The sequence below is a fragment of the Solanum pennellii genome, chromosome 8, assembly GCF_001406875.1.
Source record: "Solanum pennellii chromosome 8, SPENNV200".
NCBI classification, from domain to species: Eukaryota; Viridiplantae; Streptophyta; class Magnoliopsida; order Solanales; family Solanaceae; genus Solanum; species Solanum pennellii.
This window is the reverse complement of record NC_028644.1, coordinates 59420191-59536862: the sequence shown is the minus strand read 5'-3', so window position 1 is coordinate 59536862 and position 116672 is coordinate 59420191. Positions and strand designations below refer to the sequence as shown.

The 116672-nt window shown below is 33.4% G+C and overlaps 7 protein-coding genes, 2 non-coding genes and 3 pseudogenes across 10 annotated transcripts; 5 read left to right on the top strand and 7 right to left on the bottom strand.

Moving 5' to 3' along the window:
• Positions 1-3642: 3642 nt before the first annotated feature.
• On the top strand, positions 3643-3746 carry LOC114078509. Its single transcript, XR_003580189.1, has one exon. It is a non-coding gene; the product is annotated as a small nucleolar RNA snoR97 (small nucleolar RNA).
• Positions 3747-4133: 387 nt separating this feature from the next.
• On the top strand, positions 4134-4697 carry LOC107027778. Its single transcript, XM_015228847.1, has one exon. It carries the CDS (start codon positions 4134-4136, stop codon positions 4695-4697), a length of 564 nt encoding a protein of 187 aa, XP_015084333.1.
• A 2112-nt stretch (positions 4698-6809) lies between these two features.
• On the bottom strand, positions 6810-16244 carry LOC107027777 (annotated as a pseudogene).
• Positions 16245-41854: 25610 nt separating this feature from the next.
• Positions 41855-44858, top strand: LOC107028115 (carotenoid cleavage dioxygenase 8 homolog B, chloroplastic). The gene is made up of 6 exons (XM_015229165.2): positions 41855-42260; positions 43130-43873; positions 43950-44143; positions 44214-44403; positions 44474-44576; positions 44648-44858. Exons 1-6 carry the CDS (start codon positions 41964-41966, stop codon positions 44791-44793), a joined length of 1674 nt encoding a protein of 557 aa, XP_015084651.1. The 5' UTR covers positions 41855-41963; the 3' UTR covers positions 44794-44858.
• A 583-nt stretch (positions 44859-45441) lies between these two features.
• On the bottom strand, positions 45442-53801 carry LOC107026941 (probable transcriptional regulatory protein At2g25830). 2 transcript variants are annotated; one of them, XM_015228081.2, is made up of 7 exons: positions 53506-53801; positions 53266-53429; positions 48985-49046; positions 48518-48674; positions 48116-48393; positions 47443-47566; positions 45442-46018 (listed from the first exon to the last, which is right to left on the bottom strand). In XM_015228081.2, exons 1-7 carry the CDS (start codon positions 53603-53605, stop codon positions 45923-45925), a joined length of 981 nt encoding a protein of 326 aa, XP_015083567.1. In that variant the 5' UTR covers positions 53606-53801; the 3' UTR covers positions 45442-45922. The 2 variants fall into 2 exon arrangements, with proteins under 2 accessions (XP_015083567.1, XP_015083568.1); XM_015228082.2 differs by having other exon boundaries at positions 47443-47563.
• A 6689-nt stretch (positions 53802-60490) lies between these two features.
• On the top strand, positions 60491-60563 carry TRNAA-AGC. The gene has a single exon. It is a non-coding gene; the product is annotated as a tRNA-Ala (tRNA).
• Positions 60564-64038: 3475 nt separating this feature from the next.
• On the bottom strand, positions 64039-65781 carry LOC107027322 (F-box/LRR-repeat protein 4-like). The gene is made up of 2 exons (XM_015228498.2): positions 64962-65781; positions 64039-64874 (listed from the first exon to the last, which is right to left on the bottom strand). The coding sequence occupies exons 1-2, from the start codon at positions 65698-65700 to the stop codon at positions 64606-64608; spliced, it is 1008 nt and encodes a 335-aa protein (XP_015083984.1). The 5' UTR covers positions 65701-65781; the 3' UTR covers positions 64039-64605.
• A 5870-nt stretch (positions 65782-71651) lies between these two features.
• On the bottom strand, positions 71652-79294 carry LOC107028650 (annotated as a pseudogene).
• On the bottom strand, positions 77162-79204 carry LOC114078443 (annotated as a pseudogene).
• Positions 79295-80517: 1223 nt separating the features above from the next.
• Positions 80518-81272, bottom strand: LOC107027926. Its single transcript, XM_015228981.1, has 3 exons — positions 81071-81272; positions 80937-80989; positions 80518-80862 (listed from the first exon to the last, which is right to left on the bottom strand). The coding sequence occupies exons 1-3, from the start codon at positions 81135-81137 to the stop codon at positions 80680-80682; spliced, it is 303 nt and encodes a 100-aa protein (XP_015084467.1). The 5' UTR covers positions 81138-81272; the 3' UTR covers positions 80518-80679.
• Positions 81273-94925: 13653 nt separating this feature from the next.
• LOC107028574 (protein unc-13 homolog) lies at positions 94926-101887 on the top strand. The gene is made up of 5 exons (XM_015229687.2): positions 94926-95600; positions 96992-97861; positions 98911-99366; positions 100276-100465; positions 100548-101887. Exons 1-5 carry the CDS (start codon positions 95034-95036, stop codon positions 101468-101470), a joined length of 3006 nt encoding a protein of 1001 aa, XP_015085173.1. The 5' UTR covers positions 94926-95033; the 3' UTR covers positions 101471-101887.
• A 9625-nt stretch (positions 101888-111512) lies between these two features.
• Positions 111513-113621, bottom strand: LOC107027365. The gene is made up of 2 exons (XM_015228541.2): positions 112694-113621; positions 111513-112396 (listed from the first exon to the last, which is right to left on the bottom strand). Exons 1-2 carry the CDS (start codon positions 113406-113408, stop codon positions 111651-111653), a joined length of 1461 nt encoding a protein of 486 aa, XP_015084027.1. The 5' UTR covers positions 113409-113621; the 3' UTR covers positions 111513-111650.
• Between the last annotated feature and the right edge of the window lie 3051 nt (positions 113622-116672).

The following is a 116672-nucleotide window of genomic DNA, read 5'->3' as shown; positions in this document are numbered from 1 at the left end:
CCCCCCCCCCCCCCTCATTTCATTATTTTTTAGAAACGTTTTAACCCTTATCCCTCATTTTGCGGCTAGGATTTCATAGTTTTCTTCGTGGCTGGGTTTCAAAGTGGATATTCGTGGTTGTAGGTTAATAAATCTTTTTTCTTATTTTATTATGTTTACGATTTCAAAGCATGGTAGTTAGGATTTCACAACTTTCTCCTCATTTCGCGGCTAGAGTTTTATAGCTTTCTTCGAGGCTGGGTTTCAAAGTGGATATTCGTGGTTGTAGGTTAGCAAATCTTTTTTCTTATTTTATTATGTTTACGATTTCAAAGCATGGTAATTAGGATTTCACAACTTTCTCCTCATTTCGCGGCTAGAGTTTTATAGCTTTCTTCGAGGCTGAGTTTCAAACTAAAAGTGGATATTCGTGGTTGTAGGTTAGTAATCTTTTTATTTTATTTTATTATGTTTACGATTTCAAAGCATGATAGTTAGGATTTCTTAACTTCTCCCTCATTTTGCGGCTAGGGTTTCATAGCTTTCTACGAGGTTGGGTTTCAAAATGGGTATTCGTGGTTGTAAACATAATAAAATAAGAAAAATTGACTAACCTACAACCATGAATATCCACTTTGAAACCTAGCGACGAAGAAAGCTATGAAACCCTAGCCGCAAAAAATAATGAAATGAGGGGAAAAGAGTAATTAAGATTTAATTTAGGAATTTAGTTTAACCCTTTTCCTTTTAGTTTATGTCGCAGGAACTCATATTGGCGTGCAATGTGACATCTGCGTGGCGTTCATATGACATTTAACAACTTCCGTTACTAAGAATGACACTTTTGACTCAATGTTTGACGAAAAGGGTAGTTTTGAGCCGAAATATAGTTTAAGGGTAAATGTGAGCTATTTCGAATAGTTTAAGGGTATTTTTTATCCTTTTCCGATTAAGAAAAGATCATTATTATTTTTAATATTTTACTGTTAATATTAATCACTTGTTCTTCAAATTATTTTTTAAGATTTAAGACTATACATTTATTAATATGTGTATTATAATAAAATATTATCATTAATAATTATTTTTTAAGGAGCTTGCAAAGTTTAAAATAGACAAGTAAAAATGAACGAAGAGAGTAATATGTTTAAGATTATAAGTTTCAGTAGTTTTATAGCCATATAAATATTATGAATAATTAAGACTATAAATTTACATTTACCAATTTTTTTAATGTAGATTTTCAAAAAAAAAAAAACTTTAATTTGATTTTTGAAAAAATAGTCAAATAACCCATAGATTATACAAAATAGAATAAATTTGCTCTTTTCCGTTAATTTACTTGTAAATTTTATCTCTCTAATTTTCAATTTTCAATTTCATTTTACTCTTGCTTTGTTGTTCATGTATTAAAATAGTAATCTACGTTGTATGTTCAAATCGTCTAATGTATTGAAAGAGAGAAAGAAGAAGTATAGAGAAATTTAAAACTCCAAATTAGCTAGAGAGAGAACAATAAAAAATTTGCCTCTAAACTATATGAAAGATTTAAATTACTATTTTCTTAAATTCAAAGATCATTTTGTATTTAAGTGTCCAAACATATAACAAAATCGAACCAAATAACCGTAACACATTTTTTAAAAATGTTTTTGGTTGGGTTATGATTTACAAGCTCTAATGGTAACCTTATTACAAGATCTTGTTTCCAGTAATGTTCAGTGTAGCGTTAATCTCATTTCACTTGTAATAATCAAATCTGAGAGCCAAAATGTGCTTAAAAAATACACCTCATAAATCATGGTTAAGTTAAAGAATTTTGTATTATTTCCTTAGAGATTTCTTTCCGTTTAAAAGATTGTAAAGTAATACTACTAAATTTGATTTTTAAAACTAAAATTTATATATTCAAAAGATACATATAAAAATATTATAAGATGTAATTTTTCATATACATTTTAAAATATTAATAAAATTTCTTATAATTTAACTTTAAAAAACAAATACTTTTGGAGAGAATATATAATTTTAGCGAGTTCGGGAATTGAAGGTAGAAGTTTATCAATTTTTGGAGACCTTACTTGAACAATTAAAAAGAAATCATGAAAATATTCTAAAAGGATTGGAGAATTTTGAATTAGATTTTTAAATTAAAATTTTTCTATTCGAAAGCTATACAAAAGAGTATCCCATTGGTAATTTTTCTCATATCAAAATAATGAACGTATACATTTTAAAATTAAAACATATATATTTGAAAGCTATACAGTAAATATTATAAGTTGTAATTTTTCTATATCAAAATAAAGAACATAAATTTAAAACATTGCTAAAAGTTCATATAATTTGACTCTCCAAAATAATACTTTGGCAAGTATTTTAAGACGGAGAAAACATACATTTTGAACAAGTTTGGAATTTGGTAGTAAAAGTTCATCAATTTTTGAAGTCCTAAAAACAATTTAATATAATCAAACAAAAAAAAAACCCATGAAAATAATAAAAAATATAAAAGAAGAATTGGTCCTCAAAAATAAATCTAACTAATGGATTAAAAGTATTTTGCTTAGAAACATGCTACCAATAAGGAAAGAAAGAAAAATACAAATCTCTAAGTTTAACCATGATTTATGAAGTGTATTTCATAAGCACATTTTGGCCCTCAGATTTGATTATTACAAGTGTAATCTCTTTTCTCTCTCCTCTCCAAAGATGACGTACCTCCTGTTTATATGAAAACAAAAATATGAGACAATTTGTATACAAAAACATAAAATCAATAATATAACAAAGCAACAAGTGACAATAATTTCTTACCCCAGAAAAGAGTTACGACAATGAATAGAAGGGAGGCAGTCTAGTGGCCTTTCTTACAGTGAATAAAAGCTTTCCAATATATGCTTTTCCTTGAGCCAAGGGTCTATCGGAAACAACCTCTCTACCTCCCAAGGTAGGGGTAAGGTCTGCGCACACACTACCCTTCGTCTACTGGGGTTACACTGAGTATTTTATTGTTGTTGTAATATAAGCTGCCTGACCAGTATCCTGCTCAACCAGATACCCAATTCTCTCTCTTTCTAATACGATATCTCCAAGAACCAGGTAGCACTAGTACAGTGTTCAGGATATAGGTCCACTCCTCTACCCTTCTCTGCTTGAACACCAAGTTTTAGTTCTCGTGACATGCTTCTGATCCATACCACAAGCTACCACAAACCTAATCCTTATGGCACCAGATACCTAATCTTCCGATAAATATGATGTGACCTACTCTATCCACCAATAAGTGATTCATCTTATAGATGCCGAGAAAATTATTGTTAAATGGAAATTGCACCTACAACATTTCACGTTAAGTGCTTAAATGTGTGATGTGTTATTTGCCTCTTTGTATTACCATTTCTTGTACTAACAGACACAGTTTAGGAAAAATAGACCATACTGCTTCAGCTGTTGTTTACCATAAATGAGATATACATCAACAGAGCATTTGAGAACTAATAAAGGGATGACATGGGCATAAGGCAAAAAGATTCTGGAAAAAAATAATTGTCAACAAAAAAGATAGAATTGGAGTATGATACAGCAGTACAATTCAAAGATTCGACCTGCACATGCAATTAAATACACATTAGTGCTGTTTATCAGCTTGCAGTATAATTCTAAGATTCAACCTGCACGTGCAATTAAATACACATTAGTGCTGTTTATCAGCTTCCTCTCTTGAATATCCAACGACATGGGAGTTAAATCACAGCACAAAATGTTGATCTCGTTAGACAATTGACATTTTTTCAACTTATTATTATTTTTACTATTTTTACTTATTTCAATTTAGTGCTTCCTATTTTCTAGCTAGACTTAGTCAATTTTAGTTGCTCAACTTTCTGAAGTTAGTGGCCCATTATGGCGGTTAGCGGCCCCCTTTTATGGTAGTTAGTGACACATGTTCTTATTTTAGTTTTAATGTTTATGTTTTTTTCTTTGTATAAATTCAGACTTTCTGCAGATTAATATACACAAAGAATTTCATAAGTTCACTCTATTTTTATTTTTTCAAATCAGTTTCTTGAGTATTTTTGTTCTAACAGTGGCATCAGAGCCTCTAGTTGATCTTACAGGACCAAAAAAAAAATTTTTAACCTACAACACAAATGACATCCAACAACCTACCTTTAAATCCACCGTTCACTTTCACTGGTGAAAATTACCAAATCTGGTCTGTGAAGATGCAAGCTTTTTTGGAAGCCTATGAACTTTGGGAAACTGTGACGGAAGATAAACCACTTGCTGCTTTACCAGCAAATCCCACCTTGGCTCTGATCAAATCCAACAACGAAGAGAAGGCAAAGAAATCTAAAGCCAAGTCGCTTATGCAGAATGCTGTGGCAAATAATGTGTTTTACAGAATCATGGCTTGCAAAACTGCAAAAGAGGCTTGGGATAGGTTGAAAGAAGAATATCAAGGCAGCGATAGAACACGTCAAATGCAAGTGTTGAACCTAAAAAGAGAGTTTGAGTCCTTGAATATGCAGGAGGATGAAACTATCAGTAAGTATGCTGATCGAATATCCTTAATTGTTAATAACATTAGACTTCTTGGTGAAGAATTTACAGACAAACGAATTGTGGAGAAAGTTCTTGTGACTCTTCCTGAGAGATTTGAATCTAAGATTTCCTCTCTTGAAGAATCCAAGGACCTAACAAACTTTCATTAGGTGAACTAATGAGTGCTCTTCAAGCACAAAAGCAAAGGAGGACTATGAGACGGAAAAAGTTCATTGAAGAAGCTTTCTCTGTACAAAAGCAAAAAGGAAAGCAACAATTCCACCAAAAGAACAAGGGCAAGCATGATGGAGGAAACAATGGAGACGTGAAGCAGAAGTTCCCTCCTTGCAAACATTGTAAAAGAAATACACATCTGGAGAAGTATTGTTGGTGGAGAGTCGATGTTATATGTGGCAACTGTAAGCAGACGGGACACGTATCCAAGGTCTGCAAATCAAGAGTAAAGGCCTCTAGTGCTTTGCAAGCACAAGTAGCAGAAGCTGACGATGCACATGAAGAGCAACTATTTGCAGTTTAATACTTTTCAAACAGTGAATCCTCTGATTCATGGCTCTTGACAGTGGTTGCACACATCACTTGTGCAATAATGTTGAACTGTTCAAATTCCTAGATGATACTTACAAATCTAAAGTAAAAGTGGGAAACGGTGAGGCAGTAGAAGTCAAAGGCAGAGGTACAGTGTCTATCTCAACAATATCAGGTATCAAAACTATTTCTGATGTTTTGTACACACCTGATATGAGTCAAAATTTGTTGAGTGTTGGACAAATGCTTGAAAATAATTATTCTCTGCATTTTAAGAATCGTGAATGTGTTGTTTCTGACCATTCTGGAGTAGAGTTATTTTATGTCAAGATGAGCAACAAAATGTTTTCAGTTGATTGGGAGAAAATAACTGAGCAGGCTTACACTATTACTTCACAAACATGTACAAACCTATGGCACAAAAGGTTTGGTCACTTCAATCTGAGAAGCATCGCCGAGATGGAAAAAAAGGAGCTAGTGGAAAATTTGCCTGAATTTCTTTCTAATGCTCAAGTTTGTGAAACTTGCCAACAGGGAAAGCAAACAAAATTGCCATTTCAAGCAAATCAAGTAGGAAGAGCTAACCAAAAACTTCAGCTCATTCATACGGATGTTTGCGGCTCAATGAAAGCAGATTCGTGAGTGGTAACAGATACTTTATCCTCTTTATTGATGACTACACCAGAATGTGTTGGGTTTATTTCATAAAACTGAAGAGTGAAGTCTTTGATGTTTTTAAACAATTTAAAGCTTTAGTAGAAAATCAATGTAATCTTAGTATTAAGGCTTTAAGGTCTGAAAATGGAGGACACTTCTTCTCAATTTGTGGAGTTTTGTAATAGCACATGACCGTAGTTGGTGACCATAAATGAGCAGATCAGGATAGTGGAGGAAAATTGGGGAAGTCTGACCAAGTGTGAACTACGAGAGGCAATGACGGTCCGTCGATTGATTGATGGCCCGTACTGGTGAACCGTCATTTGGTTCAGAGAAAGGTCCAGTATCCGATTTTGGAAGATTCTATGTATGGAGCTACGGAGGGGCATCGACGGCCCGTAGGTGGATCGACGAACCGTGCTGTTGGTCCGTCGTTTGATTCAAAGAGGGTGTCATCCGAGGATTATCAACATAAATCTAATAGGCTAGTGTCATTTGGTGCAAAGTAATAACTAAGTCATACATCGATTATGATGTCTAATATGAGGTAATGGTAAGGGTTAGTAAATTATAGACACGTAGCCAGACCACGGTGCGGGGTGAAATTCTCTAGATATCAGACCAAGAATTTAGAGATACCTAACTTATCACTTTGCATGTAATACACTAGCAAAGGATTGCTATTGCTAGGAATACCGCGTTATGAACCTGTGGAAACACATATACCCTAGTTACTCTCTCATCTTGATAAAACCAAAATTTATTTTTGTTTAACTGCTAATTACACTATTAAAAGAATTTGTTTCACAAAACCCCCCTTTACTTTCTTGCTTTGGAAAGATATTGACTAAATAGATGTAATCGTGAGTTAAAGTTAAGTCTAAACCATTTTCCTCGTGGGATCTACCCCAACCTACTAGTTGGGTTCTCTACTTGATAACAATCGCTTATGCTACTTTAGGGAGGTATAATTTGAGCGTATCAGTGTACATGTAACAGATCATGCTAAATCTTATCTTAATGTTACAAAACAAAAAATCAGCCGAAATAGATGCAAGTGCAAGGGGCAACGAGAAACATTATGAACACTGACACAGCACAGTACAAAATTAGCAAATTTGCCTCTGGAAGGTTAAATATGAAAGAAAAGTTTCACGCACAAGTGAGCTCTTCCACTGCTGCATGAAACCAACTTAAAGGTTACCTCTCTAGCAGCATCAGCATTGTCCAAAGCAAAACCCATTGTTTCTTATATTTGACTTCTTTCTAGAGTCACTAAACGGAGCATATGTCAGTCAATGTTCGTTCAACCTCTGTTAGAATACGTGCGTTCACTATCAGTCAACGGACCAGAAACCTTAACACACTCGAAGTAAGAACGAAGAGTAAGTAAAGACAGAAAACAACACAAGCAGTTTACGTGGAAACCTCCTTGCTCAACACAGGATTTTCAATTGTTTTCACTAACCTTCACAAGCAAATGTGAAACCCGATTACAACCAAATGAGAAGAAATTATTAATCTCACAACCAAGCAACAACTCTATTGCTTGAAGAGCCTAAGCAGATTTAACTCTGCCCACTAAGTTATCACCACTAGACAACTTAGAATTCACTAAGCAACACGCAGGTTGCCCACTAAATCACCACGCTCCGGATGACTTCGAATTTGACTAAGCAACACACAAGGTTGCCCACTAAATCAGTTGGACACAACTAACTTAGACTTTTTAACAAACCAAAACAATCTGATTCCTTTATAAGTTTAGGAACAGATTTACATATGTTTAAAAAAAATACTCCTAAGATATCTTAGCTTCTAGCTCTTTCTGATTTTGAGTTGATCTTGGAATACTTCTTGACTTCTTTTGCTCAGCCTTTGCAAGAGTTCTTCCGATGTTTTCAAGTTGCAAAAACTATGAAATGATAGACACAAAACTCAAACTCAACAAAGATGCTTCAGTACTCTTATCAGATCCTTTTGTTGAGTATGAGTATTGTTCTACCTTGAAGATGACCTTTTCAAGCTTGTGAATTTTCAGAGAAAATCCAAGTTTAGTTTGCCAAGTCTTGAATTTGTGTTTGTTGGAAAGAGATTTTATAAAACACCACAAATTCGTTGAGACCATCCCATTGGCGGAAGGTCTGCTATTGGGAAAGTTGTGCACCTACCACATTAGAAGTGACATCTTTTCTGACAGTTATCTTGTCACCTTTTCATATCGCAGTCTTGCAGGGACCAGGTCCCTTGCAAACTTCTTTGTGAGTCTTGAAAATGTTTGTTGTTGACTTTCTTCTTTGAATGAATTTATTTGTTATTTGTCATGTTGACTAAGTCAACCATAAAGAGTTATTGACCGTTGGACAAACAATTGGGTCCATTCTGATTGGTGTAGTACGCTAACGTTTCACCAAACTTTTGATGCGGACATCTTTTACAACTGTATTCCATTATGCACCTGATGGAGAAAACTCTGCGGGGGACTAGGACCCTGCAAGCATTTGTGAGATACTGAAACATACAATCTCGTTTGCTTTTCCTATTAGTGTAGGACACTGCACTTTTCACCTACCACCTGACATAACAGCTTTACAGTTGTACCCCATTTGTATCTAGACGAGAGCAATCTGCTAGGGACCAGGTCCCCGCATTTGTGAGGATCATCAAAACACCTAGAGTATAACAACCTCCACTCACTGAACAAAGTATAGAAAGAAACATCAATCACAAAGAAACTTTACTTAAGTTTCAAAGTATGCGAACTCTTAAATGCCTTGGAACAGAAAGCTAGCAAGGGCACACCCTGCTTCTTCCAGCAGCATATATGCTCCCAGATTCTTTTTCATGATCAGCTCCTTTTGGTGTTGGTAGAGAGGGTAGTATCCATCTGCATATGTAAATTTGTTATATTTGAAGAAAGAAACCAATCTTCAAGGAGAACTTCTAAAAAAGTTGCAGGATTTCATCAAAGCCTTTGCAAAAATTGGAAGATAAAGTGTATTTAAATGATTTCTTTCATAGCAAGCATATCCTGCTGGGGAATATTGGTAGAAACTTCCTAAGAAACAGAGTGACTTGAAAAGTGATGCATTCAGGAACTGACACGCACATGCATCAAACATCTGATCCTTCAGCAAAAGTAAAGGTGAATATGCAATGTGTAAATGAAAGATGATATAAGCTGGAACAATGCATTACCTCCCACTACCAGTTATCATGATGAAAGGGATAGTCCTCCACCATTGAAGAGTATCTCCCTGTGTTTTTTTAATAAAATAAAAAGTATTATTAGTGAGAAAAGACTAGCATAAGAGGACAAAATTTACTAATTCCTGCAAAGGGTATCAGACAAATGAAGTATTTCACTGATTGATTATATCATAAGTACAATTAGTCATATTGATTTGCATAACATGGAAAGAGAAACAATAATTGACAAGAACAAAACTCTAGTCATCTACAACTGCATGAAGTTATTGGCTTTCCGACATTGAAACGTTGTTTGAAGTATCCACATGGATGATAAAAGTGATAGATGAAGTGATGTCATAAGTATTATTAACTCCATTTAACAGGAAGAAAACAATTGCAATAATATTTATCCAGACTTTACAGCTGCAGCAGGTTACCTGAGCAAAAGAATAAAGCCTCCAAATAAAGTAAGTATGCCCCTTTGAGCCAAGCTCAAACAAGAAACTAAAGAGAGGATTTCCACAGCCTCGCTCCATTATGGCTTGTTCAAAAGCACAACCTCCGTCAAGAACACACGCAGCCATAGAATCAATAATGTGGCATAGATGATCATCCTCAGGCGGAACAACCATGATATCAGGTACATTTGGAGTGAGAACCTGCAGAACCAAAAAAATGCATCAGATGAAATAGGAAAAAGTGCTTAGTAATCATCTTCATTATAGATTGGAGATACTCAAGAATAATACATGTGTACAAAATCACACATCAGAAGACAGGCTGATTGAAAATTGAAATAGCACTAAGAAAGTGCTTCCAAAAGTATGTACATCAACAGTCAGCTTCCAAAAGAAAAGCTGAATGTCCTTATTTATAAGATCTAAGACATGTATTCTGCGCCCCTTACAAACTCGTGCATGTAATCTATATTAGCATTCCATCACCTTCGTCGGACTTATTTCTCTATACCGCATGTATAGGCACTTTCTTGAATATACCAGGCTGGTGGCGCACAGTTCGAGATTTGGTGGATAATGGGCCTTCTCCACCTAAATACCAGTCTTTCATTTGCAGCAGGGTTCGAACCCCTGACATGATCCTACTTCACGTGTTGCGCTCTTACCACTAGAACAAAGCCTTAGGAGAAACTCCAAATGTATGTTTTTAAACAGACATATATCCCATTTAACTACTTTATCTTACCGAGGCTACTGACACTTGTCATTGAGGATCCTATAATTATGTACTTCAAAAAAAAAAGTCAACTTGGTCAAGCACTAAGAACCTAATGAACTATTCCTAAACGTCTGGAGGGAGGAAAAACTAAGGGGGGGGGGGGAATAGAAGTGTTCCTATTAAGAGCAACACGAATCACAATTATTAAACAAAAAAATAAATAAAGAAATAAATTTACATTCAAATCAAGAAGCTGAAGATAACTTCCATGTTGGAGGTTTGAGCTTGGGACTTCTATGTTGGAAGTCTCAAATTCGAAACCCTTTCCCAGCAAAAGCAAGGGGTTTGCCTTCCGGGCCGAGCTCGCCGCACCGGGCTCGCCTAGTGCGGGTTACCTCTCCTATGTGGTTTGCGAGCTATTGTATAGGATCGGGGATTTTACCCTGTGCGCACCCAAAGGGTAGCAGCTGCGGGTTTCCCTTGTCATCCAAAAAAAAATGAAGGTAACCTTCCATCTCATCTGTTGCAGCCTGAGCATCAGCTCTATTCATGAAAGATACAAAACCACAATTCCTCTGCCGTCTTCTTTCTTCTTCTGTCCTTGGCCACATTGTTTTTACACTTGCAATGGGGCCAAATCTCCCAAATATGCGCAAAAAAAAATTCTCATCAACCTGCAAATAAATAAAATCAATAGGAATCACACAAAAGAAACACCTAAAGCAAAAACCAATGATAGAAAATTAAGCACAAAAACCTTACCTGAGGTGATAGATTTCCTACGTAGAGATTTGTTGTTTGTGGGTCTCCATCATCAAATGATCCAGGCCTTGCACTAGGATCAAAGTCATCGGGCAGTTTATCAAACCGACTAGATTGCTGAGGAAAGAGGAAGATTTTAGGATATATAAATATCATCATTGTGACACAACAAGAGGTCATATCAAACCTCCATTTGGTTAGGCATAACATATTTTACATCACTATTTTTCCAAGTAAATATATTTGACAAATGATCATTGCCTAAAACATTTTCAGATATAGACCAGATGTAGATATTGGGGGCATGTTCAGACAATAGAGGGCTGGGATAGGCCTTTGGGGTGTTTAGTGGTCCAATGAGTAGCAGAGAGTGAGAAAGAGTCCTATAAGGTGGACGGAAATGATAAAGTTGAAGAAATGATCATCAAAGATGTAACTGTTTTCCTTCATCCGATATATAACACAAATCCATAAAGGAAAATTCATCTTTTTTATGACAAGGGAACCCGCAACCACTAACCTTTGGGTGCGCACAGGGTGATATAAAGGAAAATTCATTTTAAGATGACCAGATGCATGAAAAGATCAATTTATGTTTCAGATCCTACATGTTAATGAAGGAAATGGACCATAGATACAAATAGTATGACAAATTGTGATCACGTGATAATATCATATATTCATAGTCGTTGAAGTACTGCTCTGATAAAACTGATAGTGCACACTCATAGCACATCAGCAATTACAACAAGATGTGTACATGTAAGATTCGTGCAAAACTTGTGTATCTACACTAGATGTGGTAAAAGTAATCTTCTAAGTACTGTAAATAACTTCTCCAGTTCCTACAAAAGATTCAGATCTAGATATCATCGATAGAACATGATGTAATTAACTGTCTACAATTTTTTTAATGCACCCAACACTCCTCAAGTTTTACCGTGTTCAATCTGAATAGAAGCTATTAAATCATACGTTATCTTGACTTTTTGTCAAATCTCCTCAGATCTGATTCATGAATCCAAGAAAAAAAAGGAAGAAGATTAGAAAAACAATCTAACATTTTTTTTCTTTGCCAATCGCAAATTCACTTACAGCAGAATTTTCAGTATGACGATCACGCCACTGTTCACGGTCTTGGTTACGCCTTCCCCTCATTTCTTGTTCGTGTTTCAGTTCCTCCATGAAATTATCAATGTTCCTAGCCTTGCCCTTCTCTTTTTACCTTGGCTTGTCCTCCTCCTGCTAGAAGTAACCAACATAATAAATATCTAGAAGTTACAAGATAACTACTCTTACACCAAAGAGATTTCAAACACCCACTGACCTTCTCATGATCTCTGCCCTCAGTTGTCATAGGAGGTGGGCACATACCTGCAGTACACAGGAAACATTCCAGAATAATTGCTACCAATAATCTTATCCTTGAAAAGTGACAGGATCAATAATTTAAAAAAGGAAGAACATAAAAGATAAATGATCAAGGAGATGTTTGATATAAGATGAATTATACATATATTACAAGTAAACCGAAAGTAGCATCACATGATAACCACCCATGTGTAGGTATTTGTATGTTTCTTCAGAGCAGCAATAAAGACGAGTAAACCATTAATGACACATTGATTTGTACCAATATAACCAATTAAAGAAGAAAGAAGCCAGTGATCAGATATTTAATAACAAGCAAAAACGCTTTTAATCAATTCACTGTGTTTTCTTCTTATGGGCATAGAGAATTCATTGCTCTCTAACCTATTCTCAGTTGTAGCCTGTAGGATATATTATCTTCCCTCGCAACAAAGAATTTTCTTTTGAAATATTCACTGAATATTTAGGTAGATGGCAAAACCTATCACGGGATCCTATAATTTGCCTGGTTTCTTTTCAAATACACATACGCAAATTCAAAGGAGCAAAAAAAGGGAACAGTAAGGACGATATGGAAATACCTCCAGCTTTTGGAGTTAGTTAGCCTTGTCAGAAGAAATACACAGCGAATGTTATACTATACCAAGGGGCCATTTTGTAGCCAGACAAGGGACCAAATCATAGCAAAATGAACTCAAAATAGGACCAGATTTCAGATGCTAATTTGTTCATTTTGATACTAGTTTGTGGGGGAAAAGGGCATCAATCCAAGGTTACAAACCATGGGATAAACTCTTGAAAGACCGTAATGCATTTCTGTAAAAATAGATATATGTGCAACCAACTGGTGCCTAGTGATCAGTAGAGTTGGCGCTGATGATGATGAAATGGAAGAAGGTGAAGCTGTTGATTTGTCGCTTACTTCAAAAACAGTCTCTTCAAGTTCTGGATCAACAGCAGGAAAGGTCATTTAGATTGTTACTTCTGCAGAAGTCAAGAGACGAGACATGGAAAAGCGCTTAAAAGAAATTTGCATGATGTTGTGCCAAGGATATATTGAGGGATCGTGCAGTTGAGGCTTTTTCACGGTGGATGTACCATGCAGGGATCCCCTTTTAATTGTGTCAATTACACCGACGCTTTTGGAGTCTTCATTGAGGCCGTAGGCCAATTTGGTCCAAGAATGAAGCCCCCTACTTATCATGAATTCAGAGGTCCATATCTGACTAAAGTGGAAGAGACAAAAAATTGTGGAGAAGCATCAGGTAGAAAGGAACAAGTTTGGATGTTCTATATGATGGATAAGTGGACGACAAGAACTGGAAAAACGATTTTCAACGTGTTGGTGAATTCTCCAAAAGGAAGCTTATTCTTGAAGTTATTGATACGAGTGACTCGTCGACTGATTCCATCAAAATGTTCTCCTTGTTTCAGAACACCATAGAGAAGGTTGGAGAAAAGAAAGTTGTTCAAGTTGTAACAAAAAATGCAAATGAAAATGTTAAAGCGGGTGATATGTTGAAGAGAGTGTTCCCATAAGTTTAATGGACTCCATGTGCAGCTCATGGTATATTTGATGTTCGGGACATTTTCAAAGAAAGACCCTTCTCTATGGGGTACATTTTACACTGTTCAAAGGCCTTTGTTATTAGATATGAAGAGAGTCACAAAACAAAAGAACTTGGAAACCTGACAAGACCTTTGCATAGTATGCAAATGCAAAAGGCCAATTAGAGAAGCTTGCTCACTTCAGAAAAAGGTAACACTAGCAAATTTGCAAAAGAAGTCATGGGAAAGAAGTTGCATGCATAAATATTTCTTATTCCTTATGGAATAATGTTTTCGATGCTCTTAAAATTGGTGTCCCTTGATTAAAGTACTTTGATGGATGGGAGTAGGGATGGAAATGGAGCGGGGTGGATTTTAGGCTATGCGAGGCCGGACAGGTTTGAGGTTGTGTGGGGCGGGTTGAAGTGGTTTTTTAAAAACTAATGTGGGGCAGGGCGGGTTGTCAGTATATGTGATTTTATGCGGGTTCAAACTTAATTTTAACATTTTACATGTTATAAGAGTGGTAGAGCATTATACTTTTATATATATATATATATATATATATATGTTAAACCAAAATTTAACCTCTGTATACAATGCAATTTTCCGGCGAACTAGTGTCGCTTGACACCCCTTTGACCAAGGTGGATCTGCCCCTGATCCCATTAGTAAATCGGTTTGATCCTATTTATCATATGCTGATATTATTGACCGTTTGGGCGTATATACAAAAATAGACACTTCAACCTACTTGGATTATACCTAGACAAATAGAAGCAAGTCAATCGACGAGCAATGACACATAAAGCAAGTCATGTGGGAAAAATATGGGTACGTCTATTTCCAGACAAACCAGTTGCACTAGGACCCGCAAAAAAACATGTATACCTTATTTAACAAAATGTTCTGCTACTGACACTTAAATAATAGGGTTGTTATGCTCATTATTGAACTTGTTGAAGAGACGAAATATAACAAAGGTATCTCTTTGTTTATCGTGGGTTGAATCGTTCTAAAACTAAAAATAGAAAAACAGATCAATCATCATGAAAATCTTGATATTCAGCATCCTAAATTACAGCAACATTGCAACATGGTCAATCAAAAGCATTAGTTTACCTACTTCCCTTCTTTAAACCTGACCCCTCATCTTTACATTTTCCACCTGCCATCCTCGAATGAATAGAAAAGGTCCATACATTTAATAATTTGTTCATGTAATAAAAAAGTCATTTATTTGTAAGAATTAATAAGACAAGACTAATATACGTAATCAAAGAAAGAAGAATATCAAACATAGTACAGATTTTTGCAACGGACCTTCAGAAACCATCTTCAATTTATCATTTGGAATGATGGTTCCCCCTCTAGCAAATGCTTTGATACCTGGCGTATTGTCCGCTTGGAACGCTTCCACAAACTCTTGATACAGAAGAGCTGTTGCCCTCTGCCAATAGAAGATATACATAGTGAGCAAAATGGAAAATCGCTAGACCATTAATCATCCATGCCATTTTCACAACATATCAAAATTGCTACCAGCTCGTACCTTTTTCTTTGCCTCTTCCTCTTCTTATGCTTCTGGAAAGGTGTTTTCTTCCGGGCACTAATCTTCTCACCAGATACTTCAATTGAAAAGCATAAATTTTGGTAAACATGTTTCGGTTCAGAAAAACATCATTAACAATGTAATATTCCAACAACTAACTTGGAAGGTACTTTTCCCCTCTTTTTTGCTTCCAAAGATTTTCTTCGGAACGGGATTTGTTCTTCCAAAATCCGAAGTTTTTACTAGCCACAAGGGTTCTTGACTTTGTCACACTATCTTCATAAAACCATCTGAACACTACTTGGGGTTCTTATGGAATTTTATTATAGACGTTACCATCTACGAGTTCAAAGGAAAGTTCTGAAAGTTTGTTTTAAACTAAAAAATTGATAACAAATCCTCGGCTTAGGGATTAGCATGTTAAGGTTGAGAGTTAATACCAGAATATCCAGTGCAAAGTGCAAGACAAATGTCATAAATATGTATATTTATCAAACATAAATACACTAGCTACTATTTGAGTTTTATAGCAAATTTTCAACCTCATTACTCTGAGTTCTCTCCCATTTTCAAACTCATAAATATGTATTCGTATTAAGAACAAAACAGATTGGAGAATTAGGGCATTTTCCCTAATGCATGCCAATGAGGGCATTTTCCCACTTTTAACACTTAAGCTAAACCATCTTAAGCCTTTTCAAAAAAAAAAAAAAAAAGTACAGGCGAGCTTCATACCTTATAGGAATTGACGATTTCCTCGAACTGTATTTGCAGTGATGGGAGGTATTACTGAGCTTTCCCCGCCAGTGGTGCATCCTTCAGCCCAACCGAGAATAAGAACTTAACACTCAGGTTCCGTCTCGTTCAGAACCGATGCCCATCTTATTTCTCCAGAATGGGAACACTGTTGCATTGTTGCCCATGCCACGTAAAACTAGCTTTCTAGTTTCAGCCAATCACTGAGTCTAGGGTAACTGTTCAACCTTTTTAAACCTTTTCCATGTTTGCCGGTAGCCGTGGTGCAGCTCGTTGTTGCTTGTGTACAACCGCCGATGAGCTCAGGTTAGCAAACGTTACTTATGGTGCATCGAGAACTTCGTTACTTAACGTGCACCGAGAATAATTTTTTAATACACGTTTTCAAAATTAATAATTGATAGTTTAGATAAAAAATAAATACTTTTAATAATTTAGATGTAAAATGATAGAGTTTAGAATTATTCTTGAAATATCATTTATATTTTATTTAAGATTAAAATATCACTCAATTATTACTATTTTCCTCCAAATATACTTGATACTTCAAAAACTTCACTCTCTCCTAGTTGGGATGACATGTCATTGAAACCTTTAATGACATGTCATCCCAACTAGAAGCGAGTTAGCCTTTTGAAGTGTCAAGTATATTTGGAGGAAAATAGTGATAATTGAGTGATATTTTAGTCATAAATGAAACATAAATCATATTTCAAGACAATTCTCTTAAACTGGATGACCATTTAGGAAATTGACTCTATAGATATGACTCTAAAAAAAATTATCTCTTTAATGATAAATGCACCCATGAAAAATTAATTTTCGAACTTATGAATGAATCGATCTTTATTCCTTTTATCTTCTCACCTTATGAATGAATGGTTCGTCAGTTAGAAAATTAAAACCTTATTATCTGGGTTTTGTAATCGATTGTGGCATAATAAATATATAATCAATTCATAGTTAGAATAACAATAAAGTCTATTATGTTTAATTTGGCTTTGTATTCATGTTAGGGTAAATAAAATGAAGTTCGTATAAATTCATTTAGCTAAGATAGACTCATTGATAGAAATAGAAACATTGATAGAAATAGAAACATTAAAGAATTTTTAAAATTGTTTGACAAATTGTTAAAGATAAAATTTGATAATATAAGAGATTAGTGGATTTTGGGCTCTAGGAATACATAAACACTTATAGAGAAAACTTTCAACATATCAATAACAACAATGGAGAATCTCTTGATCCTGATAATGATTAGACAAAGTATATAAGTGATTTTGATCTCCGCATGTACATGAACTAGTACCTTTTAAGCAACATGGCTTGTTGGAGTAAATGATGAAGTGAAGTGAGCTTTATTGCCCTCCTAAATTATTCAATTGACCACATCTAAAACACCTTTCTTCACCATAATAATAGATTCTTTCCACACTTTTTGCAGATAAGATAAAAGAGTTTATATACAAATATACAATATTATCCTGAGATTGAAAGTCTGATGCTTCAAATTTCTTATTCATGGGTGTACGTTGGTGCACTAGATGACGATGGAGCTAGTCTGGAGACCTTGTATGAAAGAATGACCTGTTTTGATTATTAATTTTTTTGATGACTAGGTTCATTATTAATTGATTAGGCCTCTTACTTTGATTTTCCTAAACTTCCCTTCCTCAACTTGCTGAGCATAAATCAAAAGTTTGAAAATTTTCACATTTATGTCGAAGCAATAGTGTAACACACCCTTTAGAACATGTATTCTTATCTTGAAAGAAAATTTCTTATCTTTGCATTCGTAATCGACACAACTTCATAAGCATATCAAGAAAGGTGAGTGAACTTAAGGTTATACTCCTTCACATTTTTCTTACCCTACTTGAAGTTTATGAATTCTTCAACCTTATTTTTCTTCAACATCATTGGCAAAAGGTGATCAAGAAACGCATTTATAAAACTATCTCATATAGTAGATGTGCTTCTTCTCCCACGAGTCAGTTTTCACTATTCCACTACAACAAATTCGATTATCAGGGACAAATAATTTCGTCATTAATAAATCATATTTCGTCACTAAAAATCTTGTGTGACGAAAAATAATTCGCCACTCCGTCGTCACTAAATATGTGTCTCTAAAAGTATACAAAGACGATTTAGCGTTTCGTCGTTAAAAGTATTATATTAACTACAAAATGAAAAATCGTCCCCAAATGCTTAAACAGTTGTGACAAATTTGTTTGTTGTAAAAAGTATAATTTTTTGTAGTTAATAATATGTTTTGTCACTAAAAAGTTATTACTATCCACAAAATTATCGCTAATTATTTTACTTCGATCAGTGACGAAATCAATCGTCTCTAAAGTTATATGTATTTCATAGTTAAACAAAATCTAATTTCTTCATTAGTGACTATATTTTATATAAAAAAATATTTTGTTCTTAAATGTATATATGATAAAATGTATCATTATAAAAATGGTTTATATATTATATATAATATACATATCTCCTCCTATCAATTTTTTTCAACCCTGGCCCGAAAGTTCGCACATTATGCTGCATTCGGGGATCGAACGCACAACCTTGAGGTTGGAAGTGAAAAGTGTTTACCATCAAATCATCTTTCTTGTCATTCATTTTTGTTTTTTTTTTTTATACTTCATTCACTTCTTTCAAATTTAACTTTTGTAGTATTAATATATTATATGATTACTTATACTCATACACATATGAATGAAACTTACCACCACAATTCATTCAAATGTCAATTATATTTTAATTAAACTGTGTATTTTTTAAATATCTTTAAATATATACAATACAATTTTTGTTTAATTATTTATTTTTGTAAAATTTAAAAATTATTCAGTACAATAATAAATTTATTTAAAATTATACTTTTGATTTTATTAAAAAAAGAATAATCGGTTCAAGTTGAACATCGATATTAATAACTATAGTACTTCATCATAATATATTAAAATTCTCGTTAGTTCATTTCTTTTACTTGTGCTTTCAATTTTTAGTTTATTTCAATTTTCTCACTGATGGGAGAAGTTAATAAAAATTCATGAAATATATCGCACCTTTGCAAAGTCTAAGTTTGTAATTCGATGTTATCTTTATATAGTTACTCTCCGTACGTATGTGAAATTACTATTAAATATGTACATATTTATAGACAGAAATAGATCGACCTAATCTATGTAGTTTACCAATCAAAAATCAATAGACATGCACGAAAATTAGCACAAAGACTTGACAAACTACTTTTTTTTTTATCATGCTTATCAATGAAAGTGCGTCAAATAAAAAATAAAAGTGCTAAACCAACAAATATTAGTGATTTAGCAGTAGAACTGTACTCAATCACAATACTTATAACCTTGATTGTATTTTTCAAATGATGCATTTTATAATTGCGTAATTTAAGAAAATTGATGAACTTTTTTGTTCTTACAAAATCGATCGAATTCACTGGTTTTAATATTTTCACTTGCCAATTAACGAATGAACTTTGTCTACTTCTGTTGAAGCACTTATATTGTTCTTTTTGTAAGTTGTCACTTGTAATTATGAACGATTTAGGAAAAAAAATTATATTTAGCTATGTATTTTTTTTGTAGCAAATAGTTTAATTATTCACTACAAATTTTAAATCGTCGCTATTTAACACCTTACATATTTTGTGACAATTTTTTTGTTGTCACTAAATCATTGATTGATTTAACACAACAAAATATTTGTCACCAATTATTTATATCATTAGTGACGAAATAAATGTCATAATTAAATATAAATTTTCATAGCTAAAATTTATAATATTTAACTACGAACTCTAATTTATCGATATTGTAACAACATATTTTTTTAGATGAGATTTTTGTGTCCAAAATTTAATAAATTATAAGACATAAAATATTCTGTCATGAATTAGATATATTATTAGTGACGAAATAATGTGTCACTGATAACTATAAATTTGTGACTAACACTATTTAACAAATGACGTCAAGGGAAATTTAGTGGACAAAACTTTGCTACAGATTTTTTATGTTTCGTCAGTAAAAGTATGTGTCTCGTATATTTAAGCACGAAAAGTGAATTTTGTCACTAAAAGCAAAAATTACTAACAAATTTGATGTCATAGTTTGTTATGAATTACATACATTATTAGTGAAAAAATAATGTGTCATTCATAACTTTAAATTCGTGTTTAATACTACTTAATAAAATGACGTCAAATAATTTTTTGGTGGGAAACTTTAGTGGACAAAAAGTTGCTACGAATTCTTATGTTTCGTCACTAAAAGTATGTGTCTCATATATTTAAGCACGAAAAATAAATTTTTTCACTAAAATTTAATAATTAGTGACGAATTTAATGTCGTAGCTGATAATTTCATAGCTATATATCATATTTGTTATAGCGTTCATACTAAGTGGAGAATAGTTCACCTCCTTTTTTTCTCACTGACATGCATCACCCTAGAGAATCAGTTATATCTTATCCATTATGAGGGTCTACATCAACCTTCGATTCAATGAAGACTAAAGGATTTTCATGTATATATTTTCATCAATAAACTTTCCACATATACCTCATATTCACTTTTACAATATATATATATATATACTTTTTATATAAAATTCATAGTCAATTATTTTTCAGTGACTTTCCTTTATATTTGACTTCATAACACTGATTTTTCTTGTAATTTACTATATTAAACTTAATTCCCTTAATTTTCTTCTTCTAGTAACAATTCTTTTAATTTATATGATATTAATTAAAAAAACTACTCAATTATACAAATATTTCCGTCATATTTATTAATGGGAAACTTTCACATATAACCACTTAAAAATAATAAATTAATCTCCATAGATGTAGTTTGATAATTACAATATATAGCTACATGTTATATGGAGGAGAGAGGCGAGAGAAAGGGCGAAAAGAGTGGGAGAAAGGTGGATTGTATATGTATATTGGTTAGATAATTGTATATTATACATATGCATTTGTATATATGGCAAGAGAGATTGAGAGAGGGAGGAGAGAGGAGAGAGGCGAGCAGGATGGGAAGATGAGAGAGGCGAGCGAGATCGAGAGAGGGAGGAGAGAGGCGAGCGAGAGAGTGGGAGAGAGGTGAATTGTATATGTATATAATTGTATATTATACATATACATTTGTATAAATGACAAGCGAGATTGAGAGAGGGAGGAGAGAGGCGAGCGAGAGAGAGAAGAGAGTGAGAGAGGTGAATTGTATATGTATATAATTGTATATTATACATATACATTTGTATAAATGACAAGCGAGATTGAGAGAGGGAGGAGAGAGGTGAGCGAGATTGAGAGAGGGGAGAGAAGGCGAGCGAGATTGAGAGAGGGAGGAGAGAGGCGAGCGAGAGAGAGAAGAGAGTGAGAGAGAGGTGAATTGTATATGTATATAGGTTAAAAAATTGTATATTATGCATACATTTGTATATCCTGGCGAATTATAAATATACAAACATGACTAATTATACAAACTCGAAGTCAGCCCACATTATTAATGTATAATGTTAGTCGCGAGTGGTAATTATAGCAAACTATAACTATGATGAGTAATTAAATAGTATAAGTTTGCTTAGCCGCGTAATTTTTCCTTTATTAATTTTCCTTATAGTTTGAAATAATTGCATATTATCTCACTAATTGAATGATTTCATATTAGTTTTCAAGCTAGATACATGTATTTTTGCTATCACATGCACACTGAAATACAAATACATAGAGAGAGAGAGAGAGAGAGTCGAGTGAGAATGGAGGATGGATGAGCAAGAGAGGATAGATGAGGGAGGCAAATGAGAGAGTAAGTGTATCCAATATACATATGAATCACACTAGGTATGTGTATTTGAGATACCAAATACATTCTAAAAATATAAATACACAGGGAGAGGTAAGCGAGAAAGTCAATATATTTCAATACATGTAAATCTACTTGAATACAATGTACCTCAAATAAATTATACCTAATTTAAAATTATGTATCTAAACGCACCACATATATGTATTTGGTACCGAAATTTGACACGAACGATAATGAAAAACCTCATAGGACGACTAAATTAAGTTAGCATCTTTAAGAATTCTTGGTTATTATTTCAAAAAGAGAAACAATATTCTCCATCTCTTTTCCATGTCATTACTATTATCATATAGATTTTTTTTTTCAAAAATAGAAAAAGATATATTTTATTTTAGGGAAAATTACAAGGTTAAGTAAATTTATACTATCTAGTTACTCATCATAGCCATAGTTTGTTATAATTACCACTTGCGATTAACATTATACATTAATTAAGGGAAAATTATATATAATGACAAACTAATAAATCAAATTAAATTTTATAACCACACTTTGATTTAATTGTGCCCTGTAGCAAACTGTTTGTCAGTCACCTCTCTGTTTTATCGAAAAAAGTATTTTCGGAAAGGAGTTTGTTTGTTTTAAAGGGTATTTTCGACTTTTTAGGAGTCGCCACTTAATTTTTAAGAAAAATCAAGAAAACTTCGTTTCTAAACAACTTAAACAGAAAAAATTGTTTTGAAACATTTTTTAGGGGGTTCGGGATTCATATTAGTGTCTTAGGAAGGTGTTTAAGGCACCTAAGACACTCCGCTAACTTACGGTTTTCCAGCGATTAACTTATTTGACTATTTCTTGTTTTAACCTTTGCAAATTGAAGTTTGAACTTTATTTGAATTTCACTTACCCAAATTCACAAGTTGAAATATTCACTGTTTTGAGATTCAATTTTAATTTTTAAGTTTGATAAAATAAAAGGCGTCGATGGGGGTTCGGAGTTTCCTAATCCTAAGCTAACGGCATTCAAAAACAAAACAACATAAGCAAATAGTAAAGAGAGAGAGAGAAAGAGAGAGATTCGGGTCCAAGTTTTCAGGTTCTGTTCGCCTTGACCGAAACTTGGACCCACCTGTTTTTTGGGTTTTGACCCATTCACCTGTCCTAATCTAAACATACAAATAAGTAAGAAGGTAAATAAATAAATAAATAAAAAAAAACAAAAAAAAACAACAACAACAACAAGGGCTTATGCCCATTACAAATAAAATACAACAATAAATAAATTATAAAATAAAACGTCTTCTAGTCCTCTTCTTCAAGACTTCCTCAATTCTTCAATCCTTTTCCGCGATTCTTGGCTTTGACGGGTTGACTCGAATGAAAAGACTTTTGAACCTTCATGGGTCTATTCTCGAAGTAAAGCGAGAACCTATAGAGCCCGTAGAACTCACTCGAAGGGGCTCATGCAAGAGAAGGCGATAGGAATTAATATAGGAAATGGCATACAATCTATTAGCAATAATCAAATTAGCTATGTACGACGACGCAGCAGCCCACAATAACCAGGAAAACAAAGTAACAACCCGTAAATAATGAGGAATAACAACAACATGATTGACAGAACTTAACACAAAATAGGCAGAATGGACAAAGCATCATTTATAACATAAAATAATGGCACACAGACTAATATCAGCAGCTATAGCAACCAAATGTCATAACATAATCAAAGGGAAATATAATTACTCCCACTTTTTAAGAATAATTAGCAAGATCACATGTAAACAAGTCGGAACATGGTGTCATAACCCAAAATAAGCTACCGCCATTTTCTTTAGCTTAGTAAATATGACATGATCATAAGGCTCAAACTCGACCTCTAAACAGTATGCTTGACAACCGCAAAACAAGCTAAACAATTGATCCATCTCAAACCAAAACAAACAACTCGAGGAGGGAGGGATGAGTGAAGATTTAAACTAGATAAACAACTACGGAATGACACACTTTAAGCAGCAAAAGAACACGTCTAAACAGATCGTAAAATGACTTCATATGAAACGAACGACATAAATGAGGCTACAGCACTTCACAAATTTGCAGAAAAATTTCAGATGAAAGGGAGGAAAGCCAACGGATAAACAATATTATGTTTGAACTCGACTAACCTATACTTCGAATCGACACGAGGACGAATCATAAACACAAAATGAAACAATGGATCATGCTAACAACAGGAAATCATAACATCAAACGAACTTCAGAGAGGCAGGGAACAACGTGAAAACAAGAAAACTCAGCGAAACCAACCATAATACAACATCAAACTCCAAACAACAGATATCATTTCGAAACAGAAGATAAACGAGAAAATGTACCTTTTTTCGAGCAGCGAAATGGAACGAGGAGCAGAGGGGCGATTCCACACACGAAACCAACAGGGAAGCACTCCTTCTTCTTCTTCCACGCTAAACAGTAGACACAAAATTTCAACTCAAATTTTGTCCAAGATTTTCAACCCGAATCGCCAACCCCAGAACAGACCGAACAAACGAAGTTTTCGACAAAAGTTCCAACTAAAATTTTCAATAAAAATCTCCAAATATCTAACGATTTTCAACTCCGAAAATTCCAACGCTCAAAATTCTAACCCCCTCATCTGAAGAGGGAGGGGGGTTTAAATAGAAGCAAACGAAACTAGGGTTTCGAAATTTTGGGCGGGATCGACGATGGCCCATTTCGATTTTGAAATTCAAAATTGTTTCCCTTATCGGAGCAACACCTTTTCCCTGAAGTTTCGACCTCATTCCGAAAGAAGAAGGGGAGAATGGACGGTTGAGATCGATAGAGCGTCCTTGGTGAGCGAGGTGGCTTCATCTCACAGTCACAAGGACGAAACGCAGGTCTGCTTGCCGAAAAGCACTGTACACGGTACAGTGTGTTGAAGAAAGAGACGTTGGGGGAGGGAGAAGTCGCGTGGGGAGAGAGGTCGCGTGTGAGAGGAATGATTTTCCGTTTTGGGGCCTGGAAATCGCGTCTGTTTTTTTTTCTGCGTTTCTGTTTGTTTCTGAAAATGGCGTGATGAAGGGGAAGAAGGAAGAGGGGCCAGGGTCTGGGTCGGGTCAAGGGAAAGGTTGGGTTAAAAGATGGGCTGGAGTTGTGTTTGGTTGGGCCTAGATGTTGGACTATTTAGTGAATTGGGTTTGGTTTGGGTATTTAGCGAATTGAGTTGGGTCGGCGAAATGTTGGGCTTGAGTTTGAAGGTTGTTTGGAATATTGGGTATAAGGTGGGATTAGGTGGGCCGTCTGAAGGGAATTGGATTGGGGCTGGGTGTGGGTAAGTCGAGATGGGCCTGGGGAGCAATTGGGATGGGCTAAAAGAACAAGAAGGGGACGGGTCCAAATTAGGTTCTTCCAAATGGAAAAGAGTTCAATTTAAATAATAGCCAATTNTTTGGAAACTAAAGACTCGAAGAGTATTTGGACGCACTTTGATAGTGACTCGATATTTGTGCTTATGGGTTCTAAAAAATATTTGAAGAAGAGTGAGCTAGAATATCTCCAGATAAAACAACATATTCACATAAGCAGTTATAAACAAATATTGCGCGTTCTAAACAGATATGTGACCCTTTTCTGCCAAGGGTGGGCCTNTTGAAATATTTCTCGAACACCGTATACATCCTTCAAATTTAAACACATAAGTATGACGTCCATTTAGGCCGTGGGCCGTTTTGGACTCAAGGTGGTCTTCTAATGGGCCCAACACGCCTTGGGTGTTGGGTCGTCTTAGGCCAATGATCCTACATTCGGGATTTGGTTTAGCTCTATCCTAGTTTGACTAAGAGTGGGTTATATTTAGAGTGGAATGGGTAACCCAAGCGGACTACTTGGGCTGGGACAATTAACGATCGTTGACTATCAAGTAGTCAACTACACTCGTCAGGGTGCCCCGAGAAGATTTTTGGTTAACGAACGACTGCGGAACCCGCATAATCGTCCTTTAAGTGTAAATGTAACAAGTGTCGTCTAACGGAAGTATGTATGCTATGCATGCAACAGTTTAAAAATTCAAAGAATTTAAACACTTAAACAATTAATCACAAATAATCAAAAATAAGTTAATCCTAGGGTTAGAATCCTCCAACGTCCCCAGCGGAGTCGCCATTTCTGTTTTATCAAAAAAAAGTTTTCGAAAGAGTTTGTTTTATTTTCAAGGGTATTTTTGACTTTTTAGGAGTCGCCACTTAATTTTTAAGAAAAATCAAGAAAACTTCGTTTCTAAACAACTTAAACAGAAAAATTGTTTTGAAACATTTTTTAGGGGGTTCGGGATTCATATTAGTGTCTTAGGAAGGTGTTTAAGGCACCTAAGACACTCCGCTAACTTACGGTTTTCCAGCGATTAACTTATTTGACTATTTCTTGTTTTAACCTTTGCGAATTGAAGTTTGAACTTTATTTGAATTTCACTTAGCCAAATTCACAAGTTGAAATATTCACTGTTTTGAGATTCAATTTTAATTTTTAAGTTTGATAAAATAAAAGGCGTCGATGGGGGTTCGGAGTTTCCTAATCCTAAGCTAACGGCATTCAAAAACAAAACAACATAAGCAAATAGTAAAGAGAGAGAGAGAAAGAGAGAGATTCGGGTCCAAGTTTTCAGGTTCTGTTCGCCTTGACCGAAACTTGGACCCACCTGTTTTTTGGGTTTTGACCCATTCACCTGTCCTAATCTAAACATACAAATAAGTAAGAAGGTAAATAAATAAATAAATAAAAAAAAACAAAAAAAAACAACAACAACAACAAGGGCTTATGCCCATTACAAATAAAATACAACAATAAATAAATTATAAAATAAAACGTCTTCTAGTCCTCTTCTTCAAGACTTCCTCAATTCTTCAATCCTTTTCCGCGATTCTTGGCTTTGACGGGTTGACTCGAATGAAAAGACTTTTGAACCTTCATGGGTCTATTCTCGAAGTAAAGCGAGAACCTATAGAGCCCGTAGAACTCACTCGAAGGGGCTCATGCAAGAGAAGGCGATAGGAATTAATATAGGAAATGGCATACAATCTATTAGCAATAATCAAATTAGCTATGTACGACGACGCAGCAGCCCACAATAACCAGGAAAACAAAGTAACAACCCGTAAATAATGAGGAATAACAACAACATGATTGACAGAACTTAACACAAAATAGGCAGAATGGACAAAGCATCATTTATAACATAAAATAATGGCACACAGACTAATATCAGCAGCTATAGCAACCAAATGTCATAACATAATCAAAGGGAAATATAATTACTCCCACTTTTTAAGAATAATTAGCAAGATCACATGTAAACAAGTCGGAACATGGTGTCATAACCCAAAATAAGCTACCGCCATTTTCTTTAGCTTAGTAAATATGACATGATCATAAGGCTCAAACTCGACCTCTAAACAGTATGCTTGACAACCGCAAAACAAGCTAAACAATTGATCCATCTCAAACCAAAACAAACAACTCGAGGAGGGAGGGATGAGTGAAGATTTAAACTAGATAAACAACTACGGAATGACACACTTTAAGCAGCAAAAGAACACGTCTAAACAGATCGTAAAATGACTTCATATGAAACGAACGACATAAATGAGGCTACAGCACTTCACAAATTTGCAGAAAAATTTCAGATGAAAGGGAGGAAAGCCAACGGATAAACAATATTATGTTTGAACTCGACTAACCTATACTTCGAATCGACACGAGGACGAATCATAAACACAAAATGAAACAATGGATCATGCTAACAACAGGAAATCATAACATCAAACGAACTTCAGAGAGGCAGGGAACAACGTGAAAACAAGAAAACTCAGCGAAACCAACCATAATACAACATCAAACTCCAAACAACAGATATCATTTCGAAACAGAAGATAAACGAGAAAATGTACCTTTTTTCGAGCAGCGAAATGGAACGAGGAGCAGAGGGGCGATTCCACACACGAAACCAACAGGGAAGCACTCCTTCTTCTTCTTCCACGCTAAACAGTAGACACAAAATTTCAACTCAAATTTTGTCCAAGATTTTCAACCCGAATCGCCAACCCCAGAACAGACCGAACAAACGAAGTTTTCGACAAAAGTTCCAACTAAAATTTTCAATAAAAATCTCCAAATATCTAACGATTTTCAACTCCGAAAATTCCAACGCTCAAAATTCTAACCCCCTCATCTGAAGAGGGAGGGGGGTTTAAATAGAAGCAAACGAAACTAGGGTTTCGAAATTTTGGGCGGGATCGACGATGGCCCATTTCGATTTTGAAATTCAAAATTGTTTCCCTTATCGGAGCAACACCTTTTCCCTGAAGTTTCGACCTCATTCCGAAAGAAGAAGGGGAGAATGGACGGTTGAGATCGATAGAGCGTCCTTGGTGAGCGAGGTGGCTTCATCTCACAGTCACAAGGACGAAACGCAGGTCTGCTTGCCGAAAAGCACTGTACACGGTACAGTGTGTTGAAGAAAGAGACGTTGGGGGAGGGAGAAGTCGCGTGGGGAGAGAGGTCGCGTGTGAGAGGAATGATTTTCCGTTTTGGGGCCTGGAAATCGCGTCTGTTTTTTTTTCTGCGTTTCTGTTTGTTTCTGAAAATGGCGTGATGAAGGGGAAGAAGGAAGAGGGGCCAGGGTCTGGGTCGGGTCAAGGGAAAGGTTGGGTTAAAAGATGGGCTGGAGTTGTGTTTGGTTGGGCCTAGATGTTGGACTATTTAGTGAATTGGGTTTGGTTTGGGTATTTAGCGAATTGAGTTGGGTCGGCGAAATGTTGGGCTTGAGTTTGAAGGTTGTTTGGAATATTGGGTATAAGGTGGGATTAGGTGGGCCGTCTGAAGGGAATTGGATTGGGGCTGGGTGTGGGTAAGTCGAGATGGGCCTGGGGAGCAATTGGGATGGGCTAAAAGAACAAGAAGGGGACGGGTCCAAATTAGGTTCTTCCAAATGGAAAAGAGTTCAATTTAAATAATAGCCAATTGGTTTAAAACAAAAATGAATTTGGCGTAAATTTATTAACGAGCTTATTTTATTTAGTAAAATAATTATTAAAATCGTAAAAGTGATTCAAAAGTATAATTATAATTTTAAATTAAACTAGCTTGATAAAACATTTAAATGTATATTTTTTATGGTTTTTTGAATAATCGTACGATATACTAATTATATACATAATTATGTAATATATATATATTATCTAAAGTTATGATAAGACGTATTCGAAGCAACATAAAATTCATGTATTATATTATATATATATATATATATATTATTTTTTTTTAAATTTTCGCAAGATTCATAAAACTAATTAACTTAAATAATTTGGAAAACTCACGAAGCTCGATAATTAATTTATACCAACGTGGGTCAAAAATTGGGTGTCAACACTCTCACCCTCAAACTCTCGCTGCCACTCTCCATCTCTCACTTGCTCCCTCTCACTTTTATTCAAACACAAATGTATAAAATGTGTTTGTGTTTGTATAAAGTGAGAAAAAAATTGTATATATACATATATTTTCGTTCCCTCCCTCCCCTCTCCCAGATTTCGCTCACCACTCTCCCATATCTCACTCGTCACCCTCGCCTCTATCGCTTATACAAATAGAAACGAGATATATGAATTGTGTTTCTGTTTGTATAAAGCGAGAAAAAATTGTATATACACATGCAAATGCGTATATCTTCGTCTTGTGCACTTATAATTATACAATACAAATAATATCCTGCCCAATTCTTTTTGTCTTTCTCTCTTTCTCGTTTTATACATACACAGATTATACAATTAATTTGTATACAACTGCTTTCTTTCGTGTATGTATAGCGAATTATATAATTGGTTTCTTTGTATATGTATAGCGAATTATACACATTTATGTTTGTTATAGAGCGCAATTATGCAAACTTTGTTATATCATACAAATATGAATTTTGTGTATGCTATATGTGAAAGTTGCTCATTAATTAATTACGTGGGCTAACATCGAATTTGTATAATTAGTCACGTTTGTTATGTATAATTCGCCAGAATATACAATTACATATGTTTAATATACAATTATCTAACCAATATACATATACAATTTACTTCTCTCCCCCTATTTGTCCTCTCTTGCTCCCCTATCTCTCCCTTTCCGGGTCTCGCTTGCCATATATACAAATGCATATGTGTAATATAGAATTATATAACCGATATACATATACAATTTACCTCTCTCTCACTCTCTGTTCTCTCTCGCTTGCCTCTCTCCTCTCTCTCCCAAACTTGCTTGCCTCTCTCCTACTTCTCTCAATCTCGCTCGACTCTCTCCTTCCTCTCCCAATCTCGCTTGCCATATATACAAATTTATATGTATAATATACAATTATCTAATAGGTATACATATACAATTCATCTCTCTCCCACTATTTGCACTCTCTCGCTCCTTTCTCTCCCAGTCTCGCTCGCGTCTCTCCTTCCTATAACATGTAGCTACGAATTGTAATTATTAAATTATAGTTATGAAGAGTAATTAGGATATTTTTGAGTTGCTATACGTGAAAGTTGTTCATTTAATGTGTTAGTAATTAAAAAGTGAATAATTTTCTTACATACATTAAAAGGTGAATTTTCAATTATTGCAATTTGCTTCTGTTGACGAAGATTTATTTTTCAAAATTTTCTAATAAACAAATAGTAGAACTCTTCTTCTTATATGGGTGATACCATAATATAGGCTGTTACATTTTGGGTCTAATGGCGAGGACAAACATCTCGCAAATATTTTGTATTAATGATATATACCTTAAAATAATTGTTGCAAATAAATCAAAATAATAGATGAATATTATAAATCATAAGAGCGGTAAGTGTTATCAAATCAAATTTCGAGAGAGATTTCTAAAATTATCTCACATATACGTACATACATTATATACATAAGCTAAACTAAGTTTTAGCTTCAATCACACACTTCATATATACTTCTATAATTTGCTAGTGTCTCTCTACTCCTTCAATCATTCAATGAACTCGGTAAGTGTAGCTCAAATCCAGTTTGTTGGGACATTTAGAGAGAGGGGGGTGTCACGTCCCGCCACATCATAGTTAAATTTTGCATCCGGATAGAGGCGGAAGGGTCTAGAGTTGTGAAGAGGTTTGCGGAGAACTCTAGAACCTTCTAGATTAACCAAGAAAGTTGTAAAGAAATCTTCCAAGTAGTAAAAAGCCTTCTTCCAAAATTCTCTAAGTCTTCCTTTCATTCTCTTGGCGATCTTAGTATAAAAGGGCTTACTTGAGCTTACAAGATCGTGAAAGATTCGTGAGTAAGTTGTCAAGTGTCGCATGGAGTCTTAGAAAATACTCTAAGTCCGTGACAAAGTGGTGTCAGGGCGAGGTTTGATACTAAGGGAATGGCTACCGAAAGATACATAAACGACGCTAGCACTACCAACGTCCGTATGGGGTGGAAAGAAGAACCGAAAGGGGAAGAAACATCAAAAGGGTAATAAGGAGGTTCTGCCCGACCCCACACCTAGCGAGGCGCTACCATCTCATCCACCCTCCACGGTCGAAGCAAGTGACAATGAATTGGGCGAAGACGTCATAGACGTCATTGCTGGAGAAGAATGGGTCGAAAGGGTGTAAGTGGCAAGGCAGGTCGTAGAGATACTAGGCCGGCGCATGAATGTGGCCGACGGCAAGTTTAAGACACTTAAGGACTTCACCCTTGAGGAGACCGAGAGCATCCGTAAGGAGTTGGAGGGTCGCTAGCGGGCCGAGTTCGAGATGAAGGAGGTTATCACTTCCTTGGAGTGTCGGCTCATGGAGGCGTTGAGCACGATTGAGACCATGAAGGACGAGATAAAAGAACTCAAGGAAGGCGCAGAAGTTGGAGGATCGTCGTCGTTCGACCGAGATGGGAGGCCAAGGTCGAGGCTCCTAAGCCACCTATGCTCAAAGGCATCCGTGACGCGCAAGAGGTGGAGAATTTTCTGTGGCATTTGGAGAATTACTTCAAGTGCAACACACTGAAGAGCGACGAAAGTAACATCAACACCGCTGTGTTGTATCTTTCAGAGATGACCATGTTGTGGTGGAGGTGTAAATAATATGAGATAAGGAAGGGGCGTTAAATCATCAACACTTGGGAGTAATTCCAAGACGAGTTCAAGAAAGCATTCTTCCCTAACAACGTCATCTATGAGGCGAAGCACAAGTTTAGGGAGCTGAGGAAAATGGGTAACATTTGCGCATATGTTCAGGAGTTCACCACCCTCACGCTTCAGATTCCCAACCTCACAGATAAAAATATGTTGTTCCACTTCATGGATGGGCTGCAAAGTTGGGCCAGGACGGAGTTGGAACGCCGACAGATCAGGACTATTGATGAAGCCATCACGCAGGCTGAAGCTTTGATAGACTTCAGGCACGAGAAACCCGACAAAGCCAAAGGAGTTGAGATGAGAGGTAGTCATGACAACGATTGGGGAGATCGTGGCAAAGGCAAGGAGCAACAACCACATCCTAAGAAGCATGATACCTTTAAGTCCGATGACAAAATGTTTGGACGTCATGGAGACATGGAGAGAAATACAGAGGTTGCCAAAAGAGGTGGTTGCTACATATGCAGTGGGCCGCATGGCTATGCGAGGTGCCCTGAGCTAAAGAGCCTTAGTGCTATCCTGCGAGAGCAAAAAGAGAAGGAAGCACATGAGAAAGAACAAGGCGCGGAGACGACGCAGTTGGGCTTGATAGGACTATGCGTAGGTATCACCAAGCAATCAGAGAAGTTGAGAATATGTGGCGCGCAATATGTCTACATCACGATCAATGGAAGACCCGTTCGTGCTATGGTCGACATAGGTGCAGAGGTCAATATCATGACCAAGAGGGCAGCGACAAGGTTGGGACTTTGTTACTGTCGAAGTAACGCCCAACTCAGGGCGGTCAATGCACCACCGACTCCCGTGAGTGGAGTTGCGCATGGAGTAAGCATTACGCTAGACGAGTGGCAAGGTAAAACCAACTTCATTGTCGCTTCTTTAGATCTCTTTGATATAATTCTTAGGCAGGAGTTCTTCCAAGAGTGTCATGCAGTGATCGATCCTTACCTCCAACGACTTCTGATAATGGAGCAAGGAGGAACATGCATGGTTCCCCTAGGTAAGGCACCAAAGACGGAAGGACAAATGCAACTAACGGCCATGCAGCTCAAGAGAAGCAATAAGAAAAAGAGGACTACATTTGCAACCACCATTGCAGTTCGAAAGAAGACAATGGTGCCAAAGGGGCCTCGCCACCACGCCCGAGGAAGGATAATAATATTGTGATGTCAAGGAAGCCGTCGAGGTGCTTGCCTTCTAGGAAGGAGGTAGATCATGAGGTCGAGATAGAAGAGATAACGAAACAATTGAAGGAGTTGCGCGAGTGCATTGATCGAGTCAATGGACTATTAGTCGCGCGTACGAGAAGACAAGACTCGGTCGCCGATGAAGTGACGATGCGATGCGTTCGTCGCATCAATAGGTGGGGGAAAGTGTCACATCCCGCCACATCATAGTTAAATTTTGCATCCGGATAGAGGCGGAAGGGTCTAGAGTTGTGGAGAGGTTTGCGGAGAATTCTAAAACCTTCTAGATTAACCAAGAAAGTTGTAAAGAAATCTTTCAAGTAGTAAAAAACCTTCTTCCAAAATTCTCTAAGTCTTCCTTTCATTCTCTTAGCGATCTTAGTATAAAAGGGCTTACTTGAGCTTACAAGATCGTGAAAAATTCGTGAGTAAGTTGTCAAGTGTCGCACGGAGTCTTAGCAAATACTCTAAGTCCGTGACAGAGGGAGAGACTTGCAATTTCGATTATATTTGGCAACTAAATTGTCAATTGAAGTTTTATGATATATGCTTGGTATTTCTTTGGGTCAAGAGGCCATTTATGTACAGATCGAGACAACTAAACTATTAGCTTATCTCATGAAATTTGTACAAACTCAATACTTTTGATAATAGGGGTTAATTTGGACACTTAGACTCCAACACTTCTTCGCACTAAAAGTATGTCAAATTAGCCCATTATAAAGTGTTTAATAATCACTCTGGTGTAATGAACAACAAGTGAAAAAAGCTTATTATTTTATTATGGTTTTTTTATCACGCCAATTAGCGAATTACCTTTTTGCAGTGTTTCATCATTTTAATTCTTCGAAAAAGGATCAAAATCACCTTTCAATTATAAGAAATGGAGAGCACTTTTGCTCTTTATTATATTTTTATGTGGTCCAATTTTGAGATGGCAAGGACATTTTTTATATCGATAACATAAGCAAAATCACTCTATTTTCAATATATAAAAGTGTATTTTTGACCATTTTCTGTTGATTCTTTATCTACTTCCATTTCACTATGAAATAATGATCCCTTGTTTTCTTGACTTTGGCTAAATCCTTAGAAAATATCAAGAATCTCAATCGTAGTCTTATTATTAATCTTAATAAATAAATGAAAACTAAATATATATTTGAGTAACTCCTTAAATTTCATCACATTTGTTAAAAGTGTGTCTCGTCCAAATTTAGCCCAGACAAGTTAATTAGAACACCACTCTCCATCTTTTCATTTTTCCAACAATAAAGGTTTCTTTCTCATCGATCAAACTTAGATATATTTTACTTCCCATGTCAGCATGAAGTGTTTGTGAGATACACTTCAACCAAGTTTAAGTCTATATGATCATTAATTAAGTTTAAGTAATCTCCCTCGGTCTCTAATTACTTATTCACTTTGTTCTTTTAGTTGTCCCTAATTATTTGTCCATTTTAACAAATCAAGAAAAAACAAAAAAAAATTACCTATTATACCATCAATTAATTACTTTGAAAAAAGATAGACTTTCTTAAAAATCTCAAGTTTTTAATTTATACACTTTATAATTAATAGGATTAAAATGATAAACACATTATATAAAACACTTTTTTAATAGCTATGTGATTGTATTAATTTAAAAATGAACTACTAATTAAGGAATGAGGAAATATTTATCGTATAAAATATACAATCACCAATAAAAAATATCGATATATAATGTACCAAATCAAACGAGTAGCAAAAGTGAGCACTTAGCTAATCATGATTTTAGGGAATTTATTGTCCATTGATTAAATTAAATCTTCAATTATGAGCTGAAGTAATTCTTTATTTCCATATTATTATTAGTGTTGTCTTTTGTGGGGAAACCCTAATTTTGTCTGCCACCATTGAAAGAAATTCCATTATTTTTGCTTAAAATTTGTGGGAATCAACGGAGGCATGAAAAGATAGAAGCAAATAAAATGGTTTGAATTATACTACCGTGTTTCATATATTTAACCCTCCTATTAAAAATAATTATTTTAATTTATTTAACGTAATTTATAAAATTAGTTTTTATCGTATCTTTTTCGTTCTATTTTTACCGTAAAATACGGTAATCGTCAACGTTAGAGTTTTAAAGCATCATATAAGATTTGTAGTTTGCAAATATACTATTTTAATTAAGTGGTGTGCCAGATCAACAAATAATGATATGAAACAGAGAGAATAAATATTTAATATTATGAGTAGTATGAGAAAGTAATAAAACTTCTTTATTTACTAAAATGAGCAACTTCTACATATGGTAATAATAAGATATCTTATTCTCTCTAATTTTTATTTTATCCATACTTGTTAATTAGTAGAAGTTTGATACTTCATTAGAATTTGATAAGGTAAGACGACCTAGCTTCCTTACTTATACTTAGTTGTGAGTTTATTCTTTTTATTTTTAATAAAATGCCACATGGCACTGTTTAATGGTACTTCCTCCGTCTGGTATTATTTATTATGTTATCCGCTTCGAAAGTCAATTTGATTAATTTTCAAAGTTAAATTAAATCACATTAATTCAATATTTTGAACCAAAATATTAGATATTCTAAAATCATATGAAAAGTACTATAAATTGCAATTTTTTGCATATTAATATGATGAAAAAATACATCTTAAAATGTTAATCAAAGTTTTTATAGTTTGACTTTAAAAATAGAAATCATGACAAACAATATCGAAGGAAGGGAGTATAAACTTGTGGAAAAAAGAGAAATATATATTTTAATATCGAAGTCAATTCAAGTAAAATGAAATAGAATTTGATAAGATAAGACCAAACCTCCTTTGCTTGAATTTATTCATGAGTTTATTATTTTTATTTTTAATAAAATGCCACAAGGCACTATTTAATGATATAAATTTATGGGGAAAAATAGTGATATATATATTTTAATATTAGAGTCAAGTAAAATAAACGGACGAAGAAGCATAATTAATTATTTTAAAGTGCAAGCCAGGACATGACATGAATTCATAGCACTTCATATCAAGTGGGTCACTAATTGTTTCACCTTCTATTTTAGCCCTTCAACACATTGGAGTTCCCACCATATATATCGAAGTTTTAATAAATTCCTCAATCTTCTATTAGGTGTCAATCACAAATGTCATTCTAATTATATTTGAAAACTTATAATATTTCCAAGGAATCTTTGATCTCCCACTAGTGTAAGCAAATTCCACAATGGCACCAAGTGATAATATTATAGGTTAAAAATAATGTACAAATTAGTCGAGCATGATTAAACGCAAATAATTCAAGAGTAGATAGCTTGATCATTTCCACTAAATTTAATATAATTAATAACGAATGCAATGATGTATGATTTAGCTCATGAAACTTAATCTAAATTAATCCCATAAATCATATTTTTCCGTTCATATGTCTATGTTATATTTGCTATTAAATAACATGAATTTTTTCAATATTTAAATGACTTATAATTAATAGTAATAATCATTTATTTATTATTTCTTAAAGATCATGTCAAATCAAACATGATAAGTAAAAATATAATAGAAAAACCTAATAAAATTTTCTCATCAGTCCACTAAATATGAGTACTCACATACTTATGGAATAAGTCTCACATCCACAATTCAAGAAATGAATGAATCACTAATTCACACCTTTTAAATTAGCTTTTAAGATTGACTATCATTTCCTAATTTTAACACTATTCTAGGAAAAAAGCTTATTCGTACCGAGTATTTACATCAAGTCAATAAAATTTTCATTATAATGTGTTTTAATAAAGTAAAATGAACTATAAATTTAAACACATAACATACATGTATTGATTTGATGTAAATATCCGGTATGAAAAAAAATTTCCCCTATCCTAGACTTTATAAACAAGTGTCCAGATATATACTTTTACATGGCCCTAGCTAGAAATTAATTTAGTCTATCAGTTTTTCTTCTGTGTCAACACTATACTGAAGTAGAATTAGAAAAACTAAAGTTGTTGGAGATCAAAATAAAAAGAAGGAATTGGAGCAAAATAATGTGTTGTTTGCCACTAAAAGTTATAAATTAAAGAGAGAATTTTATTATGAAGCAAAGGAAATAATATTAATTAGGTGGCAGACAACATATATCCCATATGACAATTCTAATTAGCAGCTATTATAGTAGTATGATTAAAGGCAAGCCAAGCATATACTAATAAATTGAAAAGAAACTCCCCAAAGAAGCATGGACTAAGAAATATATACAGCATCAAAATTATTCAATGGACTTGAATTAGATCAACAACTACAACAATGTTTGTCTCTTAACCCCTATTAACGGCCACAAATGCAAATTTTCCTTTTATATATATCATTTTGATAAAAAAAATATATCTTGAATTAAAAATTAACTTACGAGCTGATAATCGTTTAAAATTATATCAAGAGATAAATTACATTATCCTGACACCACTATGGGACTCAATTACAACATAGCTCATATGATCATGATATTTTTTATTTACTTTCAAATATAAAAAGGTAAAATTTTCTCTCAGCAAATGAATAAGAAAATTGTGATACACACATTTACATCGTTACATATAAAATAATCTAATAGATTACTTCCACAATATTTTGTGTGGGTTCAAATTATATTTGTATAGTACAATAGGAATCATGGGGTGATTGTCTTAGTTATTATTTTATTTTGCTTATATTTGTTTACCCACAGTTATTATATTTATTATAAATAAATCTTCATGAAAAATCATGATGACATTTCCTCATCATTTCAGTTTGGAAAAGTATATTTCCTCATCTTAAAAATTAATTTGCCCTTCTCTTTACAATGTTGAGTAACATAGAAAAGGTCTTTTAATTTGTCCCTTCTCATTTCCAATACAGTATATTATTATTATTATTATTATTATTATTATTATTATTATTATTATGAGCAGTCGTGTCAGAATAATTTTTATCAAGACTACGAATTAAATTAAATTGTATTCGTTAGATCACACTTCACATAAAAGAAAATATTTGGTAGGTGAGTTGCTTATTTAAAATATAGTTAAAATTAAGTACTAGCACACATTTACATGTATAAATCATAAATGTCCTAACACACATACAATATCTAGGCAACCCCACACCTGAGAGAAATAAAATTTGTTCAACGCTTAGCTTATTAACACCTTGTTTTGGACGAGGGTTATCCGCAATATAATGTTATTTTTATTTTTATTTAAATTTTTATTATATTATCTCATTTAAGTTAATTTATCATTATGTAATGATGAAAAAATTAACGATCGATTTGATGTGATTGAGTCGTTGTCATTATATTTTTCTTTTCATTTTGGCTTTTCTTATTATTTAATAATTCAATCTTATTATTTACTTTATTTTTCATAAAAGAATCTACCTTGTACAGTATCTTTTTTTTTAGATTTATCATTAACAAATGTGTAACATTATGTAACGATAAAGAACTATATAATCTATCCACTCATTTTATCGTATTTATTAAAATCATATAGCATAATATGATATATAATGAAATAATGCATGACATAGAATTATTGGGAATCCATGGCATATTCCTACCATAAAGGTTTTCTCTTTCTGTCTGGATTTTTACACTTGTCCTTGTTATTATATAAAGAATAAAGTGAGGAAGATTAAACAAAATGTAAGTTTGTAATTTCCTATATCTAGACAAGGGAATTAAAAAGTATCTTTTTGTTTAAGCTTACTAGCATTTTGAAAAGAAAAAAAAAGATTAATGTACCATAAAAAAACAAAGTTGTGTGTCACTAGAAAACAAGAAAGTACACGTTTCTTTTGGATTCTATTACCTTCAAGCACCCAACCAATTATAGAAAAGATCACCGTTTAGGACATCAAATTTTGAGTCGATCTGAAAAATGTTAACTTAAATTCAATAAATATTTATAATTTCATATTTGATCGGCCGAAATTTTTGAATAACCCTTTTTCAAAGTAAACAAGGTTTGTGTTTTCCCATTAAGAATAGTTAGTTAAAATAACATTTCTAAAAAAAATAAAAAAATAAATTTGATAAGCAATATTAAATTTTGAACACGTCTATCTCATTGTCATATACTTTATTTTTATCTCTATAACCCTCATCTCACCTCTTATAGTATTTACTGCTCATGTACGAATAATACTTTTTATTTATATATTAAACATAAGAAAATAATTTAAAAAAATAATTCATTTATTTTATTTTAAAAATAATTTCCGTTATATCAAACACATGTGTAAAATGATATATATATATATATATATAATTGAAATACGGGTGGGTGACGATGCTTTTCTTCGGTGGATGGCCTTCCAAGCTATCAAACAAACATAAAAAGTTTGCCGCAACCTCATTATATATAAGAAATAAAATAGAATACTACCCCAACTTAGCTTAAAGTTTAGATTTCGTTAAAAGGTAATAAATATTTAAAATAAAATAAATAGTTTACAATAAATATAGTCGTATTTTATAATATATTCAAAAAAATGAATATAGCTCACTTATACATAAATTATACCCCCTTCTATTAAAAAAAACATGTCTCTATTTTTTTTTTGTTTTAGAAAAAACTTCTATTTTTTTCAACACTTTAACGTTAACTTTCCACGTGACATACTTAAAATCACAATATTAAAGGACACTTTGATACATTTGATATAATTTTTAATTTAGAACCACAAGATTAAAAATCTTTTTTTCTTTTCTTAAAATCTGTTTCAAGTCAAGTTAAATCATTTTTTTTAAACGGAAGGAGTATCGTATATAACTGACTATATATAAGAAGACGGAGGAAGAAGAAAGGAGGAGGAGGAAGCAACAATATAAGAAGACAACGAACAAGGTGGAAGAAGACAACGCACCACGGCCATTTTTCTTTTTTCTTTTTGTAAAAAAAAAGATTGGAACCGAATAGTCAAATTTACATTATTTAAATAAATCGAGTAAAAAATATACCGCAAGTAAAGCTGAGCCCAAAATAAATTTAGACTGTCCGTTATAAAGAGAAGAAGTTGGAAAAACAAAAAACTCAATGCTATTTTTCAGGTCAGGAAGAAAAATACAAGGACACGTGATAACAAGCTATTAGGTGCATTATTTTTATTTTTGAAAATTATGATCCATAAAATTAAACCTACCTCTCTTAATTTAGAGACTAAGGTTTTATTTGTAGCATTTAATAGGGATCTGAATTTTAATCAATCAGATTTGTGTCATTTGTTTTTTGAGAACTGAATTTTAATTACTCAGATTCAATAGGTTTGTTTGTTTTTATTTCCTTATAAGCCTCTTAATAAGTCTGAATATATCTAAATGAATCAGATCTATAAAACATTCTTAACACCATTCAGACTCAAAATAAGACTCTTATCTTAATTCAACTACATCATAACAACTCTTAAAAGTTTTTTTTCTTATTTAATTAATGTTAATTACATGCTTACCGTTATAATTTTCTTTATTCTTACTAACTTAATATACGTCTTTACTTTCATAAATTAATCAATATATTTGAATCGATTAGCATTTCATGATATAATATTTAGCACAGTTCCAGAAAATAAGAAAATATTAACTATTTGATCAATAACAATAGCAAATGTCCATTATAAAATAAAATATTTTCATAAATATTATATTACTACTCTATATAAACTATTTTACTACATTAGATTCTCAAAGTTTTTGAGTGCAAAGAATAATCTTATTAATGATGTAACTTAATGTTAAATTCTTAATAGATAAATTATATTGCCTTGTTTCAATAAGAATGTTCAAAATATTATTTTCTATATATAAAAAGTATTTTATTAAAATGAAGTTTTTATAATATTTTATTGCTATAGTGTTTAATTTCATATATACATCCAGATATTGAAAAAGAAATAGTCTTAATAATCTAGTGTTCAGATTCAGAGACAATATCTTGATATTCAGATTCTTATTCATATTTACATATCTACATCCTAATGCATATCTTAATATTTAGATGTGTATTTAGACTCAGACGTCTTAATTTTAATTAAAACAAATGAGGCCTAAATATTTCTGTTTAAGAAATTATTTTATGTCTTTAAATTGTAAAACTTTTCACATGACTTTTAAATACGTAAATTTTATTTTTAAGAACTTAACTAAATTAAAGCTTCTATATCTAAATCTATAGTTTAACTTCAAAATTTTGAAGCTCGATATTTCAACACTGCTATGTAAATTGAGACAGAGGGATTAGGAGCAGAATCACCTTATACGAAGGGATTTTCGGCGAAAAATTATCTTATTTATGCCTGATTAAAGTATTTTTTTTATGTATATATAATAAATGTTGAACCTCCTTGGATTACTTCATCCGGCTATGTCTACAAAATTTTTGAACCTCCTTATAGAAAATTTTGAATCCGCCACCTGTGGGACTAAATACATAAATAAATTGTTTAATTTGTAATCATAATGTAAGCATGTCTTTTAGTATGAAGGAATTCCACCTATGAAGATTCTAATTGAACTTACCTATAAATCCACACATATTTAACTTAATATTTCTCACCACACTCTCAAATTCTCTCAAATAATATTCTTCACATCCATGGCTTCTTTTGCTTCTTCAACAACCAAAATTTATTGTAACAAGATCCTTCCTGACATGTTTGATCATGGCAAACATGAATCTCATCTCGGATCAAAGTTGAAAAACAACGAAAAAAACAAGAAAAAATTGGACTTGAAATTGGTTACAAAGGTTGCTAGCCAATTGCCTGTAATAGTTCCACCACCAGATCAAGAGGTGATTAATAAGGAGAAAAAGCTCGCTGCATGGACTAGCGTACGCCAAGAAAGATGGGAAGGAGAACTCGTCGTTGAAGGCGAGTTACCATTGTGGCTGGTATGTAATTGTTAATGTATATAAGTTAAATATGAACGTTTCGTGTTACATCCATTTTTTTGTTTTAATGTGAAGTTTTTTTGTTTTTTTTTTTGGAATCACTCTTATTATGATTTTTCTTCACCAAAAGGTATTGAGATCAAAGATGCATGTGTACCTAAGACATGTTTTTCTCTCAAGAAAATATGAAGTACATATTGAAAACAAAGGTTTATGAACTTAATTATTCTGCTATTTAGTACACTATTATAGACCCAAAGATTTTCCTCACTTGATAATCAGTCGGAAATTTTGTGTTATAAAATATGATTTTCTGAGTCATTTTCCGTCGAGTTAGCTTTTACTTAAAAAATGTGTGACGGAAAAGAAATTCTCACTAAAATATATAGTAGAAAAGTTCTAATATTTCTCCATGGAAACATTACTACTTTTTCTTTCTCATCAATTTAATTAGAAAAATCGAAGAAAATAGTCGCTAAACATTTTCAAATAAGAAAATAATGATTTCTTTAATAGTGGTATGAACACTCGTCAAGTAGCTAATTAATAAGAAGCAATTATGTTCTTAGCAATAATCTTGTGATGATCTCACATTCAACAAAGGATATTCTCTTCTTTCAAGATGATAAATAATGTGTAGTATTAAAACGACAAGAATTATTTAAGATCTGATTGAAGATTAGAAATAAATAAATCAATCTTTTTCCTTTATATGGAAAAATAAAATATTCCTTTATGTTTTGTCTTAATTAATTTAATAGGACGTCGTACATCAGGTTAACCTCATTCCACATCATGTCACATTCATTCCAAGTCCAAATTTGAGCACATAAAATTATTTTAGTTCATTATTTTCTTTGTCTATGTAGAATGGCACGTACCTAAGAAATGGTCCAGGACAATGGCACATAGGTGACTACAATTTTCGTCACCTTTTCGATGGCTACGCTACCTTAGTCCGTCTTCATTTCGAAAATGGACGATTAATCATGGGTCATAGACAAATCGAATCGGAGGCATATAAAGCAGCAAAAAGCAGTAAGAAAATATGTTACAGAGAATTTTCAGAAGTACCTAAAGCAGACAATTTCTTATCCTACATAGGTGACATGGCAAAATTACTCTCCGGGGCATCCCTAACCGATAATGCCAACACTGGAGTCGTTAAACTTGGGGATGGACGCGTAGTCTGCTTAACTGAGACGATAAAAGGTTCCATTGTAATTGATCCGAACACACTAGATACAATTGGGAAATTTGAATATAGTGACTCGTTAGGTGGATTAATTCATTCAGCTCATCCAGTGGTTACGGATAGTGAGTTTATAACGTTGATTCCGGATTTAATTAACCCGGGATATACGGTGGTGAGAATGGAGGCAGGGACAAATGAGAGGAAGTATATAGGGAGAGTGAGTTGTAGAGGAGGACCAGCACCAGGATGGGTTCATTCATTTCCTGTTACAGAAAATTATGTTATTGTGCCTGAGATGTCACTAAGGTATTGTGCAAAAAATTTGTTGAAGGCTGAGCCAACACCACTGTATAAGTTTGAGTGGCATCCTGATTCTAAAGCATTTGTACATGTTATGTGTAAAGCCAGTGGCAACATTGTAAGTCATTCCTTTCTCATCACTTAATTCTTTTATGATGTAGAGTAATCTAATTGTGAGATACTCTATTCAAAAGGTGGCAAGTGTAGAAGTGCCATTATACGTGACATTCCACTTCATCAATGGATACGAAGAAAAAGACGAAGATGGAAGAGTTACTGCTGTTATTGCAGATTGCTGTGAGCATAGCGCAGACACCACCATCCTTGACAAGCTCCGCCTTGAGAATCTTCGTTCCTTCAACGGCAAGGATGTCTTACCTGATGCAAGGTACAATTGAAGGAAATGAGTATTACATCACTTCAAAAATACATTATTAATGGTGTTTGGTGATATATAGGGTTGGAAGATTCAGAATACCATTAGATGGAAGTCCATATGGAGAATTAGAAGCAGCATTGGATCCAAATGAACATGGAAAAGGCATGGATATGTGCAGTATGAATCCTGCTTATTTAGGCAAGAAATACAGATATGCTTATGCTTGTGGTGCTAAGAGGCCTTGTAATTTCCCCAACACCCTCACCAAGGTGATCAGCTTCTTTTTGCTTACAATTGTTATTGTTTCATCATCAAATAATAACTGACAATATTTTGCAGATTGATTTATTTGATAAGAAGGCAAAGAATTGGTATGATGAAGGTGCTGTGCCTTCTGAACCATTCTTTGTGGCTCGACCCGGTGCAACAGAGGAAGATGATGGTAATTAGTTTACCAAATGTTATTTGGCCCTGTTCTGAACAAGGTGTAACATTTTTGAACTACATATGCAGGTGTTGTAATCTCAATGATCAGTGACAAGAATGGAGAAGGATATGCTCTAATACTGGATGGATCAACATTTGAAGAAATTGCAAGAGCTAAATTTCCTTATGGTCTCCCCTATGGGCTACATGGTTGTTGGGTTCCAAAGATATAGTATCACCCCACATCCAAGACAATGTTATATCATATTAGCCTAATACAATTTACAAGTTATAATAAGATGATATTACTAAATTTTCCAGTTTTTGAAATAGCTAATATTGTACTATTTTGTGTATATTTGCTCTCAGTAATAGAATGTGTTTTACCCATATTAATAGTATGAATGGATATACTCTAAAATGAGTAATTGACATGAGATATCTATGTTAAAACATCAAAGATTCAACAAGGAAACACCAAGAATGTTCCTGATAACTAAAAAGGTACTGAAAGATATAGTTGAGGTGCACGTAAGTTAGACCTTGACTTCACCTTTATACAAAAAAAAATTGCCTACTGGATGCAATCGCTTATGGTATTGAAGTATTCAAACTATCATTATCCACTAAGCCAGCATCAGTTCGAGTTGTTCTACAGATCTAAAGTAATAAAAACTGACATGTTAATGCACTTAACCAGATGCTTCAAAACTTGCATTTCAAATACACATATGAGATCAACAAGAAACCCCATCTCTAGAAACAAGTTCCCAAAAGGAGATTCAGCAACATATTACATACTTCTGCAGCAGAAATTTTGGAAATAGGGATACTAACTTTAACTATAACATAGAAACATTAGTCTGTCTGACAAGTCCATGTGAAGAACCAAGAACTTCGGTAGATTCAATTGATCAAGTCATATATACAAATAACTCTGAAACTTAGCTCTTAGCCTCTCACTTTACTAACTCAAGCTGAAGACGTTACAATGAGATTCATCATGTTAGCTGTTAAAGAGAAACAACAGTATTGTATTGCCAATATAACTTTAAACTTCAGATTGTATTTTTAAAGCACATTCATTTTACAAACAAAAGGGAGGCAATATTATTGGGTTACCAAGCATCTAAAGATTCCTTCTATCAGTTGAAAGATCAAACCCTATGATAAAATTGGGCCAAACAGCAATGTGTTCCTAAGATGAGACGATCTGTAGATTCTTTGTAGAAGTAAAACAGCTAGATGACGCCGTATATGATTGACTACAGGACTCTAATGAGCTGAATGTCGTTATCATCGTTCAACAGCCTCAACAACCAGCTGTTAGGTGTTCATGCCACTGTTAACTGGAATAATAACCTAATACTTTTGATCTGTATACACAGCATCAACATCATCAAGTTCAAGTAATTTGGACATTAGTTCTTTGTTCAACTCCATAGCCTCATCATCTACCTGCAGCCCAAAACCAAAGTACTAACTACAAACATAGATATGTGCAGTAATAATTGGAAAGATCAAATTCAGCTTTTAACATAAACTGATAGTAAAGCATTGAACTGCGCTAGTTTAAACTGAAAAAAAACAAGTTGTGGATACAAGGTCCATGTAGTAATAAACCTAGAAAACAGCTAAAGTAGGTGACCTTCAAAAGTTTGTAAGACAGCAGAGAAAAGAATGAACTACTCTATTATAGCTGATCAATCGCTTGCACATACGTCCATCAGTCTCAAATGGTGAAAACCAGCCAACCCAAGCCAAATACTTAATGGGCTCAGGTTGGCTTGACTAAAATCACTCTAGACTTGAGGTATGCTTGAGCTCAACCAATACTGATAAGGCAACTACTAATCTTCTACCTTAATCCTCGACTTCCATATCCTCCTACACTCCTATCTAGAATCAATGTCCTCAGTAAGCTGCAGGTGTGCCTTATCCTGTCTTATCCCCATATGGGGATTTCTCGATTATGAAAAATTGATTGTTTGAGTTATATGACTTACTCCACATAGGCTTTAATGTTCTCTTTGTTGTTCTTTTTTTTCTTCTCTTGCTCGAGTTTGTAACATCTATTTGTCTAGTAATATTTTTTTTAATCTTGTTTTATTTGCTTCTGTACCTTTTTCTTATGCGTGGAATATGATTCCATTTGCTGTAATGCGGGTTTTTTGGATAGAAAGAAACAGAAGAGGTTTTGAAGGTGTAGAGTCTAGTTTCTCTCAATTGAGGAGTAGTCTCTGTTCCCTAATTTTTTTTTTGGTACACAGAAAAATCCCTGTTGTATAGACGACTGGGTGGAGCTTGTAGAGAATCATATCTTTTTGTAATTCTCCGCTTTTTGCTATATCTCTCTTGCATATGGCTGTCTTGGCCATGTTTATTATCAAAAATACATTTACTTGATAAGAAAAAAAAGTAAATTTGGGACCTTCAATTTTTGGAGCTAAAACAATTGCTTTAGTTGTTGTGCCCCTTATTCGTCCTTGTTGAATATTATAATCAAATCATGTAAAAACAACTGGACTAAAACTTCTTTTTGTACAAGAACAAGTTGATCTTGGATGTTGAAGTTTGAATGTTCACTACTAAATCTATGAGATTTTAGATATTCTTATGTTTTGCAATAAAGATTAGCCTTATGAAGATTTGAGTTATCAGAAACACAACGCTACATGGTATGAAAAAGCTCATAACCACATCAATTAGTGGACCATGCTATGATTATATTTACATTACAAAAGGTCAACAATTCACACATCAATTATTAGATTTCTTTTCTAATTTCAAGGTTAAAACACATTATCTTATCAAAAGATCAAAGATTAAACAAGTGCTGTCAAATAAGAAGAATAAAATTTTGATATGCTGTACTCACAAACCTCAATTGGAGTAGTAGGAAGTAGCTCAGATCCGTTGTCAGGTTTAAATTTTATTCCTTCCTCTTGTAGTTTTGATAATATTACTGGATAGTTCTCCGCAGAAGACACGACTTTGTAAACCCTACTAAAGTAAACCAAATAGAAAAGAAAATAGTCAGATGTGCTGATATTAGTACATCCAGCATGACATTAGTTCATCAGCAGACAAGAGAAGGTTGTGTTAGTGGTAAGACTCCTCCACTTCCAACGAAGAGGTTGGAAGTTTGAGTCACCCATGGGGGGATGGAAAAACCACTATTGGTCCGTGGAAGAGAAGGTTTTGGGGTGATGTTTAGAAGATGAAAAGAATTCATCAGCAACCATGAAATTGCAATTGAAATAATGTAGGTGTGCCAAAATCAAGGCTGCAGTAAACTTGGCAATAGCAGTAACGGGTTGTTGGAGTTTATTTTCAGCAATGAAAGAGAATCAACTTATGAATAACACCCAGAGAGGTTTCTTTGACTACGATGTATATGCCTGAAAGAACCATAAAAGTAAACTCTGGGTCCAATTGCAAGAAACTAGAGAGCAGTATCCAACCAGAGAAACATACTTACTGCAGGATGAAGCAAATAAGAAGATAATCTTTACCAATTTATTTATCTGCAACCAAAGCAGTTAGCATACGAACCTCTCAGATGAATCTGCTTCTGTATCATATTCATCCATTGAAGGTTCAATGATATCTTCAGCACCAGCATCCAAAGCAATTGTTAAGAGCTGGTCCCGGTCGACATCAGTGACTTTAACATTAGCAACCCGAGCACGTTGGAATTTGAACATAATGGATCCTGGATCTGCCATCTTCCCACCATTGTCCTTCACCACCTCTCGAACTGCTGCCACTGACCTATTTACTTTGTCTGTTAAGACCTCAATGATGATACCAACTCCACCATAACCATATACCTGAGTATAGAACAGGAGTTCATAGTTCACTGAATTGCAATAGTCAAGAGAGTTACCAAAAAGGTTTGTGTAAAAATTGTTGCTTATTAGGTAACAAATGCATACAAGTCTAAATGTTCAATACCTCATAGATCTTCTCAATAAAAGCCTCTTGTCCCTTTTCTGAAGCTCTCTTTACATTGCGGTCAACGATGTCTTTGGGTATATCAAGTTCCTTAACTTTCTCGATCAGAGCAGCGAGAGCCGTATTAGATATCGGACTGGGACCACCTTTCTTAACCCTGGTCATTCAGGAAACAGTACTCATTCAGAAATGCAAGGTAAGGTTGAGTACAATAGGCCCTTGTGGTTGGGCCCTTCTCCAGACCCTACGCATAGCACGAGCTTTAGTGCACCAAACTGCCACCTTTACCTTTTTTTTTTTAAATCATTACAATCACAAAAATAGACTTCTGGAAAAGGGTTCTAGCTGGCAACAAGATAGCGCTCAAAAGTTCCAATGGGACGTTAAGACCTCAAATAGAAGAGAAAAATTCCATTCATTTCAATATTGATTTAGACGAATGCCTACTTTTCATTTTCATAACTTACGCAGAAACAATTTCCTTCCCGATTTTTGAGTACAGCTTTGCCTTCTTAAGATCCTGAGCAGTCTGCATAAAAGAAACATTGACTTAAACAACATCCAAAATGCTAGAACTGTGCTAACTCCTGTTGCTGGACAATCATTTGAACTATAATGATACAATATACATTGCTGATCACCGTAATACGTCAGTATTGGCTACTTACTCCTTGATAAATTAAATCAATCAAGAAACACAACCACAATAGTCACATATATTAAGAACACCTATAATATTGTGAAATACACGAAAAGAAGGTGTGCACCTTTATCTGCCATAGCAACGCACAATTAAAGACAAAGTAGGCTGAGTCTTCCTCACCTTCGCCTTGTGACAGCTGATACCTTATGGAAAAAAGTCTTAGCTTAACCCAGAAGAGGGGACCTAGCCTCATATTTGTAGACTTGAAACCTTAACCTAGTGTGCCTCCCCATTACAGGCTCACTAGTCTCCAACAGACCTACACTCTTTCCAGCCCACAACTATTACATGAAATGATACAGGTTCTTGGCATTAGAGAATGTTACATCGATAATGAACCTTATAAATCGTTCACGAGAGAGTAGTCCGTAATACTGAAATTATTTGTATCACAGTTAAATCTGAAACAAAGCTTGTTTTTCGGCTGTGGATCTGATTGTTGCGTATATGCACTACATTATTTTATTAAAATAATCTTAGTGAATTAAGTTCAAAGTTGATCTTGATTTTGGGATCTTAATTAGTAAGAGGTGTTCGTTTTAACACATATGTGCTTCCGCTAGTAACAACAATCAGATAAGAGACATTTATAAATCCTCTATTAAACGAAGACTTTATGAAATTAAAGATCTTGATCCAGGGTAGATAATAAATTATTTTATCTTTAGAGACATTTCTGTCAGCGTGTGTGTTTTCAAATTGATAGTCTTCTTGGATATTTTTTTTCTTTTGATAACCGAGAAATCTGTTTGTGACCCGCTCTTTGGACCACTCACAGCCTTCTAAACTCGATGGATAATGGGCACGCCCGTCTATCCTTCTCCACTTAAGTATCGGGCTTCACATAATGTGGGGCTTGAACATGCGCTCTAAGCCACAAATCCTCCTTGGGGCGGATCATATTAACAAAGCGGGTCTAGATTTCTTAAATTTATTTATTGATATTTGTTGGCTTGACTAGAATCACTCTAGACTTGATGTATGCTTGAGCTCAACCAATATGGGTAAGGAAACTAGACATTACTCGACTATATTCTAACTTTCAACGCTAATCCATAACTTACGCAAAAATAATTTCAGTATTCTAGACTATCCGTCTCATGAACAATTAATAAGGTTCATAATCTATGTAACCTGCTCTAATGCCAAGTGTAGATTAATTGAGAAACATGATCACATAAAATCACGCAAAAAGAATGTGTGCACCTTATCCACCATAGCAACGTACAACTGAAGACAAACTAGCTGGCCTTCCTCTACTTTAGCTATTAACGACGGGCACCATATGAGAAAAGATCTTAGGTTTGAGGAAGACTCAGCGTAGTTTGTCTTAGTTGCGCATTGCTATTGTGGATAAAGGTACACATTTTTTGTGTATTTCACAATATCATAGGATTTCTTAATATATGTGATTATTGTGGTCGTGTTAATTTATACTTGGCATCAACGCATATTACATAGATTATGAACCCTACAAATTGTTCATGCGATGAATAGTCAATTGTATCGCGATTAAATCTAAAATGAAGCGTATATGCACAACATTATTCTATTAAAATAGTCCGGGTGAATCAAGTTCAAAGTTGATCTTGGCTTTGGGGTCTTAACTCGTTAGCAATTTTCTTTTAACACATATGAGCTTCCTCTAGTAACAACAATTTGTTAAGTGATAAAGAGTCATTTATGAATCCACTGTTGAACGAAGAGTTTATGAAATTAGAGATCTTGATCTACAGTTTTCAAATTTTGGTATATAATAAATTGTTTTATGTTTGAGATATTTTTGTCGGCGTGTGCGCTTTCAAATTAATAGTTTTTTTTTTTTGAGAAAAAAAACAATTTATACATGGATCATATTGATAGTTTTCTTGGATCATATTAACAAAGTGGGTCTAGATTTCTTTAATTTATACATGGATATTTGTTAGCTTGACTAAAATCACTCTAGACTTGAGGTATGCTTGAACTCAACCAAAACGGGTAAGTGAACAAGACATTGCTCGACTACATACTAACCTTCAACCCTAATCCATAACATACGCATAAAGGATTTCAATATTCTAGACTATTTGTCTTATGAACAATTAATAAGGTTCATAATTTATGTAACATGCTCTAATGCCATGTGTAAATTAATTGAGTAACACGATCACAACAACCATATAAAATGAAGAACACCTAAGATATTGTAAAATACGTGAAAAGAATGTGTGCACGTTCTTCCACCATAGTAATGTACAACAGAAGACAAACTAATTGAGTCTTCCTCTACTTTAGCTTATGATGGATGGCACCTTATGAGAAAAAATCTTAGGTTAAGTCATGCATCATAAGTCAAAGGAGAGGAAGACTCAGCATAGTTCGTCTTGAATTGTGCATTGTTATAGTGGATAAACGTGCGCACTTTTATCGTGTATTTCGCAATAATATCATAGGACTTCTTAATCTATGTGATTACTGTGGTCGTGTTAATTTACACTTGGCATCAAAATTACATAGATTATTGACCCTATTAATCGTTCATGCGATATGAATAGTCCGGTTTAATGAAATTAACGCAATTTGTATCGCGGGTAAATCTGAAATGAAGTTCGTTTATAGACTAGGATTTTGTTTTGATTGTTGCGCATAGCACAACATTATTCTATTAAAATAGTCTGGGTGAATCAAGTTCAAAGTTGATCTTGACTTTGAGGTCTTAACTCGTTAGCAATTTTCTTTTAACACATATGTGCTTCAGTTAGTAACAACAATATGATAAGTGATAAGAGTCATTTATGAATCCTTTATTGAACAGTGAGTTTATGAAATTAGATCTTGATCCACAGCTTTCGAATCTTGGTATATAATAAATTGTTTTATCTTTGAGATATTTTTGTCATGTGTGTTTTCAAATTGATAGTCTTCTTGGATCTTATTAACAAAGTGGGTCTAGATTTCTTAAGTTTATTTATGAAAACTACCTATATCACTCATTTGGATCTTAACCATCTTAAAATGTGTTGTTGAAGAAGGAAAAAATAGACAAGAGAATTCTTTTTTCCCATGATTGCAAAGCAAGCTCGAGAAAGGGGACCTAGCCTCATATTTATTGGCTTAAAAGCCTTGACCTAGGTTGCCTCCTCATTATGGACTCACGGGTCTCCAACACCTACACTATTGTCAACCCACACCTATTACATGAAATAATACATGCCCATGTGGAATCTACATAAATACATTATTTGTGTGCTGTCCACCAGCTATTAACATTCAGCCTGTTTTGCTAAAAACATAATAATACGCTAATGTATAGTCTCCATTTAATAAATAAATTTAGTTTTCCTTCTGGGTCACACTAAGCTTGCCTAGTGCAGATCACTTCTCCTTTGTGGTTTACAAGCTATTGCATAGGAGCAGGGCTTTTACCAAGTACGCACCCAAAGGGTGGCAGCTGTGGGTTTCACTTGTAATAAAAATCATTTAAAAAATAAGTCTAACCTAATGAACTATCTAATCTCAATAAATGCATCACTCTATTTCTACTATTACAGTCAAATAGCGTCAAACTTCATTACAGAAACCTCAAAATCACACGAATAAATATTTTCCAGGATGTTGACTCTACATAACAATGAAATCATAATGCTTCCGCAGATCATTACTACATATAAATTTATGAACACTTCAGAGTTAAGACATTGGGCTGAAGGTCTATCAGAAACATCCGCTCTACCTCTAAGGTAGTAGTAAGATCTGTGTAAACTCTCCCTCCAGACCCCATTTTGTGGGACAAGATTAGCTATAATGTTGTTGTTATTGTTCAGAGTTAGGATAGACCAAAAGACTATATTTTTCTTTGATAGATGAAATCAAGTTAGGAAGAAAGATTCTAATTTGAGGTGATCTCTAAGATCCCAATACATTTGAATAGTATTGAATCGGAGAGTTAACAATATTTGTATCAAAGAAAATACAACAATTAGAATTGTTTTAACTTTTTTGCTCAAAGGAAAAGAAACGAGAACTTTATGATTTAAATGTAAACAGCAAGAACATTTTATACCTTTCTACCAGCAATTTTGCAGGAGCGCCTGCCCATACAGAGAGGAGAGGAAGTCCAAATCTTTCTCACTGAATTGCTCGATTGAAGTTCTAAAGGCAAGACCTTTATATCAGACGATGAATACGATGAAGAAGACGAAAAATTCCCACTCAATAAAAAAATACCTACAATGAAAATAAACAATTTAGGAAAAATAAAGGTATAAAGATTTGATTTTTATTGATGTATGGAAGTACTTACTTCTGAGAGTGCTAGAATGGTGGGGTTTAAGATAAACCCCATTTGACATTCTGCAGAGAAGTGAACCAAAAGCTCGAATTGAAGAAGATGAATACACCATTGCTATTCTATAAACTTCCAATTGGGTTTCTGTGAATTTCTACTTTACCATCAGAATTCTAGTGGATGCATTTGTGCTGCTCAATCCTCAATACTAAACAATCTAGATACAATAAATTTTTCTTGAATAACGGTGCCACATGAAGAGGATGGAGCGCTATATAAGCAGCCGAGTTGAAACTAAAACCCCTGAAAAGGAAAATATTTTATTTTGAACCAGGGTACTAAAAGAAACCTAAAAAACTTTCACCAAATTGAAAAAATTAAAAAAGATTTTACTTTATGTCTACAAATATTGGATATCCTCAAATAGAAACTATATATATAATGCATTTATTTATTTTTACTTTGAATAAATAATATGTGATTCTAACGTGGATTCGGAATAATGTGGTGACCTGAGTGATGGACAAAAAAAGAGAAGTAAGATTGAGATGGTTTAAACATGTGAAGAAGAGATGCACATATATACCAATGATGAGGTGCGAAAAGTTGGCTATAGGAGGCACGAGGAGAGACAAAAGTAGGCTAAAGAAGTTTTGGGAAGAGGTGTTAAGAGGGAATACGATGCAACTTCAGATAACCAAGGACATGGTTCTATACAAGAGGATGTGGAGGACTCACATTAGGGTAAAACGGTAGTAGGTAGTGTAGTATAGTGTTGTCTTGCTTAAAGTGACTGGTGTTTGCTTAAAGTGACTGGTGTTTGCGGTGATACTAGAGTATTATGGTAGTTTTTTACGTTATCATTGTTGTTTATGGTGTGTCGTTATCAGAGACTCATAAAATGTCATAAATAATCCCTTAACTATAGGAGTAGGTCTAAAATGATCTCTTAACTATATTTTTATCGTATTTAGTCCTTTGATTATATAAAAACTTATCTGTTTTGGTCTATTAACTATACACTTACCGATTTTAGTCTTTCAAGTATTCAAAAACTTATCAATTATGATCTTTTAAGTATACAATTACCAGGTTTAATTCTTTAAGTATTCAAGAACTTATCAGTTTGGATCTTTCTCCATTTGTCTTTATACAAATAGCTTAGTTATATTAATGGAAATCTCCGTGAAATGAAATCTTTAGCTCATTTTTTAAATTGTTTCTCTATCCCTGCTACTTTTCTTCAAATTGCTCTTATGAAAAGAATAATAACCTCAATGAAGCAAAATAAAATTAATAAGGAATAAGATATAAGTCTTAATTTTATTCAATGGAGGATAGAATAAAGCAAATATTTGTAGTTAATGACTTAAATATGTTGTGTTCTCTTCTTTAGCGGTCAACAGTTCATAATCGACGCAAATTTTTTTAATTTTATTTTTCATTCAAAAAAATAAGAGATTTGATTTTATCACTTAAATTTCTCTACATAAAATAAAATGAATAAAATAATAAAGTTGTTGGAGTACAAATTAGTAATAACATGCTTCATTTTATCGTCTAAATTTATGATTTATATTTTCTTTTTTTGTGAATTTTATTTTGAATCGTTGAGGTTAAGAGTCCTTGCACAAGGGTAATTTGAAGTAAAAGTAGCAGGGGAGAGAGAAACAAAAAAAAATGACTAAATGATTAATTTCTCGAGACATGAATTTTGTTATATAAACCTAAGTTATTTGTATAAAAAATAGACGATATCAAACTTGATAAGTTTTTAAATACTTAAAGACTAAAACTGATAAATACATAGTTAAGAGATTAAAATCGACAAATGTATAGTTAAAAGATGAGATAAGTGTCAAAAACACACCTAAATTATACTTTTTTTTGAGTTTCATACCTAAACTATTGAAAGTTTGAGTTTCATACTTAAACTATCACTTTTTAGTTTGAGAAACACACATCTCTCTCTTTTATACCACTCTCATCATGGTATGTATAATACACTTTCTCTTTTTTTTAAAGAATTTCCACATTACATACACTCCACATGGACAAAATATTCAACCTTGACACAAAATAAATAAATTATTAGTATTAGTTAAAATTAAAAATTAAAAAACTATTATAAAAAATAATATTTTCTTTATAAAATAAAATGTAAAATACTTTTATTACCCCACACCATTTTTAAAGTTTTTTATTTTGTTTAAATTTCTTTATAAAAGTATTTCATTTTGTTACTTCATCTCCTCCTCCTCATCATGGTCTTATATCTGTCTGGTTTTAAGAAAAATGGGATTTGATGAGGTGTTTATTGATATGGTGTGGAGAATCATGGCTAACAACTGGTACTCAATCATTGTCAATGGTAAGAGATATGGTTTTTTTCACTCCACTAGAGGCCTCAAACAAGGTGACCCCCTTTCTCCAGCCCTATTTATTTTAGGTGCGGAGGTGTTATCAAGATCTCTTAACAGGCTCCATAATCATCTGGACTACCATGGTTTTATCATGGAAATGAGGGGGCCACAGGTGAACCATTTGAGCTTTGCTGATGATATCATTTTGTTCACTTCCGGGAGATGCAGAACCTTGAAGATTCTTATGAATACCTTAAAGGAGTATGAGAATACTTCTGGACAGCTCATCAATGGTGATAAGAGTCACTTTATGCTACACTCTAATGCTTTCACTAGCACTAGAGATAGAATAAAGAGACTTACAGGTTTTAAACAAAAACAGGGTCCAATTACCTACCTAGGCTGCCCTTTATTTGTCGGTAGGCCTAGTAACATTTATTTTTCTGACCTTGTTAATAAAGTTGTTGGCAGGATCACAGGGTGTCAAACAAAAAACTGAGTTAAGGGGGCAAGGCAATTCTTACAAAGCATGTGCTACAAGCTCTCCCTATCCATCTACTTTCTGCAGTAACTCCCCTAAAGACTATTATCACGCAAATTCAAATGTTTATGGCTGATTTTTTCTGGGGGTGGAATAGTGACAAGAAGAAATATCATTGGGCTTCTTGGAGGAACCTAAGCTTCCCTTATGATGAGGGAGGAATAGGCATGAGGAACGTAAAAGATATTTGCAAGGCTTTCCAATTCAAACAATGGTGGAATTTCAAAACCAAGCAAACTCTGTGGGGTGCTTTCTTGAAGGCAAAGTATTGCCAAAGGTCTAATCCAATTAGCAAAAAATGGAACTCTGGGGATTCCTTAACTTGGAAATATATGTTAATGAACAGACCACAAATTGAGCAACACATCCAATGAAAGTTACAAGCTGGAAATTGCTCATTTTGGTGGGATAATTGGTTAGGCAGTGGACCGTTAGCACAATTCACCACCACCAACAACAGATTCAATAACTCCAAAGTGGCAGATTTTTGGGAGGCAGGGAAGTGGAGTTGGAGCAGGCACCAGCTAGGCAGCTCTCCAAAATCCTAACTACAGAGATTTCCCCCCCATCAACACCTACCAGATCAGGCTATGTGGAATCTTAACAACCATGGTGGCTTCACTTGCTCATCAGCTTTGGAAGAAATAAGAGAAAAAAACGCTAAGAAGCACTTTAATTCACAATTATGGCATAAAAATATTCCTTTAAATCTTCTTTCTTATTATGGAGAACCCTTAGGGGTAAACTCCCTACTAATGATAAACTAATTAATTTTGGCATTGAGCCATCCAATTGTGTTTGCTGTTTTGACAGATCAGGTACGAACTGCATAGAACATATTTTCAACTCCGAGAATTTTTGCAGCCAAAGTCTGGAGCAGTTTTGCAGCCACTGAAGGCATGCTGCCAGACTTTTCTTCTCTGCAGGTACTGCTGCAGCAATGGTGGACTGCCACGCCAAAAAATGCAGCCAACAAATTGCTCATGCAAGCCACGCCAATATTCATTTGTTGGAACCTTTGGAAGAACAGGTGTGTAGCTAAATACGGAGGCAAAACAACCAACAAAAGCAGGGTCAAATATGTCATATACAAGGACACCTACAAGATGCTTAACACTGCCTTTCCTCAAGTTAGATGGCCGGCAAAATGGACAGATTTAATCCAAATGAGTGAGAGGTGCGTGCACGACATCAAGGTGAACATGGTGACTTGGATTAGACCTCAAGATCAATGGCTCAAAGTAAACACGGATGGAAGTGCCATCACCAACCCAGGCAGATTAGGGGCTGGTGGTATCTTGAGGGATAAAAATGGCAGGTTGGTGATGGCTTTCACAACACCACTTGGAGAGGGTACTAACAACAAGGCGGAAATTGAGACATCAATTTTTGGTTTGACTTGGGCAATCGAACTTGGATATAGGAACATAATATTGGAACTAGACTCCCAATTGGTTGTGCATTGGATCTTAAAGAAGTCTCTCCCTCAATGGAGCATTATCACACAGTTGGGAAGGCTACAAAACCTCATCTCTCAAACCCAGAACTTCAAATGCTTACATGTTTTCAAGGAAGCTAATTGGGTGGCTGATGCACTATCAAAACAAAGCCACAAGATAACTTCTTCACAGATTTACTTCAACAGCCAGCAAATGCCTAAGGAAGCAAAATCATACTACTATCTTGATCTTTTGCAAATGCTTAGTTTTAGAAGGAAAAAGACCAAAAGGATTAAGGAACCTCCTTGATTATTCTTGTATCTTTTCAACTTAGCTATAATTAGAATTATAGCTACTTTGAATAGGTTAGGTTAGATTATAGGGTTTCTTGTAAAGGGAGAGTCTCCCTAGTTTTATGTCTTCTAGATGCTTTGTATTGAGAGGAGTCCTCTCACTAGGTACTTATGTAAGGGGAAGAGTTTACTTCCTTCGGGAAGTCAACTCTAAACCATCTTAGGTAGGAGGTAAGGTTTATGCCCCCCTCCTTGTATTATGTTTTTGTTATTAATGATAAAGCCTAGGGGTGTTGCTCAGCCCCTACCCCTCCAAGGGTTATTCAACTAAAAAAAAAATTAAAAATTTTTAGATATTATTTTATTTTTAAAAAAATATAATTCTACCTATCCCAGTTATATCTTTTAGTTGCTTATGTCATATTCGATACACTACTAGATTTTTTTTTTCTAAAAATATATGTACGTATATATCTAACACAAAATAGAAAAACGTAAAAAAAAAATAATAGGAGTGAAAATTAAATAGGATGGGATAGATTTTTTTAAATAAAATAATATCAATTTCTATCGGGGGGAGGGGGAGGGGGGAGGATGAAATATGAANTTAAATAGGATGAGGTAGATTTTTTTAAATAAAATAATATCAATTTCTATGAGGAGGGGAGGATGAAATATGAAATTTTTAAAAATATTTTATAAATATTTTTTTTTAAAAAAAGGATGGGGTTATCGCGGGGGAAAGGGGTACGTGGAGGAGGTGGTGGAGTGAGATAAGAAAAATAATTTAATTTTTTATATGGATAATAATCTTTAATTTTTAATTAATATTAATTTTTTATTATTTAATTTTTATTTATTTTATCTATGTGGAATGCCATGTGTCAAAGTTTTTTCATATAAAAGAGAGAGTTCACTACACACACCACTGATGTGTGTTTCTCAAATTAAAAAGTGATAGTTTAGGTATTAAACTGACACTTTCAATAGTTTAGGTATGAAACTAAAAAAAAAAGAATATTTTAGGTATGAAACTCACACTTATTTGCTATATTCTCTACATTGTATTCTTTTCTATATCGAATTTGTTGCATTTGAGCAGAAGGTCCTTCGAGAATAACTCTCTACCTTGACGAGATAGTAATAAAGACGGCATACATTCTACCCTTATCCAAACATCGCTTGTGAAATTTCACAAACAAAGCATATTATTGTTAAAGTTTCATAGATTTAAAAAAATAAATTAAACCACGCATATACGTTTCTTTTTCACAACATTGGGTTATATCAGCAAATCAACTAGGAATTGAATGATAACTGGAATATATAAATAAAACTGATACCAATGTTAACATAGAGCAGAAAATGATTCACAGCAGTAAATCCAAGCCATCGACTGAATTATTCAATGGATAGATATCTGTCTTGAAGGCATCAACGTATTGTTGCAATCAGTGTAGAGATGCCCTTTTGCATTCTCTCCCAACAAATTTAACAGTAGAAACTTGTTCGTGACATAATACTCCTCCATACTTCTACTCTAACCTGAGTCACATATAATGAAAGATTCATTTTTTCAAAAATTTCGTGTCAAATTAAATATAATTTTGATAATGGATAGAATTTTATCTCTAGCATTTCTTATTCAGTAAAGGTTTCTAGCTCTCAATTATAGTCAATCAATTCTGATGTAAATATACGATGCAAATAATTTATATCTTAATACTAAAGTAATTTGAAATTTGAATATAAAAATATTTATATATATAGTTAAATATTTCTATAACATGTTATAAAAATGCCAAAATATATTATCAAGTGCAGTATTAACAATATATTTATTTTACCTACTTCTTTTAAAAGTAGATTTTTGTATTCAAAATTGAGTGGATTCCAACTGCAATTAGTCACAACCATAAAACACTACACACCTATCATTTCTCCATTAAGTTCAAATTTATAAATTATTATTCCACTAGTGAAGTAACTATCCAAACAAAACCAAAGGACAAAACATTGGTCACCATTAATGATAGATTCAGAATTTAAAGATTATGGATATATATCTATAGAGATATTATGTGTCTTAACATTTTATGTTAAAGTGAAAATATCTACCAATCTTTTTATTAAATAGATACTTATTTACTATTCAAATATACAAAGTTTGTATTTGAGTCAATGGATGATCGAGTAGTAATGGCGCAGCTAGCAACTTTGTGAATGGTGTGCAAATTTTTATGTTAGTTACGTTAAAAGCTTGCAAAATTAAATACAAATTAATAAGAGATAATTTAACCTCGATTGACTAAGACCTCAAGATGATATGTTAAATAAGCTTTACTTGCTTACTTGAAGCATGAAGGGGATGTAGCTCAGATGGTAGAGCGCTCGCTTAGCATGCGAGAGGTACGGGGATCGATACCCCGCATCTCCATTTCTGTTTTTTCGGTAATATTCCATCATATTTGAATTTTGCTAAAATGGTATATTTATCTTTATTTGGTAATATTTCATTATATTTGAATTTTGCCAATATCTTTAGCGAACACCTTCAAATTGATTGTTAGCTTTCTATTTTTTTCAATCAATCATGTTATACTCTGGACATGAACACTTGAGATATGTTAATCATCAAATTGGTGCTACTTTGACGATTGATATGTTGGGAAAGACAAGACACTAACAGAGAATGCCTGACAGGATAACAGCGGAAGAATACCCAAGTCTATACTTTCCCTTCTCGATTTGAACCAAGAGAAGACAAACAACCACAAGCAATATGATAGTAAGGCAGCAAGTAATTCAACCAAACAAAAGAACAAGGCAATAATAAACCAATCACACAAGACACCAAGATTTACGTGGAAAACCCTTCGATGTGAAGAGTAAAAAACCACGGGACCAAAAGCTCCACTATAATCATCAAGAGTTACAATATTGTTCTCCAAAATTGGCCACAAAACAAGTGTCAAACAACAAGCAACAACAAAATAAGATTGCACCAAATCTAGAGAATTAAAGGAGCAAAATCACCAATTTCGCAGCTACTGTTCACGACAGCAAAACTGAAGCTGCAGGCCACCAAATCCAACTCTGTCAGTTCTTAATCAAAGATTGAGATGAAGATAATATGCTGTCCAAAAATCAGCTCAATCCGACAAGAAACGAAGCGGGAATCGCAATTTGAAGTTGGCTGTTAGGGCTGAATTTTGACTGCGAAAACTGCTCTCTTTCTCTCTTTTTGGCTACTGAAAAAAACTCTCTGTGTATATGAAAATAAGACCTAAATAGGCTTATATTTGCCTCATAAGAATGGGCCTATGGGCAAAAATGGGTTGGTTCAAACTGGACTTTTATTTATCCACATATGAAGGGAAAAAGGCCCATAACCCAACATGATATAGCCCGTTGGCATCAAACACACGATAAATCTGCTATATATCAAAAACATTAGTGCACTCTTACAAAAATAGAAAGATGAAATAAAAATAATAAAATAATGACATTACCAATTACCATACGTACGTCCTATAGGAATCTAACCCTAAATTTAGAAATTACCAAAAAGAAATAATAATCATATTTCTACTAAGTTTAGAATTAGGTTAAATAAAATACCTAAAAATGTGTACTGTTTCTAATATGTAAAAAGCATAAGTGTTCTTACTTCTACATACTTTTTTTTTCCTTTTCTCTTTAGCTCAAAAATGGCAATATATGTTCCTACTGCCAACAATTGGCACTATGTCCATTTTCCCCTTTTTTGAATACGCAACTCATGTTCATCGTGTTCAACCTTGCAATATTTGATATGGATCTTATACTCATGATCATGTTCAATCATAGTAAGACATATTAGACAGAGATGCACCTAGCTACATTAGTAGGTCATTTCCTCCGTCCGGATACATTAAGATCAACACAGATGGATAATCTAGGGTTAGCGGGATATGAAGGTATTGCAAGAGACGATAAGCAAGCGTAGGTGGTTAGGAGAATTCGTGGGGTGATTAGGTATGGTAACAACGTCATGCCTCACGGCAGAACTGTGGATCATACATCGCGGACTGACCTTGGCGAATAAAAGCCCTGAACTATTTCTTTATAGAAAAGGAAACAGATTTAATAGACTCAAAAACATTATAGTTTGCAAAGCTTGGAAAAAGATACAGAAATATTACTGGTATATCTTACTCAAATCAGCAGGTAGTGAATATCGAGAAAGGAAAATGAAAAACACAGGCAATCACATATTGGACAAGTTTCACATAACCTAACAATATTTCATGCCTTTAGATGCATCAGTTTGGTATATCTCATTTTGACAGAGCCTATCATTTCATACGTTAATACATTACATTCACCATAAGCCCTTTTAAATACTTTGCTGTCATCTAATATCAGAGACAGAACTAACAAGTTTATGATCAGGTTTGAGCACATGAAGTGAAGTAAGTTTTTTCTCACAACGATGCAGAATGACTACTTCCTCTCTTGGAGCCTCTTGGTATAACTATATCACCACAAGGTAAATTATTATGTGTTCAAACTCTGGGGCATATTGATTTTTTTGACTTGTTAAACCCAAAAAAGATATTTTGCATGTTATCTTTCCAATAAGAGGTACACAATTATTTTGAACCTGAAGGTTTAAGGGCAACCAAAATGGTTTTCCTTTAAGACCGGAACAACTTGGGGCTCATTTTGGATCAAACTTCTCAACATGCCTACTAGTTTGTTTGTCCGTAATTTGCCAGACCAGTATGCCTTAATACATCCTCCAAAGTAGTGAAGACTGCATGAAGTAACTAGAGAAATAGCTTGAGGAAGGTGGTTTAATAAACTCCTTAGTTAAAAGATCGGCCCTCAACTAAATCCTCTTTGCAGTTGTACGAGAGGACACACTTAGGTCTAAAATGGACACAGAGATACATATCCATGAGCTGACTAAGAAAGTAGAGAAAAGAACCACTCATGACCAGACGAAGCTTATGCACATGGAAAATGAGCTCAAAAGTGCATCAATGCAACAGGTGTTCACGGTTTAATGAAAAACCAAACCAAACCAGTCCGATTAAGAACACCAGCAGTTGGTTTGCTTTGGTTTTAAGCTTTAATTTACCTACTACATTTGGTTTTGTTATGGTTTTACTAAACTTTACTGAAAAAAATGACTGAACTGATAAATTCTATTCATAAAATTTTCAAACTATTTGAATATATGATAGAGTATTAGTTTTTCATTAATATTTACAAATATTACCTTTTAATCATTAGTTTGATTTTATTCTACTTATTTCACATGCATTACAACAGTTATAAATTTTATTCTTGAAAAATATGCCCAAACCCAACACGTCTAATTGTCTATATGTGGTGTGGTGTAATTGCCAGTCTTAAATTTTCTTTGCTTAGACATCCATCTACTCTTCAATGGCTTGCCCCTTTGACCATCCTATTTAAAAGTATATATTGCTTCTGAGGATGTTAGACATGTAAAATGGAGTAACCTCTACCAGTTATGAAACTTAACATGCTAAAACTTCCGAATATTGTTGAAAAATAATAAAATATTCAGATACATTCATCTTGTGATAGTAAAGAGAAATTTGTCGATTCCTAATATTCATTTGAAATTTTCAAGTCAATGTTAATTCACTATAGCAAATCATCATTAGCTAGTTATAAACCGAACCAAACCGATGGTTTTTATTTTATGATGTTTTAGAAATTTCAAAACTGACTAAATTGATTTGGTTGTGGTTTAATCATAACAGAAACATTAACAGCCCTAAATGCAAGCTCAATTTTCTCAGGAATGAGGTTCCAAGATATGTTTCTATTAACAGCCCAAAATGCTAGCTCAATATTCCTACCTGAGTTTAACCAGCTTTTCAAGAATTACAGAATACAGAAGAGGAACTGTGTATCCTGAACATGTCAAGCATTACAAGAAAGCTATACCAGAACATAGTTCATGATACCGCAGCCAATGGTATAGGTTATTTCCTTTTCTAGAGAAGAATTACATTCGTTCAGTGTACAACGGGTTAACTTAGAAAACTGAAGCAGGCCACAGATTAGAAGTGGTCTTACTTTCAACAAAGCTTGGAAACTTCCGTTCATTTTTTGCTTAGTTCCATTTAAGGAAGCAATTCTTGGATTACCCTTTCTCAAATTTTGGCTATATCAGGATCAAAATTGCAATGTCTATGCACAAGGTTAAGCATCCCATGGGCCATGACAATAGCAGAGTAGCAAAGTTAATTAAAAAGTACCCTGGACATTTGTTTTACTAATACAACTACTTCAACAATAAATAATGGGAGCTAGACAGGACATGCACCTGAGATAATGATGGGGAACTGTGAAAGAAAGACCACGGGTTATAACTGCTAAGAGGTATCCATAAATGAGAGAACACTGAAAACATATTAATCCATCTGAAACGAGACATTCAACTCCCCTTTCACCCGTTATTTCCAATCTATCCAACAGTGTTCTCTCATGATATTATCCTGCACTTCCATAGGTACCCACATCCTTAATCTTCTGTCAACCACAATGTATTCTAATGTTTGACATCCTAGTACTAACTCTTCCAAATCATATCCACTAAGCTTTTCACAACTAGTCAAAATGAGCTCTTTCAATGACCCATGCTTTGTCAAAGTACGGACGCCTTCACCAGTGACAAATTCACAGCCAGTTAAATTAAGAGCGTCCAGATTCTTGCAACCTTCAGCTAGAGCAATAACAGTAGCATCAGACACATTAACAAGCCATGACAAGTTCAACCTCTTTAAACTCTCACTTAAAGCAATAGCCTCACCAGCTAAATCAGTCACATTCGTTCCACATTCTGCCAAATCCAATTCCCCCAAGCAACATAATTGCATCAAACTCAACACCCCACAGTCTGTAATCCTATCACATTCAGCAAGAATTAGTTTCTTTAAGGTCATCCTAAGAGGTCCTCCTGCTAATGATTTCAAACCTGCATCAGATATCAACCAACACCCATGTAGATTCAAGTTCTTCAAAGAGCTGACACTTCCAATAACTCTAAGTGCTTCATCACTAACCTTGTCACAAAAACTCAAGTCTAAATCTATCAACTTAGGCAAAAAGCTAACAAGAGAAACAACCCCAGCATTCCCAACTCCACTTCTCTTTCTCAAAGACACCGTATTAAGATGAGAACAACCCATTGCAATGAAACACAGACCATTTTCATCAAAATCATCCAAGGCTAGACTTTCATCCCTTTCATAATAAATTCTGTTTTTTTTCTTGAAATTAAGGTTAAGAATTTGGATCCTGGGACATTTTTCAGCCAAAATTTCAAGATGGGCATTCGTGATTTTTTCAGATGTATCAAATTTTTGCAAATTTGGGAATCTTGGAAGGAAATTAAGCAAAAGATTGGGATCAAAAACACGTACAGATGATCGAGTTAAGCCTTCAATTCTGAGCCACTGCTTACAAACTTGAGAAATGGATCTTCTACTGGCAGAGTCATGAACCCTAATCATTATCGAAGCTAAAACATCATCTCCCAAATTCTCCATTTTTCAATTGCTAGACACTGCAGATACCCCGGCTTTATTTGTAGTGATCCTCTTTTTTCATTGTTCATTTGCATCATTTATAATATGCATACTAAATACACAAATATTGCATCAGCTTATATATGTTTTTTAATATTAGACGGTATAAAATTAAACAAGTAACACATATATTACATGCATATCCCATATAAAATAAATGCATGTTGCATATTAACGTGTGTTTGGTATAAAAGAAAAATCTTTTTTATTAAAAATAAGTTAGTTTCTTGGTTTGTAAATGAAAAATACATTAGAAATCAAACTTCCGGACATGACTTGGATTCGACATTTGAACTACAATGCGATCTCAATTTCGATATCTGAACCTAGACCAAGACCTTCATCAATTCAAGACATTGATTTAAAAAGGGAAAATGCACAAGTACCCCTCAACCTATGCCCGAAATCCCAGAGACACACTTATACTATACTAAGGTCCTATTACCTCTGAACTTATTTTATAAGTAATTTTCTATCCCTTTTAGGCCTATGTGGCACTAGTTTGAAAGAAAAAATCAACCAGTGTTGGGCCCACAAGATAGTGCCACGTAAGTCGAAAAGGGGTAGAATATTATTAATAAAATAAGTTCAGGGAATAATAAGACATTCGTATATTATAAGTGTGTCTCTGAGATTTTGGGCATAGGTTGAGGGGTACTTGTGCATTATCCCATCTAAAAATAGTAAAGTTAATCAAACATGAAAAAAAATTGTAAAACGTAATCTATACCAACCCTTAAAGGAATATATTTAATCTGCTAGAGGACAACACCATTCTGGACGAAGGTTGTTTGTTGGTCGGATTTTCATATTCTTTTTGCCTTTAATTAACACATTAATATATATGAATAAATATATAAATCATCAAAAGTGCCTTTAATACATAAAAGTAAAGTGACTTATTTTTTTATAGAATCACTTGTTCTAAATAGTAAAAACTATTTCAATTATGTGGAGTATGATGAAATATAAGGAATTACTTGAATGAGTAGTATAACTGTTAGGGGTAGATCAGTAATTGTACAGTTAGTTAGTTAGACAATTTGTTAGTTAGTTATGAGTAAACAGTAGGCTGTGTAAAGGTGTATAAATAAACATGTACTGTAAACATTTGTAATAGAACTTTCTAGAATAAAAAATCTTCTTCTTCGTTTTCTCTCTACTTTCATGTTAATCATTCTATGAGTTTCATCATGGTATCAGAGCTTTGATCACAATTGTGATTTCAGTTTATCCTGGATTACAGATCAACAATGGCTAAGTTTGATCATAATCATGCTTTGTTTCTTCATCCGTCTGACACTACTGGAGCTTCGATAATACCGATGCAGCTATCAGGATCTGACAATTACTCTGTATGGAGCAGGGCTATGAAGATTCAATTACTTGGAAAGAACAAGCTGAGAATTGTAGATAGAACCTGGAAGAAAGAGGATTTTGGAACAGATCTAAGTCATCAATGGGATCGATGTAATGTTGTAGTGCAGGGGTGGATCATGAGCTCGGTAATTCCAGAATTACACACAGGGATTGTTTATGCTACAAGTGCAAAATCAGTTTGGGATGATTTACGTGAACGTTTCGATAAGGTGAATGCTTCTCGAATTTTTCAATTACACAAGGACATAACTAGTTTAGTGCAAGGAAGTGATAGTATTCCTGTTTATTTTTCGAAATTAAGAAATCTTTGGGATGAGTTTTCCAGTATTGTTCCTCCACCGTGTGACTGACCTAGATCTAAGGATTTTTGTGCTCATATGTTGAGACAGAAACTGATGCAGTTTTTAATGGGACTGAATGAGATGTATGATCAATCGAGAAGTCAGATTTTGATGACTGGACCTACTCCTAGTCTAAATAAAGCATATGCAATGCTTGTTGAACGAGAAAGTCAAAGAAGTCTGGGTAGCACATCTAGTAATTCTAATAGTGGAGAAAATATAGATATAGCAGCACTCATGATAAGGAGAGGTGATAGTTCTCAACATTATAAGGGAACAGGTCAACAGTATTCAGGACAAGAGTATCAGAAAGGGAAGAAGAATTGGGATCAGCAGTGTGAATATTGCAAGATAAAGGGACATGTGAAGAAGAATTGTTTTAAACTAATAGGATATCCAGCTGACTGGAAATTTAAGAAGAAGTAGAACCTGAACACTGCTTACAATGTTCAAGCTGAAAATACACAACAAAACATGAAATTTGGAGTCAGGAATACAGGAGAAATACTGGATAAGATGGCATCTGGAGAACTTCATAGGGCTCCTCACTTGACAGATACACAACATGATAGCATTTTGGGTATGATCAACAATGACAATTCACAGCATGGTATGATGGCTAATATGGCAGGTATGGCAGGAAATACTCCAATAGCTAAAATAAAAGATTTGAAATGGATTGTTGATAGTGGAGCAACTAATCATATGTCTTCTAGCTTGTCTAATTTAACTGATGTGAAATTAGTTAAATCAGATTATAATAGGAAAGTACACTTGCCGAATGAGGAGTTACATTGGTTACACATACTGGAAGTAGTAAATTATTGACACAGGAGAGTTGAAAGATGTTCTATTTGTTCCTGATTTTCAGTATAATCTGTTGTCAGTATCAAAGTTAACTAGAGAATTTCATTGTTTTGTATCTTTCTATCCTGGATTTTGCTTATTCCAGGACCTTTCAACTAGGAGACTGAAGGGGATTGGTAAGGAACATAATGGGCTTTACTGGATGGTGCCACAGAATTCAACCAAGTCTGAAAGTACTCGAGATGTGGATACAAAAGGGTTCACAGTTCATGATGATAAAAGAGATATCTTGTTATGGCATAGAAGATTAGCTCACTCTTCAATAAAATCTGTACAAGATATTTGTGGACGTCAATAGATGCTTGTAAGTCTGTTGTAGACAATTGTGAAATATGTCCATTGGCTAAACAAACTAGACTTCCTTTTACAAACAGTGATACTAGATCAGATAGAGCTTTTGCTTTGTTGCATTTGGATGTATGGGGTCCCCACAATACTCAGACTTTTGATTGGAACAAATATTTTCTTACAATTGTTGATGATTACTCCAGAATCACTTGGATTTTCCTACAGAAGTTCAAACATGATGTGTTGATAGTTCTCAAACAATTTTTTCAACTAGTGCTTACTCAATTTAATGCCTCAGTTCAGGGTATTAGAACAGATAATGGTGGAGAATTTTGCAATGATCAATTACAGGCTCTTCTTAAGGATCTAGGCATTGTGCACTATAGAAATTGTGTTTATACTCCTCAGCAGAATGGTGTTGCTGAGAGGAAACACAGGCATTATTTAGAGGTGGCAAGGGCACTCAGATTTCAAAGTGGTGTTCCTCTTAAGTTTTGGGGCCATTGCATTCTTACTGTTGTCTATATAATCAATAGACTTCCTTCTAAAGTACTTGCAGGTAAGTCACCTTATGAGGTTTTCTTTAACATCAAACCTTCTCTTATACATTTGAGGACATTTGGTTGTTTATCTATGCAAGCATTTTGCCCAAGGTGGATAAATTTGCAGTCAGGGCAGTGAAAGCAGTGTTTATGGGGTATTCTAGTGTTACTAAGGGATACATATTATTTGATCTTGAGATACAAAGGGTTTTTCTTGAACAGAGATGTTGTTTTTCATGAATATCAGTTTCCTTTTAAAGAATCTTCCTCTTTTGATGCTAGTATTACTACTGATGATGCTAGTATTGTTAATGATATTTTCACTTACCCTATCACATATTCCACTCCTGATTCTCCTATCATATCCTCTACTCCTTCTGTCTCTTCTCCTTCTACTACTTCATCACATACTCCTTCAGCTTATGATCCTCCACCTACTGTTTCTCATACTTCTGTACCTGTCAGAAGATCTAATAGAAATTCTCATCCTCCTCTATGGTTAGCTGACTATGTAACCAGACCTGCTCCCACTTCCACACTTTATCCCTTGTCCTATTATGTCTCTTATACAAATTTGTCCTCATCTTATCAACATTATCTAGGTGTTTTCTCAGCTATCATAGAGCCTTCTACCTATCAGGAAGCTATTAAAGGCAGCAGATGGATTGATGCTATGCAGTCTGAAATACAAGCTCTTCATGATAATCATAGTTGGGAGTTAGTTCCTTTACCTCCAGGAAAGGTTCCCATTGGTTGTCGTTGGGTTTACAAGGTTAAGTTGAAATCTAATGGTGATATTGAGAGGTTCAAAGCTAGACTAGTTGCAAAAGGTTACACTCAGAAAGAAGGTTTGGATTTTCATGACACATTTTCTCCTGTAGTTAAGATGACTACTTTAAGGACTGTTTTGTCTTTGGCTGCTCAGTTCAATTGGCATATTCATCAATTGGATGTGTATAATGCTTTTTTACATGGTGACTTGCATGATGAAGTTTACATGCAATTACCTGAGGGATTTTCCAGTCAGAGGGAGTCTAATGGACTGGTATGTAGACTTATAAAATCCCTATATGGGCTTAAACAAGCAAGTAGGCAGTGGAATTTGAAATTATGTGAGGCATTATTAAACTCTGGTTTTACGCAAAGCAGTTTGGATCATTCACTGTTCATTAAGAAGCAGGGAACAGATATTGTGGTGATCTTGGTTTATGTGGATGATATGCTAGTTACAGGAAGTAATTTGACACTCATAGAACAGACAAAAGCTTCATTACATAAGACTTTTAAGATCAAAGATATTGGTGATCTAAAGTTTTTTCTTGGTATGAAATTCAGTAGATCTGGAAAGGGAATTTTAGTTAATCAAAGGAAATATGCATTGGAGATTATTTCACAGTTGGGAATAGGAAGTGCAAAGCCATCATGGACACCACTAGAGACAAACATAAAGATAACAACACATGAATTGGATAATTTGATTGGGGAGTCAGATGAGGAGCTTCTTGAGAACAAAGAACAGTATCAAAGTTTAGTGGGAAAGATGCTATACTTAACATTAACAACGCCAGATATTGCATTTTCTGTTCAGACACTCAGCCAGTTTTTGCAACAACCAAAAAAATCTCATTGGGAAGCAGCACTTAGGGTGATGAAATATGTGAAAAGAGAACCAGGTCTTGGCATATTATTGAGCAGTACTAGAACAAACAGATTGACAGTTTCTGTGATGCAGATTGGGCATCATGTTCTAATACTAGAAGGTCAGTTTCAGGTTTCTTGGTAAAACATGGTAATTCTTTTATATCATGGAAATCAAAGAAACAAAGTGTGGTTTCTGGGAGTTCAGCAAAAGCTGAATACAGAAGTATGGCTAATGCAGTGTCAGAAGTAGTGTGGATCACAGCATTGTTAAAGGAATTGGGAAGTGAACTTGATGAACCAGTGATGATATTCAGTGATAGTAAGGCAGCATTACAAATAGCAGCCAACCCTGTTTTTCATGAGAGAACAAAACATATAGAGATTGATTGTCATTTTATTAGGCAAAAGATACAAGAAGGTTTGGTGAAGACTGAATATGTGAACTCTAAGGATCAATTGGCAGACATATTGACTAAAGGTCTCCCTAGACTACAACATGAATATTTGGTAGGCAAGCTAGGTGTGTTAAATGTCTTTGTACCCACCAGCTTGAGGGGGAGTGATGAAATATAAGGAATTACTTGAATGAGTAGTATAACTGTTAGGGGTAGATCAGTAATTGTACAGTTAGTTAATTAGACAATTTTTTAGTTAGTTATGAGTAAATAGTAGGTTGTGTAAAGGTGTATAAATAAACATGTACTGTAAACATTTGTAATAGAACTTTCTAGAATAAAAAATCTTCTTCGTTTTCTCTCTACTTTCATGTTAATCATTCTATGAGTTTCATCAGAGTACAAGATGAATCACTTTTTCTGTAAATAATTAAGAATTATTTCAATGACATGGTATATATAAGAAGTAGATGGATCAGTTTTTCTATACATTAAAAAACTATTTCAGTTTATAGATGATGAAGGGATAGATCACTTTCACTATACATCAAGAACTATTTCAATAACGTGATATGTACGAAGGACTAGAATAATCAAATCCCATACACGTAGGACCATTTTGATAGTTTTTTCCCAACAGTTAAGTCTAGTAAAAGTAATGTCCAAAAAAAGTAAAATGGATTACATCCCTTCTCTGGTGTTCAAACCCAATTGCCATTTGCCGCATCCAAATACCACTAAACATTATAGACCCAACAAGACTTCAGAACCATGGACCTTTATCCAAGTTCTGTCCTTTCCATACACCTATGTGTTCTCATGGAAGTTTCAATTTGCACATGCAAACTTGTCTTGTGATTCATCACCACACGGCAAGTCTTACTGGAGGTTCCACGACGAGAAGTGTTTCCAACTCATCATGTGATTACTCGCCACACAGAGGCACAACCGTGTACCTGGAAGGAGGTTTCTAGGTTTAGCATGATTACTGAACTTTTGGAAGATAGTCAATTCAAAGAACCTACAGAATCAATAAAATTATCACAGCTTTGGGAAGAAGATTGTGAACACCACCAGAAAACTCCATCAGAGTGACCAATTGCTTCGAGAGAAGAGTAATGAATCCATGCTTATGTCAACCAACCTCTTGAGAGCTAGACCACTGTTCATGGTGCAACAAAATATATCGACAATCAAGTCACCCTCACAGCTTCGTAAACAGAACGGATCTAGCAAATAGTAACAAGCCAGAAGACTAAAAAGCAAGCAAAATTTAATACCTGTTGTTTTCTACACGCAACACCATCATTTTCGTCCCTCTTAAGCAAAGCCAACAATCAAATGGGACTAAGCCTGCACCTTCTGCATTTTGAAGGAAATAAATGTTCTTTGCCCAGCTAATCTGAACTTCACATTCGGTAAGAAGGGCAGGCACTGTATTCAGAAAAAGTAGGTCATGCCTGCATACGGGGAACTTATTATATGTAGCTTCATCATAGTAAAAAGGCTGCAATTTAAACTTTACATGACCCTCAGGATACACATGTCAAATGTGTAATGACCCAGCTTCAGACAGGCAATACATTAACTCGACACCACAATATCTGAGCAAGATTTGTCGACGAAATGTAAATTTACTAGTATGCATTGGGGTTAAAATTCCTGAGAACCTTCAAGTGATTGAATCTTTTAAGAGAAATGACCTAGCAAGAAGGTTACATAATCTGTCACCTTTTAAAAGATATGTATGTTTAGAATAATATTAGCATGAACTCAATCTGTTTCTAAGTAAAACATGAATTTTGCACTCCAAACTACTATTGTTTAGAAATTTCTAGTTTTCCATTGAGGTAAATTAATAATTTTGCAACAGACACTAAGTACTTGAAACTTCAGGTAACTGAACCTACTAAACGGGCTTATTATAAGAGGTTTTTCTTCTTCTTCTCCTTCTTCCACTACAACAAAAAAACAACTTTTAGCAGCAAGAAATATGCATATTAACAAATGACGCTAAATCCTTTACCAGCATTAGTTAATTGTCATTAGATCAGAATGTCGTCACTACAAGCTTAGTGGCATTTACAAAAAGTGCTAAAATGTAATTGACACTAGTAATTGCCTCTAAAAAACATAGTTAGCAGCAATTAAGCTATTGCCGCTAAGGATCATTTTTGGTGTAGTAATATTTTCGTCAATCGGGGTAATCTGATATTTTTGGCAATGAAAGCAATGAAAGCAACTCAAGGGCACTAAGGATGATGAGAAAGCATATGATAAGTATAAATCAAGCCATGAACATATGAAGAAAAACCTTTCTCCTATGACAACAAGTACGCCCCCCCATCAAATCACAATGGCCAGATATAAAATTAGCTGCTGAATGCATCACAAATATCTGAAAAATAGCAGACCATTTAAGATAACCAGTACCTTGAGAATGTTAACAGAAGAAGGTTCATGTTACCAGAACAAGAAGTATCTGCAAATCACCTGCTCCAAGGTCCAAAGGATGGGACGGTACAAGGGACATAATACTGTTATCAACCAGTACAAGAGACCCATGTGAGTAAGCCATCTCAGCTATTTTATGAAAAAGATCAGAGAGGAGAAAAAAACATACAAAAAAAGGAAGTCATTATCAATTGAAATTCAATAGACTTCAACATATCAGCAGCCATGAAAGAACAGAAACAATATTTTGTAATCCAGGAGAAATGACATTTGCTTGCCAAATGAACAATAAACAGTAGTCCACAAAAGAACGACAGTACGTATATTGAGTTTTGGTTATTACATATTCTTGTCTTCCAGGCTTTTGGATTAACTCCAACATAATTATTACCAAATCCACCAGAGAACGACGTATGTATATTGTAGAAGTGAACCAAAAGGTAAAATTTTCATCAAAATTATAAAGAAATGTCATTTTCTGAGTAAATAGCAAAGTATTTACAACCCTCGCTCCACTAAATTGATCAAGGCACTGAGGTGATGCTAAATACTCCATCTCAACCACATACATACAACTATATGCACATAGTTGGGTACTTGTATACAAGACCAATTAAAGATAATCTAAAGCAGACCACTAGAGCAAAAGTTTATTAAAAATAGAATATCAACAAAAACTAAAATAGACAAAAAAGGAGAAAAATGAAACCAAACCTATGGCTTGAGTATGTAAGCCGGAGACCATCAAAACTGACGAGAGGCAAGGTTGAGAGCTAAGGCAGAAAGAGAGCCATCAACAATAAAGAAAAATCAAAACTGAGGAAGAATAGACAGAGATAGATAGAGTGAGGGAGAGATGATTCGGCTTACCTGGTGACGACAGCCGTTGATTGGATATTCATCAACTTGAGAACTCCTCTTTTTGATGCCATACAGGAAGAGTCTTCCTCTTCTACAAAATCTCATAGAATCACTGTGAGTAAGGTTTTTCATATTACTTGTTGATTGAAGGCATCATGCCGTCTCCACCATTGGCTTTCTTCACCGACGCCAACAATTCATCCACCACATCAAACACACTCACCTTCCTCTTCCGCATTGTTCCTATCAAGAACATCTAAAATCCACCACAAATCCAAAATCCCCGACGAAACAATTGCAGATGCACTGAATAATCGGAGATTATGTGACTAGGTTTTTAGATTTCCGTCTGTTCTAGGTTTACAAGGAGGGAGGGAACATACAAAAAGATTTTGTACTACTCTATTTAGTACCAAAATTTTGAAGCAAATCTCTTCAATGGCCAATGAAAAGGTCTTCATTCCCATTTATTGTCTAAGAATTGTTGAGCAAAGGAATACAGCGATATTCAATTAATTGCCACTAAAGACATTTCTTTTGGTAGATAGGTGGATGGCTTGTTTTCTCAATCTTGCCAGAATTGCAGGTGTATGACTTAAGTTATTTTGGATGTTAAATAATGTAGCATAATTTGCAGTTACACATCTAGTGTAAGTTAGTTTTGTTGCTCATTGCTAAAGCATGTTATATTTTAACTACTCTATACACAAGGTGGAATTGTTATTGTTACTCTATTTTAACTTTAGCTTGTCATATTTTGTTAGCTAATGTGAGGCAATGCAATCATGTTAAAAAATTTTACAATTACAAGGTCACTGTTTTAGTCTCTTGAAAGGTGTCTTCTTGTAGTAACCTGAATCGCTACAGGCATTGTTCAAGGAAGTGATAATGAAGGGGTGGAAATGGAGCAACATGCAAATTAGTTTGAGACTGCGACATAGTTTTGTTGTTTTACCAAATGAGTAATCATACGCATGTGTTTTCATAAAGAAGTGATACCTACGAGCATCATTCATGCAATGAATATAAGGGAGGAAGAAAAGCAATCTTCATGCAATGAATAATATTACAATCAATACATTAATATTTGCAATTGTTTCAATTCATTGTTGTCTCTCTTTTCATATGTAAAATATGTGATTAATGAGTCAAGATAAAAGGACTTTCTCTATCTAAGATACTTTTATTGTCAATCATTTTTCTCACCAAAATGGTCATTTACTAAAATAATATTATGTCATTCAAAAATCAAAAACTAGGGGTCATCTGATTGCTGGTTAGAATTACATTATTCATGTATTAAGAAATAAGATTAGTATAATTAGGAGTACTCTGTTTGGTAGCATTTTATTTTGTGATATATAAATTAAGCACACCAAATACGAAGTTTAGTTACTTGTTTGCAATTTTTTCATAACTAATATATGTATAAGTTACAAGGAAATTTATGAATTATTTATTCACGGCACAAGATATAATAACTAATACATGAATAATTAATATATGGATAACTCAATACAATTAATGGCCTAAACTTAATACGATATCTTAAAAATTTATTTTAAAAAATGCAATTTTACCCCTTTAACTTTAAGTCATAGAGTTACAAATTTATCTTTGTAAGGATTAATTCATTCAAATAAATTTGACAAACGCGTAACTTTTTTTCAAGTTAGTAATGTGAGATTACAAACATTTAACTAAACACCGTACTTGGTATGTGGAATCTTTAGAAAATGTAACGCTACCAAACGTAGTACTAATTATGTTAATTTTGATATATGAATAATTCCACATTGTAACGAGCATCCAAATGACCCATTAGTTTGTGATTTTCCGATGACACAATATTAACTTAAAAAATGAAAATTTTGGTGAGTTATGATTGACAACAAAAATATGTTAACTATAGAGATCTCTTTTATCTTTATTCATCAATCACATATTTTGCGTATGAAAAGACAGACAACAACAAGTTGAAACAACCACAAAACTTAATGTATTGATTGTAATAGTATCTTTAATATAATTCCACTAAGAAAAATTCATTAGTTCTTCCCTTCCTATCCATATTAATTGCATGAAGATTACTTGCAGGTATGACTTGTTTGTGAAGCACGTGCTTATCATTATTCATTTGATAAAACAACACAAACTACGTCTTAGTCTCAAACTACTTTTTGAATATGCTTCCTTCATTATCCCTACCTTAAACAATGTCCGTTCGCGAAATAAGTAACTACAAGAAGTCCCCTTTCTCAAAGCTAGAACATGTTCTTGTAATTGTAAAGAGGAACGATAAATTTTGATCCAACAGATATTTTTGATAACTCAAAGGAGTTTTTTTGAGCTTTAACAGTAACGTGATCACATTGTTTTACAATATCTAACATAATACGATATGCTTAAGTTAGATAGTGGTTGAGCAAACAGTAAGAATTCCCCCTTGTACATAGATCAGTTAAAATACGATATGATTTAGTGATGAACAAGAAAACTCACTTACACTAGATGTGTAGCTGCAAATTATGCTACATTTATAACAATCCAAATAACTTGAGTCACACGCCTGCTTTTCTAGGGAAGATTCTCAATAATCTTATGAAAATCAACAGATTTAACTGGATTTGATAGATCATGCAGATGCCTGTCAAAAAAGTGTGATGGTAAATAAACGGCCAAAAACAATAATAAAGGGGACATAACAGTTAAAAAGGAATATCTTCCTCATATCCTATTCTGAAGAGTGTTATTTTGAATTTCAGATTCCGTGGATGTACTCAAACTAAAGATCAGAAATTCCAGTGTACAAACTTCCATAGTCACCGGAGAGTTAAACATGCAAATTGTTGACAAGACACAAGCAAACAGCCAAAATCTTTATATCAAGTACGTCTATAAATATTTGCTAGCCTTTTATTTTCTAATGACTGTGACTTAACCAGTCACTTCAAATAGGGTGGTTTCTTTATCAACACAGCATTTATTGTTGGCACTAAACAGAAAAGCAGAAAAGGACCAAACAATTTTGTCTCAGGTCACCCACATTGAGGGTCCAAAACAACAATAACCAATCTACTTCTTACATTTAATTGTTTCTCCGTCAGTATATTCGTCACATTCTTCTTAATCTTAACATCACCAGTGAAATTTGGAACCTCCTAAGAGGCTTCCAAGTAATCCAATGAGACATCACAAAGTTCCATTATTTTCAAAAAGAAAATTAATTTACAAATTTATTAAACATTTTAATTTTATAAACCCTTCAGCCATTTCTTTTTCAGAAGGCAGTAGTGCATTCCAACACATAACCTTGAAGATGCATCAGCCAAGTTTGAAGGTATTGACATGGTGTAAATACTCTTTTAAGAAATCTAGTCGACTTCTAGGTTAAAACAAGAACATATAGAATAACAAAAAGAGTAAATGTAGAAAAAGGACTCGCTCACAAAGGATTTGGTGTGACCCAAATTGGATGACAAACATGACTGAGGGAAACACCATCATAATATAGCTGGACATTTCCATCTGCTAATTTAACACCCCCATGTCCAAGCTACCACCTTAAACTAGAGGTAAGCACCCAAACAATTATCTCTAAAATAAATATGATTGGGCTTGATTCCCCGAATGTCTACTAAATCCTAGTTGGCATAGTTTTGCAAGCATCTAAATCAATCTGGAAAACCAGAAAACTTTTTGTCCTATAAGAGTAGGACTTATTCCCTCATCATCAGCTTCAACTTGGACGAGCGTTAGTGGAATCCTTTCACAATCTTCTTTGACCTACCTTAAATCAACACCTCATTGCGCAACCACAAATGATGATCCTAGTGATTCTAGGATGTAATACTTACCATAAATCTATGGTTCTATCTGCAGTATGATATGACTTTTACCGGTTTCAAAGCCACCGACATCACAAACTTGGTTGCAACTACTATAATCGATTGCACAAAAGTTGCCATAGAAATATAACACATCACTGATATGTCCTTTTCAGGTCAGCTTTCTAATCATGGGCCACGAAAAATCTCTTGGTCCCCTTTAACTGAGTAACCGGAAGTTTCCCTCAGTGACCATGAGAATGTGATCAGATGTATAGGAAGGATTAGCTGACAGAACTGCTTTACGGATAAAGGTCCAAGGTTCTGAAGTCTTCTAGGGTCGATAGTGTTTGGTGTTATTTTGATGTGTTTATAGGATTTGAACACTGGAGAAGAAATGTAACAGACTAATTTCACCTTCTCTTTTCCAACTGTGGTAAGCCATCCCATAGACTCCATACATCATTTTCCCTCGGCTCCCGAAATCCTCTTTTACAAAATCATGTCATTACACAGGTGCTATCATCCTTAGCTAGTATTAGTCATGGAACGAACCCTAGGCAAATTACTAATAAAATTGTCCTGGAGGCCATAGAGTGCTAGGATTTGCAAACAGTATCAAAATTCAGGTAGTCTTCAATAAAATTTATACGTCTAACAATTAGAACCAAAAGATCACGTTGAATTTCCGATCAATCAAATTTATACGTCTAACAAATGATTTAATAATATTGGGGAAATGATTAGAAAATACCTAATTAATGTGAATCGATCTCCCTACAAACACTGGTAAGACGGAGAAGCCCACCGGAATCTTCATTAACCAACTTTTCCGGCAGAGATGGGCGGAGCTCCCCATGAACACTCATAAGAAGCACACTGTTGAGAGTAAAGCAATTGTCACATATTTTTCTTTTACATTTTGGACTTTGATTTTACTAGACTAAATAGTTGATAAAATGCTCAAAATAGTCTATAATTTATTGGGATTGGATTATTTTAGTCCTTATATAAAAATAAGGAAAAATTGTATAAATTTATATATTTTAAAAAATAATTATTGATTTTAGTAATACTTTTTGTTTATTTTCATTTATAGCAATGCTTTGTTAAATTTGTAATATGTATTAAAAGTGAATTATGTATGCAATATATATGAATTATAATTGTTTTTTGAAATATATTATGTTTGTTTGGTAAAAAATTGTCACATTGTATTATAAATGTATTAAAATGTGCCATAAATATATTATTCATCATTAGAATTTGTATTATATGTGAATAATAAATTATAATTTGTAATATCATTTCAGTCCATATATATGACATTGTCCTTCATTTGCTCATACATTTTGAAGTTAAACTTAATATAAATTTTCTAAAGTGTGAAGTTCAAAGTTGTCTTTAAACGTACATTTCACTTGAAAAAAAAAATGGGAATGAAAATCTCAAAAATTCAAAAACTATCAAATATTAATTTAATGTATAGACAAACTGATCCATATAGTGCTTCATATCTAGCATACTAGAGGAAGGAAATGGCCCGTGACGTGCGTCAAATATTATTAAAAATTAAAATTATTAATATATCTTTATCAAAAAATAACATATATCAAGATAAATATGTATATTTATTTTGGGAAAAGGTTTATTTATGCTATCAAACTTTTAGAAAAGGCTCATTTATGTCATCCGTTAAAAGTTTGGCTCACGCGAAATGTAGAATCATAGTTACTGGAATTGAGGTTAATAAGAATATTATTTTGGTCTCCAATTTGCAATTGCTTACAGATATCTTTTGGGCTTGAACAAATATTGCCCCATGTGACCTATTCCAAATTAGATTCGAATTTATTGGGACCACACTTCCATGTGCCACTTGCAGTTGTTCCCTTTCTTCTAAACTCTTCTAAGTTTTATCCCCCACTTTTAGTACATCACATTTAAGTTTCATATTATTTTGATAATTTGTATTTGGTAATACCGAAAAATACACACTAAATTAAAATAAAATTTATAAATAGTAATTTTAAAATTGGATAGAATAGTAGTTTTTTAAAAGAAAAAATATGGCATATGATTGCTCTGGAGAAATATCAGTTCTGACTTCTGAGCACAAAGGAATCAGCATATCAGGCGCAGTAACAATATATACAAAAATGTAGAAGTGAAAAAGAAGAAGAAGATGCAAAAATGTGTTTTTCCATTTGAAGGAAGAGGAATAATGATTCAACATTACACTATAAAAACAAAACAAAATTCAAGCAACCCGAACCAGAAAAAAAAGAAGATGAAAATTTAAAAATAGGGTTGTTCTTGTAAGGGTGCTGCTGGTGTGTGGGAATTAACGGTGACAAACACATTTGTAGTGATAAGGACTATTCATTGGGTCATTCCCTTCGACTGGAACTTGTTCTGCTCTGCATTTGTACTTGCATCCTCTGCATTCATTGTAAGTGCAAGTTGGAGCCACTGATCCTATCATCAATCTTCTCATATTCTTTTTCACCCATCTTTTTCTACCACCCTTTTTCACCAATTCAAACTCACAGTCAAATTTAATTCACAAAATTCAAAAATGACTTAATTTCGTTTTCCTACCTCATAATGTAACGCCCTTTGAGAATGAGAAATTAATGCTTGAATTCTTGAACCTGTGGATATAATGGAAATGAAATGTTATACCAATAGTAATTGAATTGAATGAAAATAACGAATTAATAAATGAATGTGACCTTGTAAGAGTGGTAGTGATGAAGAAACTAAGATGAAAAAGAAGAGGAAGAGTATAATTTTGGGCATTGTGGAGGCAAAAGAATGGGATAAGTTTAGTTTTGTGAGGGTCAAAATAGAGTATGGAAAAGATATGATAGGATGTAAAAAGGGGAAATATTGTGGTTGAATTGTGAGTATAGTCTATTAAGAGATAGACTAGACTGCCCAAGTATAAGGATTTTGTATAAATATGTACGGTTCATTTCATGCTTTGAAATATACTAATCATATATTATTATAAGCATGAGCCTCTGAACCTCAAAGTTGATTTGCCGTTTTAACCCTACAGTATTATTTATATATTAATTTATTAAATATATTAGTTAAATATTAATTATTATAAATTTAATTTACTGATAACCCTAATTTAATTGTGGAAGTGAGGATCAATACGTAGGTCATCCCCATAATAAGAATCTTCAAGTATAATAGGTTAATAATTCAAGAAAATGAAGAGATTAATAAGTCATACATTGTATAGAAGCATATGAGATTGAATACTTGAATCTCAACAGATTTTTATTCTAGTAATATAATACGAGAGAATACTAAGGATTTTGTATTCTTTAATTTATCGATCAAACTTGTGGTTTAATTGCACAAGTATAACTTGCATCTGTCAACGCCTTTCTCCTTCCAATATATTAGAAATGGTTTTAAATGTGTTTGTTTCATTTATTGAGATAAAAATGTTCTCAATACATTTAGAAATATTTTAAAATATCCTCCTTTTATTGATTGAATTAATAGTGTCCTCAATCTATTACAAATGGTTCAAATTTACTCTCATCCTACTTAAAAAAAATATTTATCAACTATTACATAATAATTAATATCCTTTTAACCTTCTCACATAAAATAAATATCAAAAAGTGTCGAGAATTAAGGTTACAGAAAGGCTAGGGGTCTCACCAAACAGCATCTATAGGAAATTGCTTTATCTTATTCTATTCTATAATATTTCTTCTATCTTTAATTATTTATTTATTTTTGTAATAATTATTCTTAATTATTTATTCACTTTATTTTTTATAATATCTCTTATTATTTATTTATTTTGATAAATTATAAAAAAATAAAAAAAAATCACATACTATACCATTAATTAATTACATTAAAAAAGTAAAAAAAAATTTAAAAATTTAAATTTTTAATTTATTATTTTATAATTAATTGAGATAAAATAATAAAATCATTATATCAATAATTTTTCTCTATCAATTTAAAAATAATGAGTAATTAAAAATAAAAAGAAAATAAATATAATTAATGAAACTCCTAGAAGTGTGTAGTGATTAGGAAGCACATGTTGAAACCTCACAGAATCTCTCCTATATTTATTTTTTGTGCTCGCTAAGTCACTAGAAACTGCACTGCGCCCAATATTGTTATCTACTTTCTCCGTTTTATTTTATCTCATATTTATATTGTAAATTTAGATTAAAAAAATGATATAAAATGTTTTTTATTTTTAATTAATATTTTTTCAAATTAACTTTTGTAATAAAGGATGAATATATTTTTAAAATTTATTAACTACTCTATTAAGGGTATAATAAGTAAAATCTAATAATTTATGCATAAATTTATAAAATAATAAGTGTAGCGATTCAACAATTTACGGAAAGAAATGACATATAAAATAGGACAGAAAAGTAATTTGCTCTTCATTGTGTAAAATTTATTCGCACTGGATATTTACATGAATACAATAGATACATGCTACATGTTTAAATTTATAATTCATTTTACTTAACTTTAATTAATTAATATAAATTTTACTTTAATAAATCACATAATAATAAAAATTATATTAAATTAATGTAAACACTAGATACGAAGTAAAAAATTTTTTAATTTGGTGTATTATCGAATTACCAATTGTTTCCAAGTTAAATCTTTGCAAGAAAAGAAGGTGTAGCAAATCAAGTTATGTTCTTTTGTTTAAAAGTCAACTTTGAGGACACTCTCAGAGAACATCAAAATGGAGTTACACATGACCTTACCAAGTAACTTGTTTCATCGCAAGAAACAGAGACAAACAAATGTCTTTAAGAGTGATATTGTTGGATTTATAATACTTCAAGTATCGTATAAAGTGTCGGAAAACCTACACTTCAACAAGTCTTGAAGTAGGGGACATCTATAGACACATAAATTTTATTTGATTGAATCCACGAGAAATATGGATTAGATTCATGTTTATTTGGTTTGAATGAATTAAATTGGGCTTCACGAATAAATAAGGGAAATTTTTGCAAAGCAACAATATTTTAACATCTAATAGGATCCCATACAAATACTTTCAATATTTATTAAAAATGACAATATAATCTAATTTAAAGTGTACCTTTTCACTAGATTAAATTTTACATATACATTAATATAGTGTCAATTCACAATCTTAATTATGAAATTATTTACGTAAAATCAAACATTTGGTCATTTATTTAGAATGTAATGTCAAAATTATTTTTATGGAAGAAAATATAATATTATTAAGACTAGTTTACCAATATACTAACTATAATGAAACAATAGTTTGATCCACGATACTATACAAGTTCATGACATATCTACTGTAAATCAAAAATTATTCTTATCAAATAATATATCTATTTATCAATTTACGATCTTCTAAATAGATAATTTTATGACATGTTTATCATCTTTTCAAGATTCATTCTTATCCTAAAAGAAATCTATTTATTATTTACGATCTTGTATATAGACAAATAAATTTTTGACACACCTATCACGTGTTATTCTTATCCTAAATAATATTTACTTATTGATCCATGATTTTTTAAATAGATAAATTATAACACTATCTTCAAGAATCATTCTTATCCTAAATGATATTTACTTATCTGAATTTATTATACCAATTAATAAGCCCAAAATCACATATTACTATAAAAGCCAATCATGCTTTCTCCTTTAATCAAGCCTTGAAGCATAATATATTCAACGATTGAGAAATGAGGCTGTGGGATCATTCATTATATTGGTGCTATCAAATGTATTCCAAAAATTGGAAAAGAAGATTTTGATGCAATGACTACATTTTTCTCATTTCTCTGTTGTTGAATTTTTCCTACAACGAGGCTTAAATCTTTTATTTGTTTGAAAGTGCATGTTTCAATAAATAATCTTTGTTTTTTGAGATTTAAAAAAAACTTAATATTTAATAGATATTTTCAAAAAAAATAAACCTTTTGATTATTTTTTTTAAAAAAAATTATTTTTTTCGATGGTTGAAAGTCATGTGTATGTGCCAATATTTTAAGGTGTTTAGTTGGAGTAAGCATATGCTTTGTTTTGTTGGTATTTCTCTATCACACTTGCATTATGGTGGGGAGCTGTCCTAATCATTGGCCCAACTGACACTAATTTATTTCTTTATCATGCTAAATATTATGATATATTATCGTAGGTCGTTGTCAAAATTTTATTTTATTTTTACTTGATATTCAAAGCTTATATTAGAGTTTTGATTAAATTTTGATTATGTACTAAAAGACTCATTAGATGATCGCACTTTTAAGATGATTTTCTTCATATTCATGATTTAAATTTGAGATCTTTGATTAAAGATGAATTAATCGCACAACTAAATATAACTCATATTAGCATCATAGGTCATTCAATATTATCAAACTAAAGGTTACAAAATCTTTGGTAGAAGTAAATTGTTGAATATAGAAAACAATATGAAATGTTTTCTGGTACATACTAAAACTGAAATAGCTAGATCAAGTGCCAACAATATAATATAATATAATAGTGACTAGAAAATTACACAAGTCACTTTCATTCTTGCTGTATATGATTGGACTTCATACATTTTCCAATTTTTCAATAACCTGCACCAAAGAATAAAAATATATATAGTATTTTTTTTAAAGTTGTATATAAATTTCTGATAAGTTACCTATAATTTGAAATTAAGTTCTTTATTTTTGGTAATTTGTAACAGCAATCTATCTCCTCATCCCATCACAATTTTGCTTCTTCCTATCATCAATATAATTTTGACCAACTTTTACATATAATAAATATAAAATTCATATTTTTATGTTATAGCTATAGTTATATTTTGCATAATTATGCTCCATAGCAAATATAAATATATATATTTCGCTATATATATACAAATGAAAATTATGGCTATTCCGTTATACATATATACAAAAGAAGCAATTGTATAATCTGTTTCGGCATACATATACAAAAATATCATTTGTATAATCTGTTTTGTATAAAGCGAGAAAGAGAGAAAGACAAAAGAAAATTGGGCAGGAAAAGATCGTATTTGTATAACTATAAGTGTATCGGACAAAAATATATGCATTTGTATTTGTATATGCAATTTTCTCTCGCTTTATACAAACAACGCACTGTATACATTTGTGTTTGTATAAAGTGAGAGAGGTGAGTGCGCATGGCGAGCGAAATCTGGGAGATAGGGAAACAAAAATATGTGTATATATACAATTTTCTCTCGCTTTATATAAACACAAATGCATTTATACATTTATATTTGTAGGCGAGAGAGACTGACAGCGCAACACGAGAGTGGTGAGAGAAATTCCACCAGAAAAAAGGCAAAAATAACAACAATTTACTATTGGGTACAATTAAATCAAACTATATTTATACCATTTAATTTAAATTAATAATTTACTATTATATATAATTTTTACTACCTAATAAAATTTACCTCATTTTTAAGTTCACAAATATCAATACTTTTAAAAATAATGATATACTTGAAGCAATATTCATTTAGAAAGGAACATTAGTAATAATTGGATGTTAAACTTCAGGGTTAAATATTTTAGATCATTCAAATACTTTTAAGCTTATATTATGATTAAATAATTAAATAGTATCGGTCAATTCCATTATTTTAATCCCTTTCAACTAAAGAGGTCACTGAACATGATAAACTAGAGAAAACATACTCCACATTTCCTGCCTCAAGTATGTTCCTACAGCAGCAATATTGAGGAATGGATTTTAAAAAATATTCTGAATTACTTTCACATCTTCTTATTGTTGAACGACATAACGACTTTTTGATAAAAAAATCATGAAAGTCGACCTGTTAGTTCTATGCCACTCCCAGAAGTGAATCAGGCAAATTATCACTAACGAAAAAAAGATCGTAGTTCCTATCGTGGTCATGGCTCCGATCATGATCCTGATCGTGGTCGTAAAATAAATTACAATCATGATGGTCGTCTTGCACCGAAAAATGACCAACAGTATAAAAGGAAGGGTGAGAGACCAGAAGTGATACAAAAGAAAAATTCGTAAAGTATATGTCATAGATGTGGAGGAATGGGGCACTGATCGCGTACTTGTCGATCATCTAAGCATCTGGTTCAGCTTTATCAAGCATCCTTGAAAGGGGTGATGATAATCCAGAAGCAAATTTTATCTTTGAAGATAATGTTGAGCACATGCATAAGATTGATAATAATGCAAAAGCAAATGTTGAGCCTATGCATCTGGATGTAGCTGATTTCTTTGTATTTCCGAAAGGAAAAATAATCAATGACGATCCTCGATAAATCAGATAGTATCATTTTCTGTTTGTTTGTATTATTTGATATGTTTGTGTTTTTCTAAATCATTGTAAATATAATAGCCTTGTTTAATAGTATTATTTTACTATGCTTATATCTGTTTTTGAAGAAAATATGGATATGCCTCAAACTTCGTTTGTATCAATGATCAATCATAAAGATATTTGTGTAATTGATAGCGGAACAACGCACGCCATATTCAAAGATGAGAAATACTTCTCTGACTTGCTTAGAAGAAAAGAAAATGTTACTACAATTTCTAGTAATTCAAAGTTAATAGAAGGCTTCGGAAGATCTACTATATTCTTGCATAAGGGGACAAAACTTGTTATAGAAGATGCATTGTTCTCTTCTAAATCCCCAAGAAACTTGTTGAGTTTTAAAGATATTCGTTGAAATGGATATCATATTGAGACAATAAATGAAATGAACGTTGAATACCTTGGTATTACCAAGATTGTCTCAAACCAGAAATATGTGTTAGAGAAATTATCAACTTTATCTTCTGGTTTATATTATGCAAAAATAAGTACAATTGAAGCACATTCTATCGTAAACCAGAAGTTTACAGACTTAAAAATTTTTGTGTTTTGGCATGACCGAATGGGTCATCCTGGATTAATAATGGTGAGACGAATCATTGAAAACTCAAAAGGACATCCATTAAAGAACCTGAAGATTCTTACATGTGATAAATTTTCACGTGCTGCTTGTTATCAAGGCAAATTGATAACTAGGCCATCACCATGAAGGTTAACATTGATTCTCCTTAATTTTTAGAACGTATACATGGGGATATATGTGGACCTATTCACCCATCTAGTGGGTCGTTTAGATATTTTATGGTCCTAATAGATGCATCTTCAAGATGGTCTCATGTGTGCCTCTTATCATCTCGCAACCTGGCGTTTGCAAAATTATTGGCACAAATAATACGATTAAGAGCGCAATTTTCAAATTATCCCATTAAGGCGATTCGCCTTGATAATGCTGGAGAATTCACATCCCAAGCTTTTAATGATTATTGCTTATCAATAAGGATAAAATTTGAACATCCTGTTGCTCATGTTCATACTCAAAATGGCCTTGCTGAGTCATTTATTAAGTGCTTACAGTTGATAGCAAGACCTCTACTTATGAAAAGTAAGTTACCCACTATTGTTTGGGGCCATGCTATTTTACAGGCAGCATCACTTGTTGGTCTCAGACCGACTCATTACAATAAATATTCTCTGTCACAATTAGTATTTGGTCATAAACCAAATATTGGTCATCTATGAATTTTTAGATGTGTTGTATATGTGCCAGTAGCACCCCCGCAGCGCAATAAGATGGGTCCCCAAAGAAGGTTAGGCATATATGTTAGGTTTGATTCACCCTCCATAATTCGCTACCTTGAGCCATTGACGAGAGATTTATTTACTGAAAGATTTGCAGATTGTCGATTTGATGAAACAAATTTTTCACAATTAGGGAAAGAGAAAAAAGAACTTAAAAGTGAAATTGCATGGAAAATTTCATCATTATCTCATTTTGATCCACGTTTCACCATGTGTGAACAAGAGGTCCAGAAGATCATCCATTTGCAAAACATAACAAATCAAATGCCAGATGCATTTACTGATTTGAAAAGGATAACAAAGTCACATACTATCGCAGTAAACGTGCCTATCCGGATTGACGTCCCAAAAGGACCATCTACAAGTATCATGGCTTCTGAATCACAAAAACACTTGAAGCGTAGCAGACCATTCGGTTCAAAAGATAAAAATCCCAAAAAAAGAAATATAAAAAATGACACTACAAAAGAATCTCACAAAGATAAGATACAAAATCTGATTAATCCTGATATTTTTGAAGAGATCAGTGAACCCGAGACTCAAGTGAATGAAGAACTTTCAATAAGTTCTACGGGTGATGAGATAAGTTTAGATCGATCGAAAATCATGGTTGATAATGTTTTCGTATATAATGTTGCACTTAATATTATGCAAGACAGTGATGATCTTGAACCCTTATCTGTCGAAGAATGTCGACGAAGATGTGATTGGCCAAAATGGCAAGAAGCAATTAAATCAAAATTAGACTCACTTGCTAAACGTGAGGCTTTTGGACCTGTTGTCCAAACCCCAAATGGTGTAAAATCAGTTGGCTATAAATGGATTTTTGTGCGAAAGCGAAATGATAGAAATGAAATTGTAAGATACAATGCACGCCTTATAGCGCAATGATTCTCTCAACGATCCGGTGTCGACTATGAAGAAACATATTCACCAGTTATGGATACAATAATTTTTTGATATCTCGTCAGTTTAGTTGTTCATTAAAATCTTGAAATACATCTAATGGATGTAATTACAACTTATCTTTACGGTTCACTTGATAATGAAATTTATATGAAGATTCCAGAAGGACTTAAAATGCCTGAAGCATATAGTTCAAAACCTCGAGAAATGTGTTAAACAATCAAATTACAAAAGTCATTATATGGCTTAAAACAATCAGGACGCATGTGGTATAATCGCCTCAGTGAGTTCTTGATAAAACAAGATTATATAAATGATGTCATTTGCTTGCATTTTTATTAAGAAAACAACATCAGGGTATGTTATTCTTGCAGTTTATGTTGATGACATTAATCTCATTGAAAATCCAGAAGAAGTCCAAAAGACAATTGAATATCTAAAGAAAGAATTCGAGATGAAAGACCTTGGAAAGATAAAATTTTGTCTTGAACTACGAATTGAACATTTAGTAGACAGGATCTTCATCCATCAATCTGCCTATACTGAAAAAATCTTGAAATATTTTTACATGGACAAAGTACATCCGTTAAGTACTCCAATGATTGTGCGATCACTTGAAGTGACTAAAGATCCATTCTGACCTTAAGAAGAGAATGAGGAACTTCTTGGTCTTGAAGTACCTTATCTTAGTGCAATTGGTGCACTTATGTATCTTGCTAATTCTACGAGACCTGACATAGCATTTTCTGTTAATTTATTAGCAAAATTTCGTTCTTCTCCTACACGAAGACATTGAAATGGAGTTAAACATATACTGCGATATCTAAAGGGGACTAGTGATATGGGTCTGTTTTATACTAACAGAGGTAGTACAGATCTTGTTTGTTATGCAGATGCAGGTTATTTATCTGACCCACATAAGGTTCGATCTCAAACAGGCTATTTGTTCACATATGAAGGTACTGCTATATCATGGTGATCTACGAAGCAGTCCATAATCATTACTTCTTCAAATCATGCTGAGATAATAGCCATTCATGAAGCAACTAGAGAATGCATATGGTTGAGATCAGTTATACATTTTATCAACGAAAAATGTTATTTAAAATGTGATGTCAAGATATCTACGGTGCTTTTTGAAGACAATGTTGCATGTATAGCTCAATTAAGAGGAGGCTTCATAAAAGGAGATAAAACGAAACATATTTCACCGAAATTATTCTTTAGACATGATCTCCAGAAGAATGGTGATATTGATATACAACAAATTCGTTCAAGTGATAATCTAGCAGATTTATCCACCAAATCTTTACCAGCCTCAACTCTTGAAAAGATGGTACAAAAGATTGGAATGCGAAGACTTAAGCATCTGAATCGTGGTCTTATCAAGGGAAGTAAAATACATATTGCACTCTTTTTTCCTTAGCCTAGGTTTTGTCCCACTAGATTTTCCTAGAAAGATTTTTAATGAGGCAACAAATAAAACGTATTGTGAATATCTATGTATATAGTCTTTAACTTTTCATTTAAATAGACATCCAAGGGGGAGTGTTGTAAGAATATATGGATGGCATGTGGGCCATTTTTGAAGAGTCATCTCTCATTATATTAATATAATGACATGTGGAAACATCATCCACACTTGGCAAATTATGGCAAGTTTTACCTTTCCAAGTACTACTATATATAGGTAGTATATTTCAAAATAATGAAGAGAAGAAAAACTTTGGCATATATTAATATACTATCTCTTGTTTGTTTTTGATTTAGTTTATTATTATTATTAATTTGTTAACTACTTATTTTATATTAGTTTAAAGATTAACCTTAACCAATCACGATTTCGTTTGTTATTATTTTCTTTTTTGTTGATTCTGACTAAATATGCATCATTTTTATAAATACGAAGGATGGTTAAGGATTTATGTCAAGGGCGGAGCTACAAGTATGAAAGGGTGGTTAGCCGAACAGTCTTCATCAAAAAATTATACTGTGTATATAGATAAAAATATTGTCTAAAATGAATATATGATTAATTGAACACATTAAGATACGACACAGGCTAGTGGTAAGCGTGTTCATTTATGAGTAAGACATATGTGGTTCGATGTATTTTTTAAAACACTCTTTTCATTTGTCTGTAAGAGGTCTACGGTTCGATCTTCACTTATAGCATTTTTTTTAAACACACTATTTTCATTTATATGTAAAATGTTTGCAGTTCGATCCTCACTTGCAACATTTTTTTAAACACACACTCATTTCAAACAAAACAAATCCTTAGTTGCTACATTTTTTTTTAAACACAATCTCTTTTTAAACAAAAAAACAAAAACAAAACAAAAGAAATAGTTGGCCCGTATCTTCTTTATGTTTCTAGCCTTAAATTGATTAATTCAATAATTAAAATTTTAATATTTCGCTCTGTGTTAAGTGAATTATTAGGTATACACATTCTCAAGAAAATTTTTTGAAGATAAATTTAAGATATTATCTACTATTATACTTTTGATTATTTCTAACTATTTTCTAGAAAATGTAAAACAGTTAAAAATCTTACTAAAACAAAAGGTAAATATCAAAAAAAGCTTTGATAATTCTCTTGAACTTTGAAACATTTACTTATTTGATTCACAAAGAAGTCTCAATAATTCATTTAATATGAACTAGAGGGAGTATATTCAACTAGTAGCTAAAATTATTTTTGTTGACTTTTGTCGATTAGTTTTGATTTAAATTTTAAGTTTTTGTATTATTTATTTATTAAGTGATGTGTAATTAACTTTTAAATTTGGGTGCACCCATACATCGATATAAAAAAAAATTATGCACCCGCTCCGCAAAAAAAATTATCAACTTTTTAAAAATTTAAACATCTTTGATGTCACTATCATAAACTATTAAATATCTCTGATTAATCATCAATAAATATTTTATCGAAATGAGTGTTTTAGTTATCAATAAATATTTTAATGAACTGTCATTTTGCTTAAAAAAAATAACGTAGATGACTCTGATTAATTAAGTCATTGTGTCTGTCAATACTTCAACTATAAGCTCAAATTTAAAGGATGATTTCGGTCCTTTCCCACCATAGTTTATACAAAATTTATCTCTCTTTTAAGTTTGAAATTTAGCCAATTTTCTGCTTTAAAAATAAAATAAAAAAAGTCAAACTCCAAATTAATTTGAGATTTTAGTACTAAAAAACATATGTAAAACTGTGCGTTAACCTATTAGTACTAGTATTATTTAACTAACGATTTTATATAATGCCATGTTCTGCATAGTAGTAAACAAATAAAAAATGGTCCTACAACACAATGAGAACATGCCCATATTTTCTGCCACCGCTATCACACTATTAATTAATTAAATATTATCTATGTCATTTCACACTCTTTAATTATTATATTCTTTTTTTTAGACAAAACAAAATAAGGAAAAATAAAAAGAAATACACACATTCTTGTAAAATTAGTGTTTGTATGTGTGCCTCTAGTATCCCAAATATCAAGAACTAGTTTAAAGTCCAACCAATATCCTTCACATTCCAGCAAATTGTCCTACATACATGATACACCTCGTTTCGATTTATATGACGTAGAATTATATTTAAATTTAATTTATATAAATTAATTCATTTATTTTAATTTATATGATATAGAACTATACTCTTATGTATTCATTTTATATGATGTAGAATTATATCAAAATTTAATTTATATAAATTAATTTATTTGTTTTGATTTATATAATATAAAACTATACTCTTATGTATCCATTTTATATGATGTAGAATTATATCGAAATTTAATTTTATATAAATTAATTTATTTGTTTTGATTTATATAATATAGAACTATACTCTTATGTATTCATTTTATATGATGTAGAATTATATCGAAATTTAATTTTATATAAATTAATTTATTTGTTTTGATTTATATAATATAGAACTATACTCTTATGTATTCATTTTATATGATGTAGAATTATATCGAAATTTAATTTTATATAAATTAATTTATTTGTTTTGATTTATATAATATAGAACTATACTCTTATGTATTCATTTTATATGATGTAGAATTATATCGAAATTTAATTTTATATAAATTAATTTATTTGTTTTGATTTATATAATATAGAACTATACTCTTATGTATTCATTTTATATGATGTAGAATTATATCGAAATTTAATTTTATATAAATTAATTTATTTGTTTTGATTTATATAATATAGAACTATACTCTTATGTATTCATTTTATATGATGTAGAATTATATCGAAATTTAATTTTATATAAATTAATTTATTTGTTTTGATTTATATAATATAGAACTATACTCTTATGTATCCATTTTATATGATGTAGAATTATATCGAAATTTAATTTATATAAATTAATTTATTTGTTTTGATTTATATAATATAGAACTATACTCTTATGTATCCATTTATGTGATATAATTTTATATTTTTAGAATTTAATAAAAAAAGAAAGTTTTTAATATTTGTAATTTGAATAAATCACATATTTTTTTTACATAAATATCATTATTTTATTCAAAATAAAGTAATATATTAAAATTAAATTATTATTCAATATAAAAGATTGTCGTTTTCTAACTGACTAAAAGAAAGATTTGTTTTCAAAATTTTTTTTTACACTTCAAAGTAAAAAATTTAGAACACCCAAATTGTTTTTGTTTTTTTAAAAAAAGAAATAGTTCCACTCATTTTTTTCAATTTATTAACTACTAAATTTATGTCAAATAATGCAATTTCTAAATGATTGGTGTTTATATCTGTATGATGAAACTATATGTACGGAAAAACAAATGTCAGTAATTAATTCATATTACATTGTTCTAAAATAAGCTTCGTTTTAATTCGTTTTACGTTTATTAAAATAGGTAATAAATATAAAATATAATATACCCAGTTATTTCTATTTATTGAATTTGTTAACAACTAATGTTATTAAGAATGAGATACTTTTTTTTTTTTTAAATAAGGTATATCAATACTTATTTTAAGACAATTTTTTTTAGAGCAACACTTATTTTGAAATGGCTAATATTTAAGCCGTGTATTCTTTTTTGAAACAATATTAAGAATAGCATGTTTGACAAGACACAATTTATGTTTGATCAATAAATCTTATAAACATTTCTAGACAATTAGTGTTTGATAAAAAAAAAAAATTAAAAATGTAGTTCTAAGTATATTTTTACTTTTAGGGAAAAACTATATATTTTACTTCTAATAACTATATTTTTCAGAAAAATTATTTTCATCAGAAAGCTTGATCAAACATTTTACTTTTTTAAAATAACTTTTTTTGACCTCTACCAAATAAATTATAAGTAAATTAATCACTTAAATTCCTATATAAAAACATTAAATTTGGAAATTAAGAGGATATATATCTAATGAATTCTTCCTAGACTCATTTATGACTGTTTAATCATCAATGTTAAATTGCAAAAATCATTTAACGATTATTACCTCAGTATATTTTTACTTTTTTTTTAAAGTTAAATTTATACTACTAGACATGGTCTAGTGATTTTATATTTTATTAATAATAAACCTAATAGATCCTCAATAAAAATAGTACAAGCGACCGACTAGATCTTACATTATTAATTTACTTATTTATTATATTAAAAATATTAGTATATTTTACTTTTAACATGATTTAATTTTTCTTCTAATTATATTTCAAAATCTAAAATTATATATAAATTAATATGTATTAATGACAAAATATTCATGTAAATTATTTTTTAAAGCCCAAATTAAAAATGAACAAAAGAAAGGAACCAATTTTTTTTACTAATATCATTTACAAACTTTACATAAATAAACTTCAATAATTATTTTTCCTGTTAAAATATAAATTAGGTCAGTATTATTTTATTTCCAATTCCAAAAGAAAAAGTCAGAAATTTGAAAAGCAAAAAGGAAAAAATTAAAAAAAGGAAAGAGAAGTACTCCTATATTCTCTTCTCTCTTTACTCGTCTCTCCCAAAATCTTAAGTAGAAATTACAGACCTTTTCTCTCTCTAACAATGGCGTCTCTCTTCAGAGACCGTACTTTAGGCTATTCCCGGCGAGACTCCACCACCGCCGCCGCCGCCGCCGCCGTGTCCACCATGTCTTTGGGCAGTGGCGCCACCAGTAGCTCTCGCTTCTCAACTTCCAGCTCTGCTTTAACTCCACTTCCATCACCATTCCCTGACCTTACTCCGTCAATCTCCACTACTGACCTCCGTGAAACTGCTTACGAGATCTTTGTAGCTTCTTGCAGGACTTCCACCGGAAAAGCCTTAACCTACATTCCCTCTAATTCCTCCGATCGATCTCCGTCACCGTCACCATCAGCGTCGAATTCCAATTCGTCTTCACCTTCTATGCAAAGATCTCTTACTTCTACTGCTGCTTCTAAAATGAAGAAAGCTTTGGGCCTTCGATCTAGCTCCAGTTCGGGAATTAAGCGGACTGAGGGTAGCCCGGGCTCTGGTGGAAAGCCCAAGAAGCCTGTAACCATAGGGGAGCTAATGAGGATCCAAATGAAGGTTTCTGAGAATTTTGATTCGAGAATTCGTAGAGCTCTTTTGAGAATTACTGCTGGCCAGGTAGCTTAATTAGAGCTAATGTGTAGTCCCTTTGCTCTATTTAGTGTAAATTCTTTATAAAGCTTGAATTTTCTTGTGGAGTTGCATCTTACAAATTTACTGTCTGAGTGAATTGTCACTGGTTTATGCATTTTTGTGTGTTTTTTTCCGGTAAATGAATGGTAAAGTTTGCATTTTTGTTGGTGGGTTGGATTTTACATGTTTGATCTGTTAGGGAATTAACACTACTTTTTTCCATTTTTATATGCTTTTGGGCATATTAGCGTTTAATTCTTGATAAAGTCTTCATCTTGTGGTGAGTTGCAGTTTACAAGTTCGATCTGTTAAGAAAATTGCTCAATTTATCTCATTAACGGCAATTCTGTTTCTGCCTTTAAGAACAGCAACATTATTCAGGTTGGGGCGAATTCCGAGCACTATTTCTGTCCTTGTGGCACCAATTTGCTGGGGTTAGAGCTTTTGACCAGAAAATGCTATGTTCAATTTGAACTGAGGAAATTTTCGGGGAGTTTTTCCCGGAGGATATGGGATTAAATGAAGCCAAGCAGTTCTTTCTGAGTTCTTTTTATACACAACTTCGGAGCATCCTTTCCTTTTTGGACTTGTGTATGGGTACTATCCAGTATAGATATGGGTATGTTTTGATTAGTATGTTTTGGGGTATTTGAATTACGGGATCAAATCACCCACAGTTATGTTATACCCATTTGACATGGGTACATTAGGCGAATAATGTGTCCATTAAATAATCCTTAATTATTCCTTAAAGGGAGCTATCAAAAAAAATAAAAAATCCTTCCTTAGAGATTGACTAGTGGTGTATTTTTTTTTTTGAGCCAGATTTGGACTATTTATTGCATTGGCAGTATCCTCATTAACAATATTATTATATTGATTTCGTGAGGTGATATTATCCGCCAAGTTGTGCTTCTGTGACTGGATTTAGCAGGATGTGTGGAGTTCAGCTGTATCATTTGTCTGATGATGGACCTGCTAAATGCAGCTAAGGCCTAAATGTAGTGACTAACCTTGAGCATTATTCTTTAATGGATTTTTCTGGTCTCTTTTTATGTCATTTTTGTTGAATATCCATCAACTTTGTCTTTTGCTGTAGAGTTTTTGTTTTTACCTCTTTGTCCTGTTTGCTGTATGAATCTTGTATTCTCAGACATTTTTTCCATGAGTGAAACAAAAACAAGTCTTTCTGTTGTTACACTTATCAGTTTGACATAAAAATATTGACTTTCTTTCTACACTGTTCTTTTCAACCAAATTTTCATGTACATTTTACGCACTTCCTCACGAGCATCGCTGATTTGTTAATGCTTAAAGAATGGTTAATTTTGATATAATTTTCTGGAACTAATCATGTTTTAATGTGCACAATACAGGTTGGGAGAAGAATCGAGTCAACGGTTCTTCCCTTGGAGCTCTTACAACAGTTCAAAGCTGCAGATTTTACTGATCAGAGAGAATATGATGCTTGGCAGAAAAGAAATCTAAAAGTTCTCGAAGCTGGACTTCTTTTACATCCACACATGCCACTGGATAAGTCGAATACTGCTGCTCAGAGGCTGCGGCAAATTATTCAAGCTGCCTTAGACCGTCCGATAGAAACAGGAAGAAACAATGAGTCGATGCAAGTTCTCCGAACAGCTGTAATGGCTCTTGCCAATAGGTCATCTGATGGATCAGTTTTTGATTCATGCCACTGGGCTGACGGTTTGCCTTTGAATCTTAGACTCTATGAGATACTTCTGGAGGCATGCTTTGATATAAATGACGAAGCGTCTATCATAGAGGAAGTTGATGAACTTATGGACCTCATAAAGAAAACTTGGGGAATTCTCGGACTTAACCAAATGCTTCACAATATTTGCTTTTCATGGGTTTTATTTAATCGTTATGTCGCGACTGGTCAAGTTGATAACGATCTGTTAGACGCTGCTGATAGTCAGCTAGCTGAAGTCGCTAAAGATGCAAAGACCACTAAAGATCCTGCATATGCTAAGATCCTGAATTCTACATTAACAGCAATGTTGGGATGGGCTGAGAAAAGGCTTCTTGCATACCATGACACTTTTGATGCTGGGAATATTGAATCAATGCCAACCATTGTATCTATAGGGGTATCTGCAGCAAGAATTCTTGTTGAAGATATTTCTAATGAGTACCGGCGGCGGCGTAAGGGCGAAGTTGATGTGGCTCGTAGTAGAATTGACACTTACATCAGGTCATCACTTCGCACTGCATTTGCACAGGCAAGTTCTATCTTCTTTTAACTTTTATTGGGAACATACCATTTTTTTTTTTTGACAACGGTAACAGGGGAACATACCAGTTATTAGGCTTGATTTCTTTTAAACTAATTTATAGTTGCAGATTTTAATCAGCAAGCAACACCTTTTAACTAACTGTTTTCATAATGTTACGTCAATAGTGTGTGAATTATCCAAATTAGGATAATCAGGTGTGGATTCATAAATTTTGTAACTTCTATTGTCTGGTTTACTTTTAACATTTAAAATTGGATCTCCCCTCCATTTGATAATTATACCGTGCAAGTAGGGCAAAAACTAATACTTTTTTATATATAAATTGTTAAATCCTCTCTAAATTAGGAGGGAGGATTCTAGTGTAATGACAAGAAGGATTCAAAAATTGGATCAAGCTTCAGGTTCAAATCCCAAGTGACATTCTAGTACTTTTTCGAATCCCCTTGCACAAATTTCGAGTTCCAACATTTAACAGAAGTATAAGTGCAGTATGTCTGAAGGCATATGAATGTGGGTAGATACTGCATCTATCTCCTTTACTGGAAAATACTGCATCTATCTCCTTTACCGGAAAATACTGCATCTATTTGGAATTACTCCACTTCTGTTTGGGCTGTTCCAATCTGATTTACTTTCAGCTCCAATTTACATGATATACTTTCTATCTTGGTCATGTTCTGTCCACTGCTTTTGTTGACAGCATGTCTCTTAAGCTTTATGCAGGGTTTTTTCCCCTGTAAGTTATTCCTAAATTATCATATTTGAGGACATAGGCTGCTGATTTTCTTCAATCCTCACTAATTCATCTCAAACTCGTATGAAGTTTTAGGTCTCTCTAAGTTTTGCCACAATTCTCATCTTTGGGGTATATTTATAATGATTTGCTTCTACTGCCACCAGTTGCTTATAGAAAGGGCTGTGATTGTGTTCGGTGCAGTTCCTTATTTCGTAGCTTAAAAGTCAGCTTAACATGTCATCAGAATGACCATCTGAGTGCAATTTAAAACTAGAAAATTTGGTTATCTTGATTGCAGTTAATGGAGAAGGCGGATTCAAGCAGGAGAGCATCAAGACACCAACCAAATCCTCTTCCTGTCCTTGCCATCCTTGCAAAGGATGTTGGTGAGCAGGCTTCTAAAGAGAAGGAGATTTTTAGTCCCATCTTAAAGAGATGGCATCCTTTTGCTGCAGGAGTAGCCGTTGCCACCCTACACGTGTGCTATGGGAATGAGCTTAAACAATTTGTTTCGGGTATAACAGAATTGACACCAGATGCTGTACAAGTACTGAGAGCAGCAGATAAATTGGAGAAAGATCTTGTGCAGATTGCTGTTGAAGATTCAGTGGACAGTGATGATGGTGGAAAGGCAATTATCCGTGAGATGCCTCCATTTGAAGCTGAAGGTGCAATTGCCAACATGGTGAAAGATTGGATTAAGATGAGAATAGACAGACTCAAGGAATGGGTTGACAGAAATCTCCAACAAGAGGTATGGACTCATCAGTTTGATATTTGCTTTCAACTTCCCATCCACAAGATGGAAGCAACCATCTTATTATTTATATCTGCATCATATGGTTTGGCAAATATCTGCTGCAATCAGAAGGCAACTTTGTCTCTGCATAGGCTTATAGTGCATTTACCTTACTCAAAACCCTCAGCACTATATTTTATGTTTTTGTGGCAAGAACCAAGAATGTATACAAGTTAAACGCTTGGAATGTCACCATTACCTAGGAAAAATCACTTCCAGAACCCTCCCTATTACATAATTGTGGGTCTTGAAAATTGAGAGAATTATTCTGATTAGACCTTTTCTTACTTGAGAGGTTAAGTGACCCCATACAAGCTTCAAGAGATTTCTTAGACTTCAACAAGATTATATTATAGATAGCTGCAGACCTGTAGAAAACTGAGGTCTTCATCTCATTGGCCCTGTATGAACTTGTTCAGCGCAACTCCACATTCCTGTAATTCCTTTCTGTTCCTGATCAACAGAAAAGATGATTTATTACAACCTGCCTTTAGATTTTAGAAATAGCTGATATTTTTTGTTTTTAACTACAAACAATAATTATGCCTCAGTCCCAAACAAGTTGGGGTTGGCTATATGAATCCCCGCCAAAAATTCATCCGAGCCAACATTTTATTGTATAAAAATGAAAATGAGCAGTAGTAGAAGTTCTCTATATTTCCTTTTGGCACGAGAATCTCTTATATGGGCTAAAAGACTCCTAGAAAGTATAGGATCTCAAGTAAACATATGAACATGACTAAGCTAAATTTCCAACTAATTGGCATCGCCTATATTCCAAGCATGACTTAAATTCTTGCTTTCAACTGTGCTTATTTTATATATTTGGTGTTGCATTCTTATCTTGTTTTCGTGATTAAAAAGGTCTGGAATCCTCAAGCTAACGAAGGAGGATTTGCCCCCTCTGCTGTTGAAGTCCTTAGGATTATTGATGAAACTTTAGACGCATTCTTCCTGCTGCCAATACCGATGCATCCAGCATTGCTCCCCGACTTAATGAGTGGCCTTGATAGATGTCTTCAGTATTACGTATCAAAGGCAAAATCTGGCTGTGGTAATTTCTAAATCTTATTGTGAATAGGACAAACAATTTTTATAAGCCTAGCATGCCCAGTAACGTGTGGTGTCATTTGTAGGATCAAGGAACACATATGTTCCAACCATGCCTGCACTAACCAGATGTACGACTGCTACAAAGTTGTGGAAGAAGAAGGATAAGACACTTAATACAAAGAGGAACCCACAGGTTGCTACGATTAACGGTGATAACTCATCTGGGGTGCTGCAGTTGTGTGAACGTATAAATACTTTCCACAGAATTCGAACAGAGCTAGAAGTTCTTGAGAAGAGAATTATTACCCTTTTGAGGAATTCTGAATCAGCTCATGTAGAGGACTTCTCAAATGGGTTAGGAAAGAAGTTTGAAATCTCACCTGCTGCTTGTATTGAGGGAATCCAACAGCTTTCTGAGGCACTCGGCTATAGGATTGTCTTTCATGATCTAAGTCCAGTTTTATGGGATGGACTGTATATTGGGGAGCCATCCTCTTCTCGCATTGAGCCTTTCCTTCAAGAACTTGAGAAGAATCTGACGATCATATCAAACACCGTTAATGATAGAGTTCGGACTCGAATTATTGCAGACATAATGAAAGCATCATTTGATGGTTTCCTGGTGGTGTTGCTTGCTGGAGGACCTTCTAGAATTTTCATGCAGCAGGATTCACAAATTATAGAGGACGATTTCAAGTCCTTGAAAGATGTTTTCTGGGCAAATGGGGATGGATTGCCTGTGGATATAATAAACAAATATTCAACAACAGTGAGGGATGTACTCCCTCTTTTCCGGACTGATGCAGAGAGCCTCATTGAGAGATTCAGGCGATCAACGTTGGAAACTTATGGTTCATCCGCAAAATCTAGGCTTCCCTTGCCCCCTACCTCAGGGCAATGGAATCCAACTGAACCAAACACCCTGTTACGGGTCTTGTGCTACCGAAATGATGATGCTGCTTCCAAGTTCCTTAAAAAGACTTACAACTTGCCTAAGAAACTGTGATTAATTGGAAGGCTTGATCAAGGGAAGCAGCTTCTTTGTTTAAGATCAATCTTGACTGATGCTAGCGATGTTCCGTAATATGCTTCAGATTGAGCAATAAGATCCTCAAGCCAAGGGTATGGATACCTTTGGACATATTTAAAGAATGACTATTTTCTTGTATAGTTTGATTTCTTCATTTCAGCATATTGCTTTCAGAAGGTAGGAATCCAAGGCAGCAGCAGTAAGTGATTATTGGAGGTAAAAGTTTGTGGAGATTTGATCCCATCATTTTGCTTGTTTATAGTAATTGATTTAAGATTCATTGTCTTCTATATATATCTATATATATTCATTTATTCCTTCTGATTTCCCTATGTAGACAATAGTAATTTGGATGGCTTTTGTTAATAGTATTTATATACACTGGTATTTATTGGTATGCTATCCTAGTTTATTTTCCGATGAAGTCCAAATTTGAACACATCAGGATTGACCATGAGTGTGGTGTTTGTTCAGCATGACTTGGGATAATAGTGATATGGAGCACACTAAAATAAATCAACTAAGCAGTAGATAGTGGCAGCAGAAACTATTTATAAAGTTCCCAAAAGAAGAAAGGATAAACTGAAAATTGTAAAGCAATATGTGATATTGGGCTAAATTAATAACTAGACCAACATGATATTTGTAATACTTAATGGTTCGATTTAATCGATAAAAGAATGTTTGATGTAATTTCCATAAGAAGAATCACGATAAAACGCGGAAATCAAATACGAAACGTATAGATAGATAGACACAAAAAGATGAAACAAAAAGCAATCAAAGGGTATATTAAACCCAACGACCTCAATCTATTAATCCTACAAAAAGCACTTAACTCTCACGATGACCTCAAGAAAATCAATATCCCAAGCAACCAACATTTCTAAACAAAAGGCAACAAAAGCTTACCAAGCTCTCAACACTCAAACATGAGTTTTCAGTTCTCAACATTCAAAATAATCTAACCTAAAATGAATCCCTAAATGCCTATTTATGGTTTTCAATAGTGACCAAAAATGTCCATTGGGGGCGAGCTAAGTCGAGCTCGCCCATCCCACTCAGCGATCCGCCCTTCCTCTTGGCGATGGATCCCGCTTCCTGTATTGTCTAGGAGCTACTAGAACTTTGGGCGGTCTGGGGACCATCCTTGTAACAATCCATCAATGCGGTAGTGGATGACTTTGTGGCAATCTGGATTGCATCATTCTCCCCTTCTTGAAAAGGATTCGTCCTCGAATTCAAACCTTGCAAAACAATAGGGAAAGCAAACAAAAACAAGATCCTCATGGCATGAGGGTTAGCGTTAGCAATAGCAATTTCATCACCATGCCAAGGATGAACAAATTTAACATATAACCAAGCATAAAAATGATCAAGAAGGGTTTGTGTCCTATCAAAGCAAGAGATACTAGGTTACTTAAGAAACATTGACAAAGGGGTAAAGCGAAGGAACCAATATACTCAAACAACCTCATATGTAAGCCCTTATTGATTCCACATCCAAACAAGCACAAGGCCTCCCTTATGTCAAGCCACAACTGAACACTTTCATACCTAAGTGCGAAGGCATAAGTAGTGTTGACCCAAATTAAGACCCCACCCAAGCACATAGAATCATGTAATAACACCAAGTAAGAATCATAAGAATGACAAACAATGTCATTACCACAAGCAACATACTTAAAATCGACACCAGGGTCAACTGGAAAATAATTGCATAGCATCGAGTCAAGGAGACTCTCATTTTCTTTATTGATACTACTACTAACATAAAATATCATACTCACACAAGCATGAGTACCATCATATGTAAGTAGATATAGTTGAGTCCTCAAATCCAAACCTTGTAAAACCATATAGATTACAAGCAAGAAGCTCATCCTCTTAGCATGATGGATAGTACAAAGGTTAGCACTTAAAACATTTAACCGAGGAGTCTCAAACCCAAAGGAACAACTAAACATCCTCTAGTGTCTTGGCTATTAAGACCATAGATGGAAAACAAGGACAATGTTATTCTTCTCAACAACATGGTAATACCACCCAAAAGATGGTACTCCCACCAGCTCAAATACCTTCAAGCATTCAGAGGGATCAAAATGATAGAAGGTCCACTATTCAGGGTCATACCAACAAGTGTAGACCCCAATTATACTCTGATCCATATGCAATGCACTTCTAATCCAACTAGGGATCTCATCATATGCAAAAAAAAAAAAGTAAAGGACGGTACAAACTTCACATTCTCTTGACTAGTATCTCCTACCTCCATAAGATGCACAGTCAACAAGTTCATGCTTAGAGTAAGAACTAGAAAAGGGGTCTAGGATGCTATCCTTCCCCACACACAATGTATGCTATTCAAGTGGATGCTAATACCTCAAGAAGAGTGTTCCTGCATAGCGACAGGAATCAACAATGTCACCCACCATATGTGTTGGGGAATGAGAAAACATGAAGTTTGTAGTTTTGATGGATGACAAAGAATTGAAGTTTTGATCACTAACAAAGAGTCTTGATGTGTAACAAATTCATTGGTTATCATCATCAAAAAGGGGGAAAATGTTGGGAAGTAGGAGAACAAATAATGTAGTTTTGATGATTGATAAAGTGAAGGCATTGATGTGTAACAAATCATTGGTTATCATCATCAAAAAGGGGGAAAATGTTGAGAAGTAGGAGAACAAATAAAGTAGTTTTGATGATTGATAAAGTGAAGGCATGGTGTCGTATGTGTACAATTATGAGAGATTGCAGCAAAGAAGAAAAAGTATTGGGGCAAAGAAGAAAAAGTGCAGAATTTTAAAGAAGGAAAAGAAGGAAACAAATATGGAAATAAATAAAGAAGGAAAGAAATAAAAAAGTAGCAATTCAAGTCAAAGAAGGAAAGAAATAAAAAAGTAGCAATTCAAGTCAAAGAAGGAAAGAAATAAAGAAATTACAATTCAAGTCAAATAAGGAAAGACGTAAATATAGACAAGTTCAAGAAGGAAAAGGATTTGTAATTCTTTTCCTTGTAGAAGTTGAAGGCAAATCAAATCTATAAAAGGATCAAGAAGTTGAAGGAAAAAAGTGTCTTTGCATAAACATAAATCGAGAGAATTTATCAGGAAAGCCAGAACAATAGCCATTGCATATTCACGAAATATATCATCTTGAGAGCAATATTTTCTGGAGAAAAAATGCGAGGCCCAGTCAGAGAAACGCAAGGACCAGGTACACCTTCATCACAGCAAAATAAGGACCAGGTTCACTAAACCTGTTCCACTCAGAACTATTGGATATTGAAGTTTGATCAATTAAAGTCTAGAGTTATTAGTCTTTGTTGATTTGTTCTAGGTTTTATTATTGAGTTGTAATAATTCCTAGATTTGTAACAAGAAGTGGGTTTGACTTCTTGAGAGTTGAGTCTTGAGAGAATTGTAACAGGAAGTGGGTTTGACTTCTTGGGAGAGAGGTTGTGAGAATTGTAAACAAGAAGTGGGTTTGACTTCTTGGGTGGTTAGAGTTAAGAAGAGTTGAGAGCTTTTGTAAAGAAGAAGCAAGTTTGACTTCTTGTTGAGTGGAGAGTTTTCGATTATAGTTAATCGAAAAGGGTAGAAGTTTAGATTTAGATTCATTGATTAACTGAGTTGTAAATCTTGAATTAATATAAAACTTCGGTGTGGTTTTTCCCTTCCTTGAGTTAGGAAGGTTTCCACGATAAATCCTTGTTTTATTGTGTTACAACAAAATTACAAGAACCTGGTTCTTGTTCTAGGGGTAAGGTTTCTTCAATATGCCTTTCATTTTGACCAGACATTCTCACACAAATTCCACAATTCAGCTCACTACCGAGGTCAAATGGGAAGGTCATCCATAAATTTGGATCAAGTGCACCTCCATTTATTAAGTTGGCACTCTTTCCTTGCAACAACATACTCCGCTCAACAATATAAGTATCATAATATCTAAACAAGTGATAGAGAAATGTGTTTTTTAAGTCAACTTCCTCTAGGGTGTTTTCATGGGTATGACTGCGAATAGGTTCAAACTCATGGGTAATACCATTGACAATTGGAACACATCAAGAGGAGGTAAGGGAAAAAAATACACCACCTTCCTCCTCATCATAATCCTTCCCTACAAGAGTACTTTCATCTTCCAGGAAGAGATTTCCATCTTTGGGAGAAAAAGCTTCACACCATAATGGGTTGCTATAGAAAGTATAGTTACCAAGAACTACACTACTCTCAAGATTCACACCACTAGGTACATCAGTAGGAGTGATATCATCATCTTCAAACAAGATATTTCACTTAAAAGGGAAGGATCAACCACCAGAGAAGAATTAAAGCATGCAAGTTCACCTTCAAAAAGACATTTATCATTTTTCGAAGTATTTCCGAACACATGATCTCTATGAGCAAAACAAGCAATCGAATCTTTCACAAGAGATGTGATCAAAAAGTTAACTTTTATTCAAATGATCAACATTATCATTAGTACCATCAACTTAAGGTTTGTTGATCACATCACAAGAACCCTCAACCTGTGAACTACACTCACAAGCTGGTAGATCAACACAATTATCACAAGATAATGAACTATCATTCAAAGCACACTTGTCAACAAATTTGGTGAAGTTTGGAACTCTATTGACGAATCCACCATTGTTGGGTGAAGAAGCTTGAGAATCTTCAAATGGGTTTTCAAATTTAGGTCAAATTGGAGACTCTTGCGTATTGGGGTTTGAAATCTATATCCTTAGGAGCTCATAACTGAAATTTGGGTGAAAAGGATTAGAAATCCATTGGGTTTGAAAATTGGGTCTTCTTCATGACTTGAAGAACGAAGAAAATGGGTTTTGAAATTTGAAGAATTTTTTAAGGAATTGGAAGATAAAAAGTATTGGGGTTTGCTTCCTATATCTAGTGGAGCTTGTATCTCAAATTTTGTGAAATTCCGAGATAAAATTGTTGATGGTTTTATTTTGGGTCTTCATCTTGTTCATAGTGTTCTTGAAGAACATTCAGATCTTCAAGAAGAAGGAATCTTCCAAAAGGGTGTTTGATTTTAAAGGAAGAGAAAAGGAAAAGTTACTTGTGTTGGTGCAAAAGAAAATTTACCAAAAAGGGCAAGTACTAGGTCAAGGAAGTACAGGGGGACCACAAGAAGTGCAAAATCGGAGGCTGAAAGTGTGTAAGAAGGTCAATTGGGCGAGCTAAGTCGTGATTACTAAGCAGACTCGGCGACTTGCCAAATGGGAGCTGAGCTCGCCAGATGAACTTACCTCTTTAGAAAATTCGGCGAGCTGAGGGAACTTCGGCGACTCACTGAACTTACAAGCTACAGGGAGTAAGTTGGCGATGTAAACTTCAATTTTTTTAAAAAAGTTTAAGTTTGGAACCCGAGCTTCATTTTATGACCGAACTCATTTTCTAACTTCCTAGTCTCATTTTCCTTGTTTCCTACTCACTTCTTTGATTCCAACAACTAGTTTCCAACTAGTAAATGTCCTTACTTGGTTGTTGATTAGTCTTGTGCCCATTTTTCTTTATTGTGTTTTCTTTTTGTTCTTTTTAGTTTTATTTTGTAGTTAAATTCAAGTCTGTTTGTTTTAATTGAGTCATCCGTCTTTCTTTAAACAAAAATCCAGTCCGACCAAGAGTAGAATTGACTCTTTTGCGATCAATCGAGTATAAGCAATCTTCAACATTAGCTGCGCCAATTTGAGAGGCATTATAATAACGCTAACATTGTTTGTTATTTTTGTGAGTTGTCTTTCTTGTAGGTACAAAGGAGCTATAAGGAAGCATCTCCTCAATAGCCTCGGACCCATGTGACTATGATATGAGAGACTATGACTGTGATGATGGGGTATATGGATGTGAGTATGATGGTGATTATGGGGGATGTGATGATAGATATGATCAAGAGACGAATGGGAATGAGAACTTTAATTTCGGAGGAGAATATGAGGAAAATAGTGAACATAGCTATTATGGTGAAGATGGAGGAAAAGAAGAATCTTGTGGTACCTCCTATGGTGATGAGGTATTATGTGAGAGATCTTACTCTCACTTTGAAAGTGAAGATGGTTCCTATGATGATGTCGGAACATGTTATACTTTCCACTCCGAGGATGAAGGTGAGGTGAGGTATAATACTCTCTTATATAAGAAATGAGGAGCATCCTCCTAAGGCTTGTGAAGATTCATATTCTTACTCTTGTGGTAATCCTTACCCTAGTCGAAGTAGTGTGTATAGTTACACTAGCTCAAGTCAAAGTCATCCGAGGGGAAAAAGAGAGTGTGCAACTCTAAATCCTAAGGATACTATATCCTATACTTCTCATGGCAATGCACACTTATCGGGATATGGGAACCAAGACATATATGAGGGATGTGTCAAGGGTCTCACTACCAAAAGGATTAATTTTCCTATCTTTGAAGGAAGGCGTAATCCCTAGGCATATTTTGATTGTGAGTGGAAATGTAAGCAGACTTTACAAAACCATGATTTGAGAGGCCAAGAGTGACCCTTGTATGCCCTTCTACACTTGAAAGGTCTTGCGTAGGGTTGGTGGAATCAAGCAAGAAAGCTCCGAACAGTCCAAGGAAATACCCACCCATTGACATGGGAAGAATTAAAAGGGATGATGAGGTTCAACTATGTGCCAAAGGGGTACACAAAGCTTTATAATGTCGATCCGAGAAGGCCAGTGCTTAGGACAAAGGTTGACATTTGTGTGGCTTTGAGACTTGATCTTGCCCTCGATGATAGGTACAATCAAAACTATATCACTCCAGTTGTGGTAGCCTAGTTGGGACTACCTCGACTACCCAGGCATTATCCATACACCATGAAAGGATGTAAGGTTACCGAAGGGGTAAAGGCCTCTTTCACACGCGATGAATACTATGATGAGGCTTGGTGTAATATATTTCCCATGGCCTCTTGTCACTTAAGTTTGGGGGCCAATTGGTTCAACGAACATAGGGTCCCAAATGAGCTGAATGGGTACAAGTGTGTTCTGGATCATTGGGGAACACATCTATTTCCTCTTCCTAAGGTAAAAAATGAGAGAGAAAAGATTGAGAGGAGTAAGGGAAATCAAGGTGACAACCTTAGAGTGGAAAAATGAGAGGTTGAGAGTAGTGAAATGAGAGGGTTGCCACAATCTCAATCTAACATTTTTGTTCATCCTTCACTTGGTAAGGATTCTTATGTAGGTATAAGAATGATGAATAGAGGAACACGAGTTCTAACCAAGAGCCTATAATCGAAGGTGTGATGGATGCACTTGTGGGATGTCCCAACATCTAAGGTAAAGAGGATCTTTCTTGCGGGCAACAAGGTACAATAGCTAAACATAACATTTTTACCAATGCAAATGAACAAAGTGTAAGTGAAAGCTCGTCTCCAAGTGAGCCTAATGTCTCTTTACCATGTGTTGATAATGTATTTGTTGAGAGTGTGAATACACTAGTTGATCCTATTAATGACCGAATTGATTCTAGTAAGATTGGTTTGTGCTCTAAACTCAAATAAGGTTATGGAACATTAATCTAACCTTAGAAACTTCAAACAAAACTCAAAACAACAAAATACATATTTTTGGGGTTTTCTAGAAAAACGTTTTTGACCTTTTTTTGTATAACAACCTAAGACTAGAATTCGTAGGAACGATTCTAGGCCTTGTTGTGATACCAAATGATGTAAGTCCCACAAGAAGAATCACAATTAAATGCGGAAATCAAATACAAAAAGTAAAGGTAGATAGATAGACACAAAAGAGGAAACAAAAAGCAACCAAAGGGTATATTAAACCCAATGACCTCAATCCGTTAATCATACAAAAAGCACCTAATTCTTACGATGACATCAAGGGAATCGATATCCAAGCAACCAACGTTTTAAAACAGAAGGCAACAAAAGCTTACCGAACTCTCAACACTTAAACATGAGTTTTAAGTTTTCAACATCTAAAATAATCTGACCTAAATTGAACCCCTAAATGCCTATTTACAGTTTTCAAAAGTGACCCAAAATGTCCATTGGGCGAGCTAAGTCGAGCTTGCCCATCCGGTGATCCGCCCTTCCTCTTGGCGATGGATCCCGCTCCCTGCCTTGGCTGGGAGCTCCTGGAACTTTGGCAGTCTGGGGACGGTCACCCAATCCACTTGCCGATGTGCCAATGGTCTCCTGGTCGCCAAAGTGGCAGTGCTAGCCACTTTCTTCCGTTCACTTCCCCAAGCAATCTTCCATGCATGTGAACCTTTGTTGGCCACCAATATAAGCCCAAGAGCCTCCATCCCTGTGAGCAATCCATCAATACGTTGAAGTTCATGAGTGGATGACTTTGAGGCAATCTGTATTGCATCAATGTTCCACTAATTTTGTTTTCCTTTCTCTTATTCTAATCTGTTCCTCTTGATGCATAAAGGTCTACACAAATTACAAGCAGAAGCAAATTCAAATACGTTATTACTAAAACAAACTTGTCTTCTTTCAGGTCAAATAGCAAACTTGAATGCAGTAGCAACTACAACAATCATATATTATTATAAGTGGGAAGCTACCAACTTAAAAGTTGAATTACTATTTTACCCTTATTTTATCTCTAAACTAAATAAATATTAAGATATAATTAATTTAATATTAAATAATATTTTTTTATTTAAATTCATGCCTCTAGACACGATGGTTCAAATTCTTTTGGGAAATAGTTACAATGAAGAGGAAAGACCAAAAGTTGTATTTTCCTTAATAAATGTGTATATCAGTTACAATGAAGAGGAAAGACCAAAAGTTGTATTTTCCTTAATAAATGTGTATATCAATTCTTCTTTATCAAAAATCAATTTAATTTTGGCTTGGGATTGTGTCAGTGATTATTTTTTATCACCTTTTGTTGTTAATAGAGAAAAGATATTCAAGATGTAGTATAGACACTAAAGGTAATTTCATTCATATTGAATCTTTATGTTTTTTCTTTTTATTATTTTATTTATTTAATCTTGATTTTGTTTATTGTATTTTAATATATTTTCTTTAAGTTTTTTATCTTGTTTTCATCAAATTGTGCTAAGAATCTGTAATACAATTTGTTAATTTTGTGTGATCTTTTTAGTGTTATGTGTTTTTTATTCTTCTTTTTTAATATTAGATTTTGATGTATTCTTTGAATATTAACTTTTTTATTGGTTTTATGGTATTTGATATGCTTAGCCTCATTGTGGTTTCAATCTAGACTAGAAGAGGTTTACACCGTTATTATTTTATTTGTGTGGTCTTGTTAATATGTTGTATCATTGAATGTTTTTTTTATATTTATTTTTTGACTATTTTTAGTAATTTTGAAATGTATTCTCGAGGTATTGCTCAATTTTATACGTTATGTGATAGTTTTCTATTTTTTACCTTGGGATTTCAATTTTTGTTGGTTCTTTGACGAACTTTTTCATCCTTTAAGAAATGTAGTTATTACTGTCAACACATAATATAGGATCATAGAGACATTAACTTTCAAAAAGTCATCGTAGTAATGCCACTTTTATGGTAACAATTAAAATAATAAGGTTGAACCTCACTTTTATGGTACCAATTAAATTGAAAAATTGAAAAGTTATGCATATATGTAATACAAGTGTATGTAATACAAATGACCAGTGAATAAATATATGGTTCTCATATCTATATTTGATAATAGGGTAATATTACTTGATGTTTCAATTGATTCACAAAATTTGGAGTACACATATCACCCTTCATTGTTTTAAATTTATGAGTATTTTTCTAAAAAATCTACTTTATGCCTCATTTATATATTTTATACTTGTGTCATTTAAAAAAATAGAATATTAATTAATAGGGTACACGTGCGTTGCACGTGAGCAAAGACTAGTCTCTTTAAAAACAAAAAACACAGTTCATAGTTTGCACTGATCCCACCAAGCCAACGACTTTACAACAACACTAAAATACGAAAAACATTAGGGTATATACGTATTTAAAATCTAAATAGAAGAAGAAAAATACTAACTACTTGATACTTTTATTAGATTACACTTTTATTAATTCAGTACAATACAATACAAATGATGAACATTACAAACTCCCATTACAATTATCATAATCTTATCTGAATAATAATGTTGTAGAGTAGTTATTAGCACACAACTCCTTTTCCATCCATACCACTTGAACACTTGAAGTCATCATACTCTTGATTATTAGTAGTGGAAAATCTTGAAACAGCACAATCAGTGGAGAAAATACTTGAGGATGCAAATTCTTTATCCCCACCTAAAACAGGCATTTCAATTCCCATTTTCACTCTGCTCACATAATTACTTCCATAAGTTTGTCCCAATACTCCATTTACCTTCTCACTCAATGAGTAAAACTTGAACCCCAAATCCAAATGAGCAAAACAATCGTCTTCAGTAATACCATACTTATGAATCCTCGATTCCTTTTCTGTTATCGGAACCACTCTAGCTTTTATCTGGAAATTCCCTTCAACTTCAATCACAACAGAGTTAGTATCGCGATTTCTTGTGATTGTAGTGTTTGAATCTGGTTCTAAGTACTTGACCCCTTCGCGATTAGGAAGGGTGATTGATTGTCCATCGAAGGCTAAGTCTAGACGATCCAATGCATCGTTCCATGTTGATGTCTTTTTGGCACTTATGAACAATTTATGATTGTTATAGAGAATTCCAAGAGATTGTACCCAAGTGAAGTCTCTCTTCATGTTTTCGTTCCTCCTACCGATGAAATGAGCATTGATGTGGAGATTGGAATCGGTTACTAAGCAAAAATTATCGTCTTTTTTGCCATGGAAGTAGAATGTTAGTCCATCAGCTCCTACAAATCTTGGATCTTGACAAACTGCCCCTGGCCTATTGCAGTCTGCACATCACCACAACGTCAAAATGTCAGGTTTAATGATTTCTCAGATGGTCATTCAACTAATACTGTACTATCTTAGAAAGTCATCTCTCTTCATGATTCAAAATTTCTTAAAAGTGACTTTCTGAGATAATATCTATTAGTTTTTACTTTATTAAGTGACCATATGGGAAATCAACTCTCATAGTACTACGTCATCTATACACCCTAGTTATATCGCTTAAAATTGTTCATAATGATAAATGCATCTTCAGGGTTAATATATTAAAGATGAGCTTATAGATTTAGGAATCATACCACAAATGGGGCTGCAAGTGACACAATCAACTTCACAAGTATTGGGACATGCACTTGGACATTGATGCTCTTGGCGGTAGCATTGAGGGTACAACTTATTCTTACAAGAGACACTTTTTCCTCCTGCAGCTTGATCTGGTGGGGGTGGTGAGTTAGGAGTAGAAGGAGGAGTAGGAGGTGTTGGCAATGGAGGCGATAATGGTAAACAGACGGGTTGACATGAGTCACAGTCAGCTATACATGAACGCGGACAATTAGCAGGGCATGCAAAGGTCTTACGATAACATTTTGGGAATTTCTTGTCTTGGCATTTTACTTTCATAGGTGAACGAGGTTTTGGTGGTGGAAGTGGTGGAGGAACACAAATAGGTTGGCATGAGTCACAATCAACTATACATGTACGCGGACAATTGACAGGACAAAAAAGGTCTTTGTGATAACATTTTGGGAAGTTCTTGTCTTGGCATTTCACTTTCTTAGGTGAACGAGGTTTTGGTGGTGGAAGTTGAGGAACACAAATAGGTTGACATGAGTCACAGTCAGCTATACATGTACGCGGACAATTGACAGGACAGAAAAGATCTTTGTGATAACAACTCGCGAATTTCTTGTCTTGGCATTTCACTTTCAAAGGTTTAGGAGGTCCACCCTCAGCCAAAACCACAAGAAGGAGGAGGAGGATCGTGGCGAGAAGCCCAAAACTTGTTTGAGCCATTGAACTAAGAAAATCAATAATAGGAAGTTATTCTCAAGGGTGAAATACTTGGAATGTATATGGTCTCCTTTTATAGGTGTTAGGTTTAGAAACTTAAGAGTGAAACTACCTACTTATTAAAACAATTCCATACTATTAATTCCCTCCATTTTATTTTGTTGGTCTATACTCTTCATTTTAAGACAATATCTCTTTTTTTTGGGTCTCTAATTATAACTTTCCATGTGACATACAGAGTAGTTATTAAGAGCACAAAATTAAAGAACATTTTTGATACGTTCTGCATCTCCCGCAAGATAGAAAGTCTTCTTTACTTTCTAAAACTCTGTGCCAAATTAAAAAAATAGTTAATTAAATGGAGGAGTTCTATATGTTTTTGGGCCCCTTGAATCTAGCATGCATGCATGGCTACTTGGCTGTTATAACATGCCTTGTTCCTTAATGCATGGCTTCTCTTTGGGTATCAGCAATCCAAAAGTCAAGCAAAAATATGTTCAGTATCAGTTTAAGGTCGTGTTTGGCCTCAACTTCTGCATTTAGTTTTGACATGATGATTTTGAAAAATAAATTTGTGTTTTTGGATTGAATTTTTAAAGCGATATTTAATTTGGAGAATGAAAACTTGTTGTTGATTGAGTTGGTTTTCGGAAATAAATTTTGATTTGGCCAAGCTTCTGAAATGTCAAAAGTTCTTATAATTTGTTTCATGGAGTGAAGATGTGCTTGTGATAAGTCCTTCTGAATAATAAGCAGAGCTAATTTAAATTTAATGTTTTAGTGTTTTTGGCTTTTTAAAACAAAAAACTACCCATATGAAAATATTCATATTTACCTAATTATTAACAGTAACTTCCTAATTTGACTAATAAAAATACTTCTTGAGAATATCAGCCAAATTAATTGAACAAAACCACTTATCAATAAGTTGATTTCAACTGGCTTCTGGGCCATTAAAGTCATCGCTTGGAGCCTCATATTTTTTTAGGCTTTCATTTTTAAAAAACAATAACTTAAATATGTTTTTTTTAAAAAGTGTTATGTGTACTCTGAGTGCTATGATTTCTAGTAAGAAAAATGCATATGTGATAAATATAACCTGATTTTCGTAAGAAACAATTTGATGAAAATATGGATGACGAAATCACTAAGTCCCTTGAAGAATCTTTAGAGTTGAGTACTTTAGATATGTCGAATAGATCAAAGTATTTTTTCAGTTCAAAATAGATTTGAACCAATTGAAACATATAAGAATATTTTTGATTTCTTATTTAGTGGTAAAATATTTAGATTAGTAGATGATGAAAATTTTAAAAAATATTGTTTTAACCTTGACCTTTCTTTAACCATAATAGTTATTCTGATATTGATGGTTTAAATTTGTTTTTTGAACTAAGAGCGTTAAGAGAAATAATAAAAGTAGAATATAATGATCTAATGAAAATACTCAATTAAATAAAAAAAACTTTATTTTTCAAATACACATATTGCTTATAGGATAATATAACAATTTCTGTAACCGTTGCCTGAGCCGATTTTTTTTAATAAAAATTAAAATTGATTATATCTTCTTTAAGATCAACAATGTCTCAAGAGAGATTGGATGAATTAATCATATTATCATTTGAAAAAACATTATTATAGAAGATTGATTATAAACCAGTACTTAATGACTTTGCATCTAAAATAACTAAAATTGTTCATTTTAAATAAAAGAATATGATGAAAAAATAAAATATTAGGGTCTCTGTCTTGAGTTGAACTTTAGGTCCTTAATGTTGTTAAGTCGGCCCTGCGATTGACCAAACAAACTATAAATTTTGTTTTGAATAAATTAATGACAATGTTTTCTCTAAACTAAACTAGCACAGCTAGAATCGTGATTGGATCACCATCGTAATAGTTTATCTTACTAATTACCAGACTTATTTGTTGACATGACACAAAACAACATGTTAGAAATCCCAAAAGTTTCATAAGAAAATTTATCGATTGATCGAGTAGTATAATCTTGTTAATTAAACTTAATACAGGGAGGTCCTTATATATACTTGGCAAAATAATAAGTATAGGGTCCAACTTATAAATAGAACCGAGTACAAGAGTGTCCCAGGTCATTTCGTCATTATATTTTTGGTAGTAATGGCAACTCATTGCTCTTATATTATGCTTTTGAATAATAAATCCAAGTATGAATATGGACCGATTATTGCTTTTTTGTTAAGCCATTCAAAATATATAATATGTTAATGTTATTAAATTAAGAACAAGTGGTTTGCTTACTTTTAGTTTTAATATTGCATTTAAACTTGTCAACAATAATATCTAAATAAGTTTGTACAGAATAAAGCTGTATGTTTACTAAAGAAAGCAAAGGTGTGTTTGACTGTTTCTCCTCATTCTCTTTCTTTTCTAGGGAAGTATTTATTTGGGAAACAAATTAAATTGTCGGTAAACCTATATTATTTTAATTTCCAACATCCATATATTGAAAAATATAATGAGAAAGAAATTAAAATACATTTTTATGTCATATGTTTACTTACTTATATCTAAAATAAAGTATAAAGCAAATAGAGTCAAATAAGTGAAAATGTAGGATCCTTTATCCTCCAAAATTACACTCAAATGGAACTACAAGTTGTAGACCTTTTTATTTAAAAGCAACGGTTTTGAATCCAACTTTTTGAGTCACTTTTTCTTAAAAGATGTAATATGTTTGAAGCTCGTTGCCATCAAATTTGTCTGGTGCGTGTTACCTTTTTTATATAATTTTTGCAAGTTATTTTATAGAAATGAGGTTTTATCCTATGCACTTTAAAAGAATAGCGACTGAGAATTTTCCTTATCATAAAAAAATCACTATTGGTCAAAATATTTATAGGAATATTTTCCAAATTTGTGTATTCTACAAAATCTATTGTTGTCTACTTATAAAAAAAGATCAATTTTTTTAGTGTTGTATTTAAAATTTTAAAAAGTATTGTAACATGCAATTATTATATTGAAGCTACATAAATCATTATATCAATTTTTCAAATTTTCTTGAGTTACTTTTTATTGTTGTAATATATTATTATATTTTTTTGTTGGAAATTCGTATTGTTGATATCCTTACGTCATATGCTACAAGTATGGCGATTTTTCCTTAAAAATGAATCGTTTGAACAAATTATAAAATAATAACTAGGCTTCATTTATAAGAATCTAGAAAAATGGTGTTTAAATAAGATATATATGGAGCTTTTAAAAAAAAAAAAGGGGGGG

Bases quoted from the DNA above. Each gene is read 5' to 3' on its own strand.
- LOC107027778 (XM_015228847.1), top strand. From the start codon at position 4,134: ATGACATCCAACAACCTACCTTTAAATCCACCGTTCACTTTCACTGGT.
- LOC107027365 (XM_015228541.2), bottom strand. From the start codon at position 113,408: ATGGCTCAAACAAGTTTTGGGCTTCTCGCCACGATCCTCCTCCTCCTT. The intron at 112,397-112,693 runs GTATGATTCCTA...GGTGATGTGCAG, and splicing joins CACTTGCAGCCCCATTTGTG to ACTGCAATAGGCCAGGGGCA.
- LOC107027926 (XM_015228981.1), bottom strand. From the start codon at position 81,137: ATGCCCAAAATTATACTCTTCCTCTTCTTTTTCATCTTAGTTTCTTCA. The intron at 80,990-81,070 runs GTCACATTCATT...TTATATCCACAG, and splicing joins ATCACTACCACTCTTACAAG to GTTCAAGAATTCAAGCATTA. The intron at 80,863-80,936 runs GTAGGAAAACGA...TTGGTGAAAAAG, and splicing joins AAAGGGCGTTACATTATGAG to GGTGGTAGAAAAAGATGGGT.
- LOC107027322 (XM_015228498.2), bottom strand. From the start codon at position 65,700: ATGGAGAATTTGGGAGATGATGTTTTAGCTTCGATAATGATTAGGGTT. The intron at 64,875-64,961 runs GTGAGGCTATTG...TTATTGCTCTAG, and splicing joins GAATGTGACTGATTTAGCTG to CTGAAGGTTGCAAGAATCTG.
- LOC107028574 (XM_015229687.2), top strand. From the start codon at position 95,034: ATGGCGTCTCTCTTCAGAGACCGTACTTTAGGCTATTCCCGGCGAGAC. The intron at 95,601-96,991 runs GTAGCTTAATTA...TGCACAATACAG, and splicing joins TGAGAATTACTGCTGGCCAG to GTTGGGAGAAGAATCGAGTC. The intron at 99,367-100,275 runs GTATGGACTCAT...GTGATTAAAAAG, and splicing joins ACAGAAATCTCCAACAAGAG to GTCTGGAATCCTCAAGCTAA.
- LOC107026941 (XM_015228081.2), bottom strand. From the start codon at position 53,605: ATGGTGTATTCATCTTCTTCAATTCGAGCTTTTGGTTCACTTCTCTGC. The intron at 53,430-53,505 runs GTAAGTACTTCC...TTTTCATTGTAG, and splicing joins CCATTCTAGCACTCTCAGAA to GTATTTTTTTATTGAGTGGG. The intron at 46,019-47,442 runs GTTTGTGAGTAC...TTTGGGCTGCAG, and splicing joins TTCCTACTACTCCAATTGAG to GTAGATGATGAGGCTATGGA.
- LOC107028115 (XM_015229165.2), top strand. From the start codon at position 41,964: ATGGCTTCTTTTGCTTCTTCAACAACCAAAATTTATTGTAACAAGATC. The intron at 44,404-44,473 runs GTGATCAGCTTC...AATATTTTGCAG, and splicing joins TCCCCAACACCCTCACCAAG to ATTGATTTATTTGATAAGAA. The intron at 44,577-44,647 runs GTAATTAGTTTA...CTACATATGCAG, and splicing joins TGCAACAGAGGAAGATGATG to GTGTTGTAATCTCAATGATC.